This window comes from Anabrus simplex, chromosome 1 (genome assembly GCF_040414725.1).
Source record: "Anabrus simplex isolate iqAnaSimp1 chromosome 1, ASM4041472v1, whole genome shotgun sequence".
Lineage (NCBI taxonomy): Eukaryota > Metazoa > Arthropoda > Insecta > Orthoptera > Tettigoniidae > Anabrus > Anabrus simplex.
In genome coordinates, this window is record NC_090265.1 from 280,821,382 (window position 1) to 280,965,560 (window position 144,179).

Consider the following 144,179-nt stretch of genomic DNA (forward strand, 5'->3'; position numbering starts at 1 on the left):
GACTTATGACAGGAAAAAGAAACCTGGACTCTTTATGCTGCATACTTAAAGAGAATTGACTCTTTTGAAATGTGATATTGGGGAAGAATGTTTCGTAAACCTCGGACATCATTCCTCACTAATAATTCTATTCTGAAGGAACGATGGGAACGTGGTGTCAAGAGGCTGAAGGTCTTGTTTCAAATATTGGCACACAATTATCTGAAATTACTGGAGACTCTTCTTCAACGGAATTCCTGAGGCAGCGGATAGGAATTACTATCCAACGAGGAAATGCTGCCAAAGTTATGGGCTCGTTTCCGGATAACGCTGCACTGGACGAAGTCTTCTATCTTAGACTTTCGAATTGGAGCGAAGCACCAAGACCAACAGGAAGAAACCTTCTTGGAATTATCTCATTTTATAAACCAAGTTGATGATATTGTGAAAACAACGAATTCTCCAGTTCTGTGGTCATATTGCCCGACGTGAGGAAAAGAGCCTAGAAAATCTTATCATCACAGAAAGATACCCTGGCAGAAGATAGTGTGGATGTACTCCTAAAAGTTGATCGAACACCATGAAACAAGTAACTGGGACATCGCTAGCGAAGGATTTGCGTTTGGTTCAGAATCGGAAATGATGAGGAAATATACAAAGAAAATTCCACGAAGATCACAGTTCTCAGTATTGAGGAATTGATTGGAGAGGGAGTAGGATAATTTGTCCTTATCATAAATATCACTACCCTTCTCGGGGAGGTACCATCATAATTTCTGACTACTAATAATCAATGAATTTCGTCTAGCGATGTACTTTTCGGGAACGAACTGACATTAATTTTGGCTGGCAATAAGCAGTTCGAACAGGTTTTCATGAGTTTAGTTTAGTGTTATGATTCCAGTAGCTCAGTAAAATACCCGATAAATTTTAGAATCGCATATCCTTTATTTGTTAGAGACGTACGAACTAAACTGACATTTGTAAACTTTTCTGTAGAATATTCCTGTAGTCATAAACGACATCCGCTTCACGTGAAATAGAAATCATATCTATATATATAAAGTAACTTGTCCTGACTGACTGATTGACTGACTGACTGACTGACTGACTGACTGATTCATCATCGCCGAGCCAAAACTACTGGACATAAAGAAATGAAATTTTGGGCATAGATTCATATTAAGATGTAGGTGCTCACTAAGAGAGGATTTTTTGATATTCCTTCGCTAAGGGGGTGAAAAGGGGGGTGAAATTTTAAAATTTGTGTATCTATATCTCAAAACTTTAAAAGTTTACAGATATAAAAATTGGTATTTAGAATCTTCTTTAAAAATAAGGAAACACGTATTTTTTTGTTTTCAGAAAATCCCAATAGTAGGGGTGAAAAACGATGAAAAAGGGGTTGAATGCCTTTAATCAGGATACCGGTACTTATATCTCAGAAAGTGAAGATATTACAGACCTGAAAATTGGTACATTTGATCTCTTTTAAAAATAAAGAAACACGTATCTTTTGGTTTTTGGAAAATCCAATTAATGGGAGGGTGAAAAGGGGGGTGAATTTCTAAAATGAGTGCATCTATATCTCAAAACTTTTAAAGTTTACAGATGTAAAAATTGGTACTTGGAATCTTCATTAAAAATAAAGAAACACGTATTTTTTGTTTTTCGGAAAATCCCAATTGGAGGGGTGAAAAGGGGTGAAAAATGGGTTGAATGCCTTTAAGGAGGATACTTATATCTCAGAAACTGAAGATATTACAGACCTGAAAATTGGTACTTTTGAGCTCTTTTAAAAATAAAGAAACACGTATTTTTTGTTTTTGGAAAATTCAATTAATGGGAGGGTGAAAAGGGGGTGGATTTTAAAATGAGTGCATCTATATCTCAAAAACTTTTAAAGTTTATAGATGTAAAAATTGGTATTTAGAATCTCCTTTAAATATAAAGAAACACGTATTTTTTGTTTTCGGAAAATTCCAATAGGAAGGGTGGAATAGGGTGAAAAATGGGTTGAATGCCTTTAATGAGGTCACTTATGTTTCAGAACCTGCAGATATTACAGACCTGAAAATTGGTGTTTGCGACCTCATTTTAAAAATAAAGAAACATATATTTTTTGTTTTTGGAAAATCCAATTAATGGGGGGGGGTGAAAAGGGGGTGAATTTTTAAAATGAGTGTATCTATATCTCAAAACTTTTAAAGTTTATAGATGTAAAAAGTGGTATTTAGAATCTCCTTTAAAAATAAAGTCACACGAATTTTTTGTTTTCGGAAAATCCCAATGGGAAGGGTGGAAAAGGGTGAAAAATGGTTTGAATGCCTTTAATGAGGCTACTTATATTTCTGAACCTGAAGATATTACAGGCCTGAAAATTGGTATTTTGGATCCACTTTTAAGATAAAGAAGCAGGTATTTTTTTCGTTTTTGGAAAATCCAAATAATGGGAGGGTGAAAAGGAGGGGGGGGGGGTGGTTGAATTTTAAAAGGAGTGCATCTATTTCTCAAAACTTTTAAAGTTTACAGATGTAAAAATTGGTACTTAGAATCTTCATTAAAAATAAAGAAACATGTATTTTTTTGTTTTCGGATAATCCCAATTGGAGGGGTGAAAAGGGGTGAAAAATGGGTTGAATGCATTTAATGAGGATACACATTTCTCAGAAAGTGAAAAGATTACAGAACTGAAAATTTGTGTATGGAATCTCCTTTAAAAATAGAGAAACACGTATTTTTTGTTTTTGGAAAATCCAATTAATGGCGGTTAAGCAGGAGTGACATAGGGTGAATTTTTCGAAAGACTATATCTACAGAATATGTGAGAAACGTAAAATGTTACAGACGTAAAAAGTGGGTATTTGGAATTTCCTCTAAATATAAAGACACATAGGTAATTTGTTTTTGGACACTCCCCTTAAAGGGAATTAAAAACGGGTGCAATTTTAAAATGAGAATTTCTACAATATATATCAAAAAACTTAACATGTTACAGAAGTGAAAAATTGTATTTTTTATCTCTATTAAAAATAAAGAAACGTGTACTTTTAGTTTACGGAAATAATACTTCGGTGGAGGGGGGGGGGTAAAAGTGACTGAAAATGGTGTTGATTTCTTTTAATTAGGCTACTGATATCTCAAAATTGAAGATGCTACAGACGTGAAATTCGATATTTGGAATCTGCTTTAAAAGTAAGGAAACACGTATTTCCTGAAAATCCAATGAAGGGGGGTGGGCTGAAAGAATTGATAAATTAATTGACTTAATTGTATAAGAATACATACATCTAATAAAAATAAAGTTGTTACAACGTGAAAATTGGTATTTAGATTTCCTTTAAAAACAAAGAAAAACGGTTTTTTTTGGTGGGGGGGGGGCATCTTGCGAGGCGGGAGTGAAAAGGAGTTGAATTCCTTTCACGAGGACACATAAATAAAAAACTGAAGAAGTTAGAGTCGTGATAATTGGTATTTAGAAGATCCTTTACTATTAAAGAAACAAGTAATTTTTGCCGGATAATTCACTTGGGGGGGGGGGGGGAAGTGTGAAAGGAAGTGAAAAAAAGTGAATTATTTTTATGGGGATTCTTATATCTCAAAACTGAAGGTAATAGACGTGAACATTGGTGTTTGGAATCTCCTTTAAACATAAAGAAATACGCCTTCTTTTAATTATTTTTTTTGGGGGGGGGGGAGTAAATAAACTTAACGGCGGTTGGGTGTAAAAGGAGGTGAGACCAATTGATTTTACTGTTTATAATGTACTTATCAGGAGCCTCCGTTGCTCGGGCGGCAGGGCGCCGGCCTCTCACAGGTGGGTTCCGTGGTTCAAATCCCTTTTACTCCATGTGACATTCGTGCTGGACAAAACGGAGGCGGGACAGGTTTCTCTCCGGATACTCCGGTTTTCCCTGTCATCATTCATTCCAGCAATACTGTCCAATATTTCATTTCATTTGTCATTCATCGATCATTGCCCCCGGAGGAGTGCTTCGGCAGCCGGCACAATTCCTATTGTCGCCGCTAGATGGGGCTTTATTCATTCCATTCCTGACCCTATCGAATGACTGGAAACAGGCTGTAGATTTTCGATGTACTTATTCTGATCATAAACCGATCATTTTTAATCTTTCCTGGGTTCGATTTCAACAGCAATTTTTCCTTCGGAGAACGTTCTTAGATTATAGTAGACCCTCCTGGCATATAAATAAAAATTTAAACACATTTGAAATAAACGATAGGAATGAGATTGACCGTCAAATTGTTCACCTCTATAATAAGGTCAATAATGCACGGAAGTATGTCATTCTTGCATCTTGCTGTGGGGTCCAGAACACATAATAATAATAATAATAATAATAATAATAATAATAATAATAATAATAATAATAATAATAATAATAATGTTCTGGACCGTCGTCAAATTGTGCGGACCGCGCTGGAAACAGGTCCTTCCCTGGTAATGACTACGAATACAGTCCGGCCACGGGTTCAGTACCGCCAAGGCACCCAAGAAGACACCAGGCCGTATCTCCTTCAGGATTTGATCCACACTAAAAATGCTTATAGGGAAGGAAGCGGCCGTGGCCTTAATTAAAAATGCTGGGGCTGTACTCTTAATTAAGGCCACGGCCGCTTCCTTCCCACTCCTGGTCTTTCCTGTCCCATCGTCGCCATAAGACCTATCTGCGTCGCTGCGACGTAAAGCAACTAGCAAAAAAAAAAAAAATACTTATAGGAAAGGATGGCAAAGATTTAGGGACCCAACTGACCGCGTGGAATACCTGGACATAGCCCGGGAAGTACGAAATCGATTGCTGGAAAGAAAGATTGAAAAATTTGAGGAACTTTGCCGTAATCTCTCAGAAAACGAGTCAGATCGCGAATTTTGGCGGATTCTCTCAGAAAACGAGTCAGATCGCGAATTTCGGAGTATTATATATAAAACGTTAAGCATTCAATTACATATTTCAGTATAATACCGTAGCGAAGCACGGGTATCTTGCTAGTTGGTTAATATACAGTGGACTTGTGTGGTTTTCTCATACGAAGTTTCTTCTGAACCAACCATTGCTTATAGGTCGTTTGCTACGTATGAGTACTACTGATTCAACGTCGCACTGACCCACCAAAGATTTCCGGCGACGCAAGGATGAGAAATTACTAGGATTGGGAAGGTAGCGGCAATGGCTTTACCGAAGGTACATCCCCAGTATTTTCCTAGAGTGAAAATGGGAAAACATGCAAACAATCTTCAGGGCTACCGACAGTGGGATTCAAACCCACAATCCAACAAATGCAAGCTCACAGCTACGCGACCTTAATCGCACTAAGTATTTAAAAAATCAAAATCAAATGCAATTATGAAAAATGTATAATTTCCAATAACGAACCAATTAAATCGTAATTTCCGATTTTCACACCAGGCAAATTCTGGGGTTGTACCTTAATTAAGTCCACGGCGCTTTCTTCCCCCTCCTGGGCCTTTACTATCCCATCGTCACCATAAGACCTATCTGTGTTGGTGCGACATAAAGCCAATTGTAAAGAAAAGATACTGTAATTATGTCTTTACTCATTCAAACAAATATTTCAAGTTTCCAATGGGAACTGAATTTTACATCATCTGATAGTCTAGCAGGCATCAGTTGTTGTAAAAGAGACGAAGTCTTTCATAGTGCATTGGCACTGCATGTGGCTCCATGTAGCGTGTGCAATGATCTACTACATGCACTAACGATGCATCTTGGTGGGTGTGCTAGTTACCAACTGATGAGCCCAAATTGGCACACTGGGGCGAAATGTTGGCAACCGAGAATGATTTAGGTGGAAAATTTCCAATAACGGACCAATTATATTAGAATTATAGTCAAATTTACTTTTAATCATAACTAACGCATGCTACCGTGTTTATATATTTTATCGGTAAGATACTCAATGCAGCAGTATTATGACATGACAATACGATAATTTTAAATTATTACTTTTGTATTCTAGCATGAGGCGAAGTGAGAGTTTTAACCAGTTTATTGAGCAAACTATGGTATTTATAATGAGGAAAGTTCGAAAAATTAGACAATGAAGTTTTCAATCGCACGCTGTCATGCCATGATAATTATTACTATAAAATATTAATCAAACAACAATAATGTGATATCGTGGATATTCTGAAATTTCTTCAAAGCCATCTTGTAGTTTCTTTAACTGTCAATGCGATCCTCGACAGTGGTAAATGGTAAGTATAAAAGCAGAGCAGAGCAGAGTTCGCTAATAATTATATTATCAGAAGGCTGTTAACGTAGTAGAGAAATGGAATATACAGTGGTAAGTATTGTCCAAGTAGAAACCAAAAATTTAAAATCATCCAAGTAAAAAGATGATTGTATGAAGGTGTTATCGCTGAAGGTTGAAGAGGGCTAACTAACATGAAATATATGGAGTGGAAAACGAAACCAAGGGAGGCAATCAAGAAACTAAAACGATAACGGAAATAGTGGAGAAATGAAGTCTGTGTTCAGTAACAGTTAGAATAAAACTTCTAATATTGTGAATGATAGGACAACATTGTACATTACATTGTTCAATTGTGAACATCCATGATTAGTAGTATTCGGACAAGAGTAAAACAGCCAACGGTATTTTTCTAGACGTTAGTCAATCGCTGCTCAATATAAACCCCTAAGAAGACATAAATTTGATCCAATATTTCGAAAGGAAACAAAATAATGAGCGGACGAATCGTCTGTAAAGTTAAGTAATGTTTTATCATAGGTCTGTATATTGAACAGATAAATCAGAGGCATATGAGAAAATATTAAGTAACCCATTAGACTTCCTGTGCACCCCCACTCCTCAAGTCCATTTGGTGATTTCGAAATAACACGTACCTAAAACTTCCTTATGGTTGAGGGTACAGTTAACATGAAGTTTGGTCGAAATGCAATGAGTCATTTCCACGGTGGAATAAACAAACTAAATGAAAACTAAAATCCTCTGCTATGGGCTTAAGTTCACTTAAAGCTGATAAATATCCCAAAAATTGCAACATAAAAACGAATGTAGGAACAGCAGACCTCCTACAATTTTGTTTATAGATTTCAGTCGATCAAATAATGGGAGTAATGAGTTTGCCTTTTTTTTCAGAAATATCAGTTCGATATGTCTCGTCTCCTAGACAGTCGACTTACAAGTTCTCTATATGATGAAATTCTTATTTCATTTGCATTGTAATTTATCGATTAGAAACCAGATTTGTGGCTAGTCTGAAATTCCGTTTTATATTTTTATGTGTCTAAGACATTTTTAAGCCGCGCTCAGGGGCTCAGAAGTTTCAGGCACTGGCCTTCTGATCCCAGTTTGACAGGTTCGATCCTGGCTCAGTCCGGTGGTATTTAATGGGCTCAAATACGTCAGCCTCGTGTCGGTAGATTTACTGGCATGTAAAAGAACTCTGCGGGGCTAAATTTCTGCACCTCGGTGTTTCCGGAAACCGTAAAAGTAGTGAGTTGGACGTGAAGCAAATAACATTATTATTATTATTATTATTATTATTATTATTATTATTATTATTATTATTATTATTATTATTATTATTATATGCGTTAGGCCCTCTAAGGAGCACGTAGAACCATTAGTTAGCATTCTTCTTCTTGTTTCTCTTATCCTCCCAAAACTCCTTCATCCTCGCACTGTGAGTCTGTCGTCTTTCTTGAGTCCATGCCTCCTGGAGTTTCAAGTTTCTTGTACATTGTCTGCCTTCAAAGCTGTGCAAGTTAATTTTGTGTCTAAATGTAGCCCGTGTAGTTGTCAGTGGGTCAACGCCGACTTCTGCGAGATCTTTTTCGGTGTCAGCAAGCCACCGTACTTTATTTTGTCGGGTTCCGCTGATAATGAGGAAGATTGGTCAGTCGCGAGTCGTCCATTCGTGCTAGATGTCCGTATAATATTATTATTATTATTATTATTATTATTATTATTATTATTATTATTATTATTATTATTATTGGATACTTTTAAACGGATTTTTGAGGCAATGAAAGAATGCGTACATAATTAAAATGTTCCTTTTCTTATTTTATTGAAATGTATTTGGTAACTTCGTTTACAAATTATCTTTTCAGTAATCTAAACATCATCAATGTAAACGGAAAACATGTTATTGGTCTTTTTTCTTATAATTGCAGTAAACAGATACATTCACGTCCAAATTTTCCGGCTTAAACGATTTGCTATTATCTTTCAACACATTCTTCTAAGTTCCTCGAACGATAGATGACATCACTGGAGCATACTCCATTACAAAGTTTGTTTACTTTTCTTTAAACATGTCTCCTTTAGTACCTAACGAATGAATTTCATGCCCTCAAATACAGAATTGTGTTGAATGCTTCTCTGAAGCTTCGAAGAGCACGCAGTCCCATACATGCTCTGGGGACCTAATTCCTTGGAACACTGCCTATGACTGCTTGAACTAGTTTCAGATTTGAAATGTTAGTTAAGAAGTCCTGTATGTGTGAATAGGTGTCCAACAGCTGTACCTTGGGCTGGTTACGATTTAGTACGCCGTGTCTGCACATTGGATATTGGGCTGTCATTTTGTCCAATATGGTGCAGAGAATCCGCTAACAGTAAATCAGCGATGCTACAGAGACCTCATTACAGCCCCATTTGTGCGGGATTTGTGCAGTTCTTTTTTCGGCCGAAAACCTATCATTGTGACGACAATGAATGCAGCAAGATAGAGCTACGAGAGAATCACTTGCTCGTCTGCCAGTTTGAAGATCGCCTACTAACCCGTGGCACAGAATTCCCGTACCCTTTCCACTCCTCGGATATCACGGCCTCAAGTGTCTACATACGGGACAAATTAAGAGAATCCCTTTCCGGTCGGATGCTCCTGTGTGCATCAAGATGTTTGACAATGTACAGGATCGTTTTGAACAATGTATGTGAGGCGTGAAGGCACACATTTTGAACACATGCTGTACCAGTCATCAGCTTGCAGTACTGTTTACTGTGTTAGCTGTAACGAGAAACTCTATAAAATAAAAGCTGTGTTTTTACTTTGAGAGGAATAATGCGAGAAATATTCCCGATTTTTATATTTTTCACAAACGCCCAAGTATCTCCAGAACTACAGTATTAGTTTTATCAAAAAGTGAACGTAACGAAATATATTTCATTATTTTATATCTTCCCTAATTATAGGGTTACCACTAGGGCAAGGTATACTTCATTTTTTCAGTACAGAACCTACCATCATTGCTTAACAGGTTATAAAATACTATGTAATAAATCATATGAGCATGGGATATGACATGTCCTTCACATAAACTACAAAAGGAAATTAAGAAGCAAAGAGCACCCACACGATGATATTGACTGTATGAATGGCAGGTACCGCTATGTTTGTTAATATATGTGTTTTTAAACCTAATAAAGTCCAAAACTGCGATAAGAATTTAGGAATTGTTGCCCAGGCTCCCACCTTCAAGCCTGTGACTGATATGCATATTTTGCAGTCCATATCATTTTATAATACGAGGTTGTAGGCTCATAAATGCTCTTCTTCTCAAAATCCACTTTTTCGGGTTAACCAGAAAGCGATTCAAATCGCGCCGTTGGAACAATGATCATTCCGCTCTTGTTTTCCAGTTCAAATGATAAATAATATAGTTTCCAAAATTTCGTGCGAGGTACAGTACAATAAGGGAGTTATTCACGAACTTAGATTGTTATTTTTTTAAGTTCCTCAACGGCACTACTTGGCAGCGTCTTGGAGACGTCATGACATTCCCGCTGATGAGCGTAATGCCAAATAGAGAGGAACGCTGGTAATTTGACGATTGAAAATTCCTAAAGTTCTTAAATACAAATAGTATTGTTTCTGAACCAATTTGTATGATAACACAGGTGGGAAAACTATGAAGTGCACAAGGAATTTGTGCTTCAGAAATAACGGAAGATGTAGCAGAATATTCTAAAAGGCACCAAACTATTGAACTGAAGTGACCAATATCAGGAAATTTGTGTTAATTACTGGGAAGAAAAACATCAAATCACCACACATCACACAATTCACTAATCAGCTCTAAAGCTGGAAATGGTGTTAAGACCCTGTCTTCAAAATGAGGCGCAAGTCTTTTCCCTTTGCAGGAAAAAAGACTTACAATGCATTAAGATAATCTAAACTTATTTTGCTTGAATGATATTCACAAATGACCTTCTTGCGCCCTAGAATTGTCTGGGGTTGGCACTAAGGTGGATTGAGCCCAGTTTTACTGTCAGATTCCCCTAATACCTTCAACCCTATTTGGAAGGACTGAGTACTTTCGTTGTCTATGGTAGCATGGTGTATTGTATGTAAATGAAGATGGTGTTATAGATTCGAGATATTATGAGTGTTAAGTGTCACTGTTTTGCATACTGTTGTTGAAGCTTTAATGGTGTAGTTTTATGTACGGCTTCCAATTCACTAAAAGGTTTCAAACTACTGTAGACCGTAAGCTCATTTATGATTTCGTTCCTAGTAAGAATTTGTACAGATGGACATTAAGACAATCACAAATACCTACTCTCCGAGCTAGAGGAATTAATCAAACGCGGATAAAATTCCAGCCGACCATTCATCCAAGGATCCAGACTGATGTCCGTAAGTGATACTATAGAAAAAATGTATATTTGCTCTCTTATACAGTATACCGGAATGGTAACACGATGTGCCATAAGATAGTGATTTTCGTTGTAAAATAATTTACCAACAATCTGAAAGATTAGTCGTGAGTATATTAATGGGATCTGACGGAACATCTGGGATAAATTACTTACGAGGGTGAGTCAATAAATAAGTCGCAAAACTGAATTGAGGCAAAAATAATCAAAGTAACTTTCTGACATTTATTTAACTTTTCCACATATTCACCCTGTACATTTAGGCACTTATCCCATCTCTTTACAAGTCCTTGAAAGCCAGCAACAAAGAAGTCCTTTGGTTGCTGTCGCAGCCAACGTGTAACCTCATAAATTACGGCATCATCTGTATTAAAATGACGGCCACCCAAATGATTTTTAGGGGCCCAAATAGGTGAAAATCAATCGTCACACGCCGGTCATTACGGATGAGTTGATCCACACGCTGCAATGTGGTTGCAGTTTCTCAGTAGGTGATTTAAATGCCCAGTCCAGCCTGGTAAAGCCTTAACAATTGAAGTACTTATTTTTTGTTTAGCACGATCAATCCTGGCTCAGTACGGGGATATTTGAAGGTCCTCAAATTCTCGTTCTAACTGTACGGAATGTATTCCATTTATATGTTGATATATCTATGAAATCATCTTTTGTGCAATTTGTTTTCAAATACTCATCAAATCTGCTTTCATTAACAACTCAACATCAGTGCTATTAAATCATGCAGATTTTGAAAGGTGCCTGCCATTTATTTTTAGCAAATTTGTCTGGTGAATGGAAAGTATAATTTAACAAGACCCGGGAAAGTATACAATCGACAGTCTATAAAGGGTTAATGGGATTATATATACCAGTTACAGTTGGGATATGTCGTTTTAGTTCTCGAATTATGCACATATTGTTGTGGAAATTGGATGAGATCCTTATCAAACTTTTGGCAATTATTAAGTTATTTTGGCTCATCTGTTAAGAGATCTGCGAGGACATAATTACTCTTCTTATCATATTTGTACTTTAGATTTGCGATAAGAATATCAAGATACGTCATATTAGCTCTTCTTTATTAGGCTCAAACTAGTACACGTTCAGGTGTGATGACAGTAGTTCGCAGCTTGTTCGACAGGCACGATGCGGTAATTAAGTGATGAAGAAAGGTAACACAAGGCCACAGCGTGTTAGCGACCCAGGTTCGTGTCCGTTGCAGCCACATTAATTACGTTGACAACATGGCAATTAGCTCACCTTGATGTCTCCAGTGGGTGGTAATTTTCATAATAGCTACCTTCGGACTTCTAGTCTTAACAAATATGGTGGAGTTACAACAGAGAGGAATGTAGAACCACCGTTTTCTACCGCGATACTTATGTGAAAATGGGATTGAACCGAATAGAATGAAATAGAACAGGGTAGAATAGAATGAAATAAATGCAGTGAGATGAATAGAGTAACGCAGAGTTACGACAAAACGCACAGGGAGGAATAGAAAAAAGATTGGCTGCGAACAGTATCTCAGACGTTAGAAATACGACATCCTCGTGTCAATATATTTACTGCCACGTAAAAGAACTCCTGTGGGACAAAATTCTGACCTTGTTGTTCCGGAAAATCTAAATATAGTCCTTAGTGTGTAAAAACAACAAAATTATTGGTATGACGTCCACTGCAATTGAGGCAGTGAAAAAGACTTTACTGCAAGTTTGCTTCAGTGGCTCCTTTTATTGGATTTTAAGCCTTGATGAAAATTTGTATATTCTCCCTTCCGTATAATACACACTGTATTATATATAAACATGATATACCACGAATTATCATCTAAGTAATGCATTATTTATCAACAGAGTTGCAGCGATTATGAAACACAGAATTACAAACCAATCACCTCCTATTAGCCAGTTATATATTTTATACAACGTTGCCTACACAAATAATAAATCTGTTAATACAAATTAGTGGAAACCAATCCTTCTCTTCCACATCGTTTCTGAAATTTCGGAGTTTTGAAAAGAAAACAAACATAATAATTATTTTAGCTATGAGTTATTAAACTTCAATGTCTTGTTTCTAGGATGGGTTTCGTAGCAAATAGTACACAAGTTTAATTGTCCGACTCGTTGGCTGAATGCTCAGCGTACTGGCCTTCGGTTCAGAGGGTCCTGGATTCGATTCGCGGCCGGGTCGGGGATTTTAATCGCTTCTGATCCGTATCAACACTCTCCTCATCATATTCAGACAACACACCACTCTACCACCACGACAGAAACACGCAATAGTGATTGCATCCCTCCATATAGGGTTTGCATCAGGAAGGGCATCCGGTCGTAAAACAGGGCCAAATCCATATATGTGTGTGTGACGCAGTTCGCACCCGCGACCCCACATGTGTGGGAAAAGCGATAGCTAAGACCGGTCACGGCTGGCAGCCACATATGAATATGCAGTCCATCGGAACAATTTTCGTTGTATTCATTTTCCTATGCTGATGTGTAAAGGAAAATGAACTTTAAATACATTATATTGCAGGAGTACGTAAATACGTCGTGCAAACACCCATTCCTACTGTGCGGTACGGTAAGGTTCGGTTTCCTTTACACATCAGCATAGGAAAATGAACATAGTTCCCATGGACTGCATATCCATATGCGGCTGAGAGGCGTGACCAGTCGTAAGGAAAATAATGGATAGGAAGAGCATTGTCAGATACGTGGTATTAACTAGGCCATATATATAATTAATATCTTGGAGCTTAGAAAGAGTTGCGTCAGAACGACATGAAAATTAGCATTTCTAAGACTAAAGAGGTGTCAATAGACAATAATTAGGTTACATCGCGTATTCCTATCTACGAAATGTCACTGTAAAATGTGTCACAAATGGAACATAATAATTACTTTTACTTAAATGAAGTGAAAAATCTGCGGTAAATTAAGAAATACCGTCGTTATTAGAGAAATTTGAATGCACACTTAAGGCCTGTAGACAACTCCTTTATTTCGCTGCTGGTGCCGTCTTTTGTTAATTTCTTTAGGTCCAGGGCTAGCACCGAGAAATGGGAGTGCTATATCTGTGGACTCTCATCTTTGTTCATATGACTACAGCGGCCAGTTGAAACAGCAAAATGGAGGTCAATAACATTCACGATAAGAAAAATAGCATGATCCCTGGACCAATAAATACTTTTTTTATTTTTTGGTTCGAATAAATCACTAGTCCACAGATTATTCTTATGTACATTGGCCATAGTTTCTTGTCGCCTATTAAATCTTGCATATCGCGATACAATTCAGGAAATGATGTAATTGACACCTGAAGCAATAAAACGAAAGCAAAGCACTTCAATGAACAGAGACATCGCACACGAAATTGTTGAAAGTGTAAGACAAACAAAAGACATACGTGTGTTACTGTGAGCGTAGCACCAAAAGGACTTGTAAAGTAGGTATACATAATATTCACCAAAAATAAAATATTTCTTAATTTAACGCAGATTTTAGACTTCAACTGTGTAAGAGCAATTATTATGTTCCATTTGTGACGAATTTTACAGTGATATTTCGTAGATAGGAATGCGCGACGTAACCCAATAATTATGATGCATATTCTCTCGGGATGGTATTATACAAATTGAAAGTAAGTAAAGCTAAAGTAAGCTAATACAGTGAGCTCACAGACGCGATCAACGGTAAGTAGGAAGCCAGCTCCTGGACGAAGCCATCTTGACATTGCTGTACGAAATTTCAGTCGTGCTCTAGCTGCATGCAAGAAGGATCAGTGGTGAGAGTGTAGAGGAGCTGATTACAGTCCGATCGTGTTTAGCTGGTAATACCCAGTGAGTTTCTAAGTGTAAAATGACTGAAATATAGCTCATGTTTCACTAGTCATTTATATTAATATAATGTAAAATAATAATTGAAAGGAAAAACAGGATCGGGATTGATTTCATGGACCACGACACTCCTAGACCTGTTCCCGTAAGAGATTCATGACTGGATGTACGAAACACAAACTCGATCAAAGTGAATCCGAACTGTTACACCTAAACGGAATATCAGTGAGGTGAAGAAACAGCGTAGAAAAATACTTTCAATATTTTCAGTGAGAATGTACTCCATCACTGTGTAGTAAAATTTTAATAGATTTGGCATGCCTTGGAACTCGATTAGTAAGGGATTTAACATTCCCGTTGAAATTCCACGTAGGAGTACAGAAGAATTTTGAACAAGTATGGGACAGTATTATCAGTGCCTGTACAAAGGAAGTAAGGGGCGAGGGCATTCAAAATAATGTTCAAGTCAAATATTACCTCCTAATTAGATACTAATAGTTATAAATAATTAATTAAGAAAAACAGACTGCGTTACATTATGTTAAATTTGCAATAGAACAGAACATTTCAGATCCAGTTGTCCAAAGCGTGAACAGACAGTTTAGACGACAGAGTCCCGTGACGCACCAAATTAGGCAAACTTTTCAACAGGTAAACTTCCTGTGTAGCACATTACACAACACATGAGTTAGCCAACATCTACACAAAAATAAAAATGAAGTCCAGACTTACCATTTCAGGACGTTTATTTGCTAAGAAAAATGTTGAAAAACTCAGTGAGAGACGTATAAACAACCCCTGGGCACTTCCGACTGTATAAGCACTGACGAGCGACAATAACAACCCGAGGCAACATCACAATCACAACAGCTGCACCTAATAAACGTGACAGATAACCAGCAGGAAAACAACAACAGTGTCCTACACAGATATAATCAGTACAGGCAAAGAAAGTAAACACCATACATAAAAAATATGTGGAGAAAATGTAAATGCGCACGGCTAGCAAACAGACACTATCACGGAGATCGCGTCGAAGTCCTTAATAACCGTACCGTAGGTTGTTTGCAAAAGAAGTGCCCGAACCTGCCAGCAAATTTCCTTACTAGACCATCGTAACACCCGTACTAAAATAGAAAACCTGTGACAGTCCTATGGTTACCATCACCTCTAAGCATACACCTCAAGTTAGTCTCAAAATCCCACGCTTGAAACGACCGGGAGAAGGAAGTGACCCGATGAGAATTCCGAAACTTTTTACGAAGCTTCAGAAAATATAACTCAGTATGCGCTATTGCATGACCTCAGGTAGTGCATTTGTACTCTTCTTCATATGGTATGTTAAATATGAACTGTCTGAGAAACAGAAGTAAGCAAGTATTTCTAAGGAATTCGCTCTGGATGATGACCTAGACGCCCTGTTCTTACAAGAAATAAACACCAAGAAACATTTTCTCATTTTCTGGGTCCACAGTACAGTTGCATTGTTAACACCGGAGAAGTTGCGAGAGGAGCAGTCATCATCTGTATGTCAAAGTAGATGAAACTCATCGAAGTGGTAGGATTACATCGTACGGACAGACGACGATATTATACCCTTGTTGAATATCTCACTCAGAGAAAACGCCTAGGATCGAACGGTTAGTGTATTGCGTCAGACATAATAACACGGAAATATAGGCGGTCATTTCAACTGTTTTCTGAATGTGAAAATCAGAATGGTGAAAGAATGTCACCAGCGCTTTAGATTTTCAGTCAGAGTTTGTACCTGCAAGATGCCTGGAAACAGTTTACCTTACAGTAAGAAACATCATATTGACAGGGAAGTCGGTTCCAAATGCATGAAACAGTAGTTAAAATAACACAATACCATTGCATCATAACATAATAATGAATGAAAAGTGCAGCTGAGAAAGTATTGAAACGGTATGGAAAATGTTTCTGGAAGTTCGGTAATTCAGTGTTACTAGACAAAGAAACTGAAGCTGAATTCTCTCTAATGTGGCAGAATACCCTTCAGAGAGTCCAACGGAAGGGTCCCTTTAACATTCAATCTAGGCTAAACATATTTCAACCAGAAATAAAATCATACTTTAAAAAGGCAGGAATAGAATATAAAATAGGGTGACTCTATATTTCCATTACGTGGCACTAAATGACCTCGTGATCAGCCCAAAGCAGGAGAGAACGTCCACAATCAATCATACAGTTGCAGTGACGGTAATCTTAACGTCCATTCAAGAAAAAAAAATTCCTAGTTCCATAATAGAAGAGAATAGCATATTCCCATCCCTCAGTTCCGGATTGCTGGACGGAAAAAATAACGAATGCTGAAGTGTTTAAGAATTATTCCTTATGGAAAAGCATAAATAGAAGGAGGACATATTTTGAGACACGATAGCCTGCTGAGAACGGTATTGGAAGGAATGGTTGAAGACCACGTCTACAATATGTACATCAAATCATGTTTGGTGTAGGATTCAGAAGCTATGAATAGAGCCGACTGGAGAAATGCCGCACACCAATCCATGAATTGAATACTTAAGAAAGAAGTTCCGGATCGCCTGAGACTGGGGAGAGAGCATTAATTTATACGATACCCGCATTAAATTATCCTAGAATAAATTTGTTAGTTTCACTGACATGTCTCAGTCTCATCCTTGGCTTTGACAATATGAAAGTGACTGAGATACGAGTGATGCTAGTAATACCATTCCTTATGCAGCCAGTCCCTGTTGTGGACAGTGTGAAAATATTACTCATAGGGTCACTTGGTGCGTTCATTTTACTGGGCTTGGCAGAATGATACGTAATAGCAACTTCTGGCTTGGTGAGGAAACCAACGGGAAACCACCTCACTCCTCGTTTCCCTAGTACGCCTCTTCAGCGACCCCTAGGCTATTTATGACAGCTTTTGGTGGAGGTGTTGAAGATAAAACCAGCCTTCGGACTGAATACCCAACATGCATACAACTATTTAACTACCACTACATTAAATATATACGTTCCACAAATTATCATCCCTTAATTATTTCCTTTCTTACTTTATTTTTGTCCTGAATATCGTACAATGCTACATATTCTAGGGCAAACATGTGTTTTACTCTTCATTATTCTCGTCTGTGAATATGCTACTTTCCTTATGTTTTAAAATACAAAATATGTTCTATTCTTCCCAGTGTAATCTACTCTTGGTTTAATCATTTACAATTGTTCAGATTTCTTTTTCACTTTGTATTTTTGTTTTATACCGACTACCCGGCTCCATTATACGCTCACCATTTTTCTCTTTACTGTAAGACGGGAAAGCTCAACTTTATCATGTAGTGGCTATATCACTGAAAATAATTATGTTATTCCTTCGTAATGATGATAGCAGAACAACAACAACAACAAACTTATTTTTAGAAGCTGAATCATACTTCACCAACAGCTGTATTCTGTTTAAGACCAGGTAAACCTCCTGTCAACCATCGTACATAGCCTATGTGAGGAAAATGAATGGCTTGGCTATGACATCACCCAGAATGAATTGCATAATGTAAAACAAAAGATATCCGCCAGGTCCTGATGGAATTATATACTTTTCCTTAAAAAAAATTATCAAGTCAACTATTCTTGAACTTATGAATGTCTTACCAAATAACCTGAAAAGTTGCATTGGCCTCAGGGAAGGTGTTATAATGCCAGTACCCAGTACAGGCCCTGTTAGACTATTGAACCATAACAACTGTTCGGTACGGACTAAAAAAACCTTATTAAAATCATACCTAAGGACACGACCACTAACGAATACACTAACCAAACAAGGTCAGGCCTGTAGGATCCCTAATTGAAAGATGATTCACAACCTACAAACACCAAAGAATTCAATTCTACCATTCAAAATGAATGATGTTAATCAGGGAGCAATAGTTAATTTGCATGTTTAAAAAAGTATTTGGCAAAGTCAACCGCTCATATTGGTTTGCAGTTCTTGACCATTTTTGTATTCTGGCAGGCATAAGAAATGATCTACGAAACTTTCGTAATTCTGTTCACTATGATTAACAGAAGTTTCTTAGAGACAATCTCAATCCCAAGCTCAGTTTATCAAGGTGTCCCGATATCAAAGAACTTCGGAACGCTTAAATGGTATAATAATAATTTCGTGTGACTATTTCTAGCCGAGTGCAGTCATTGTAAGGCAGACCCTCCGATGAGGGTGGGCGGCGTCTGCCATGTGTAGGTAACTGTGTGTTATTGTGGTGGAGGATAGTGTTATGTGTGGTGTGTTAGTTGCAGGGATGTTGGGGACAGCACAAAAATTCAACCCCCGAGCCATTGGGATTAACCAATGACGGTTAAAATCCCCGACTCGGCCGGGAATCGCACCCGGGACCCTCTGAACCGAAGGCCAGGACGCTGACCATTCAGCCAACGAGTCAGACGCTTAAATGGTGCCATTCATACACTGCTCAGTAACTTCCCGAACCCGCATGTACTCTTCAAAATACGTGCCTAAGCTGATGACCTCACATTCTCCTACAAAGTCACGAAGTAGTCAGAGCTATACAGACGTAAAAAGGCATCTAATTCAAAAGTGAACTCCCAGAAATCCAATATCCTGTCACTGTGAAGCTAGCCATAACAACGTCTGTTGCCAATATTCTTGTGCAAGAGACTTTCCCAGTACTTACGTCCGAAATTTACGGAGTGTAATCAACAGACGATTGACACAAATTGGACGATGATAATAAACAAAGTGAGACATATTTTGCCGTCTAACTTAAGAAATAATTATAAATTGTATTTTTTTAAGAAAACCTGGGATGTTAACCTGTTCGCACTCCCAAACATGTCATAAGTTACATCATACAAACCTGAAAAAATCGCCCAAAGTCGATTGTTTTTATAATCAATTTTACGACGCATCGACATGGATAGGTCTTATGGCGACGATGAGATACGATAGGACTAGGAGGAGGAAGGAAGAGACCGTTACGTCAAATAAGATACAGCTCTAGCATCTTCCTGGTGTAAAAATGGGAAACCACTATCTTCAGGGCTGCTGTCAGTGGGGTTCGAACCCACCATCTCCAGAATGAAAGCTGATAGCTACGTGACCCAAACAGCGCACCCACTTGACCGATGGCGAAAGTAGAGTTTGCCATCAGCTATTGCCCGTGGTGAGGATACTTGATCCGAATAGCAAGACAGCATCTTCGGTAACAAGAACAAGGAGGACTATAGTTCATTCCACGTTAAGAAAACAGTATTGCTCTTACGGACCTACAAGGAGTGAACACGCCCTTCTGAGACACCCAAAATTGCTCGTGATTAAGGGATATTATACTGTACTTTGTAATGTGTTATGAAAGAGAGATTAAAAAGGATGAGGCATTTTTGCTCTGAATTATTAAAAAACTATATAATATTTCCTTTTTTCTTAAATACATTTGTACCGAAGTAGCACAGCCATCGCTTCGTTGCCTTCCTTCATATTCATTCCTCTTTGTTTGGTACAAGCCCCGTGCAGTCCCTCATTCTGTCAACCGCCGGGAACTCACTTCTGTAGTGAAGTCATATACAGTATTTATTTGTTGCATGTGTGTTTTTAGGCTTTAAATCAGTGCGTAATTGTTTTGTGTTGAGTGACAGTAATGCGATAAACCTACGTGTGTGATTTCTTCCTTTAACATTAATAATGTGATCTTGTGTAGAGTCATCTGCAGTATTTTTTGTTGTGTTTGTTTTCTAGCCTTTATTGCCTGGAGAAATTTATTAAATGCAATTAAATGCATCTCTATCCCACGAGCCCACAAACATGATTTGTCTATTTTCTCCCCCAGTTTGCCTTACACTTTAATGCTGAGGTTTTTAATGTGGCGTAGTTTACCTCCGATTCTGTACAAACAAAAAATAGCCCCTGTAAACCTCCCGTCTCCTTTAGTTCATAAAAATAATTTGTAGCTTAGTTTCTTCCATTTTTTGTCGTGAACCGAAATACTGAGTTTCAAAATTTTATGTGCCGCTGTTTTCCCGTGATGGTGTTTATCAGAGCTATCTGATATGGCAGTCCTGTTGTCATAAGAGCAATACTGTTTTCTTAACATAGAATGAGCTATAGTACTAGTAGCTGTGTCCGAAAAGTATCAAGCCCTTCTCATCAAATCAATCATGTTCATGGGAGATGAGCAAGAAGGCTATAGAAGAGGTTATTACGCCATTCACCCGGACTTTTAACAAAACTTAGACTTAGCAGACAAGCAAATCCCCAGAATCACGACGCATTCTCCCAAAATCATCTCTAGACAACTGCTGAAACTCACGCCAAGCTCATCTCATATAATGGTAATGTTTCCACATAGGAACTGGAATAACATCTGGAAGCAATTTAAGGTATAATACATAGCCACGGAATAGAATGTTAATATCTATAGAGCAGTCAATCGACAGAACAAAATTAATTTCTTGAGGCAACGTGACATTGCACAATCACCCCTTTGCAGGATTTGTTCAAGAGTGGATACGCAGCACCAAAGGTATGTTATCTGCACGGAACTATGTGAAATCGTACAAGGAGGAAAGGAATATGTTCTGGGATTGGGCATGGATCAAAAAGATATGTTCAAACCCGTTAGTTGCCACTCCTGCCGCGATACTTAGTAATTGAATATATAGGATGATTATGCATGAAATTTCTGCTCTCTTTGTGGTAAAAGGATGTTAGATGTTGAAGACAGTGCGATTTACAGTCAGTGTTGTAAAGCGAGTTTAGTATGAGGTGGAAAACATATAATTTCTATCCCGTTTTCTTGACATTATTGTTTTAGCCAATAGATGAACAATGTTCCGTTAAAGTACCCTGACTGTCATGTACACATCATATCCGGCAGGCAAGTTCTCATGGCATAAATCATGACACCTTACGCTCTTGAAAACGCACTACAGCATACTACCGCTGTGACACTATTCTTTCTCGGTGACAAAGTTTTACGATCCATCATTTAATGGAAACCTACTTTCTTCCATATTACAAATTTGTTCCGGTTTGTTTTGAATTTCATTGTCTTCAGTCTCTTACACAGAACACAAAAATTGTCACAGGCCTCTTTGCTGAGACCTTCTGCTCTAGCTTTGGAGAGTCCTTGAGTACCCGGCTTTTCTAATTCATCGTTCCACGGATGGTTTATACTTTCTTAACAAGTAAACTGTCCGCCTCCGCAGCGTAGCGTTTAGCACTATTAGCTGCTGTCTTCGGAGGCCCGGGTTCGATTGCCGGTACTGCCAGGAATTTAAGAATGGCAGGATGGCTGGTATGTGGGTAAAATGGTACATGCAGCTCACCTCCAATGGGGGTGTGCCAGAAAAGAACTGCACCATCTCAGGATGAGGACACCGAGTTTACTTTAACAAGCAAAATATGAATGCTGTCTTTAGCACTTGCTCAGGAGTATAACCAAATTCCCTATTGACAAGATCTTTAAGTCTTTATGCTTGATCACTTTCTTGTTGTTCACTGAATACAGTAGGGTGTCCAACTTGTCTAAAAGCTACATGTTGTCCAGTTGCATTATGTCTTCGTGGCACATGAACTCGACCACTTAACGTTGCTTCGGGAAATTTGAACAGATCCGCAGCACCTCCCGTTTAATACAGCAGACACAAGCTTGCCCGAATCTTGGTCCTTACACTTCTTAAGTTGCGTTTACATTAGCGAAACTCCCTCGCGAAAGTCGCTCGCGCGAAACTTACTCGCTTCGAGTGAAATTTCGCACTACCCAAAACAGAGCGCAATTCAGAGCGAAGAATAGCGCGAGTGGGGCGAGCCGCCTTCGACAAGCCTGAAAGCTTCAGTTCTGGTTTTGGAGCCAACATGGAAACTTGTTTTGTCCCTCCCGCCGCTGCAGCCGCGTTTTCCATCATATCAATGTCATTTTTGATCAAGAAAGGGAGGAAGAAAAATCGGCGCCCTCTTACAAAAACTGAAATTTATTTTATGACGCTAGTATACTGTATGATGATGAAATATTGTAGTACGGTCCCATTGCGAGCAAACAATGTAGTGTCGATTGTTGATTGCACTAGCCTCAATTGCATTGCATTTTCCCTCGCAAACTGTATGTAAGCCAATAATGTGTTCCCGCTCTCATAGCGCTTATTGCTGTGCTTTGAATTGTTCCCTTCTAAATCACACGTGTTTGTATAGGATGATTCGTCAACAGGACATGGCAGCATTAATCAGGAGCAAGCCTGAAAGGTTGAATGCCGTCATTTTTGCAGGAGGTGGCAATGCACGTTTTTGAAGCTGCGAACAGAGGTCTCCGTGATCGTCTTCGAGGTCTGTGAAGTAAAGTGTGAAGTGTATAAAATCAAAACAGAAGTACATTACCTTTATGAGCATAATAAAAGTTTCCTTGAAATGTGCATCTCTGGCTTAATTTGTTTATAATCGTATTTTTTCATTGTTGTTTCATTGTTTTCTCATTGTTAGACACCTACATGGGACCATACTACAATATTTCATCATCATATAGTAGATTAGTGTCATAAAAATGTCATAAAGTTAAAATAAATTTCAGTTTTTGTAAGAAATTGAAGTGTTGCGTTTTTCGTGCCGGTCAGTGTAAGTTCTTCACAATGACCAAAGAATACTTCAAAATAGGTACTGGTAGGTTAAAAAGTTATGAAATGACACAATATTGCATTATGAACCAATAGTAATTGCTTACCTCATCCAGTGACTCTGCTCTTATTTTCTTTCGGTCTTCGATATGATCCCAGTAGCGCTTTCCTCTTCCCTTTCACTGTAGAAATAGGAAAGTTTAGTTGAGAACTAATTTCCTTCCACCCATCTTCTCTTTCATTGCAATTGAAATAGTTTATGTTTTTCGGATTCCATATAAAATCTCGATATTTGTACAGCTCGATGAGCTGCAAACACTGTTCTTGATTCAATCCCTCGCGCAACTATAGGGACCACGTTTACAGTGAGCGAAATTCGATGAGCGAAACCGTTTGATGCGCGGAAAAAAACCGACTGAGCTCCGGCTCGCAGCGAGGACCCTCACTGCGCAATTACTCAGTGGTGGGGGAGCGTCTACACTAGGCTCAATTCCCTCGCGAAATTATTTCGCGAAGAAATTGCGCTTAGTGTTAACGTAGCTTTAGAAAAAAACGTTTTCATATACTTACGTTATTCGTAGTTCCAAATAGACTATAAGATGTGCGTGGGAAGTCCCCACGTTGGGTGAGTGAAACAGACCAAACTTCCAATCTTTAATAAAGAACAATCGTCGAAAAATAACGCAAGACCACGCACTATTATTCTTGAATCTGTTTCTAATCAATCAATCAATCAATCAATCAATCAATCAATCAATCAATCAATCAATCAATCAATCAATCAATCACTGTTGATCTGCATTTAGGGTTGTCACCAGGTGGCAAATTCTCTAACAGTTCTTGACCTAGTCGATTCCTATATGATTTCAAAGACGTTGAAAATTTAATGAACATCTTCCTTGATAAATAATTCCAATCCCTAATTCATCTTTCAATAAAATAATATTTGCCCCAATTTGTCGTTTTGAATTTTTTTTTGCTATTTTTTTACGTCGCACCGACACAGATAAGTCTTATGGCGACGATGGGAGAGGAAAGGTCTAGGAGTGGGAAGGAAGCGGCCGTGGCCTTAATTAAGGTACAGCTCCAGCATTTACCTGGTGTGAAAATAGGAAACCACGGAAAACCATCTTCAGGGCTGCCGACAGTGGGGTTCGAACCTACTATCTCCCGAATACTGGATACTGACCGCACTTAAGCGACTGCAGCTATCGAGCTCGGTGTTTTGAATTTTAACTTTATCTTCATTTTATGAAATTTGTCTACTCTTTAAAAAAACCCACTCAAGGTTATTCGTCTACTAATGTTATTTCAGGACATATTAACCAATGACAGCTTGAAACATACCACATGGTCGAGCATCTCTTCTCCTTACTCGCAAGTCTTTCCAGCCCAAAGTTTGCAACATTTTCAAAGCACTACTCCTTTGTCGGAAATCACCCAGAACAAATCGTGCTGCTTTCCTTTGATTTGTTTCCAGCTCTCGTATCAAGTAGTCCTGGTTTGGGTCTCATGCATTAGAACCATACTGTAATTGGGGTCTTCCCGGAGACTTATACGCCCACTCTTTTACATCCTTAACAACCCCCAAATTAACCTCATAACCACATGAAGAGATCTGTAACTCTTCTTTACAATCCCATTTATGTGATTACCCCAATGATGATCTTTTCTTTTATTAACACCTAGGTACTAGCAGTGAGGTACTGTCATCTCTTCAACACAGGTATTCAAATTCAGAGGATTTTCTCGTTTCTGTGCAAGTTGCTATCTTCAGGGAAATGCAAACTGGCAAGAAGACGAAACACTATTGTATGTAACTTACTTCGAAGATTATGCCTATAAGTACCTGTGGACGAAAGCACTCATTCAAAAAAGCAAGCTCAACGCTGGGGGAGCGGGGGTGTCTGCCAAAGGAGGGCCAATAGCACTACACCTGCGTGAAATGGTCCCCCTCTATTCTACATGTCCAAATTTCAAAATAATAATCAATAAGTGTCGCAGTTGCGTTATTTTTAAAATGGACCTTTTTTTGTTAAACGTCCCATAATAATAATAATAATAATAATAATAATAATAATAATAATAATAATAATAATAATAATAATAATAATAATAAAATAGTAATGTTGTAAACATTTCAAAGTAGGGGTTCCCATAACACGAAAAACTTAAAAATTAAGTTATTTCCTCAATTGTGTCGACAGTTGAAGTGCTAAAGGGCCCTACAAGCTTTCAAAATATCGTCGCTCGACCGGTAAAAGGTTGTATTCCACAAAGCTCTTCCTATCAATTATTCTCCTTAAGACTGGTCACGCCTCCCAGCCACGTATGGATATGCAGTCCATCAGAACAAATTTTGTTGTGTTCATTTTCCTATGCCCATGTGTAAAGGAAAATGAACAGTACCGTACTGTAGGAATGTACGTTTGCATTACGTATTTACGCACTCCTAGTGTACAGTGCATGTAAGGTTCATTTTCGTTTAATCGTCGACATAGGAAAACGAACACAACGGACATTGTTCTGATGGACTGCGTATCCATATGTGGCTGGGAGGCGTGACCCGTCTTAAGGGGAATAATGGATAGGAAGAGTATTGTAGGATACAACCTTTTACCGGTCGAACGACGATATGATTCTTGGATTGCTCTACCAAACTAAAAACCAAACTTTGAAACTGACTTCCGGCCTAAATGCAGTTCCAGAAAAAGATCCTAAAATACTGTAGCTCGTTTTCTTTTTGATTCAAAACCGTTTTTACTTACATAATTCTTTCTGTAATGTGTTGCTTGGCTCAATACCCTCAGGCGGTTTTTCTTTTCTTGAAAAAAGTCCACACCTAATGTAGTTATAAGGGCTTAGGTAAAACTCTGCATTGACTCACATTAGCGCTTGTAGTGGTAGAAAAAGGCAAACTGCTAATCTAATCGAGCGGATATTGTTGAGTTTCCAGTGAACAATCATCAGTATTTTATTTACCTAAAATTCGTAGCTCATATCCCTTTGATGTTCTCAACATTGAGTTGCTTGCCCTAAGGGCTAGATATGTGGATTTTTGCTGTATTTAACCAAACGTTTGATGATTTCTTAACTAGTTGTGCATTAATCAACTCCTAATGTTTTACGTAACTACTGTCCGACTAAAATTGCAGAAAGTATATATTATATATCTTATGACTACCGACAATGACGTGCCGTCTTAGAAACATGTTCTCTTTTATTTCATGAAAATTATTATTCTTTACAAATTCAACCAAAATTCGCCCAAGTTATATTCAGTTCTTGCCGTGCGAGAACATAAGGACGTGTCACAGCTACATGCGCTGATTGAGGAGAACACGGTGGTCGTGTAGCTCACTGAGCTGCCAGCAAGCATACGGTTATGTTAACAGCTTCTTCTCGACCTGGCTCCCAGCTATCGCTGTCGCCCTCTGTCATTAGCAGCTAACAGCCGTCAGGTAATTGCATGCTGGCAACCAATGATTACAATCACGTGACCAAGATGGCCGGCCAGAGCCAACAATTGTGTGGTTAGTGGCGGGGAGCGGAGATTGTCTGAGAATCCCTTTTGCAAACCAAACACTCCGAGCATCTCATCGGATGCTATTACTTTCGGACTTTTAAAAGAACCTCTGGTTAATTTTAACAAGAAAGGAACGCAAAAGCTCTTTTGCTTCTTGAGGAAAGACTTTTAAGTACCGGTATTTTGATAAATTCATTTCGTCCAGCTAAGTGGTTAAGTACCGGTATTTTGATAAATTCATTTTGTAGAGCTAGGTGGCTTCGTAGATTAAGAACCGGCTTCATGACTCAAAATATTACGGTCTGTCTGGTATGAGCTCGATGCCTTCCTAGAATGTTTAAACACCTTGTGTCGGGACCTACTGCACGAAGTATAATTTATTAGGTCATCATATTACGTTGACAATGTTATTTAACATTGGACATTAATTGGTCAAAATGAGGATTACCAGCTCTCAGAGACAATACTGAAATTTATATTTCCTGTTTTCAAACGAATTTTCATTTCATTCCTCTATTCATTGAAGGGCCACCTGAGCTTAAACTCGGTATGGTGCAGTACATACTGTACATTCAATTACACAGCAGATGTAATCTATAATGTATACAAACAGTACGTGACAAGAAGTTCACGCTTAAAAAGTAAAAGATGTGCATACCTCTCTTATATATTTAGACAGGTCGTTAAAAATATGTCCAAAGTAATTCCAAAATGAATTAATATCAAACTTACAAATACAGTATGTATTTGTGTAAAATGAATTTTTGAAGCACTTCTGGTGTAGTACATATGGATATCCAAATTAGCCTTACAAGAAGTATTGGAGTGTATCAACTTATGCTTTAGCTTATACACCATGATAGCTGAGGTTTTTTGACGGAGACTAGTGAGTGATAGAATGTTACAATATTTGTACAAATGTGCAGTTATGGTCCACATGGGTAGGTTGCAGTGTGTTTTTAATATTTATGCAAGTTTTTTTTTTTAATTGTTCCTTCCTTGGATCTTGTAAGTGAGGAGGTTCTCAATAAGTGCATGGTAAATTCTCTCCAGCAGTTAATGGTTTAAATTTTATTTCAGCCTGCTCAAGATACTTATATCGGGAATAATCTTATCACAAATAGCTTTAATATCCTATGAGAGTGTTACATCTACAATTAATCCAAGAAATTTCGTCGACTTTGCACGAATTCAATATTGGCCATAGGGTGGCAATTTTATGTTCAAAGGGAGGTTGTATGAAGATTTGTGAAAACAATATAATTTGTATTTGCCAATCTATTTTCATTCAGCCTACACTGAACTAAGTTTATATCGTGCTGTATTTTCTGTTCAAGGTCATGATATGAATTACCTACAATCTACCTTTCAAAACTAATCAAGCAATATCATTAATAAATACCAAGAAGAGAACAGGGCCAATTACAGAACCCATTGGTACACCCATTGAGATATTTCGAGGAGTACACTCTTCATCCATACAATGAACAAATTGTTCTCTGCCATGGAGACAGTCTTCAAACCAGTTAAGGGCAGTACCTCTCACACCTGCAGCTTCTAACTTTTGTAGGAAAACATGGTCCACTGTATCAAATGTGTTATTCAGGTCCATGAATAGGACAGATGCGAGCATGCCCTTGTCAAGTGCTTCTCACCATTCTATAATATATTCTATGACGCTGTAGGTACTTGAATTCGGTATGAAACCTTACTGGTAAGGACAAACATAATTATTATGTATTAGAAATGTCAAGAATCTCTTTCTAACCACCTTTTCCAGTATTTTTGACAAGGAAGTAAAGATAGGTCTGCAATTATTAAAATCGTGTTTCTTCGATCCTTCGATCAATCAAGCAGACAAACAGACAAGCAGACACCAAAGCAAAAAAATCTGTAGATGGTCGTTGTTTCAGCTGAAGGGGGCAATTATAAGAACATTTCGCCTGGATATGAATGGACAGACGCATGGTGGTTATGATTGCATGTATATAGAAGTAGGTCTACCATAGAGATATGTGGACGAGGATACAACTGGAAAGAGGACCAGAACTTCGCCCAGGCGGCCTCACCAGCTATGCTGAAACAGGGCCTTTTGGGGGATGAGAAGATTGAAAGGTATAGGCAAGGAAGAGGGAAGGAAGCGGCCGTGACTTTAAGTTAGATACCGTCCGGGCATTTGCCTGGAGAAGAATTGGGAAACCACGGAAAACCACTTCGAGTACGGCTGAGGCGGGAATCGACATCCCTCTACTCAGTTGACCTCCCGAGGCTGAGTGGACCCCAATAAAGTCCTCGTACAACGTTTCAAATTTCATGGTGGAATCGAACCCGGGCTTCCAGGAGTGGCGGGTAATCACACTAACCACTACACCACGGAGGCGGACAATTCTGGAAATCACCAATTGATATTAACATACCTGGACCTGAGAGCTGATTTGAAGTTTACTCAGCCTATGTAATTACGTTGAGCAGCTGTCACTTGATACGCCCCAAGGCCCGTCGGGGTTATTAGCACCAGGATACTTTTTTTCTTGTTTTGTCTTGTTCGTATATTGTTTAATTCCCGTTTATTCCGAATCTACATTGCTCACCTGTAAGTTTAGGGCCTATAATGTTCCTTTTGACTTTGTGTTCTTTTCCTCAGTACTTTCAATCCAAAAACACAATCTTCTTCTTCTTACTCCGTTATGGTCTGGGAACCACGAGAAAATTTCAATGCTTCAGCCTTTGTTGTTCCTTTTCCCTCCCTCAATACTTCGTGTGCTGACTATGCCTCCTTTTTCTCTTCTCGGACCATTTTGAGCCTGTTTTCTTTCCCTCGTGACCTTCGAATCCTTCCATTTTTAACACTTTCTTTCTAGAAATCTCTCTCTCTCTCTCTCTTGTCTCTTCTTCCCTTATGTTGTTTCTTTCAAAAATTATCAATCGCGTCTTCCACATTGTATCTGTTTTTCCTCTGTTCCAGAATATTCCATCATTGCTTCTTGATTTCCAGAGTCCTGTAGTTCTTAGCGGGCCGAGTATTTTTTGTATAATTTTTCTTTCCATCACTTCTAATTTATTCATCCTGTAATTATGCCCTAGACATTCGCTCGCGTATAGGCATTCCGGTTTGACTACTGTCTTGTAGTGTTGCATTTTGAGGTTATTTGATAAACATTTTTTGTTGTAGATATTCCTAGTAAAACTGTATGCTCTTTCCATCTTGTGTATCCTGTCTTCTACAGCGGGTTTTCCAAACAATTTTCTTGGATTGTTTTTCCCAAATATTTGAATTTATTTACCTTCTCTATTCGACCAATTTCTGTTATTAGAAATTCTGGAGTATTTTTTATATGTCATAAATTGGTATTTTTCTACAGATATTCTTAAACCTGTCTGTAGGCTATTTCTTCCAAGAGATTAACTTGTGTTTCTGCATTTTTCAGGTTTTCTGAAAGTATTGAAAAATCATCTGCAAATGCTAGATATTATTATTATTATTATTATTATTATTATTATTATTATTATTATTATTATTATTATTATTATTATTATTGCCGTTGTTGTTGTTGTTGTGCCACTCTCAAATGAATATAAAAAATTGATGTTCAGTCAGAATGAAGAAAAGAATATTCTCGCCGCCGGAGAGTATCAAGTTATCATCCCATTAGCACAGGTGAATCCTAGCCCTGATCATGAGAGTTGAATCACAGTGGTCTTCATTATGGTAGAAACTGATTTATTGCTGGTATCTAGAGTAAGGGAAGATCATCAAACAATGGGACGTCCTGCGGTGAAGTCGCTGATATGCCTGTGTGATAAGCACTAAAGTACACATTGTATGCTAAGAGTGGCAGCTCTCGTGTGTTATGTAGTGGGTCATCGTGATCAAGAGCTCGAGTTTCATTGACCGCTTCTCAAACAGTTCACCGTCTATGCCGACCGGAAACAAGGCTCCCACATTGGAAGCTGCCGTTATGTGGTTAACCTGGCAAATCGTAAATCACGTGGAGATACAGAATATAGAAGTGTGTGCCACATTTTATTTCAGACTATTTCTACATCAGTATTCCGGCCAACGGAAATGAAAGGCGTTTTGGAGAGAAGAGAAGAATGCAGACGATACGATTCTCTAAGTAATACACGGCGATATGAATAGTTACTTCTACTTTCAAAGGATATTTCTGAAGACAGTTTAAGCAAGACATGCCATTTTAAACTAGGCCAGATTAACAAGTAAATAGCAGGTCATATCTAAAATATTTTCAGGACTGTAATCTAGATAGGCCGCGCTGAGTGGCTCAGGCGGATGAGCGCTGGCCTTCTGACCCCCAAGTTGTCGGTTTCGATCCCAGCTACATCCGGTGCTATTTGTTGATGCTCAAATACCCCTTCGTGTCGGTAATTTTATTGACATGTAAACGAAATCCTGTAGGACAAAATTCTGCACCTTGACGTCTCTGAAAACCATAAACATAGTTCTTATTCTTATTCTTATTCTTATTCTTATTCTTATTCTTATTCTTATTCTTATTCTTATTCTTATTCTTATTCTTATTCTTATTATTGGCCGATTGGTGGCCACGATCATTCAGGCGTGAAGTCTATATGGTCTGACACCGTGGTTATTCGGTTGGAGTCCTGTTGGTCGGAAAAATGTTCACCATCGAAATGTAGGCCGACAGGGTAGATGTGGTGGTGGTATACAATTTATAATCACTACATTGCGTGCCAAAAGCCTGGATTAAATTCCAAACCTCTCCACTTGCTCATATGGAGTGATGGAATATTACGACTCTGTTCATGGTGATTCGTTCGTCGGATGGGGACGTAAAGCCTTAAGCAGTCTCCTTGGTGCTATTCGACAGGAGTAGGCTTTGTGTCGGCACCGGGTTTCCACCCTCTCCCTTCCTACTGTCATACCACGTTATTCATCTCATTAACGCATTTAATGAGGATGACGTCAGCAAGAGCATCCAATCGTAAAAACTCGCTAAGAAGATTCATCTCACTTTATACCCTACCCCGTAGAGAAGCGGGACAAGGGTTGGGCTTACGCATTATTATTATTATTATTATTATTATTATTATTATTATTATTATTATTATTATTATTATTATTAAAACTAAACTGCATTTATTATACGATGAGTCCCTGTCATTTACGAAGGATATTTCGCAAGATATTTTGAGCAAGAAGGATTGATTGATTGATTGATTGATTGATTGATTGATTGATTGATTGATTGATTGATTGATTGATTGATTGATTGATTGATTGATTGATTGATTGATTGATTGATTGATTGATTGATTGATTGATTGATTGATAAAACCATGTGATCTTCTCTTACATCTAACCACATTAATGTAGCCTACTACTGTATTTACAAAGTTGTTCTCGACAATATACCACATAGTGGCCCGCTCCAATGTCTTTCATGGCCTGGTTCATCATCGAGTTTCGATATTTCCTTTTCATGAGCTCATTCGCTATTGTCCGCATCTCACAAATAATATATTTTTCTTCAAATCCACGGAAGAATAACCTGGATTTTGTGGGGGAAAATAACTTCTTAACACCGGACATTCCTAAAAATTCACACGGATACTAACTACGAACATAAGAGCTCTAAAAGAGTGCGAACAGTGCTTTAAAAATTCAGAACAAGCTGCTGAACAAGTAAGAGAGCTGAATGTCTAGTTATCGAACGAAAGTGACGAAGAGCAATTACGAATTTCGAAAGAACCCGAAATGTACATGGAGAAAATATTCAGCATTTTCAGTGTCAAGCAGATCAAAATTGACCAGTTCTTCAAAATAGCCTAGTGTCTTTTATGGAAATTTACTGTATCGTACATATTTGAACAGATACAGAAGGCCTAGTGTTATAGCGAAACTTCGCTTTTTTGTATGTTTTGAACATTAAAATAAATGTGTGTAAATACAGTAAGTGGGTGTCAGCTTGCCCTCCCATTTCTGACTTAGGAAAAGAAAGCCGCGCGAGTAGAAGTCAAATATTGTGACTAAGTGGATCCAGAACCAAAAGCGTTTTGAAATACAGGACACTTTTTTGGGAACTTTCAAAAATTGGAATGTTTCATAATAACGGACTCTTTTCAAAAACTGAAGCATTTTTCGTTTTTGAAGGTGTCCACTATTTGGAAGTTTTACTGTTTGACTTTCGCTGATGATGTGCTCCGAGCAGACAATTTTCAGACAGCAGTAAAACAAGTGGAAGTTTTTGAAGAAATAGCTACTAAAAAGACTTACGGATCTCCTTTGAAAAGAACCAAGTGTATGGATTCGGAAAAGAAAGATCCTAATCACAGCATTCAGGCGGCCTATGCAATAGTCCCTATATATCGATGGCTTTCTTTAAAAACCTCGTAAGTCCGAATACTCTTCCTATCCATTATATTCCTTAAGACTGGCCACGCCTCCCAGTCCCATACTTATACGCAGTCCAAAAGAATAATTTTCGTTATGGTCATTTTCCTCTGCCAATTTGTAAAGGAAAATGAACCTTCAATACATTATACTGTAGGAGTGTGTAAATTTGCCATACAATCAACATCCCTACAATACGGTACGTTAAGGTCCATTTTCCTTTAGACACCAGCAAAGAAAAATGAACACAGCGAAAATTATTCTGATGGACTGCATACAAATATATGACCGGGAGGTGTGGCCAGTCTTAAGGGATGGAATAGGCAGTAAGAACATTTGGACATACGAGGTTTTAAAAGAAAGCCATCGATATGCTGTATACTGCAATATGCTGGAATATCCATAGTACCTAGTGAATTCGGTTCGATTCAGTAAAACTTACACTGTACTATCTTCCGTTGCCTCACTTCAGCTAGAGATCAGAAAGAGTTTATTTTATATCAGTCTGCAGTGATGAATTTTAAAAAATATGTCTAGCCTTGTTACAATAACATATAGGAATCAGTATTTTCATAGTATACCTTCACGCCGAAAGCAAGTATAGATTTCGTAATTATCTACTTCTTTTTAAAACAATTTCTTCAGCGAGAAACAAAATAAATCTCTGTGTGACAAATCTTTTTTAAGACTTGAACAATGGTATGGCAAATTTCAACAATGAATATTAGATAATTCTTTGAGTTTAGCTCGTACCAGGGCACTATTAGATGTTATTGATTAAGTATTACTAGCTTTCATTTTTTGTAGAAAATGGTTGGTGATTTTTATTTTAGAGGCAAAATTCAAGACAATCGGTACGGCCGTTACATGAAGATTCCTAGAAAATAGTCCCTTTTCTTGTATAAAATCCTCCTGTGGCTGTGACATAGGTGGGAGTTCCAACTCCGACACCAGGTAGGAGAGAGTTGTTAGCTCTGTCTCCAGCCACCTTTAAACTAGGAGTTTACCTGGTATTAAGTTTTTGTATAGGCTGAGTGCCATGTGCCTCTTCACAGGAGGAAATCTTGTATCAAAATCGTTCGTCACCTGGAACTGAAACCGCGTCGTTCCCAGTGAACAGAACACAACTGTACCATCTCGCCTGGGAGACCTCTTCGGTGAACCTGTATTGTACCATATGATGAGAAAAGGAAATGCAATGTCAGATGATTCCTTTACTTTGTTGTTGTTTCAGTGTAAGTGCACGGACATTCCTGATCGATAACCTCATGTACTTTTACAATTTGTTTTACGTTGCACCAACACACAGGTCTTATGGCGACGAAGGGATAGGAAAAGCTTATTAGTGGGAAGGAAGCGGCCATGGCGTTAATTAAGCTACATCCCCAGCATTTGCCTGGTGTACTTAGGGGAAGTCTGCGCACCACTGGTGTCGGCTACTCACTAGTGTGATTAGGATCGAAAATAAAAAAGCATCGAGGCCTGTATTTTAAGTAACTTTGCTCCATTCACTTTGATCTGAAAGAGGAAAAACTCGAAAAAGCACTAACCGAGAGTATTATTCAAACCTACATTCATATGTTTATAAGCCATACTTCCCAGCATTTCTTAGTTAATATACCGGGCGAGTTGGCCGTGCTGTTAGGGGCGCGCAGCTGTGAGCTTACATCTGGAAGATAGTGGGTTCGAATCCCACTGTCGGCAGCCCTGAAGATAGTTTACCGTAGTTTCCCATTTTAACACCAGGTAAATCCTGGGGCTGTACCCTAATTAAGGCCACGGCCGCTGCCTTCCCACTCCTATCCCTTTCCTATCCCATCGTCGCCATAAGACCTGTATATGTCGATGCGACGTAAAGCCACTAGCAAAAAAAAATCTTAGTTAATACCGTGTGTTCAGATAACATTATTCCTTTACTTCGTCGTAGTTGTACTTGTATCAGTATAGGTGTATGGGAAACTTTGATCGATGAACGATTTCTTTCGGGCTAAGGGAATTACAGGGTTATTCTAAATGATTGTCGGGGTTGCAAACATTCATAACTCACAGTGCAATTGATGTAGGAATATGAATCTTGTTTTATTGTGTAGGCCTACTGTAACTCATAAAGTTATTTTGACATACAATACAAATGCTCGATATGTGCGCCTTGTGTCACTCTACACACATCTACTTGATAGTCCATCTCTTCCCACACACGAGTCAACATAGGAGCGGTGATGCTTTCGAAGGCGGCTTGGATGCGCTGCTTCACTTCCTGAATATCCACCGGTAGAGGAGGAACAAATACATGATCTTTAACATATCCCCACAGGAAGAAATCGCATGGTGTAAGATCTGGTGAACGTGGTGGAAAGGGTAAGAGCATCAGATCACCTTCCGTCCCACCCATCGTTGTGGGAGTTCTTGACGCAATTGTAGGCGATATGTTTTTACCTTTAGGCGCATTCGCAACACACGCCATACTGTGGTTTGAGGAACTTGTAGTTCCCCGCTACATCTCCTCTTTGATTTCTTAGGACTACGGAAATAAACGCCCCTAATTCGATTCACATCCGCTTCTGACACAGCGGGACGCCCTCTGCTTTTCCCTTTGCACAAACAACCTGTATCCACAAATTGTGCATACCATCTCCGAATAGAGTTGTCGGAAAGAGGCTCCTTCCCGTATTTTGTCCGAAAATGGCGCTGGACTCTGGTAACGGATCGGTGTTGATGAAATTCAACAGTAAAAAAGGCTTTCTCCTTATCGCTAACCGCCATTTTGTTAAACACTGCTATTACTGCCATCTGGTGGTAACTTATGTACTACAGTTGATGCAAAACAAAACTTTGAGAGTTTGTCTGACCGTTAACGCAACAATAAAAATGGTACGTCTTCCACGTTTTCAAAAACAATTCACGAAACCCCGACAATCATTTAGAATAACCCTGTATTTCTTGACAGATGATTCTCTTCGGTTTCCATGCGCGGCGGGAACTGCATGGGCCGTGCAGGCTATATTTACGACGAAAAGCAAATACAAGCCCACGTTTTACGAAACTACAACTTCAACAACAGCGTCAGTCACTTGCTAATAACATTAACAAAAAAATATTATTTTAAAGGACATATTCTCACCCATGTCACACATGATGATGTTGGAACTGCTTTTATCCATTTTCTGAACATATCTGGCATCTATTTATGAAATTATCCATTAGCAGTTCCAAATATATTGATATCATAGATTTAAACTAGAAGAAAATAGGATACATAATTTACTTGACCATCCGATTCGAAAATCATAGAGGATAGGTTGAAAAATTTAACGTTAAGAAAGGGAATGGCTAGGTACACCATATTCCTAGAGTACCTTTCTATAGGGTAAGTATCACGTGGAGGAGATTGACGTTATTGGGCTAATTGTCAGAGTACACGACGCAGTCCTTCTTCGTGCAGTTATGGGAACGATTTAACTCAACCACAAAAGAGCATCTCAGACAGAGTGAGAGCTGTCATGCGTGGATCAGTGGGAATGATAAGGACCCGCCTATACTACCAGCGAACACCGCACTGATGTGAATCTGATAATTATATATTCATGCTTGACCAGACATCTGATGAGTAGTTCATCAAATCTATAGCTACATTTTACTGGACATTAAAAAAGAAACGATTTATTCGCTTTGTCCATTGCTGGCAACCCGTGCAGACCTGAAGATGACCTTCAGTAGTTCTCCTATTTTCACTCCAGAAAAATTCTATTATTGTGCTTTACTTGAGGACACGGTCGCTTCATTTTCAGCCTAGACCGTTCCTACCCCATCACCACCATAAAACTCACTTCAATCGGTGCGGTGTAAAAATAATAGCAGAATGAATCCTCACTGTAATTCCCTCGAGGAAATGGAATTTATTTCTTGACGGTTTCTCTAAGGCGTGACGGTTTGTTCTGTACACTTCATATTTTTTCAGAATCCCAGAGATAATGGTCACAGTGGGTTAATAAGGGGAAGTGTGTGTGTGTGTGTGTGTTTTGTGCTAATGAGTGTGTGATTATTCCACTTATTTATAAGCAGCTATGTGTTAATGGGGTCACGCACATGAGTTATGTGTATATTTTACAGTGAAACATCTCAATAACGAACACGCCTGGGATAAAATGAATGTCCATTATTAAGAGGTGCCCGATATTCAGAAAAGGTGTAGGATATAACAACACAGGATGATAATTTGCAGCACTCTACGATTTTTTTTCCTACGTTCAACGAACAAACTACATAAGGTTGTAATCCTTTGTTAATTTACTGCTTTCACTCCATTTCCACTTTAAATAGCCTGTAACTATATCTGGAGAGACCCGGATTGTCCAGAATAATCATATATCTTTTCCTGAATCTTAAGGATTTTTACAATTGTATTTTTTTTTCCTTCTTCTCCTTGCGTTCCGGCCTTCCAAGGACCACGTTACAATTTAAATTCCTCCTTATTTGTTCTTTCCTTTTCTTCCAGTATTCTCTCGTTGTTTCACTGTGCTTCCTTTTCCTATCTTTAGTCCACTTTGCGCCTATTTTCTTTTCCTTCCCCCCTTGAAATCCTTCCATTTGTAAGACTTTCTTCCTAGAAAATATTTCTTTTCAATAATTCTTCTTCTCGTATGTTGTTCCTTTCCAGTTGTACTGTATTTTCAATATACGTTTCTAATTGAGATGCTGAATATGTGTGTGATTCCGCGACATCGTGGCATACGTGTCACACACTTCTCAGTATAACCACAAAAGCAACACTGTCTATTGTCTGCACATTAAAAATGAAATACGTTCGGTAGTAACATGAAACAATGCGAGTCAGTTCGTAATACTGCCCGTTATTGTGTCGTATTCCAGGAATTGAGACCGGTTTTTTCAGACTGTCAGTTTTTAATGTTTTCATTTCGCTGCGTAGATAGTTTTCAGTGTTCGCATCTCTTATTAAGAATGCTTATTACTGAAAAGAAATACAGGCAATTCTGACGTGGGAATTTGAACATGCTCGTAATTTAGAGGTGTCCGCTGTTAACCGACAGTGCTAATATCTATTAGGCCTATTTAATATCCTCAATCACACCATCAAGACATAACGATGAATAAAAACACTGACCACTCAAGTGTCCTCTCCTTTAACCAAATCCAGCGAGGTACCATGTCCATATTACTTATCATATAGTCAACGATTTAGTACTGAGCTATGTCTGTTAGATTTCATGCGTCAACAGATAAACTTAATCGTATTCTACGGTGATATGTGCAAATTGTCCAACCGGTAATTAGTGATCATAACAGCAAATGTTAATATACTTTATATACGGCTATATTGAATACCGTGCCATTACTAATTCCGTTCTTGCGAATAAGGGAGCTATACCATCCTGAAATGGAATCCTTGGACGAATCATCTAACACGACGACTCAGATTAACACTGATGAAGTTGTTAACGACACAGCCTGTCCATACTGCGGTAAGCTAGGAGTGAGCATCGACAAGAACATAGAACTACACTGTTTGCTAAGCAGCCCGAATGCAAATCAGCAAGGAGTGGTCGTACACCCCTTTCAAATGATAATGATGTCTTGCTTCCGGGTAATATGAACGGAAAAATTAGCAAGCCAAACGTAACGAATCACAGCACGTATATCCAAAATCAAAACACATAGACATATAAAGAAACGAAGCAAAAAATTTTAAGGTGGAATTCCACAATATCGGTAATGATGATGACTTCTGTAATCACGTCAAGGAATTCATGGAATTTTTATCCAAAGCCGCGCATCAGCTTCCAGATCCAAAACACCCGGCAGTTAAATTTTATGAGATACGGCGGAGACAAATGTTGCTTAACAATCAACGTAAATTTACGCAATCAAGTAATCCAGGAAAGGAGACCAAGAGAGATTAAAAAAAGCGCTCTGAGAAGTATGAATACAAAAAACTCAATTTCTACAATACAACCGGAGACGAAAAGCAGTACGTGCGTCAATCAATGACACCAAAAAGGTCGGCAAAGTAGATATAAATAAAATACACAACTACTATTCCTGTCGTGTTTCAATCACTAATGATTTGGATAGACAAACATATAATTCACACACATCTGAAGTAGAATCTGTAGAATTAGGAGATACAATGATTAAGGCCATTTCTAAACAAGAAATAGAATACCGGTATGCAATCAACAAAAGAGACGCTGACACATCATCTGGCCCAGACCATATATTGATGAGGACACTTTAACATGACATGAATTACGAAAGTATAGCATTGATTGGCACAACCATGTTAACAAGAACACTGGTGCCCGACATTCTTAAGAGAGCATAAAGGAGGAGACTCCATGGATCTAAATAACTGGAGACCAATAACCATCTAATAACTAGTAAGAAGAGTAATAGAGCGCATATTAGATACACTACTACGTAGCTACGAGAGCTTTAATGACAATCAACGTGGTTTGACAAACTCCGCTGGAGCTCATATCAACACTTCAATCTTTGGAATCTATTCTGACATCAGACAAACACTAAAAGGTCGACTGTAACCTGGTTCTCCTGGATATCACTAAGGCTTTTGACAACGTAGGGCATAAACACTTGAAGAATGCCCCCTCCTCCCTCGCCCTACCATCAAAACTGGCTGACCTAATAATGGCACTACAGACTAATAGTACTATTCAAATAGAATACCACCACAAGAAGACCAAACCAGTATTTGTTTTCAATGAAGGTATAATGCAGGGTTATCCCTTATCGCTGGCGCTTTACAACATTGCAACTGACCACATTTTAGAAGAACTTTCATCAAGAGAGTTCCAGGAAGAGCATGGGTATTGTATAATGCCGGGCCTTCCTAACTAAACCATTTTAGACTTTACTGATGGTACGTTGCCTGTAACAAAAAACAAGATTTCAGCTAGAAAGATTACTGAAATTGCTATCAAGAGATTCGAACAAATTGGCCTAACAATCAACGTCAACACATCTAAACCCATTTCCATAGTAAAAGGAAGTCCTACCTAGAAGTCTCTAACATTAGATGGTTACAATTAAATTACATCTATAAATCCTCAGAGAAAATCCACTACCTCGGAGTAAACTATCACAATGCCACTGTATTTGATGCTAAATTAAAGATGGAAAAACATAAGAGTAAACTAGACGCATTAGCATCAACTCAGCTATTGCAACCACACAAGAAATTGAATGTGCTATCAACCTACATTTGCCCATCTTTGACCTCAAAATTCCACAATACACCATTACATCGAATACCTGCGAGTTTCCTAACTGATACTGACAATCTTATATCAAAATCACCTTGAAGGAAGTTCTTCAATTTCCAAAAGATACACCAGACAGCATGTTATGCTCCGATAAAAAGTACAAAGGACTCAGTCCTTTCAAGTGCGGTTGGGAGGCTTATCTGCAACACATAAATGCATGCCAAGTTCTCCATCGATCCAACAACATACACATTAACCATACCAGAGACCTCCATACAGAAACAGAGAAGTGCTTCAAAAAAACTTGGCCTACTCCTGAATACTGAATACGAATCGGTCAATGTCTCGCTGTTACGACAACAAATCCGTGAGAAAGAATTCGATGCCTGGTGTGCATTGCCACAAAAGGGTAAGGCTGTTAGACTATAGAAGGAGTACACACCAGCCAATCAGTGAGTAAGAAAACCCGAAGGTTTTAACCAGCAGCGACTGGAGAAATGTCACCACAGTTCCAGTTCGTGCATTACCTGACAGATCCCAAGACAATAACCACTGTCGGCGTTGCCACATTGAGATTGAAATACTTGGTCACGTCTAGGGTTCCTCTCCAGTTGATGACACACTACAGAATATATTCACGACATCATCTTATAAGATCTATGATTGCTGCAGCCCTATTATACAGTCTACGAGGAGGTACATGGATTGTCTCAGGCTGTGTCAAGGCGCCCGATTTACATAATAGCTATACCACCGGGCTCAAGTAATGGGTTCATAATAGACCCCACAATTAGAATTATACACTCAGCAACATGATGTACACAAAGAGAAATATATGAACCTAAAATTCCATATTACGCTGAGAAATATCACCTGGACTCCATAGAAGTTTTAGGATTGATGATAGGAGAAAAAGGCACCATTTCTCACACATTTCACAAATTTTGTAAGAAATTAATTTGGATAACCAATTTATTAAGGATAGTGTGTTAGCAGCCCTGAAAGGCTAGTTAACAGTAGTAATAATCTTAGCCCTATCTTTGTCTTATAAGGAGTTCCTCATGAATATCAAAATTATTGACTTATACGATTTTATTAAGTAATAAGTAGGCTATAAGATGATACACCAATCATGTATAGACATATTTTATATGACCCTTGTAGTTGTCAATCAACTTTTAATGTGAGCTTTGTCGTTTTGGCAGACTCCAAATGGGGGAAGTACAAATAAATGCATTTCTCTCTCTCTAACATCCATAGATTTTAATATGTACAGTGACATAATTTAATCACCGGATATGGAGTCGTTCCGTCTATGTAAGCTTGTTCTTCCTCCATCTGCCATCCGCAAATTGTAGCAACAATTTTAGGCATGTAAATGATCGAATGATATGGGTAGATTTTGTAGTTGGAGGAATTAGGACGAGAATTGTTTCAGTGTATTCACCATGCGAGGGTGCAGATGACGAGAAAGTTGACAAGCTTTACGAAGCACAGAAGGACATTATAGTCAGGATCAGGGTCAACAGCAACGATAGGATAGTTCTAGCGGGCGATTTGAATGAGAGAGTTGAAAATAGAACTGAAGGATACGAGAAAGTGATGAGTAAATGTGAGAAAGCTAATAGGAATGGGAAGCGTTTATGAGACTTCTGTGCTAGTATGGGATTAACAGTCACGAAGACATTCTTCAAACATAAGGCTATTTACTGCTACACTTAGGAGGATAGGGGCACCAAATCCATATTAGACTATAGAATAACCGACTTTGAATTAAGGAAATCTGTTAATAATGTGCGAGTGTGTTCCGGGATATTTTGATGATACAGACCACTGTCTGATCTGCTGTGAACTAGATATCTCTAGGCTTAGGACAGGGAAAGTGAAATATGTCTTCAGACGAGTAAGGGTATAAACACTCTAGGACGAGGAAATTCGACAGAAGTACATGGATATGATTAGTGAAAAGTTCCAAACAGTACACAGTAAGCAGGTTCAGGATATAGAAACAGAATGGATGGCATACTGGGATTCTGTAAGAGAAACAGCAAGGAAAAGCCTAGGAACAACTGTGTGGAAAGATGGGGAAAAGCGAACTACTTGATAGACTGATGAGTGAAGGCATTTTGTAAATGTGAAAATTAGGCGTCTCACAAATGGCTCCAAACACGGACTGATGCAGACAGGGAAGAAACAGATTGAAACAAATAATTGTTGAATCCAAGAAGAAGTCTTGGGAATATTTCGGTAAAAACCTGGAAAACCTAGGTTAAGTGGCAGGGATGCCCTTCTCGACAGTAATAAAGAACCTTAGAAAGGGACTGGAAAAAGGAAATGAATAGTGTTTTTCGTATATCGAGTGAACTCACGATAGCTTCCAGGGAATCACTGCAGGGGTGGAAGGAATATTCTGAAAATCTTCTCAACGTAAAAGGAAATATTTCCGTTGACGTCGCGAACAACCGAGTTCATGAAGAGGAGGACAATGATGTTGGTGAAATTACGCTTGAGGAAGTGGAAAGGATGGTAAATAATCTCCATTGTCATAAAGCAGCTGGAATAGATGAAATTGGACCTGAAATGGTGAAATTTAGTCGGAAGGCAGTGATTCAATATCTTTTTAGAGTACTAAGATTAGCATTGAATATTTGTAAGGTATCTTAGAATTGGAAGGAAGCAGTAATTGCACCTATCTATAAGCAAGGGAACTCGAAGGACTGCAACACTTATCGAGGCATTTCATTGATCAGTATTCCTGGAAAGGTGTTCACTGGCATTTTAGTGGTGCGGGTGGTGGGTTTGGGTGTTGGGGTGCGATCATTAGTTGAGGTAAGGTAAGGGTTATTCTGCCCGAAGGCAGGTCCGAACCTCCGCAGAGGTGTTCCTGAGCCGGAGTTTACGTGCGGTAGGGTGGCCAGTTCCTTTCCGCTCCTCCATTCCCTTACCCCCCACCAACAGCGCGTGGCAACCCATCCAACTCCTGACCAAGCCCAATGTTGCTTAACTTCGGAGATCTTACGGGATCTGGTGTTTCAACACGGCTACGGCCGTTGGCCATTGGTTGAGAGTAAGTTGGATAAAAAAAACCAGTGTAGTTTCGGACCACAGAGGAGCTGTCAAGTCCAGATTTTGAGTATGTTCCAGGTAATTGAAAAATGCGCTGTCGCGAAGTTCTGATCTCGAATGACACCATTACACCCACTCGGAGATGGGACTACACAAGTATGCGACATGAAATAATACGTTCTCACGAAACGAACTAGAAAATAACCAATATAATAATGCTCCTCAGGACCTATTCACCTGATGTGTTAATCTTAGCACTGCCCCTGCATTGCAGGTGGCCATATCTTTTTAGATACTTACAATATTATTTTTTAAATTTTATTTTATTTTATTTTATTTTATTTTATTTTATTTTATTTTATTTTATTTTATTTTATTTTTTATTTTATTTTATTTTACTTTATTTTGTTGTTATATTTTCGTATACCTAGAGAAGGCATATAAGAGAGTACCCATGGAAAAGATGTTCACCATATTGGGGGCTATGGAATTAAGGGTGGATTATTAAAAGCAATCAAAGGAATTTTGGCTGCGGTGAGAATTGATGGTAGAATGAGTTCTTGGTTCAAGGTACTTAAGAGGGTAAGACAGGGCCGTATTATTTCACCTTTGTTGTTCATAGGTTTCTTGGATCACCTACTGAAAGGTATAAAAGTGCCAGGGAGGGATTTGGTTACGTGGAAATGTAGTAGGCACTTTGGCCTTTGCGGAAGACTTGGTCTTAATGGCATATTGTGCTGAAAGCCTACATTCTAACCTTGGAACTTGAATGTAGGTTCAATGAGTCTCTTCTTTACCAACCGCTTTTCCCACACCTGTAGGGTTGCGGGTGCGAACTGCGTCGCATATATATGTATATGTATATGTATATGTATGTGTGTATGTATGTATATATATGTATATATGACCTTTTTACGGCCGGATGCCCTTCCTGACGCCAACCCTATATGGAGGGATGTAATCACTATTGCGTGTTTCTATGGTGGTTGGCAGTGTAGTATGTTGTGTGAATATGAAGAGGAGAGTGTTGGGACGGACACAAACATCCAGTCCCCGAGCCAGAAGAATTAATCAGAAGCGATTGAAATCCCCGACCCGGCCGGGAATCGAACCTGGGGTCCACTGAACCGAAGGCCAGTACGCTGACCATTTAACCAACGAGTCGGACAAATGGGTGCAATGAGTATGTCATGTAAATTAGCTTTTCCAAGAGTAAAGCGATGTCAGTAGCTAAGAAACCTAAGAGAACTAAATGCCAGGTTAGGAATTTAAAGCTGGAACAGGTAGATCATTTTAAGTACTTAGGATGTGTATTTTTTTTTTTGCTTTACGTCGCACCGACACAGATATGTCTTATGGAGACACGATGGTATAGGAAAGGCCTAGGAAGTGGAAGGAAACGGCCGTGGTCTTAATTAAGGTACAGCCCCGGCATTTGCCTGGTGGGAAACTACGGAAAACCATCTTCAGGGCTGGCGACAGTGGGGCTCGAACCCACTATCTCCCGATTACTGGATACTGGCCGCACTTAAGCGACTGCAGCTGATGTGTATTCTCCCAGGATGGTAGTATATTGAGTGCGACTGAATCAAGGTGCAGCAAAACTAATGCAGTGAGTTCGCAGTTGCTATCAACAGTATTCTTTGAGAAGGAACTCAGCTCCCGGACGAAACTACATTTATACCGGACTGTTTTCAGACCAATTAGTTCCGCGGTCCAGCGAGCTGGAATTTAAGTAAATAATACGTAGCCCAACAATCAGAGGCATTTATTAGGTGGTAGTGACTTGATGAGAGAAACGAATTTTATGAGCATATAGGCATAGTGTGAAACGTGATTCTCCTTCATGCGTGGCGACTTATCAACTTGTTCCATCGCCAAGCACCTGTCTGCGTACCACACGTGGATTTAGGAAGGGGGCCTCTCTACGGTAATTCAACAGAATTTGCAAGTAGGCATTAACAAACACATAATTAGAATGCAAGAAACGAGTTCTTCTGGTCTTACGCTTCGAACGTGCAGAAGGGATATTTAAGAAGGTGCTTATTGTTACATGGCAACATGTTTGTTTTAAGGCGTATGTATGAATGAATGAATGAATGAATGAAGGCTAATTATTACACCGGTTTACAACCTGCACGTTTATGATAACCATTCAAATGTTTGCATGGTGCATATATAACACAGATCTCGCTTCAGATCACACACACCTTCACTGAGCATATTCCATTGAAATTTCTCTACGTGAAGCATTACCCAGCTTTCAGAATGTTTCAAGGAACTGCTTGAGTGTATAAGATGGAATAATCTTCACGTTTTTCAGCCTAAGGCCAATAAGACACAAAATTTAAAAACTTAGAAAATGGAATAGAATAGAATAGAATAGAATAGAATAGAATAGAATAGAATAGAATAGAATAGAATAGAATAGAATAGAATAGAATACTCCTATGCTCCAGTTTCGGAACACCTGAAGCTGGGGAGTGAGTAAACATGTATTGTAATCCAAAATGAGTTTTGATACATGCATTCGTTCTCTTATTACTATCAATCTATTATTACATTAAACATTACAATTAAAATAATTAACTATTTTAATTCAATTACTAAATTGTAGTTTTTAAGTTTATTTATTTATTTATTTATTTATTTATTTATTTATTTATTTATTTATTTATTTATTTATTTATTTATTTATTTATTTATTTATTTATTTATTTATTTATTTATTTATTTTGTCCTAGACGTTAACAGAGTTCATAGTCTAAGACAAACGTGTATCTTACCCTCCCTAAGTTGTATTAGTGCTTACTTTCGTCCTGTCACCAGACTTTATAGAATTATCCTACTACAACATTTATTTTGAATTATTTGAATGAATGAATGACTGCATGAATTGCTGAATGATGATTTTTATAATTGAATTGGGTTCGTGAATGAATGAATAAACAAGTAAACACTCTTCTCATCCAGTCACAGATATGCACCACCTGGGGAGAGAGCATTAATGGATGAGTGAATGATTGAACGAATGAATGAAATGAACTGAATGCATGTTCTCAGCCTATCGCTGCGGAACCCGGAAGTTAAGGAGAGAACATTGCATTCTGTATGATTGACTGACTGACTAACTGATTGACTGACTGACTAACTGATTGACTCACTGACTCACTGACTCACTGAATGAATGAATGAATGAATGAATTAATAGACTGGTTCCTTGTAATATGTATTCTCTCTCCCCGTCACAGTAACCATCAATTTGGGACAGAGCTTCATGAGTGATTGAATGTATAGAATTGAATTGAATGAATTATTTCATGATTGAATCGTGTTCGTGCATGAATTAATGAACGAAAAAATGAATATTCTCATTCAATTCACATGCAATTCAATAATTAACTTAAGTAAAAAAGAATAACGACACTTAAAACACTTATACACAATAGAAACAAATGCAGTCTATTAATAATGGAATCCCATTGTTCGTTCTAAAGGAGTATCCCAGATTATTTCAAATTACATATTTCTATGTGTATGAATTTACAAGATTGTTTACATTCTGTAAACTTGTCACTGGTTGTGACATGATAAGTCACAAGGAACTGGAAATGTTGAAGAATTCTATGAATTTGTATGTAATTTCGAAATACGGTTTTGCTAGTAGTGAATCGGAACCACTTTCAATATATTCAGAAAAAAGATGCGCCACGAACTTCCAGGGGCTGAACAGTTCTCGGTATTTCCAAAAGCCAACAGCATTACTCTCTTCATCACAGTGGAGAGTAGCAGCAGTAAAAGTGAACACGAATTATGCCAATCTTTTTGGTGTCTCCCAATCGCAGCACATTATTATTATTATTATTATTATTATTATTATTATTATTATTATTATTATTATTATTATTATTATTATTATTATTATTATTATTATTATTATTGAGAATTGGTAACAATTTGTGCAGATGTACTGATGGATTCAGTTAAGATCATAAATCAACTCATTAAAGTTAACTGAGATATTTTCTGCAACAATAAAGCTATGCTCATTTTGAGCTAATTTTAATGTACAAATTATGGCGTTGTTGTAACTGATCAGTAAGCAGTGCACTAGGAACAGCTTCACCTTATTTGTTTATATTACAAATAAAGCTGTTTCTTTTCCTGTTACTCCACTCGTAAAAATTGCATTGCATATTTTGCAAATTTTGAGTGAATGAGTTGTAATTAAGTTACGCTACATTTATGGACATATTTTAAGTTACTATCTGTAAATAATTATGAATTTATATGCGATTGATTCTCATTATATTATCCTACTAGTGCAAAAGCCTGTCTTCGACAGACGAAAATACTATCTATAAAGTAATTCTGAATGGACTATCAATGTATCTTATGAATAAAAGTTACACTTTCCAGGTTTTAGCCTATATGGCATTCGAATGGAATGAAAACATGTATTGTAGTATATTTTTCCAAACCATATTGAGTGCAGTTGTAACTCGGAGTTGTACTTTGACCTCTATGGACCTGCGTACTTTTGAGAAAGCTACATACAACTGTCCAAAACACAGGAATGGGGAGTTTTATCTCAATTTTGACATTTATCCTGTTGGCTTCTTCATTGTGACAGAGATGGCTAGATTTAGAGTAAATTGCCTCCATTTAAGAGCGAATGGTATACACAAATTCACTGGTTCTAAATCTAATCATGGTGTAATACACTTTCTTCCTGAAGCTGAGTCCATCTGAATTTCTGCATGAACGATATTTTTGTTTAGCTTCCGTAGATTCAATCTCGCTCCGTTGTACGAAACAGCTTTATTAACTTAATTAATATCATCGCTCATTATGGAGGCAATACTAATGTACGTTATTTGGTCACATATCAGTTCGAACCCCACTGTCGGCAGCCCTGAAAATGGTTTTCTGTGGTTTCCCATCTTCACACCAGGCAAATACTGGGGCTGTACCTTAATTAAGGCCACGGCCACTTTCTTCCTACTCCTAGTCCCTTGCTGTCCCATCGTCACCATAAGATCTATCTGTGTCGGTGCGACGTAAAGCAACTTGTAAAACAACTATTCATAACCTATAGGTTGACGATGAACTTGTTCGTTTCTTGGGCAAACTAATTGCTACTTTGGAAAATATTGTGCTCTGACTTGGATGAAAAGATGAAGCAATTGAATAATGTAAAGTATTTGTTTGAAATACAGTTTTGTTGAATCTCAATAGTGACATTTGACCTAGTTCGCCGTTTTCAAGGTTTAGAAGCCGTTCAGTGAAGTTAAATGTTAATTTTTGGCCATTAGGTAGAATATTTTAAAACTTGACTGGATAACACCTGTTCTTTAAGAGTGAAGAATTACTGCCAGGCACTGTCTGAATTCTGCACTAAGCAAGATCACTTTTCTAGCGAAGGGGGATTTGCTGCTCATTATAAGTAGCTGACCTACTGCTCAAAGAGCGTAAAGGGAAGCCATGGTTGCCTCGTCCCATATAATTAACTTAACCTGTCTCATTTACTCCGCATCTTCTGACAATGTTATGTTAGATGTAGGGGTCTGAGGATTACTCTCTCTTTCGTGTGACTTAACTTTTCTCAATTCATCTTCCTCGAAACGTATCGTTTTAGCTTCATTTGTGTTGTCTCTGTAACTGCGTATTTTATCTTTGCCACTTCTGTCTTTTAGTCTTCGTGGTGGAGTTTAACACGTTCGATGGTCGGCTCATGTAAACATTTGTTGATTTAACGCACGAAATTCCTACAGCCTTTGGCGATCGAAAATTCTTTCAAGTGAGAACTCATACCTTCATGGACTGCATGTTCTCCCGAAGGATTTCTGATTGAGTGGCGGATGTAGAGAAAGTATGGCGTAAACTCCACAATCAGTTATATTTGGAAAATGATCTACTTGGTGATAAAAACTGAGACAGGAGTCAGGAACAGTCTAAATATAAAATCCTTCTATCGTGACAACGAAATATTAGTGTTTTTTTAACTCTCGTTAACATTAATGTTCAAACCATCATTAAAAACACGCATACAATACGTGGCATAATCAATGTTTTGACATTTCTTCTAATTATTATCTGGATGTGTGGACGTATAGCCGGTTGAACTAAGTCCAAAGTTCCAAGCTCCCACGAAAGAAAAGCATTTTGTGGCCTGAAATGTGTTTCTCTGGAGACAATGAATTAACATTATCTCCCGTTAAATAATAATCTTCTTCTTCTTATCCTTCTTCTTTTTCTACCGCTTTTTCCACATTTTTGGGGTTGCGGGTGTGAACTGTGTAGCACATGTGGGTTTGGCCCTGTTTTACGGTCGGATGCCCTTCCTAACGCAACCCTATATGGGAGATGTAATCACTATTATGTGTTTCTATGGTGGTTGATAGTGTAGTGTGTTGTGTGAATATGAAGAGGAAAGTGTTGGGATAGACACAAACACCCAGTCCCCGGGCCAGAAGAATTAATCAGAGGTGACTAAAATCCCCGACCCGATCGGTAATCGAACCCGGGACCCTCTGAACCAAAGGCCTCAACGCTGGTCATTCAACCAATGAGTAGGACCTCCCTTCAAATAATCATCAGATTATAATTCACTTATCAATTCTGCCATTATTAGTACGAGGAAATGGAAACGATGTCTACTATCCAGACACTTAAATGCACAGAATACAATTATGTTGAATGTTGAATTATTGTTATTTGCTATCTATCTGTAATGAGAAGATATCAAAGCGGCAGCAGGAGTTGGTTCAATTAAAGCCATTAGATTGTCTTAAAATGACAACCGCACTACACTGCATGAGAAGTATCAACGATTTATCGCAATCATCAAGCGAAAACTTCGAAGCAATGAATATAATTTGGTTCAGTCTTATGCCAATATATGGCGTTTTATGTGTAACAAAATGACAATCTCGCCTCGTTGAAAGAGAGGCATTTTGTCGATAAAGAACCAAGCGTACCAAAATCCATCTCAACCTTATCATATCTCTACCATAGAAACACCTACAATGTAGGTCACCATTTGTTAAGATGTCATTTCTCAAACTCAGCCGAAGGCTTTCTATCTCATGTTTGTACGCCCAGTAATTGTCCCGTTTCTCTACGGGGTCGGGTATGCTTCGAAGCGATATTTTACGTCCGGATGCTCTTCCTGATGTCAACCTCATATGAGGAGTTTATGAGATGAATGACGTAATATAAGATAGTAAGAAGCGAGAAGGTGAAGCCTGGTGTCGATCACATAGCCTAATTTTGTCGAATAGCGCCAAGGGGTTTGTTCAAGCTTTACGTCTCCATCCAACGGACGAATCACCATCAACAGCGCCATATGCCCTCATTCCATATAAGCACTGCTGAGAGGTTTGGAATTTAAACCAGGCTTTTCGCACGCATTATAATGATTAGAAATTTTTGAAAAACATCTCCCCTAGGGTAAAAAGTGATTCGTTCATTCATTTCGCTTCACTTGTAACCCATTGAATATATCTGTGGAAGGTAACAGAAGCTAGGATGTACACAGTTAGACATCGTGCCGATGGATATAGCTGTGTACCTACGCCATCATGGTGAATATGCGACGATGACTTCGCTGATAGAAACCTTTTTTTTTTTTTTAAAGTACAAAAGTCATGGTCGTGAGAGGTACATTGTAATTTTCTTTTAAAGAAGACACAGAAATCTATAATTGATACCAATTTCAGCTGTTGAAGCCTTCTCGTTTTCTCAATACCGCAGTGAATGACAGACAGAATTAAGAATTATAAAGATAGATAGATAGACTCGCAATCTTTAATTGTCGTGTATATTTTGTTCCTGTTTTCTTCTTCTTCTCCTCCTTCTGATTGTGAATGGGAAATTTTCTTCTTTCATTCGTAATCTGTTTACACTCCAGGGTTGGTTTTTTCCCTGTGACTCAGCGAGGGATCCTACCTCTACCGCCTGAAGGACAGTATCCTGGAGCTTAAGAATTTGGATCGGGGGATACAAGTAGGGAGGATGACCGTTACCTCGTCCATGAGGCCTCACCTGCTATACTGAACAGGGATCTTGTGAGGAGATGGAAGATCGGAAAGGAGATACAATGAAGAGGAAAGGAAGCGACCATGGCCTTAAGTTAGGTACCATGGAAATCCACTTCCGTGGGATCCAGACCGTTTTCCACCACTGTGGGCGTAGATGTGCTCGGTTGGAGCTCTAGTAGCGCAAAATTCGCCTCGTGACGCTTGCCCACCGTAGATCTGAAACGCTTACATTCGATAGATGGTAGGATTTTATCCGGTGGTTTTCGACTAGTAATTCACTGGAATTTTTATGCAAGTATTAACAAACATATTTAGGTTGAAAGAAACGAGGGCCGAGCTCGATAGCTGCAGTCGCTTAAGTGCGGCCAGTATCCAGTATTCGGGAGATAGTACGTTCGAACCCCACTGTCGGCAGCCCTGAAAATGGTTTTCCGTGGTTTCCCATTTTCACACCAGGCAAATGCTGGGGCTGTACCTTAATTAAGGCCACGGCCGCTTCCTTACCACTCCTAGCCCTTCCCTGTCCCATCGTCGCCACAAGACCTACCTGTGTCGGTGCGACGTAAAGCAAGTAGCAAAAAAAGAAACGAGGGACTAGCAAAACGAAAAATAAACTGCCGAGTTTTAATTTTGTCGGATAAACACCTGTTGTAGAGCCTCGGTGGCTCAGACGGCAGTGCGTCGGGCTCTCACCACTGGATACCGTGGTTCAAATCCCGGTGACACCATGTGAGATTTGTGCTGGACAAAGCGGAGGTGGGACAGGTTTTCTCCGGGTACTCCGGTTTTCCCTGTCATATTTCATTCCAGCAACACTCTCCATTATCATTTCATCGCATTTATCAGTCATTAATAAAAATCACCTTGGGAGTGGCGACCCCATTGTAGTAACAGCCTATATATGTTTCATTCATTACATCCCTGACCCGGTCAATGACTGGAAAACAGGTAGTAGGTTTTCATTTTTCAAACACCTGTTGTGTCACCAGAGATCTCTTGCATGCCCACATAAAGTGATGTGGGTACAATATGGACTTCCATCCATCTTGTCGCCAAAATAAATAATTAAAGAAATAACTAAATCAGTCAATCAATCATTATTTATCTGCATTAAGTTTACAGCCCATTTGTCCTGCTGAACCTAAAATATCCGCTATATCTTGATTTAATTCTACAAGTTGAGCCTCACTGGAAAAATGTTTCCTAAACCTGGACTACCTTCCATCAAACCCGATAGAAATTTATTTTTACTTTTTATTTTGCAGTCTGCTTTACGTCGCACCGACACAGGTAGGTCTTACGGCGACAATGGAAGAGGAAATGGCTAGAAATGGGAAGGAAGCGAACGTGGCCATAATTAAGGTCCATCCCTGGCATTTACCAGTTGTGAAACAGGGAGATCATGAAAATCCATCTTTAAGGCTGTCGAAAGTGGGCTTCGAACCCACTATCTCTGCAATGGAAGCAGATAGCTACATAACTCAAACTCAGCGGCCACTCGCTCGATACTAGAAAGTTTCAAAATGTACCTAATAATAATAATAATAATAATAATAATAATAATAATAATAATAATAATAATAATAATAATAATAATAATAGGGGCTGTCTGGCCGAGGCAGTAAAGGCGTGCTCAGTTCACCCGGAAGGACGTGGGTTCGATTCCCCGTCAGGAAGTCGAAAAATTTAAGAAACGAAATTTTCACTTCCGGAGATGCATATGATCCTGAGGTTCACTGAGCTTACACCAAAAATTAGTACCAGGTTATTCCTGGGGGCAAATGCAGCCGGGCGTAGAGTTAACCCCTCTACTCATCAAGTGCCGAGGTTACGTATACTGCAAGCTTTTACCGTCCACACCTCCAAGGGCCTTCATGGCTTGTACGGAGATACTTCGCTTTTAATAATAATAATAATAATAATAATAATAATAATAATAATAATAATAACAATAATACAGATCTCAAACTGGCAGGAATTACACCTGAAGACATCCAAAGCCGGGTTATCTTCAGAACCAAAGTTCATAAGTGGCAAGTTGACCAAGAGGAAAAACCAAAGAAGACCGGAACAACATGGTCTCAAGAGAGAAAAGAAGCACACAGCAAACGAATGAAGGAAGTGAGGGCACAAAGAAAGGCAAATGCCTGTCTCTAAGTACTTTGCGTAGTCCTAATAGGCTCATTCGCAAAATATATATAAATATATTAAACATAAAACACAGTCCCAGACTCAGAGGAATTAACCACACGCAGTTAAAAAGACTATTATTATTATTATTATTATTATTATTATTATTATTATTATTATTATTATTATTATTATTATTATCATTATTATTATTATTATTATTATTGCCCAGATGCGTGGCTGAATCGTCAGAGTAGTGGCCTTCAGTTTAGAGGGTCCTGGTTAGATTCCCGGTCGGGGATTTGGTATGCCGTGTCGATCACGGAATATTGATCCTTATTTCGACGAGGATACCGCTTAGAATCCAAAAACAATGACCAGGTATGATACTGTATAGGCTTTTGGGCTTATGCCATGTTAAGAAAATAAGGTGAAATTCTTAACGTTTCGCAGGGAAATGTGCTCTGCATCGTCAGAAGAAATCTCGACTGTCCACGAGAAAGGCTTCTTAAACAATGACACTTTAAATCCTCGTCGAAATAAGGATCAGTATTCCATGAGCGACACGGCATGCCAAATCCCCGACCGGGAATAGAACCAGGACCGTCTAAACTGAAGGCCACTACGCTGACCATTCAGCCACGGATCTGGGCACTTCAAATTTTAAATTTTAAAGCCTATACAGTATCATGTCCTTAAGTATGGGCCGTGAAAGCATTAATGACAACAATAAACAGGTAGTCTACAGAGATATCATAATTACCCCATTCGTGCGGAATTTGCGCCTTTTTTTTCTTTTTGTCGCCCCAGAGACTTACCCCTCCAATGACAATGGATGCAGGCAAGATGGACCTACAACCCACACCACGGAGGAAGCGCTTAACCTCCTGCAAAGTCACTTTGGATATAGCCTAATTTCTCGTGGAACTCCATTCCCGTGCCCTTCCTGCTCTATGAATCTCACGGCCCTAATGTGATTTTTGTGTTCTTACAGCAAACATTGTTCTTCAACATGTTCAATGATCTTCAGAAAAGTTATCAACTGTTGCCACGTGATGGTCATCATTTTGGACACGTACTGCATCCATTTCTCCTTGAAGCTGGGAAGCAGATATAATCTCCTCCGGGTGCTGATAAATAATGGACGTAGAATTGAGGACCAAAGATAGAAAAGGGTGAAAATGCCGAAATATGAAAAAAAAAATTTGTAATAAGGGGATGTATTAGCCATGCCACATATGGTGGTAACTTGTACATGTGCTTGAGGTCATTAGTTTAGTTGGTAGTAGGTTCAAGAGGTAGAGTCTCACTCCAATGTGCCCACCTGAGTTCGGTGGGAAAGGGTGAATGTGCCAACGTCTCGCGCTGCAATTCCTCAGTGCTGTCCATTGTGTCAAACAGTCAGTGTGCTATCACTAATTTCTAATTTCTGAGCCACTTAATTAAAGAAATGAAATTTATAGAAGCTAAATATTTTTATGTAAAAGGGACGGGGCCTTTCTTCCGCTGGTCCTGAAGCACTTCCTGCGAGAAAATGGTCTTCGTCCGTTCTCATGAGATGACTGCCTAATAGGGTTAAGAAGCAAGATGCGTCAAACAGCGAACTGGAAATGTAATCTTTGAACACCATTTCCTATAGTTGTAGTAGTAGCTGCAAAAGGATACCCATTTCGAAGATGGAATCACTTATCTGATTCATGCTTTGAGCACTGAACCAATCTACTGCACTTGTAAAGTCTTTCGAAAACACGATCGGTTGATTTCCTTCTTTCTGACATTTCTTCCTCCTTCTCCTTACAGTTGCCTCCCAAGGTTTGCTTAAACAAGTGCGTTCATCTGTTAACTTGGTCTTCGTCCATTGCAATGTTTTACCAGGTTAAACTGCAAAAAATATACTGGAATACTGGTCTACTAAAACAATTGTATTTTTATTTTATCATATCAATCATCCTTATAAGTATAGAACATGGTCACCTATGGAGCCTTCCAGAGAATACTATTCACTCTGTCTTCACTTGTCATAATGCATTCACTGAGGATTTTCAGCCCGGCTTTTATTACACCGGATTTCTGATAGATTCCATATTTTACACGCGTATTCTACTCATGTGTTATTACAGCCCTGCTTCATATGACAGTTGTCTTCCCTGTTGGAATTATTGCACGTGAAATATCGCCCTGCTTTTCGTACCTTGGAATCAATTAATCTTCCTCAGTGAAGTGGTATTAAATCAAGATAAAACTAATCGGCTTGCTCTCGGTCTCCAAATATAATGGCATGTGTCCTTTTGACCTCCGGCACGATCTTCAAATAAATATTCTCTTAAAAGAGAGATGACTGTACGACCCAGTACATGAGAGATGTCAAGCCTGTAATACGAAACAGTTCTCATACGAATACGTATCACAACTTAGCATCATTCACCATGCACGCAGTGCTACATTGTTTGCTCTTTCTTTGTTATTACGGATAAAGGGAAGTTGCCAAGCCATAATAAATTTGCGTTTGGATAAGGATTATTTAATTGTGGAACCACAGCTGAGTACTACTACTACTACTACTACTACTACTACTATTTGAAATAATATCGATTTGTCACATTTGATTTGTCATAACTAGGGCCCGGACTTTTTAAAAATGCATATGCAAATGCATGTTTTGAACATTAGTGCATATACAGACCTATTTTTCTCTTATGTGTGATCGATTATCTAAGATTTCTGAACGAAATAAAAAATTTAATGAAATCTGTATGTTGCACATCACTTGGTAACATGAGAAACCTTCCCTGATCAAGGAAAGTGCTTTCAGTGTCGCAGTACAAGTAGGTAGATGAATAATGACGTTTTCCACAACAGCAATTTCCTTCTTTCTGACATTCCTTCCTCCTTCTCCTTACAGTTGCCTCCCAAGGTTTGCTTAAACAAGTGCGTTCATCTGTTAACTTGCTCTTCGTCCATTGCAATGTTTTACCAGGTTAAACTGCAAAAATGCGTAAAGTCTTTGCCAGAAGGATATTCCGAGCCGTCAGAGCCGGCGTACAAGTATTGCCCAGTTACATCCGTCGGCGTACAACGATAATTTTCAGCGTATAAATTACTTATGTCCGACAACAGAATGTCATTGACTCCTGAAAACATTAAAAACTGTTGAAGCCTACTGCTATGTATCATTTTATAAGGAGTGAAACTGGTTTATCAATTTAACACTGAGTTAAAATTAGATAATTTGTTTGGTAATCGCAATATGTTTTATTTTTAGTGCATATTTTCGTGCATATTTTCAACATTTTTAGTGCATATGTGCATGCATATTTTCGGAGTTTTTAGTGCATATGAATCCGAGCCCTAGTCATAAGTATAAGAAAACGATGTGGACAAAGTTTTCTTCTCTGGTTTAAATATGTCTCTTGTACCATTACGTTACATTAGCGGCCGTCAATGTAATGAATACAGAGGACAAAGATGGCGGACGATAACTTCAGGTGCAAGTTCACAGAGTAGTGATCTAATAAATCGATATCGCCCGGCCGCAAGGGAAAAGAATTTCAAGAGTTAAATAATGACGGACGAAAAAAAAAATTTGAAAGAGAACGATTCTTGACTATTTTGTGAAGAAAAAGCTACAAGTTGAAGAGAAGTTGCACGGCTTATAGAAAGATTATAAAAGTATCAAATCAACGTCGAATACGAAAATCTGAGTGTATTAACAGAACAGAAGAGTATATCTGCAAGAACGTGATACGAAAGAAGACGAGATTTGAAAGAATTATTCGTCACTGTGAAATCTGAATTCAGAAACGGAAAGGAAGCTTCAGCTGAATTACACATTGCCGAAATCAGTACCATAGCGGCATAATTTATTGTTTCCAGGAGGGAGGCAATATCTGTTTAAGCAAAAGAAAGAACAAGGAATAGGCCAAATTAGAGAAAATTGTAAATTTAAAGAAAGGAATATTTTCATCTAATACGAGTTTCCAAGAACATGTATTGGGAATTGAATTGCCTATTTTCTCACCAGTATACTATGTACTCTACTCTGTATTTGTTCTTTTATGTTTGCATGATGACTGGTGACATGGACTCAGCTTAAACAGAGGAAATGTTTTGCTCAAGACTGATTAGCTCAAGCCAAGACCCAAGATGAAGCCGCAAATGACGTAGTCTTCGGATCGCAGTGGTTGCCTACTCCATGATGCCGTAGTCCAGCAGACATCCAGCAGAAATCCAATTACGAGATAAGTATGACAAGTTGCATCGTAATGAATTTCAAATCAATTAATGAAAAATATTTATAGGTGTACAGGAGTGCTAGATATAAGAGATCAAGTGCCAATGAAAGGATATATGAATATAAATGCCAATTATTAGCCGATGAAATGTGCTGTTTTGTACTATATAACTACGGTGCTAATGTGATAATTTTAAGGTTATTGGAAACTAGATCTGACTGAATGTTTATGTATGTTTTGTGCCAATTAATACGTATAGACCGTGAAAGCGTTTAACCAGTTATGAATATATAAATGTAAGCGAGATTTAAGACGTAACCTAGAACTTCAGGTCAATATGTATACCAATCATGGCCAGTATGATAGTAATATGGTAAAGAAGTGTTTGATATTACGAAGTTGCAGTGTATAAAGAATAGTCAGGTTATTGAATACTGCGTCCGTAACACAGAGGTTATTTTAGTGGAATTAAGTGATGATATATTTTAAATATGGAGGAATATATATATATATATATATATATATATATATATATATATATATATATATATATATATACAGAGGAAATGAAGTGTTTATGTGGCATGTTATAAGTAGAATGAGGAGACATGTTTCTGTTCGTTATTGAAGAATGGGATAGATAATTAAAATGCGGATTCCTGTGTTACGTATTATATTTAGATTTGGGTTAGCACTGCAAGTAATGAATATAGGCCATGTTGAGTTGAATGCATGTCTCGAGCCTTGGTGTTTGAGTTTCGTTGTAACTTTCGGAGGATGAAATGGAGAGGTTACGTGTTTGTTATGCGTTACGATATATATATTTTTGGGAATAGAATGAAATTTCGCACATTTACGTAATTGAAGGTCAGCATGTTAGCGCTTATACGGAGCACGGTTTGCTTTATCGAAACTATGGCACAGCAAAGAAATATTTGGGAGCATGTAAATATTTTGGCACATGAATAAGATTGTATGGCACGAATTTCGCAGAGTAGAATGACGTACCGTCAAATCTATGGCACTCCGTACTAGATTTATTTGGTTTGAGTTGTACAGATGATGATGTACTGATTTAATTTATTCATTTGGGTTATGATAGGAATATTGGTAACTGTATGGGTGTTTTGAACCCATAATTAAACATGCTAATACTTATCTCGTAACGTGGAGAGTCACAAACAAGAATACAAACATGTGTTTGGATAAATTTTTGGTCAAATTGACCGGAATCGAAAATGAAACTTAACCTATGCCCCAAAGAATAGCCCAAACAACATTAAATGAAAGATATTCCATTCCTCCTTGATTTAATAAAGTTCTGATCCCTATTTTTCCCCTAATATGAATTTGATCATGGAAGATATGATATAATTTGGTTATTAACAAATATGTAAGAATATATATTGACGATTTAACTTCTTTCAAATATGTTTATCCCGAAAACCAATCTCTTCGAGAATGATACTTATATTTCCACGATTTTCATTTCCTTATTGCCAATGAACATATGTTATTCAATTTCATTATTCATTAGCATGCTAATAAATTAGATTTAGATTTGATTTTGCATTTCTATTCTTTAAGTAGGTAGTAGTAGGATAGTATACGGAATTATTGAGTTAGTTTACGCTGAATATTAGGTGAGGATCGGATAATTTCCTTTAACATAAGGATATGGTGTGACTATTTCAATGGATGGCGATTCTTCAACGGAATCCGCGATTTATTTAATGCATTTAGGAACAACGAAGCGAGTTTTACCCTGAGAAATGATTATATGCCATATGTTAGAACTTATGCTCGTAAATACAATTCCAGTTTGGAATCTTTGTGTGACTTGCGACCCGATACTTAGAATTAAGAGGCCGGAGCAATATTTACATATGTGAATGCACAGGTAATACTCCAAAAACGTAAGACAGATATGCTGGTAAAGGTCGCAACTCAAAAATATGGCATATATAAAATTGCCGCCCATACGTGGGGCAAGTTGAAGAGTAAGGTACCGTGATCGTCGTATACCACATAATATTGCCCCCAACAGCAAGTTGAAGAGTAAGGTACCGTAGCCGCCAAATATTATTAAATTTTGTCTCGACCGTGAGACAAGTTTGAAGAGGTCGGACGATTAATTGAATTCTGGGTGTACAGAAATTTTATGATTTGACTATGGAGCAGTTATTGAGGATGAGATATGGATGATTGGATTGGACATGGGTTACATGATGCCGTAGCCTCAAGCAAGTTGAAAAAGGATACCTTGGCTGTTCTGTAATATTCTGAGCTTTTATTCGTGAAGTGAGCTGTTGAAAAAGGAATGAGGAGGAAAATATATCGCGATAAAGGAATATTGAGAAGACAGATTATGGATGACATGAAGATATATGAGATCAGGTTATAGCGGTGAAGACAAATAATAGGGAAAGGGGATGGCAAACATAGTATAGTATTCCCTAGTCAAGAAGAAAGCTGCACGATGGATTAGAATATAACTTTGAGGATGTATGGAAGAATGAAATGAAGCATGATGGATTGCGGATGCAAATATGGCATGCGATGAAGGATGATTTCTTATATATTAGGAATAATGTAGGAAAAGGATTGAATATGTATTTATTTAGATTGTTCCGAGAAAATTTCGTTAGGTACTTAGGATAATGGAAGTGTATTAATGCAATGTTAATTTTATTTATTGTATATATAGGCTAAGTAAACAAGGGATAAACATAATTGAAAATGATTATTATTTTATATGTTTGGATTCTTGTGTGACTTGGACAGGCTGGTTTGGGTTGAGCTAAAATAGTCTTGGGTGAACATTCCTAATTAAGAAAGAATTTGTTGAAGTACTAGAAGTAGTAGAATAAGTGTATAATTAAGTCTGTCAGACTGTGTTATAGTAATATTTAGAGATTGAATTAGTTGAGTTAAGGAATACATAGAGAAAGTTAGGCTTATAGAGAATTTAACAGGCACATTAGAGAATTATAAACAATATAAAGATGTCGAATTTAGCCCAGCTGAAATCCCAACTTGAGGGATACCAAAAGGTAACTGAGGAGGAAATCAGGAAGAGAGACGAAGCGATGCAGGAAGTCAGGGATAATCAAAAGGGGATTTTGGAAAAATTCCAAGAAATAATTAGCAGGCAAAATGAAAAATTCCAAGAAATGATTAACAAAATGGAAGGAAGAGAAGAAGAAGCAAGAAAACGGAATGAGGAAGAAAGAAGAGAAAGACAGGAGGAAGCAAGAAAACGGAATGAAGAAGAAAGAAGAGAAAGACAGGAAGAGGCAAGAAGGCAAGATGAAAAATTTCAAGAGATAATTACCAGGCAGGAAGAAAGGTTACAGGAGATGATTAATGAGAGATTTCAAGAAATGATTATCAGGCAGGAGGAAAAGCAGCAAGAAGAGATTAACAGGCAAAATGAGAGGCAGCAAGAATTGAGGGAAGAAATGAAAGAGGTCATAAGAACGGAGATTGAAAAATTTGGAAGCGAAGTTACGCAAATTAAAACAGATATTGACGAGTTGCGTAATCAAATGACGGAGATTGTGGAAAACAGGAGTGAGGAAGTTAATAAAAAATAAATGAAGTCAGCAAGGAATTGAAGGAAAGTAGAGAGGCTATACGGACTTTGAAGGAAAAGGAAATGAAAAGTTTGACGGAGAATTTGGAAAACTTGAAATTAAATTCCACGGAGAGATGGGAACAATATCAAGAGAGGATGAACAAGCTAGATGAGGTAATAGGAAATACAAATAAGTCAATAGAAGTAAATTTTATCTTGGCGAGAGAACAGGTATCGAATAAAATAGATATAATCCGAAAGGAAGTAGAGCGGAATAAGAATGAGGTTGACGGTACAGTTAACAATACGGAAAGGGAGTTGCGGACTATCCGAAAAGAGATACAGGAATTAAGGGTACATGACCAAAACACAGGATCCAGTATGTTAGGGAATATGGATATTCGAATGAACGAGAGAGAAACAACACCAACGATGACGATGGATTCCAACCAGGTTATCAACGGTGGAATAATTGGAAACGGGAAGTGTAGCAGTGGAGGTCCAGCCGTAATAAATATTATTAAGACAGTTGATGATAGACCAAAACATTTTGATAATACCGCAAGTCTATCACCTAAGCAATTTCTTCGGGAAATGTAGGATTACTTTAGGGCTAATCAGATTCCGAATGAAAGAAAGCTGAAAATAGTTGAAAAGCACTTAGATTCTAACCCTGGTATATGGTACCAAGCATTTAGGTACAGCTTTCATGATTATGAGGAATTTAAAACAGCATTTTTGCGAAGGTATTGGAGCTCAGAGGCACAATTACAGCTTAGGATGGAGCTATACTCCCGAAAATTCGCATTTAATGGGCAGACAAGATACTCAGACTATTTCGCGTTCCAATTTCAACGATTTCAAGATCTGGACGCCGCACCAAGTGAATTGGAAGCAATTAAAACAATCCAGAGGCAGTTTCCTCCCGAGGTGCAAAGGCACTTGGCAGTAGCAAATGTTCAGACTGCTATAGAAATGGAAGACCGGCTAAGGCAGCTAGACATGGCAACTGCACATCCCACAACCAGGTTAATGAGGAATGTAGAGAATGAGGCATCGATAAATGTGATAACGCCGGAGAATGTGGAGAATAATAGATGGAGAGAACTTAAGAATGGTGTTAGAAACCGGGAAATGGATGGAAAGAAAGAAGCGAAGGAATGCCAATGCCAGAAGGGATATGTAAGTCGACGGACATATCAAACGAGCGATAGATATGTACCATATTATAGGACGAATAATAGGTACTCAGGAAACGGAGCTCGGAATAATTTTCGAAGAAGACAACCCTATGAAGGAAGGAGAGATCAAAGTTTCAGAGGTAGAGAATTTGCCAAAAGAAAATATATCCAAGAGTTAAGGGAAAGTTCAAACAATAAAGATAAATGGAAACAAGCAATTAAGGATAAAGAAGTGGTAGGTGATATAGAAGGTGCGGAGAGTTTAGAACTCCAGGAATACAAGAAGATGGAGGCAGAGAAACGAAGATTGAATCCGAATGCACAAAGCTTTAGTGCAGGGATAGATGTTTCCGAGAAGAAAAAGAAAACCATGGATTTTTAAGAATTAGTTATAATAAGTGCAATAAAGAAAGGGAATCGAATGACAAAATTTTAAGTGAAATTAATGCCAAATAGTACCTTAGAAATCACTGAGAAAGATAATGATCCATATATTGAATGTCAGACAGATAATGGGAATAAAAACTATCAGGAGTGATTATACGGAAGAAATTTAGAAATAATCAAACATGAAATGAGATACAGAGAATGAGGATAATGTAACGTAAAGGTCCATTATACAAGGATATGGAAGAGCGGATTAAATATGTTGTATCCAACATATTTAAAGGTAACGTGGAGGTGAAATGTACCATTACGTTACATTAGCGGCCGTCAATGTAATGAATACAGAGGACAAAGATGGCGGACGAAAACTTCAGGTGCAAGTTCACAGAGTAGTGATCTAATAAATCGATATCGCCCGGCCGCAAGGGAAAAGAATTTCAAGAGTTAAATAATGACGGACGAAAAAAAAATTTGAAAGAGAACGATTCTTGACTATTTTGTGAAGAAAAAGCTACAAGTTGAAGAGAAGTTGCACGGCTTATAGAAAGATTATAAAAGTATCAAATCAACGTCGAATACGAAAATCTGAGTGTATTAACAGAATAGAAGAGTATATCTGCAAGAACGTGATACGAAAGAAGACGAGATTTGAAAGAATTATTCGTCACTGTGAAATCTGAATTCAGAAACGGAAAGGAAGCTTCAGCTGAATTACACATTGCCGAAATCAGTACCATAGCGGCATAATTTATTGTTTCCAGGAGGGAGGCAATATCTGTTTAAGCAAAAGAAAGAACAAGGAATAGGCCAAATTAGAGAAAATTGTAAATTTAAGGAAAGGAATATTTTCATCTAATACGAGTTTCCAAGAACATGTATTGGGAATTGAATTGCCTATTTTCTCACCAGTATACTATGTACTCTACTCTGTATTTGTTCTTTTATGTTTGCATGATGACTGGTGACATGGACTCAACTTAAACAGAGGAAATGTTTTGCTCAAGACTGATTAGCTCAAGCCAAGACCCAAGATGAAGCCGCAAATGACGTAGTCTTCGGATCGCAGTGGTTGCCTACTCCATGATGCCGTAGTCCAGCAGACATCCAGCAGAAATCCAATTACGAGATAAGTATTACAAGTTGCATCGTAATGAATTTCAAATCAATTAATGAAAAATATTTATAGGTGTACAGGAGTGCTAGATATAAGAGATCAAGTGCCAATGAAAGGATATATGAATATAAATGCCAATTATTAGCCGATGAAATGTGCTGTTTTGTACTATATAACTACGGTGCTAATGTGATAATTTTAAGGTTATTGGAAACTAGATCTGACTGAATGTTTATGTATGTTTTGTGCCAATTAATACGTATAGACCGTGAAAGCGTTTAACCAGTTATGAATATATAAATGTAAGCGAGATTTAAGACGTAACCTAGAACTTCAGGTCAATATGTATACCAATCATGGCCAGTATGATAGTAATATGGTAAAGAAGTGTTTGATATTACGAAGTTGCAGTGTATAAAGAATAGTCAGGTTATTGAATACTGCGTCCGTAACACAGAGGTTATTTTAGTGGAATTAAGTGATGATATATTTTAAATATGGAGGAATGTATATATATATATATATATATATATATATACAGAGGAAATGAAGTGTTTATGTGGCATGTTATAAGTAGAATGAGGAGACATGTTTCTGTTCGTTATTGAAGAATGGGATAGATAATTAAAATGCGGATTCCTGTGTTACGTATTATATTTAGATTTGGGTTAGCACTGCAAGTAATGAATATAGGCCATGTTGAGTTGAATGCATGTCTCGAGCCTTGGTGTTTGAGTTTCGTTGTAACTTTCGGAGGATGAAATGGAGAGGTTACGTGTTTGTTATGCGTTACGATATATATATTTTTGGGAATAGAATGAAATTTCGCACATTTACGTAATTGAAGGTCAGCATGTTAGCGCTTATACGGAGCACGGTTTGCTTTATCGAAACTATGGCACAGCAAAGAAATATTTGGGAGCATGTAAATATTTTGGCACATGAATAAGATTGTATGGCACGAATTTCGCAGAGTAGAATGACGTACCGTCAAATCTATGGCACTCCGTACTAGATTTATTTGGTTTGAGTTGTACAGATGATGATGTACTGATTTAATTTATTCATTTGGGTTATGATAGGAATATTGGTAACTGTATGGGTGTTTTGAACCCATAATTAAACATGCTAATACTTATCTCGTAACGTGGAGAGTCACAAACAAGAATACAAACATGTGTTTGGATAAATGTTTGGTCAAATTGACCGGAATCGAAAATGAAACTTAACCTATGCCCCAAAGAATAGCCCAAACAACATTAAATGAAAGATATTCCATTCCTCCTTGATTTAATAAAGTTCTGATCCCTATTTTTCCCCTAATATGAATTTGATCATGGAAGATATGATATAATTTGGTTATTAACAAATATGTAAGAATATATATTGACGATTTAACTTCTTTCAAATATGTTTATCCCGAAAACCAATCTCTTCGAGAATGATACTTATATTTCCACGATTTTCCTTTCCTTATTGCCAATGAACATATGTTATTCAATTTCATTATTCATTAGCATGCTAATAAATTAGATTTAGATTTGATTTTGCATTTCTATTCTTTAAGTAGGTAGTAGTAGGATAGTATACGGAATTATTGAGTTAGTTTACGCTGAATATTAGGTGAGGATCGGATAATTTCTTTTAACATAAGGATATGGTGTGACTATTTCAATGGATGGCGATTCTTCAACGGAATCCGCGATTTATTTAATGCATTTAGGAACAACGAAGCGAGTTTTACCCTGAGAAATGATTATATGCCATATGTTAGAACTTATGCTCGTAAATACAATTCCAGTTTGGAATCTTTGTGTGACTTGCGACCCGATACTTAGAATTAAGAGGCCGGAGCAATATTTACATATGTGAATGCACAGGTAATACTCCAAAAACGTAAGACAGATATGCTGGTAAAGGTCGCAACTCAAAAATATGGCATACTCTTTATTTATGGAATTACGATCTTCTTGGGATCCATTGTTGAAATACGGCATATACGTTAACGTGACAGTATAAAAAGGGAAGTTGATCTCAGTTTCACTTTAACAGTTAACCACGTTGACTGACGACCGACCAGTCTTACCTGTATCAGATCAGTACGAATTGGTAGCCAGTGTAATTTCTATTCAACGGCACATTTTATGTGAACATTTCTGAAATAATAGTCTCATTTTAAATGTAACTATTAATCATTTTGCTGATGATCAAATCCAAATTCCAAACACCAGATATAATAATTTTTAATTAGTGGTGATACAGACTGCATTTGTGTACTATTGTATTAAAACATAACTGGTGCCCTTACCGGTATGTATTTCTTGGTTATGCCCAACTAAAAATATTGAATTTTCCAGAATGAATCTTAATTTCATTTCATTGGTTCTGAATATCGAAGTGTTGAAACTCTTTAGGCCTTTGCAATAATGAAATTACCAGTGCCCCAGTGAGTAAGTGGGTTCATCACTTGGATTCATTAATTATTACTTTCTTATTATAAACAGAACTAGTTGTTTGGGGAATTAACATAGATATTGTTTGATTTTTTAAGTCTATAAGGTGAATAGTTATTGATTCGATTATAAAATTACTTTCCTATTATAAACAGAGTTAGTGGTTTGAAGAATTGACATAAATCAAGGTTGCGCCTAGAAACACCGCTACATGATAAAATTTTAGCTTAGAACTCTGACCAGCAAGATTCTTTTATAAGCAATGCATGAACTACAGTATATCAACGGCCATATAAGAGTATTGCGAGGCATAACGACGAAATATTGTTTGATGTTTTTGCTAAGTCTGTATAAGGGGTATAGTTATAGAAAGATGTTGCCAAAATGCAATTTGCCCAGGGTGCCAACGACCTGAATCCGGACCCTAGTCGGTTGATCTTTGAGTGTAGAATATGTGCATTGAATGTGACAGGTAAAGCGTAAATGAGACGTGATAGCCAAGTGACAATGTCGCTGGCTTCTCACCAAGGCGATCAATTTCATGTGGTATTGTCCAAATGAAGAGTCACATTCATATGTTTCGGATTCCAAGTTAAACTACAGGTCCCGTTGGTAACATCACTGTACCAACATTTCAGTAAAACTACAAGCTTTCTTTGGTAGAAACAAATGGTTTAATCTCGTCGATAAACCATAACCATAAGAAAACACGAAGAGAACAAAGTGTCTTCACTGAATTAAATATGTCTTCATTTATGACATTGCCGTCTTCATTAATTAATTAATTAATTAATTAATTTATTTATTTATTTATTTATTCAACGTATGGCTTTTAGTGCCGCGGTGTCCGAGGACATGCTCGGTTCACCTCGTGCAGGACTTTCTACTTGACGTCCATGGGCGACCTGAGCCTGAGCGTCCGATTGTGAGAATGACAATTGGTAGGGAGAGGGCGAAACCCGGTGCCGGCATACTGCCTTCTCGTGTCAAATAATATCAAGGGGTCTGCTCAAGGCTTAACATCTCCGTCCGACAGCGGCATATGCCCCCACTCCATTAGAACACTGTGGAGAGGTCTGGGATTTAATCCAGGCTTTTCGTATGCAATCTAGTGATTGTATAGCACCACGTCTTCTACCCTGCCGGTCAACATTTATTTTTCCACCAACGGGACTCGATCTGGCTGACCACTGTGTGAGACTATATATACTTGATGCCGTAACGACAACGGCCACCACGAAGGCTAAACACAAAGAAAATTTCTATATCATCTGCAAATCTCGCAGTTTTGATATCACCTCTTTAAAATATATACCCTCTTCCTAATTGAATCCGTCCTTGCTCAAAGGCCCTTTCTCGAATATTTGTCAGAAATATGTCGGGCTGAATAACTCGAATGGTAGAGCGCTGGCCTTCTAAGCCCAACTTGGCAGGTTCGATCCTGGCTCAGTGCGGTGCTATTTGAAGGTGCTCAAATATGACAGCCTCGTGTCGGTAAATTTACAAGCACGTTGAAGAACTCCTGTGGGACAATCTTGCGGCACCTCGGCGTCTCCGAAAGTTGTTAGTGGGGCGTAAAATCAATAACATTGTTATTTGTCAGAAATATATTTACTGTACTGTAGTTTCGAAATCCTCACTCGTAGGTGCACGTTCTTTGCTTGAAGGTCTCCCCTCCAGCTTCTTTCTTCTTGTTTCCGAATTTGTCCGCCTTCTTCTTCTTCTCCCAGAACCTCTTCATCCTTTGACTTCTGACCTTCTTGTCTTTCTCAGATATGACCAATTTGGGTCTACATTTCGGTGATTCCTCGTGGAATGTTTTGATGCTGTCCACTTGGGTTCTAAATTCTTTTCTATTGTGAATAATATCCATTGTCTAAGTCCACTTTCTGTTGGATCTCTTTTTACCTCTTCTACCCACTTCGTCGAATCCACATGTGCGACATAGTTCACACCCACGACCACACAGTGTGGGGAAAACGTGCTCGAAGAAGTTTTAAATATCCAGTTCCCCATTGAAACAGACAAATTGCACATAAAAATAAAAAAAACAATGTGAGTTCGTCGCTAAAAAGTCCCTATTTAAAAACAATTCATTAACGATCCTACCCAAAATGATAAACCACTGTAAACAGTACTTCCTGGAAATATGAACACATCTTTATGTTGGAGAGTGAGTGCATGGCTCCACGAAGAATAATTTTTTAACCAGTTTTCTGTGCTCTTCTCATTCTACACAGAGGGCCTTTTATCAATGAAGTAACCACTCAGTATTAATTTGAAAAATGGAAGCATGTAGGGTTCTATAAACCTTGATCGTCAGCTGAGAGATAAGTATTCAGCTGATTTTACTTGAGATAATGTCGTGTAAAAGAGGACACCGTAAGTATTTTATCATCGTCTATGGTGGCCATATTGCGTGCTACTTGGGACGATGAAGTCCGCGTGCTATGGTAAAATGCTTGGCTTGTTCCAACAGAATCTGTCTACTTCCGTTACCCGCTCCAGCCTGCCGTAACGGGATAACCGAAAAATCGTTGCGCTCTGCTTCTTGCCAGGTAAGACAGTTCTCTTTTAAGATAGAGATTCTGGTATTACTAGTGCTAAAACATTACAGTTCCACTGTTCTTTATTTTGCATGTATTTTAAGGCTAGAATCATATCACGAATATAGGGTAAATACAATATAATTTGCAACACCTTACGTAAGGTAATCACATTACATTTCTGAATAAAACCATCTCCTTACTACCCACGAAGGCCTATGGAGGAGTAAAAGTAACCTAGGCTATATAACTGGTTAGTCCGATGTTCATCCCTATTTACCCCTAGAAATTAACTTGTTACTCATTTCTGTACCAAGCTGAGTGAACCTGAATCCTGGGGCATTGTACCTTTCCTGATATCTGAGTCCAGATCACTTATCTTTTCCTCCAAGTCTTTTCATATTACATTCTGTAGAACCCATAGCTATGAATGATTATTTTTATCACTTGATTTCCACGTGAACTGGCTTGGATTGTAAGATCTCGTGAGACGAATGGAGGAGAGTTTTTCTACGAGAATAATGGACCCAGCGATGGAGGGTAAGAGAAACAGACCCATCAGGCGATAGTTATACTCAGTTTTGAATAATTTCAGGGTAAGAGTTGTAGAAATAGAAAAAGCTACAGGATCAGTTGTGAATGTGAGGCGGTTGGTTTATTTACACAGGTTTCTAGACAGAACGCTGAAAGGCATAGCAATCTATAATGAAGATATAATTTTGAGATCTAAATCTAGGTTTCTAGCTGAGGATGACTATACTCAACTTTGTGGGGTTTAGATTTGGATTATCTCGATATCAGGACTTCTGAGAGCAATGAAAATCATTATTATATTTAAAATGATGTTATATTAAGGAGCGATCTCCCATATTAATAGATACAGAAAAGAGAAGAAGAGCACTAAAACTTTAACCAGTGGCACGCAACGTCATGCATACTACGGTCTTAGGTCCTTGGGTTCCTCGTGTGACTCCTTGAATCTTCCAACCCCTGAAATGAACCTATTCTTAGATTTATATATGACCCAGTTTCGGCACTGAAGCTGGGTTCTCTGTTGAAGAGGGGAGATTACCCACTCCCCGTAGCTCTAACGTGGACGTTTCTACTGGCTGACTCAAAGACTTGAAATTTATAAGGTAGTACTTCTTAGATTTGAGCCTCCGTTGGAATGTTAATACGTTAGATATTTCACTGTTTCCTGTTTCCTCCCGGTGAATATCTGGGGAGCTATCTCCCAATAGGACTCCTAAGCAGGTTATTACTTGTGGCTGCCTGTAACCTTCCGGCTGGATTCGTTCAATGGTACATTAACAAGTTAAACATAGGAAGATTGACTCCATACAGGAAGATCTGTAGAGTAACTGTAGTAGAACAAATGTGTAGGGCTGCGATACATTTGGATTAGTACCCAACCAGGTCAGTTTCTTTTCATCCCTCGAGCGTATATCGAGCGAATGACCTTGATAGGATAAAGCGATTTTCTGATACAATTACAATTACTTCACAGAACACAATACTTAAGGAAACCACTGACATATTTTTGCATGAGGCTGAGATCATTCCAAATTTACAAATAAATTTTTAAAATTAATTTTGAGTGTGTTTTTCTTTTTGCTTTCATTTCAGCATACAGAATATTTCTATCTTTCCTTCTTTCTTAATCCGTTGGGGTTGGTTTTTCCCTGGGACTCAGCCAAGGATCCCAGGAGCGTGGGACATTGAGTAGGTGGACACAACTGTGTAGGAGGACCAGTACATCGCCCAGACGTCCGCACCTTCCATGCTGAACAGGGGTTTTGTGGAGGGACGGGAAGATTGGAAGGGATAGACGAGGAAGAGGGAAGGAAGCGGCTGTGGCCTTAAGATAGGTACCATCCCGGCATTTGCCTAGGAGAGAAATTGGAAACCACGGAAAACCACTTCGAGGATGGCTGATGAGGGAATCGAACTCCCCTCTACTCAGTTGACCTCTCGAGGCTGACTGGACCCGTTCCAGCCCTCGTACCACTTTTCAAATATCGGGGCAGAACCGGAAATCGAACCAGAGCAGCGGTGGCAGCTAATCACACTAACCACTACACCGTATAGGCGGACTTAGCATACAGATATGAAGTGAATATCATCAGAAAGTGAGACTTAGCATGAGACCTTGGAACTTTCAAGTTTCATTGCAGTTGGCGAATTCTAGCATTTCAACTAATTTGTCATTTACTTCGTTTTTTAAATTCATATCTCCAAACAAAAGTACATCTTAGCATTTGCTGTAAAGACGCTCTGGTTAATTTTAAGAACATGCCGAGCAGTGATGGGTACTGCAAGGAATGTTTGATGCCTTTGGAAGTACTGGGGAGCTGGTAAAGCTACTGGTTCTGGTGGAGACTGCATCATCCTCATCATTATTTTTGTACTTATTAATAACGCTGCATTGCTTAATAATCACAACTTTCTTTCTTTCTTTCTTTCTTTCTTTCTTTCTTTCTTAACCGTTTACCGTCCAGGGTTGGTTTTTCCTTGGACTCGGCGAGGAATCCCACCTCTATCTCCTCAAGGGCAGTATCCTGGATAGTGAGATTTTGAGTCTGGGATAGGCGGCCTCGCAGAGGCCTTGTAGGGCGATGGGAAGTTTGGAAGGGATAGAGAAGGAAAAGGAAGCAAGCGGTCATGGCCTTAACTTGGGAACCATCCCGTCATTTGCCTGGTCGAAGTGGTAAACCATGTAAAAACGAGGATGGCTGAGGTGGGAATCGAAGCCCCTTTACTCAGTTGACCTCCCCAGGCGGAGTGGACCCCGTTCCAGCTCTCGTACCACATTTTAAATTTCGTGGCAGAGCCGTGAATCGAACCCAGGCCGCCGTGGGTGGCAGCTAATCCACATCACAGGTGCGGACATAATTTTCACGTTTCATTTACAGTATATCTCCTTCATTGTAAAAAATTGTATTGTTAATACGTGATTACAATTGAAGAGCTATCTGACGGTGAGATGGCGGCCCCGGTCTAGGAAGCCAAGAATAACGGTCGAGAGGATTCGTCGTGCTGACCACATGACACCTCGTAATCTGCAAACCTTCGGGCTGAGCACCGGTCATTTGGTAGGCCATGGCCCTTCAGGGCTGTTGCGCATGGGATTTGGTTTGGTTTGGTTTGGTTTGGTTTGGTTTGGTTTGGTTTGGCTGGACGGAATAGAGTGCCCAATGGCCCCAATCATGCCGTACAATTAAATCTAATCTAATTGCTACACATTTTAACAGTACTGGAGACCCAAATTTCGTCCCTCACGAGTTCCTCAAAATGACAAAATCTAGCGACACTGAATTGAAAACAAACGCTCTTCGTGTAAACGTCAGTGTAATATTGATTGGACGTGGTCCTTAAAAACAGTGTTAACACCTGCACCAATATGCTCAGTTAATTACTGCAGGTACTCAAGTTATAATGGGAACTAATGTATCAGATAAACTGATCGGCTGGCCGCTTCTTATTAGCAAGGGGACGAACAGGTTGTCCAACAAGGTGTGTTTTAATAGCACATATATTCGTGTTCTATAACACAGTATAGTCTACAGGTGGACTCTAATTTATTTGACTTTACAAGGACAGGACTGATAATACCATATATCTTGTTCTTCAAATCGGTAAGAAATACCTTTACGGCATCTCTCTCTCCCATTATCTCTTTCAGTGCTAATAATTACCTCGGAGGATCAGCGGTAGTGTGTCCAGCTCATGATTCCAAGTTCCATTGGTTGAGATGGTCGAGTTTGAAGGGTGAACAAAATCTTCGCACTCCATGTCATAGCGCTCTGCGTTACACGACAAAATTCAATTAACTCCGCCATAGGAACCATCGAGTAGAATTGCACTTTCGTTACTAAACAACAATGTCGGAATGCTGCAATTGTTAAGCGGGTGGCTACACTTTAGAATGTTTCAACTCGGTAGCTGAGACATTATTACTATTATTATTATTATTATTATTAGTAGTAGTAGTAGTGGTTCGTGGTGTGGGTTACTGTAATCACGCCCTAGTTCGTGAACCATGGGCAACGGCTGACTTACCCTTCCTTGTGCTCAGGTGGCTAGGACTATACAATGCACCAGTTGTCCCTAACCCGTTAGAAGAGAGATCCTCATTGGGAAATGTGTAAGTAGAGTAGCATCCTCCTTCGCAGATTTTTTTAACGAGCATACTCAGAACGATTTAAGTAAGCCTTGAACCTATGGGATTAACGGAGTCCCACCGCCATTTGACTGGCGAGAGACTCCTTAGAAATTACTTGGTGAACGAAATGGACTTCTTTGGAGAGCTATCAATATTAATATGGCTCATGGAAGAAAGGAAGTAGAACTGGGTAAGTCATCAAAGGGGATGCGTCTGGATGTGCTACGAGTTTTTGAAATTCGGGTAAGGGGAGACAACGAAGAAGAGATAGGAGACTAGTATAAAAAAGCGAAGGGATGAGTGTAGGACAGGACTGTTCATCAGAAATACTATAGCACTCAACGTAGTTTCTGTTTGGCACGTAAATTAGCGAATGATGTGAGTACATTTGGCAGATGGAAGAATTAGGACCAGAATTGTCTCACTCTGGTAAATGCGGAGATTTGGAAGCTAATACGAATGCGAATCGTTTACTAGTCTTCTTTGCTCGTATGATATTAGCATTTACGAATGCATTCTTGAAGCATAACGTTATTCACTGGTAGACATAGGAAGGTAGGGACATCAAATCCATAATATACTATATATTAAAAGACTTTGAATTAAGAATCTGTTAAGAATACGGAATTATTCCGGAATTTTTGGGATAACAAAGGCCACTATCTGATCTTTAGTAGACTATGTATCTCTACCCCTGGTGTACGGGTAAGGGTAGAAAATCCCAAGACAAGGAAATTAGATATAATTGGATATAATTAGTGAAAAGTTCCAAAAATAACAGTTCGCAAATTTAGGATATAGAAAGAATGAATGTCACACAGGGATGCTGTAGTAGAAACAGGAAGGGATTGTTTATTAACTTCTGTTTGTAAAGATGGGAAAATGCGAACATATTGGTGAAATGATGAAATGAAGGCAGGTTGTTAATGAAAAAAGAAATCGTTATAAGAAATAAGAAATGGCTCCAAACAAGCACTGATGCAGATGAAGAAACAACAGAGCGAAACAAATAATTATTGAATCCTAGAAGAAGTTATGTGAAGATTTCGATAACAAGCTGGAAAGCGGCAGGGAAACATTTTGGACAGTAATAAAGAATCTTAGAAAGGGAGGAAAACGGGTATGAATAGTGCCTTGCGTAAAACAGGTGAACTCACAGTAACCACTGTACAGGAATATATTGAAAATCTTCTCATCGTGAAAGGAAATATTTCTGTTGATGTGGAGAACAACTGAACTCATCGGGAGAAGGAAAATTATGTCAATGAAATGACGCTTGGGGAAGTGGAAAGAATGGCAATTAAACTCCATTTTCATAAAGTAGCAGGAACAGATGAGGTTAGACCTGAAATGGTGAAGTATAGTGGGAAGGCAGTGATGAAATGGCTTCATAGAATAGTAATATTAGTATGCAAGGTTAGTAAGGTAGCTCACATTTTGATAGGACGAAAGCAGTAATTGGACCTGTCTGTAAGCAAGGGAACAGGAAGTATTGCAGGAATTGTCGAGGTATTTCACTGATCAGTATACCAGGCAACGTGTTCAATGGCAGTCTGGAAGGGACGGAACCATTAGTGGTTAACATGGATGAAAATCAGTGTGGATTCAGACCACAGAGGTGATGCCAGGATCAGATTTACAGTATGCGCCTGGTAATTGAAAAGTACTACGAGACTAATGTTTTGCAAATCTAAAGAAGGCATATGAGGGGAAAAGGGGCTGGTGATAGATGACGATTGTGGAATCAAGGATAGTTAATTAAAGGTAATCAAAAGCATTTATGTTGACAATTAGGCTGCAATGATAATTGATGACGGAACGAGTTCTTGGGCACTCACATCACAAAATTCACAAAATGCACAGGGACGTTTGACAGATGTTCCTGGACATTATCTCAAACTGCGCATAGTACTTAACAACACGCAGGGGCTCATACCCAAATACACCCTGTTATATAACTCATTTTCGACATCAATAAAACTACTTTACCTTTTTTTTTGTGCCTGATTTGACAATACCACAGATCAGTCCCAACTGATAATTGTAGCTTCTGACATTCTGCACATAGATTATGGTCTCATATTTGCTATTTTAATCCCATAACTGAATTCTACACATTTGAAATGTAGCGTTTCCTCACCCATTAAAATAAAAGTAAGACAATAAGAAAATGTTCAGTTACGTGATTTAATAACTATAAAGATCTTGGGACAGAAAATTTACGCCATCTCCTTCATCTCGCCGACAACCACGGAAGTTATTTAGCCGTAATTATATACATTATGACCATTTATGGCACTCTGGTCTTTTCAACACTATCTTCAGGATTTTATATAGGCCCACAACAGGACATAATCTTATATTTAACATACTCTTGAAAATAAACTCTTCATTTAGTTTGAAAAGTCTTCTCTCCGTATTTCATACTGCTGTACCGCAAATCTTCCCCGCACATAGATCCCGTTATTTCCGCACCATATGACTAATTACTGAAAGGTTTTGACCGACAAGAATGTGTCTACCATCACTTATAACACAGTTTCAATTTGTCAGGAAGCTCTAGACGATTTTAATACCTTGTTGGTGATGGACAAAAATCAGACTGTTATCAATACACACAATCCAATCGTTGTTCGAACATCTCAATAAAATTCAGCCTCAATTCTTATTAAAAGTACAGTATGTTAACATTAAAAAAACAACGATGGCTGAGTTATTTTAAGTATTTCGAGTTATTAGCACGAAACTGACAAATTTCGTTACTTTGCTGGTTGAAACAAATAGAGGATCGACACGCAACCGCCTGAAAATATGCAAGTCTCTCGTAACCTTCACATAAATTAGGTTGAGACCAACTTCTCGTTGAAAATAATAATTAAAGTTAATTATACCGGAAACTGGCAGACATTTTCTAAGAATCGCTGCTCGTCCATCACTCCGAGGTAAAGACTATGGAAGCTGCTCTAGTAATTCGCACTTTAATGATGTGGTCTTTTCCTTATCGTCACTTTTATACCTGCTTCAACTACGTCGAAGTGTGGTGCAGCTCTGTGACGCTAAACAAGCATTTCTTTAACTCTTGGGATTTTACACAAAATTTTACGTTAGCTGTAGTCATAAAATTCAGCCCACCATATCCTCACAATCAGCATAATTTATATTGTATTGTAAAGGCGTGAAATTCTCGCGGCATTACCCGTAATATTCCTTGCTCACTAAGCTATGGGGTCTTCTGAGGAGCAAGGTGAGTATGACAGCGGACGAACGTACGTTCCTACGCTTAGTCCCTCTCCTTACCACCGCTTATCAGTATAGTACTTGTAAGTACAACAAAGACCATGGCCTGTCCCAGTGTACTTTTAAGTATACATATAGAGGGATTGTACTGCACGTCTAAGAGCAAATACTATCTCAGATTTTTATTACAGGTACGCAGGAAAGAGAGCAGACACCACGGTGCTCTCCACGGAAGGAAAAGCGATGTTGTTCTTCACCATCAACGTGAAGGGCTTCTGGTTACAGTCCGTCCACTCTGACACGGGCGACCCGGCGCTACTTGTGTACTACGACGAAGGGTTGCTACGGACGAAGGAAAACCCACACCTACTACGAGGGAGACAGCAAACCAACCAGGAACATCGAGGAAGTTTTCCCAGGGAGTATTCATTCCACCCAAAGATCCAGCCAACATCTCATACTACGACAAAATCACCAGTCCGCTACAATCCGTGAGAATTGCGTGCGGGTAAAGGTGAATCTCTTCTGTTCCAGGGAGGACGTCACGATGCAGATGGATCAGCTTCCCGGAACGGGAGGCGAACGAAGCATGCCAGACATCATCAGGCCCGAGACGACGACAGCCACGCAGTCAGTCAGGCACGTCTGTGAGGCCTGGTGTGGACAGCGACGTGACGAAGTGACCCAGGTGTCCCTACCCTTCTTCATGAAGTGGACCCAGAAGCCCAAGGCTGCTAGCCAGGAACTGCCTCATAGCACCAGCTTCACGATGCAGACATCTGTATTTTCCCCACAAGACACGATAAACACTAAAGTGCCAGCATATACCAACGCAGACGCCACTCCCAGCCAGGAAGGAAAAAGCGGCACCGCAGTGGGGCAGTCCATTGCCCCCACACTCCCCAGACAACGAGGAGGGCCACTTCCAGGACGAGGCCTAAACCCCCGCTGAGAAGGGGCCGTTGCCGGGAAGAAAACGCCGCCCCAGATCAGGAAGAAGAAGAAGAAGATGCTAGAACACCAGAAAAGAGCCAACCAGCTGCAAGCTAGGTCTGTAGCCAGGAAGGCAATCAACTGAAGGACCAGTCAGGAGAGGACCCCAACGGACAGCAGGAATTAGGTGAGTTCCAAAGTTTTCCATCTACAGTTTTTTGCAGTGTTTCCGCCGTATGAGGTGGGCCCTTTGTCATGGTAGCTGTGAGCTACAGGTACGCTGCATTCGCTTTTCTGCTGATCACCAACACACAGCTTGCGCGGCAGTTCGGGAGGTGTCGAGGTGCGCCAACTGCGCTAGAGGCCATCCAGCAAGGCCCGTTCTAGCCACAGCAAGTGCCTAGAAGGACTGATCGCCGAATAACTGAACCAGCTTGGAATGCGTTATTGACTTGTTCATGATAACTTTTCCTAACTAAATATATTGCCTGGACACATTTTGCAGCCCACATTCTTGAATGTGATATCTACAATTTGTAGGCAATTTACTATTCCTGTCTATATTAATTTTCTTTTCATCTTTACTATCCGATTACACTGCTATGTTACCTCATAACTTCATCTGACCTAGTAGCATGTTGATCATGGGATCAGTCAGACACATCCCTCAGTATCACTTCTTTAAAATGCCGGAGGTGATGTAGCTTAAGATGATTGCCACGCGTGGAATGCGGGCTTCGGAAGCCTCCACGAAAAATATTCCGATGGTTAGTGAGCACTATGAATAACCACGGAGAATGCCGTGTGTTCGTGTGAGACAACGTTACCAGCACTTGACAGATGTTGAAAGGGGCCTCATCTGTGTCTACATGTGGCCAGCTAGTTGAATCGTGCAATAACCAGGTATGTGAGGCATTGAGATGTGAATGAATGTTGGACGGAATGGAAACGTGAGGGAAACCTCATGCATCGTCAAGTTTCCGGTCGACCAAGTATGACCACACCAAGGGAGGATCGCCGTGTTGTCGCCAAGCACATCGTAACCCCGTATCTGCGTCTATTATCCGGCTGCAAATAATGGACTCGCTGCAACATCCCATGTCATCCCGCACGATTGATGGAAGTCTAGCAGCTGACGGGCTACGGAATAACCGTACCATGCGTAGGCTGCCGTTTATGACATAATGCGTACGGCTGGGGTTGAAGTGGTGACGTATCCGGGAAGCATGGACTGCTGATAAGTGGCGTCGCATCACTTTCAGTGACGTCCGGCTCCATGGTTAAATGGTTAGCGAGCTGGCCTTTGGTCACAGGGCTCCCGGGTTCGATTCCCGGCAGGGTCGGGAATTTTAACCACAATTGGTTAATTTCGGTGGCACGGGGTCTGGGTGTATGCGTCGTCTTCATCATCATTTCATCCTCATCACGACGCACAGGTCACCTACGGGAGTCAAATCGAAAGACCTGCACCTGGCGAGCCGAACTTGGCCTCGGACACTCCCGGCACTAAAAGCCATATGCCATTTCATTTCACCTTCAGTGACGAATCTCGGTTCTGCACTACCTCAGATAACCATCGTCTGTGAGTATGGCGGAGCCAAGGGGAGATGGCATATTCTGCCAATGTTTTAGAGAGACACGGTGGTGTTATTCCTGGCGTCGTGGTGTGGGGAACTATCGGCTATGACTTACGTCACCTCCGGTAGTGATTCAGGGAACACTGACAGCTCAACGGTACGTCACGAACATGTGTTCGTGAGACAGTATCCTGGTACTGTCTTTCAACAGGACGATGTTCATCCATACGTGTGTCTACGAACTGTCTGCACGATGTTACGGTACTCTCTTCTTGGCCACCAAGATCTCCCGATCTGGTCCCGATAGAACATGTGAGGCCCGATCTTGAAAGTCAAGTCTACGATATCGAGGGCTAGTTACAAATCTCGTCGATCAATTGGTCTCAGGAAAGGACACAAATCCAGTATGATACCCTTCCTAACCGAATCACTGCATGCATCCAGGATCACGGGGGAGAAACATTCTAATCACACGGAAGCAGCAGTGTGCTTGTAATCCCAACCTGATTGCACTTTCCACTTGATTTTGTAATCACTAATAAAATCACATAACCTCTCAATACGAGAAGTTTCATGTCATTCCCTCTTTTCCTTCTAATGAGCTTAGATAGATAGATAGATAGATAGATAGATAGATAGATAGATAGATAGGTAGATAGATAGATAGATAGATAGATAGATATTACCTGAATTCCCTTACGAACACCATGAATTCCAAAAGCTAAATATCTAAATAATCGGACGTAAGTTCGGCTGGAAACAAACGTTTCTAGAATATTATGAACCGTATGTTAACAACATTTTTCTGTGGCAATATATTTATGGACTTAATTCAACATAACGCGGATTATTATAATAATGGAGTTGTTCTTCACAAAATAAGTCTCGAATATTAGTTTATTTTACGAGTGCCTACGCACAAATTAAATGTTCACCTCAAAACTATTTGGAGAAGATCATCCCAAATGATACGAGTCGCCGGAAACGTAATTGGTCGTATAAATTTAATTGCTGGTCCTATATGATAATTACAACTGGAGCTGTGGTAAATAAATCATTCTTTTATCTAGATATAAAAATGCGTTTCCTTCATTAACGGATAAGATAAAAAGATATAGTTCTGAATTAACGATTGGACCGTGATAAGGCACCTACGACTGCTTTACATCCGTTTTCCAGTGACGTAAATTTGAATGATTACTTACAGTTCGATATCAACAGAAACTATCAGAATTTCTCACTGCTACTTTTTTATGGTACAAAGGGTAAAAGTTACGATTTTATTGATGTTCTTACTGTACAGAATAATAGGCATGATAGTTTCTTGGACTCATACTAGATGAAATGAAACAAATCAAAAAATGAATTTAACATGTCACGAAATCCTGCCTTTTCTTTTCTTCCCAGGACTGATCTACAAATAGTGTTTACAGGTTTAAATTTGCCGGATAAGTAGTTCAAGTCACCATATTTGCTCGGTAGATGAATGTTGTTTCGGCAATGAGTTTGGAAAACAGGAAATAACAAGATTATCATACTGATATAAAAGGCAGCAATCATTTCATGAAGAATAAAAATAGACTTCATGAAATGACAGGTGGCGGAAGCCAAAGAAAAAATTCAATTGGAGTTGGAATGAGGAGAGTTGAGAGAAAAGGTGGCGTTTAAGAGAGAATGAATAGATGGAAACTTAGAAGGATGAAAATAAAATATGTAAATCACCGGTACAAGTACATACAACCTAATTTATTGAATGGTTTTCGTGCAGTATATCATCAGATACTGCTTCATATATTAACACATACACAGATACATTCCCTCAACCTGCTAGTGATCAGACGAGTACGAATTTGACTAGCTAGAAGATATTGCTTAATTGATGGCAAGATTCACTGTGTTACATCTTTACACCAGTTCCCGTGTGATTATAGATTGATATATTAATCCGACGATAGGACGTTGCCAATATGTATGGCTGTAAGAAGGATATTACTTCCTTATTCCCTGATTATATTTCCAATGAACCGACATAATTGGCCAACGTACACCTTGTCACAATTACTAGAATTTTTACACACTCTTGGATGTAGTATCGAGGACAATAGTTCCTCATATGAACATAAACGTTACTTATTTTTGAACGGGCAGAAAGGTGTTTAGTAATAAAATTAATAATAATAATAATAATAATAATAATAATAATAATAATAATCGCATGACGTCAGTTGCTTGTGCAACCAATTTGATATGATATCAGTTAGTATGTCTGCGTACGAATTCTACATTTCTTTTTCTTCTGTCAGTTGTCCTAGAAACTGAAAATATATCTGGCGCCCTATTACTGTGTATCAATGGATTTTGTCGGATAAACACTAAGTATGTCACTAGAAATCTTTAGCATGTCAACATGAATTATTGTAAGGGTTCTTACAGCTCTTCAAAAATCTGACTACTGCAGCTAGGTTTGAATCCGTGATCCTAGGATCCGGTCACTGACATCCTACCACTGGTATAAATAGACTGCATTCAGTGAGCTCGGAATTAACTAGAATAAGCAGAAGAATTTAATAAAGAATTTCCAAATTCTTGGAATATTAGAGTATTATTACCTCAGATAAAAATGCGTGGTGTACTATACTGTACTGTTCTGTGGACACCCGAAGAGAGACTGATGTATATGATTGGTTTCGTATTACTGTGTTATACGTCTTACTAAAGTCATCCATGACATCAATACAATCTTATCCATTTCAAGAGAATCACGAGTTATTAACGTTAAATATTTTTGTTTCACCTCATTTCAGTTCAATTATGTGGTATTCACTGTCTATAGAACTTAAAAGTTTTCATAGAACGACCCGCTCTACCCTATGTACAACAAAAACATATATTCCAATTGATATACAAATAAAAATACACATTATGATTTCGAGTTCATTTATGGAATACAGCCATCTGTTAATTATGTAACCTGTTTAATGATTTCTGCACATTGTTGCCATTCAGATTTTTGATACACTTATGCAGTTGGTTACAGAGTAACATACCTTCCACATATCGAGGTTGGTCCATCTTTTTAGTGTGGTGAAAACTCGTGTGGTAATTATTCCTATTTCTTATGTTATAACTGTGGATCTCACTGTTACTTATATTCAGTGTTTTGCTGAGTTTAATCTATATAAATAAAGTTCTAGGGGATCCGCTGTCTGTAATTTCGCGTTTTTGCCAATTTTTCAAATATTTATCCGATTTAGGTCAAGACCGTACCAGTGGTCCTTAGCTTTCGTGTCTGTTTGTCCGTCTGTTCCTCCATCACGGCGAAACGGCAGGATTGATCTCCACCGAAATTCATATATAGAGTATACTGATCCCGGGGAAGGTTTATATATGCATATGATTTAAAAATCACTGAATTACAATGGGGTTTATAGGGAAACCACAACCGTTTTCCTCCATTTTTTACTATTTATTTTCTGTAAAATCCGTGGACTACATGTGAAACGTCTCTTCATTTTAAACAACTTTCATTTTGAGCATAATTTCGCTTACTCTTCAAATGTCGGGGAAAATTACTACTTTATGCGGATTTAATTGAGTGGCCGACTGACCAACAACGAACCAGCCGGTTACCATGGCAACGTCTCTGACTCTTGCCAGCTGGGAAGTAACATAGACTAATGCCATTTTCTTCAAAATTTCTGTAAACTCCTGGTTGTTCCTTGCGTAGAAGACGAGAGAGACGTAATGCTGCCATTCTTCGGGTTACTTATGTATGTATTTGATAGTACGAAGGTAGACAGGCTGAGCCCAATTACGTTCCTTCATGACATATAGACTTTAGACTTTAAATACATCAAACAAAAATAATAACAATAGTAACAATAATTGCAAGAAGTAAAAGAAGAAAACGAATAAGCAGAATACATTTTAAAATTATTACTACAAATGAAAAACATAATAATATAGGTAATACATCAACCACAGAAAATTACTAAACAAGTTAAAAAAGAACACAAACAAAAAGAAAAGTTATGAGTACCTAGAATTCCAGAAAAAAAAGGAATTTAATAATGATTTAGTAAAAAATGGCCTATATTTTCTTATTGAACAACCTAGCACCAGCAAATAAATCAACTTGTGCACTAATTGAATTATAAACTGATAATGTTTTGACTATGGTGAATTAGAGTGATGAACCCTTCTAGATCTTGGAATGTGAAATAATACTTGCTGTCTTGATGTTACTTTTGGTACATCAAATAGGATGAAGGTAAATAATTCTTGACTGTCAATTTTTCCATTCAAAATTTTCCTCAATATATGTAACGAAATGAATGTTCTCTTGTTTTTCAAAGCCGTGAAATTGAACAAAATTCTTAAATAGTGGGTTGAAATGTCAAATGGTCAAAATACATTGAAAGTATAATGATACAAATATCTTAGAAATTTATTTTGTACGGTCTCAATGAGACGTGTTTGGTCCTTATAAAGGGGGTCCCAGATTACCGATGAATATTCTAACTTGCTTCGTACTAAACTTATATTCAGCTTAACAATAACTTCAGGTTGAGTAAATAAATTGGAATTTCTAATAATAAAACCACGCATCGTATAGATTCATTACTTTTGCAATATGGCTATTAAAAGTTCATTTGCTGCCGAAAATAATTCCTAAATCATTAATTTCAAGTTTTGTTTCACCAATATAATATGTCGGATTAATATATTCCTTTTTCCTGGTAAATAGCAGATCTTTACATTTCTTAACAATTAGGAATAATTTGTTGCTACCGAGGTCGATAGCTGCAGTTGCTTAAGTGCGGCCAGTATGCAGTATTCGGGAGATAGTAGGTTCGAACCCCACTGTCGGCAGCCCTGAAGATGGTTTTCCGTGGTTTCACATTTTCACACCAGGCAAATGCTGGGGCTGTACCTTAATTAAGGCTCCGGCCGCTTCCTTCCCACTCCTAGCCCTTCCCTGTCCCATCGTCGCCATAAGACCTAACTGTGTCAGTGCGACGTAAAGCAACTACCGGTAGAAAAAAAGAATTGTTGCTATCACACCATAATATAATATTATTAATATCCTGTTGCAAATCATCCACGTCACTGCATTTATACTCGTACATGGCCTTATATAACTTAACGTCGTCAGCAAATAACAAACACGAACCATTCCAAGCAAATCATTAACCATAATGAGAAATAGGAGAGGACCAAGATTGGACCCTTGCGGCGCACCTGAAGAACAAACAAAATTATGTGCAATTTCACTTTTGAGATAAACAGATTGCTACCTATATTTTAAATAGGAACTTAATAGTTGAAGTAATGGTTTAGAATCTCCAAAGTGATGCAGCTTTGTCAAAATAATTTTGTGGTACACCTTATCAAAGGTCTTTTCTAGATCCATGTATATTACATCGGTTCTTCTATATGTGTCTAATGCATTGTAAATCTTTTGAGTAAAACCCAGCAAGTTAGTAATGACATATCTGCCGGGCATAAATCCATGCTGACATTGTGATAGCTCTGCTTTAATATGGTCGTAAATCCTAGAATACAGTATGTGCTCATATATCTTTGCTATAGCATTAATTACTGAAACAGGGCGATAGTTTGCTATCATCTCTGAGTTCCCTTCCTTTAAGATTGGAGTAATTTTTGCCAGTTTCCAGTTTTTCGGGAAGCAGGATGTCTTTAAAGAAAGATTGAACATGAATGTTAATTGAGCAACCAGTATATCAGCACAGCCCTTGATTATGTATGGTGGAATGCCATCAGGTGAACCAAACTGGATATTTGGATTTTCGAAGGACTTTCTACTTTGGAACGCAGTTTTCGAAACATTTGTACAGCGATGTATAAAATAAATCAACAGCAAGATCAATATTTATGAACGAATAAAATAAACTCCAGTCGAATTCTCGTATGTTACAACACAGCCGCAAAAAAATCAGCCTTTTTAAAGTTGAAATATTCGCGATTAATTATCGGAGGCAATGGAACTTTTTTAATGGGCGGTAAAACTAAACAAAGTGCAGGGTGATGTAAGTCTTCAGGTATTAATGTGAATTCGTCATCCTTCAGTTCAACTTGAATATTACCTAATACTAAATCTAATGCCCTGAAATTACAATTTTGAATATTGTTACGTGATGTTAATTCAAGATATGAGATGAACTGAAATAGATGACGAGTTCATTAAAGCTATAACTGTCCATTAATAACTTCAGGTATGTTGAACTCACCGATAATAAGGCAGTCAGATGTTTTGAAAACCCTCTAGGTTTTCAACGTAATTGAAGTATCTTTCATATACAGAAAATTTAGAAGAGGGAGTAATGTACACAGCATTTATAAATAACTTACGAATATGGCCCTGAATGTAAAGAGTTATTGACTCACACCGTTGATTCTTATATTTAGAACACAGTTTGGAATTGTACCCCTTTTTGACAGCTACTAAAACTCCACCACCTCTATTCCTGGACAAAAACAAATCCCTGTCATTTCTGAACACTATATAGCGACCATCTCAAAACTCACTAACCATGATATCCTAACCGAAAAATATCTCTGTCAGTACAATTACATCATAATCACTACATATAAGATTTTTAAGAAATACAGCAGTTTTCGTTCTTAGGCCACGAGCATTTTGTTAATAAATGGTTAAATCATTCTCGGACATCATCAAATAATAGTAGAAGATTATAAACATTAGAAAAAAGAAGCAAATATTTACACACAAATAATTAAATAATTTCAAAGAATAAATAAATAAATGTATAAACAAATGCATGGATTGAAAAGCTTACTCAGGTCCTCATTATTACTGATGATATGTATAGGACTTCCGTCAACCTTCCTAATCATGATCTTTCCACTTCTACCAACCCAGAGGTATTTATAGTCCTTTTCACGTTGCAACTGCTTCGCCTTTGCACATAAAACTCTTCTGGCTGGGGCAAGTGATTGATTGATATAGATTGGGTTGGGAGTTGACATGCCGAGCTGAGTTGGGGATAAGGTTCGCTTGACCTTGCGGAATCCCGTTGGAGGTTACAATCGTCGTCGAATAGCTCGAAAGGGGCCGTTAATATTTGAACAGCACCGCGGAGTGTAACCCATAATTACACACCGTAAGGTGTTTTCTGGCATTTGCTATGAATTTTACTGAATTTATCTTCTACTTCTGTTTTCCGCTATTATCTTTAGGCTTAAGTAATAACACCGTAAGTCATCTTCTTATCTGTTTACAAAAGAATCCCTGCGCCTAAATTTCTCCTCTGTTACTGCCTTCTTATATCCTAACTCATATTATCACAATTTAGTGAGGGGCATTTCATTTCCACTTGGTATTTTCATATTTGTCCCATCCGGTTGTCCTCAGTTATAATCCTGTTTTCTTTAAATTTCAACTTTCATAACTGTAATATTTTCTTCCTTAATTACTCCGTATGTACGCGAATGCTCATTCTGAAACCTGTACACACTTTCCTTTGAAGAAAAATTCCAAGCTGTTCAAAAGTGTAACATTTCGGCCACGGAACATATCGAAATATGAAGGCAATTTCAATGACGGTGCAAACCTTCGTTTCGGGATAATTGGTGTCTAAAAGGTAAGTCGAATCACAAAACAGAAAGCACAATCGCCTTTCAATTTTGAGAGATCTACTACTTTGGTCCTATGACATATTGTCATATCTCGATCTCTTATACGTTAGATAGAGCTGCATTTCTCAATTTTAAGTTAATTTTGTGCTTTTTACACGTATATCTTATCGCTTGGCACACTTGCAGCAATGATAGAAACATCAAATGCGGTACGCACATTGACACAACCAGTGGTCATGTATTAACCAAATTTTATGATTCCAGCTGCTGCATAAGTATCTGAAAAATAAAGTACCATAACGTGTGAAAACTGTACCCAAATTTCACATATTTAATGTTTCTAACTCAATCTAACCCATAAATATAGGAGATACGAGAAAATGTCGTAGTACCAACCATGTAGAACACTAAAAGAGCCGTCTGATGCGGAATCCGTTTTTTGATATGACCTACCGTTTAGGAGCAGTAAATTTCGAAATGAACGTCTCCACTTTTAGACGTGCCAATGCTTATCTATATAAATAAAATTCTATGGGATCCGCTGTCTGTAATTTTGTTAGTGTTGCCAATTTTTCATATGTTTATCCCATTTAGGTCAACTCAAGGCTCTATCAGTGGTTTTTAGCTTTCGTGTCTGTTTGCCCGTCTGTTCCACCATCACGGCTAAACGGCTGGATAGATCTGGACCTTACTTCATATGTAGAGTATTTTTATCCAGGGGAAGGTTTAGATGTGCATGTGATTCAAAAATCATTGAATATCATGGGGATTTATAGAGAAACCACAACAGTATTCTTCCATTTCCTCTTTTATTATTGATTTTCTATAAAAACCGTGGACTACATGCGAAGCGTGTCTTATACGTTACGTCACTTTGTTATGTACATATTTTCACTTGGTCCTTTGAGGGAATATTCCATGCTCTTCAAATGCACTACTTTTAGGCCCCAGAAAATATCGAAATATGGAGGCAATTTCAATGATGGTTCAGTCCTTCGTTTCTTGGTAACTGCTTTGTAAACGGTAAGTCAGGTCACAAAGCAGATTACACAACCACCGCTCAATTTGGAGAGATCTTCAACTTTGGTCCTATGCCTTGTAGTCGTATCTCGATTCTTTATACTTCAGCTAGCGCAGCATTTCTCGGTTACAACCAAATCTCTCCAACTCGACGTCGACTGGCATTGGGTAAAGGGGCTTATCAGTATAATGAAAACTATCCAGCTCTGCGAATGGCAGCCTGGCAAGTGAGCCGGCCAATATTTTAGAAACTCCCGAACTCGATTGTGAATGGCAGTAGGAAATGTCGCCTCCCATCATCATCTAAATTTCCTTAACGTGCACCTTACATCGGATACCACGTATGGGATCTTCCCCGTTTGGTTTCTCGTATAGCGCTATTTATTTATTTATTTATTTATTTATTTATTTATTTATTTATTTATTTATTTATTTATTTATTTATTTATTTATTTTATATGGCGGGACGCAGGCTATGAAGCCTGCTATTCTGTCCAACGCTATGAGACGTGCCATTTAATATAATCTTACTCACTGCGTGTGTAGCAACCGTAGCGAAACACTGGTACGTTTGCTAATAAACAATATCTATATATGGAAAAAAGTATTATAATATTATAAGTTATGAAGGAATATTCGCAAGTACTTCGATTCGGAATGCAAAATATGATCTTTATAGCTTTCTTTTGTATAATAGTAAGTAAGTAATATGTTTTATTTATCCTGGCAAAGTTAGGGATGTACTCCCTTTCTTACACTTAACCAGTCTTAACCTAGAACACTTAATAATAACTACTGATGACAACAATATGATCATATGGACAATAGTAACAGTAATACCATTAACAAAAGTAACCACACTTTAAAAAATAAGATCATATCATCTATATAATATAAATCGTACGTAAAGTGCAGAATATAATTATGAATAATGAGTACTAAGAGTATAATTATGAATAATGAGTACTAAGAATATAACTATGAATAATGAGTACTAAGAATATAATTATGAATAATGAGTACTAAGAATATCATTATGAATAATGAGTACTATAACAACTACTTAAGAAAAAGTTTACAAAATATATACATTTCTACAGTACACCGAAATATCGCCTTCAGTTGAGAGGTGAAGAGAAGGATTAGTAAGAAGTAGAAGAAGAGGAAGAATAATATCTGTGAAAGGAAGAGGGAAATGATGATGATGAAGAGGCGGTAGGAGTAGGTGTTTTCAGGTCATAATTTGATGATTCATGCATGTTTACCTAGTATTTCGACACAGGCATGTTTAAAAGCTAAGCTGCTGGACATGCTTCTGACGTCCACTGGTAAGAGATTCCATTGTCGGGCTGCGGTAACGGTGAATGATTTCGTGTAGATTGCTGTTCTGTGTACAGAAAGGGATAAACACATAGTGCTGCAGGATCGGGTATTTTTGTTATGGTCTGTGGAGAGGAGCTTCATTCGATCACGGAGATAGGCTGGTTGAGAACTTTTAAGAATAGTATGCAAGAAGCAAAGAGTATGAAGTGTGCGTCGTTCTTGCAGGCGAAGCCACCCGAGCCGCGTGTAAGACGGTGTGACATGGTCAGCGTAACGAAGTCACAGATAAATCTTACACAGGCATTCTGAGCGCACTGTAATTTCCTTCCCCAGTCTACTCCTAGGTTGTTGTAAACTACGTCGCAATAATCAAAATGAGGTAATGCGAGTGATTCAACAAGAATTTTCTTTAGTTTAAAAGGGAAAGTGAATTTGAATTTACTGAGACAGCGTAGCGTTCCGTATATTTTCCTACACACAGATATAGTTTGGGCAGACCAGGACAGATGTTCGTCAAATATTATGCCAAGATTTCTTACATTTTGGCTATACTGTATGGGAGTACCACTTATGGACAACTGTGGTAACGCTGTTCGATTTGCTTGCAAAGTAATTTAGGGTAACCAATAATTATTGAATTGGGATTTTGATGGGTTTAATTTTAATCCGTGATTTCTGGCCCATATATCTATGGTCATCAAGTCTTCATTCAGGTGACGTGTTTCTGAGTGTAGGTTTTCGGGTTTGCTGTGTATATATATCTGTAGGTCATCACCGTATAAGTGGTATTTACAGTGTTTTAATCCGGAAGATATGCCATTTATATACAAAGAGAAAAATAGGGGCCCCAGTACAGATCCTTGTTGTATTCCTACGTCAACCGTACACCAATTTGAATATTCATTGTTGTTATTAAGTACACACTGCTGGCGACCGGTGAGATAGGATCTGATCCACTGGAGTGCACTCGCGGAGAAATTTAAACTATTTAATTTGGATATAAGTATGTCCCTGTCAACAGTGTCGAAAGCTTTACTAAAGTCCAATAACGCTAGAACTGTCAGTTGTTTGTTGTCCATAGCTTGCCTTATGTCATCAGTCACATGTGTTAATGCACTGCAGGTGCTGTGTTTCGGTCTAAAGCCGGACTGGTGGATATCAAGAAGATTGTGTTGAATAAGATAGTCGGTAATTTGCTTGTGAACTATGAATTCTAAAGCTTTTGACAATATGCATAAGATGCTAATCGGCCGATAGTCACCGACGTCCTTCGCAAGTCTTATTTTCGGAAGCGGGCGAACTATGGCCATTTTCCATATTTCCGGATAAGTCCCCTGTTGCAGTGAGTAATTAAAAATATTCACCAATGGATAAATGATGTGGTGGAGAATTTTCATGAGCATTTCATTGCCTATATTATCTACGCCCCTAGCCCTGGTCTTGATGCGTTTTATTGAGTCAATCACTTCTTGCGGTGTGACATGACAAGTAAAATTGATCTCTTTGTGGAGGTGGCGTATTATCATATGTATTAATAGTTTTCTCCTTTACGACCGGATTAATTCCCGTTCAAAATATTTATTTGCCATACAACCCCAGACAACTACCCCATAGATCGAGTGAGAGTACATTGTTTCATAGTACCTGTTTAGTAATGTATTTTGTACCTACAATTTTCCAGATGTTAACTTTTTACAGATATAATTAACGTGATTCTTCTAAGACATATGTCTGTTGTTTGAAGGTACGTGCTATTTATCCGAATTGTTGTATCGTCATTGCAATCACTTTTAAAATAAAAGTTCACCACATTAAAGTAGGTTTCTGACGATTTACCACAAGGAAATTGGAAGTGAGAAATTTGTTATGTTCCTTGGATGCAATAAGATTGTGTGCCATTGATATCCTATCTTTTCCCCAAACAATAACAGATGCATCATCTGCAAAGGATACAATGGTGGAGCTTACAAGTTCTGGCATTTCATTAACATAGAGTAGATAGAGGAAAGGTCCCAAAATAGCACCTTGTAGAACACCGCTGTTTGTTAGGCTATTTCAAAGGATGTTCTAAACTTTTCTCCTCTTAATCTATTTCATAATTTACTTCTCAAGCACTGTTTACGATGTTGTAAGTAAGAAGTTATCAGATGTAAAGCGACACCACGGACAACACGATGTTCTAGTTTATTTAGCAATTGGTCATGGAATACACTATCAAAGGCTTTAGAGAAATCTAAAAATACTGAACCAATAAAATTATTGTGAACAAAGTTATTAAAAAAATGAGTAAAATTTGCTAGAGGAGTACGAGTCGACAAACATTTCCTGAATTTGTGTTGAAAATGCAAGTAGACATTTTATAATAATTTTTCTTGAGGACTGGGCTACAACGATTTTAATCATTTTATATACTGTATTCACTGTATTTTCTCAGTTATGTTTCTCATTTGAGAAGCTAAATCATAATTGTGCCAGAGAGAAAGTAATATAAATCATTTCACGTTAATGTGAACTACATATCACTTCAATTTCAGTCATCATAGATCTACATTTAAGACTGTCACCCAGGCGGCAGATCTTCTATAACTAGTCCGTTCTCAAATTATTTCAAAGAACTTCGAAATGTATCGAAGATTTCTCTTGATAATTTATCTCAATCCCTAATTCCTCGTCCTATAAATTATTAATTTGTCGTCTCGAATTCCAACTTTATCTTCATATTATTATCTTTCCTACATTCTTAAAAGATCCAGTGCATATTTCTGTCAGTCTCGAATCGGGTCCCGGGTGATGTTATTCTTCAATTATGTAGAAATGTTCATTTAGGCCAATGACGAAACAACAGCAATAAGAATTAGTATCATGTCATAATATTGCAATTGTTTTGAAACATTTTAAATGTAAATTATCTTAGAGTTGTTAATTCAATGACCTTTTTATGGACACACCTAATAATTATATTTGTGTTTAAAGAAAATTTTTTATACTTTAATATAGTTAATGATAGATTGTGTCAGTCATATTGAAACATTCAATCTTTAAACGCTCTCAACGATATCCATCGCTGAGCTTCATTTCTTTTACAGCTTTCATTAGTTACTTAGTGCCTGGCTCTGATGTATTCAGCTAACAAGGTGTTTTCGCTAGTATCCTAAAGCTGTCTACTAGACCTGACAACTTGCATCCTCCTGATTGCTGAGAATCATAATTACTTGCTATCATTCTGTCACGGTTCTGTGTGATTGTCTGGTAGTATCAAGAAGAAATGATCGGTCTGTGTAGAGGTTTCCTACATCAAAAATATTCCTCACAATACCTTTCCAAACTAAACTCAGGTATCGAAGAGGGCAACTTCGAGAGTTCTAAAAGCTCCAAAGCCACTCAAAAATATGGTATAAAATTAAAATTTACATCTCCCGCTATATTTACAGTTTATAATTTTAAAACGAATTAAGAATTTAAAATTTTAACAGTAGTGTGTTAAACTCGAGTGAATTTGGAATATAGAGATACGGTATACCTCTAGGATTTAGAATTTTACAATAAACTTTATAGATTGTAACTGGTCTTTTTATATACCATATAGCAAAACAGCTGGCTTCGAGGTGTAGTGGTAGCATGCCTATCTTTTAACTGGAGCCTCCGGGTTCGATTCCCGACCAGGTCAGTGATTTCTACCTGCATCTCAGCGCTGGTTCGAGGCTGAGTAGATCTGAAGAAGCTATCTGACAGTAAAATAGCGTCCCCGGTCTAGAAAGTCTAGAATAACGGCCGAATTCGCCGTTTCGACCACATGGACACCTTACAAGGTGTATATTTTTAATCGCGTAAGGTCTCTTCATTTCTGGTTCAAATACGTTCAAACTACTGGATCAATTGAACTGAAATTTGCTATGTATATAGCCCAGATATTCAGTTCAAATACGAGTCTATTCTAATTTTTAAATAAGTGACGTTTCCTAAGTAGCGGTCGTTAACATGTACGTATTTCCTGAACTTGCGCATGTTTTATCCACTAAACACTAAAGTAGTGGTCGAAAGGTTAGTCCTGTCACCAAATAAAGCCTAGCGTGTGCACTTAAAATTCGGGTTTCTACGGAAGAAGGTAATATGCATTTTCTTTGTATCCCTTTATTGTTCTTTGACTTTAAACGCGCGTTACAGAGCACTGGCTGGCCGAACGCTGTTCGTCAGGTTGTTTGTAGGCTCTGATAATTCATACGGGACACCAGAGTGAGCGAGGTTTGTTGCTTCGAAATTACACGTCAACGAAAGCTACAAACAGAAGTTAACTATTGACCCGTCAACCACGGGTACGTTCCGCTAGTAATAACAATATCCCATGTCCTTGGCATTTGAAAGACGTTGAAGCTACGAGGGTGAATTGCGTGAAAACTTCTACGTCATGCAATTGTAATTATCTACGGTGAGTGCTCCGAACTACGACCAAGAAAGTTCTAAAGACGCATTGCAATGTCGAGGCTATTTGGCTGAATGAACGTATAATGGTATCAATTTCCTTAGCATGCTGACATAGTTCCCTCTAGATACTGAGATAGTGGCCTCAAATTCGGCAGTGGTAGTTGAATTTTAGAAAGGAACGAAACTATCTATTCCCTACTCCATGTCGCCAAAGAAATACCGGTGGGAGCTCCGCCCACAACTCTGCACTTAACATACAGTATATTTCGCACTGGACAAGATTTAATCAGCTGAATATCTACTACAAACCTTACACGAGAGTACTAAGCACAGATCAATGGGACTGCAGGAGTGAGTCGGGCTCCAAGCAGAATGGACGTACGAGGTAAAAACAGCGTGTGTTCGTCGAAAACCCGCCATAGTCACCGGACCTATCTCTGTGCGATTTTGACTTCATCCACAAAGTGAAAGAACCATTGCGTGGGAGACGGTTTGTAACACGAGAGGACATTGGCAACGCTATGAAATATGAGACTGCAAAATTTCACACATTGTTAAGCGACTGGTATCCGACGTCTGCCTGATCGTTAGCAACGTGCAGTGCACAATCAAAGGGACTACTTTGAGAGTTTGCCGTTAAAGGTTGCTGTACGCCATTAGAATAAACATTATGCAGTACAAGGATTTAATATCTGACAGTATCGTACACCGGGTAAACCTACTCGGCACAGCACCTTACACTCCTCACTCGCATCTTTATATTTCTATTTGTCTGATAGACCCCGTATTTTGGGGAATGGAAATAGCTGCCATAACTTATGCCCTAACCTCGTGTAATATTGATTCTCGTTATCCTAGTTCCGATTACAGTATTTTATTTGGAATATCCACGTATTTCTGTCTAATGTACTTCTGCTGAAGCTTTTCCACCCTTGCACGTCAGTACTGTCGGTTATGATGTAGTCTATTATCCTTCTTATAGCCTATCCCTAAACTCCCATGTGTAACGGAGAATAGCCTTATGTTTGAAGAATGAATTAGTAACTGCCAATAAAACACTAGCGTAGAAATCCATTGTTTCCTTGCTATTTGATTTACATCGCACCGACAGAGATAGGTCTTATGACGACGATGGGACAGGGAAGGGCTAGGAGTGGGAAGGAAACGGCCCCAGCATTTGCCCGGTGTGAAAATGGTAAACTACGGAAAACCATCTTCAGGGCTGCCGACAGTGGGATTCGAACCCACTACCTTCCGGATGCAAGCTCGCAGCTGCGCGACTCTAACCGCACGGCCAACACGCCCGGTCATTGTTTCCTAATCAGGTTAGCTTACATATCATTTCAAATTTTCCTCTTTCATATCCAGACCTTGAAGTTCCATTTTACCGAGTCAGTTGGCCATGCGGTTACGGTAGCGTAGCTGTGAGCTTGCATTCGGGAGATGCCGGGTTCGAATCCCCCCATCGGCGGCTTTGAAGGATGGCTTTCCGTGGTTTCCCATTTTCACACCAGACAAATGCTGGGGTCGTACCTTAATTAATGCCATGGCCGCTGCCTTTCTCATCCCTGCGTCGCCGAAAGCCATCAATATGTTAGTGTTAGTTATTTCATTTCTTGGACTGTAATAACCAATTAGTACTACGCTATCTGCTGTTGACTCAGACTGCTACATAACTCAATACTCCATAAACATTCTGTACCCCACCACCATATGCTTCTTTACACGGAGAATGCACTGACACACCCCTAATCCTAATTCCTGTAATCATAAAATCTGTCGACATTATTCGTTTATTTACGCGCCTAAGGGAAAATGATTTTGCATGCCATGGCTTTCCTACTAACAAATCAACTCATTTTATTTTGACACTAGTTAAAGTTTCCTTAGCTAACTGTTAGTATTATGTCCTTTGGTGGAAGAGATATATGGTTCGATTCGTAGTCGGATCAATAATTTTAACTTTCATTTCATTAATACCTATGGTTTTTGGGGACTGGATGTTTGTGCCATTTTTCACATTATATTTCACCCCTTTATCTAAATAGTAATAGTAGTATAATAGGTACAATGGAAAGGACGATAAACATAAAACGGACAATTACAGGTCAGTCAGCTTCACATGTGTCACTTGTAAGCTGTGAGAACGCATTCTTTATGATGGCGTTAGACACATTTGCGAAATTACAAACTTATTTGAAAGAATGCACTTCGGGTTTAGAAACAGTTACTGTAGTGGGGCTCAACTTGCATGATTGCAACAATATAATACAGCAGATATTTTAGATTCTGCAAGTCAAATTGACTGCATCGCTATTGACCTATGAAAGGTTTTTGAGTTAATGGGACAATGCTAACGAAAAGGGGGGCTATTGGACCAGACGAAGGAATGGTTGAATGGGTGGCATTATTTCTAAAAAACACAACTCAGAGAGTTATTTTTCTTTTTTTGCTAGTTGCTTTACGTCGCACCGACACAGATAGCTCTTATGGCGACAATGGGACGGGAAAGGCCTAGGAGTGGGAAGGGAGCGGTAGTTAAGGTACAATCCCAGCATTTGCCTGGTATGAAAATGGGAAACCACGTAAAACCATTTTCAGGGCTGCCGACAGTGGGGTTCGAACCTACTGTCTCCCGAATACTGGATACTGGCCACACTTAAGCGACTGCAGCTATCGAGCTCGGTTCTCAGAGAATTAGAATAGGTGAAACATTATCTAATAATTAACGCTTTATAGGGCAAAACTATTTTTTCATTGACATTTAATGAAATCCTTTTTTATTAATGTCCATGTTATATATTTACACAGAAATAAGTGTATGATTCCATGAAAAATTATTACAATTTCTTCTTCTTGTTCTTCTTAGTTTTTACTGTGAAGAGGAGATATTTTTCACTTCAGAAATGCATTTATGCTAGTGAAGTGGCTTCTTTCCCGTGGCTAATTTGTTTATTTATTTGTACAGTATATAAGCATTTACAATAGCATCAAGAAAGTAATACAAGAGTTTCATCCAGCCAAGTCGTGGAGGAAGCAAATTGACCGTATGTGGAGCTGTTCAACTGAGTTGGTTTCTTCCCTTGTTTGGAAAATACCTATTGTTTACGAGCTGTTGTTGAAGTTATCAGATTCTGTTCCTGCCTCCGATTCACTGCTAGCAGCGCTGTTGCGTAAGCCTTCAATAGGCCTATCTGAAAATATGGGATTCTTCATAGTTTGGATCTCCAACGCTGTCATCTGAACCAAAGAACTTAATGCTGTTTGAAACTGCCCCTAGATTGTTGGTCAACACCCTCGATTTCTGATCATATGCTTCCCTGGGTTAGGACACGGAAAGAACGTCCTCGGCATCTGAATCACTTTCATATTGAGAATCTGATCCGATGTCAGCCAGCATCTCCTCGATCTCTGGAGCATTCAAACTCCTTTTTTTGTCACGATTCCATAAATAAAAAAATCAACAATAGCACATCAATGGGTACGAATTTTCCTAATAAAAAGCAGCAATGTTTATTACTGGCCCAGTTTCCATATTTTTAGGGAATTGGAAGTGAATTCCGGATTAGGTATTTGTTTTATAGCCGGATGCCCTTCCTTCCCTAGCCTCTACAGGAGAGTTGACGAGATGGAAATGAACAATGAAGCACACACAATCACAGAGTCCCCGACACGAGAGAAGCTATAATTCAAAATAAAAATTCCAGACACAACCTGGAATCGAACCCGGGAACTTCATATCAGAAATCCAGGATGGTATCCACTCTGGTAGTAATAAAACAGTAGTAAAACTGTTAATGCTATGAAAACCTGTGTTTTGTGCTAAGATGCTGTATTCAATATGTTTCTTTCAAGTTCACCAGTACGCAAACCCACAAATTTAGCTTATAACGTCTCAGCCATACATAATGTGTAATATAAATGCAATGGTATGTTGTATACTAACAGAAAAATGTTTCATGAAAGATCATATACATCCCGCACGTTAGTTATTTATAAAGTATAAGTACATTGTATTTCGCAAGAAGTAAGGTTATGGATGAATGATCGGGAGTTATACATAATCAACCAAGTTAACTTCATATTTTACAAATCTATCAAATTATACTTTCGACATATTACCATCATCAAAATATCACTGAAAGAGCAATTAAATATTAGAAATGCATTCACTTACCCCAAAAAATATAAACCATGCGTCCAACAATCCTCCAAAATGCACTGTGGTTGATTAATCGACCACAATAACAAAACTGTGCTGCTCTCACGCGCAAATTAGAGAAACGAAGGTGTGGCTATGTTTTCGACCACAAACCGTTCCGAGAGGCAGCATTTTAACGTATGGTTGATTATCGGATGAAAATGGAAGAAATATGACACCAAATACAACGTGGTTAAATTATTAACCACAAACCTATAAAGGGCTGAGGGATGAGGATTCCATAAGGCAGTAACATTGGAGCTTTATGCTTTCTTATGCAAATTAATTATATGAGTAAGGAACTGAAATCACAGACAAGGCTTTTTGTCGAGAGTGTTATCGCATTTACTTAATGCATTTCACAGCATGGAAAATTTCGCTGCCTTACATATCACGTGTGCCTTGGCAAAATATTCTTACTTTGCGGAAACCACCGAAATTGAAACAGTTTACCATTTGAAACGGACTATAATGGAATAACCTTATGGAGAACATAACCGTTCTTGTACTTCTTGTCAAACTTAGAGTTGAAAATTTATGAAGACACGAAGTCACAGGAAGGTGATCTCAGACAGATCAAACCAGTTTACATGACTTATTTCCACTTTCAATTTTTTTTTGAATACATTGTACCTTGAAGTTAACACCGGTGTTTTTAACTACTACGAACTTCTTAATGGAGGATGTTCCTATTGAATTAAAGGCGTGAATATGCTGAGAGGTGAATGAATGAATTTTTCAGATGAAATTAATACAAATTCAGATGGTTTTTCGTTACATTCAGTGTCTTCAGTCACCTGCCTCTCAAAATAACTTCACAGGTGGTCACATTCTTATATAAAATTCCTACGGAAGTAATATTTAAACTCTTAACAGGTTATAGCTGTCCTTGTAGCTAAACCAAAGTCTTGTCGAAGCGTTAAGAAGCAATATACGTCACAATACTTACATAAGACGTCCAATAACATAATTAACTGCTAATAATAGTCAAAATGTATAAACGGTTTATACGTACAATGTAAAATTTGAAAGGTTTTGAAAAATCAAAATAAGTACGTTAAATCACCGGTCTGTCATCTTCATAGTGAATGTGATGAGGGTCCGAGAAGGAAAATATTAATTAGCTGTCCATTTACCACAGAAATTCAGAAACAGATTCACTTGACTCCAATATCATGGTCACGGGATTCGAAAGCATCATGGCCAAGACATAGCAGTTACAACCGTTTTTTGCTTGAATATGTTTGACTGAGGCACTGCCGCGTCCATTCTGTCGTATGCATCTGTATTTAGCTTAGAGTGAGAGAAATGCCTTCAGGCTTGAAATATGAAATAGTCCACAATTGTTCTAGAGAAAGGTTTGAACACCTCATGATTATCCCACAGAAGCCACCGTTGTCTGCGAAACGAAACAAAGTCTCAAGCTCCAGCCCTCTTTTAAGGACTGCGGGAGATAAGTCAAAAATTAAAGGCAATGGTACATTGTTGTTTGAAAAGTTACAAATCCTGGAATTCAATTATTCCCTGTGGGTGGTGACGATAGAATGCATACATCCATTGCATCCCCTGCCTGTCGTAAGAGGCAACAAAAATGAGAACCTCGAGGAGATCTCAGCATGGAAGCTTGAATTGGCAGCCCCGAATCCTTTAACTGATTCTCATATTTCTCCCAGTTTATTTATTTATTTATTTATTTATTTATTTATTTATTTATTTATTTATTTATTTATTTATTTATTTATTCCTGACTTACATTTGTGGCGAAGTTTCAGTAGTTGTGCCAGACTCGTCGTTTTCATCATTTCTATCCGACGTCCCATGGTTTATTATTTTTATTTTCGACTCCAATGATGTAACGTTTGCAAGTCCTAGGGAGCTTTCCATGTTCATGTCCGTCGTACCATTCCTTGTCGATACCTTCATTCTTCAAAGGTTCGGACCTCCTTCAAACTTTCCTCTGATGTTTGTACTTCATTTTAAAACAATAATGACCCCCGCCGCCACTTGGAATGAAAACTAATAACAAGAAATTTTATTAATAATTTAATCAATAACTAAACAGCCGTAACAAAATTCCATGCGGATTTCTCAATAATATCCGTGAGTTACACAAACGAGGAAAAGTTGTTGTATTGTCTGGCGTGACGAGACAAAACCTTGAACCTGCAGTGAAATAACAATCGAAAATTAAAGGAAAAAATCTCCAGAATCTGTCATGAAATATGTTAAGAATTCAAGGAGACGAGGTTTCTTGTTTACCCTGCAAGGGTTAGGATGCATCAGTGATTCCATTGTAGTTTTTATCAGTAAGTTTCTTGTGAAAATAGGTGTCTCCAACTCGCGAGTGCATGTCATGAGGCTAATCTACACTGTTTATATGACACAGCTTGTCATCAACCAACTGCTTTCCCGTCCTCAGGCTGCACACTCAATGCACTGAAGATTCGATAGCTTATCTGTGCAAGAAATTTTGCACAACACGGTCATGCACAGTATTCAGATATAATCGGAAACATGGAAGTCAAAGTTATGGAACGTAATTCTGAGAATATTTCTTTATGAAGCCTCTTGTTCTATTGTCAAGAAACCGCAAATGTATCTACGGACATAATCATGATACACATCTAGAAAAGAAGTTCAAGAGAAAATGTGTCTACGTGTGGTACACAAATCACAGCTGTGTATTACATGATTAGAAAGAGTGCTGCGTGTATTTAAGTTCTAGATATAACAGGCTTATAGAAAAGGCATCTATGAATTGACCACGAACACAAAACGTGCTTGTAAATGCCTGTATTGATCGTCCAGAACGTTCGCCATGTATGTGGATGCTTTCACGTGCCAGTTAAACAAAGAACCACTGTAACGTCTGAATACCCCACCTGAAGGTTCCTGTTCCGGCCACTGAAAACAGTCTTAAATTTGTAACGGAGCAAGAAATCGAGTTCCGTCCTTTAAGACGGATATCGGAATTAATTTTATCACCTGGAAGTGACAGAAATGAAACATACTTATGAAATTATGTCCGTTGCCCCACTTAAGATTTCTGAAGTGTTAGTCGATCTGTATAGAAATTCAGAGATTTATTTAATTAAGTCAAAAGCTACACCATTTTTAAAAGTACAAGATTAACATAATAAACGCTAGCAGTATAAACATCACATCATAACCACCAATGATAGGTTATACAGAGAACCTGCATTAGATATTCCTGTGACCAGTATAGCGCCACATCATACGCTTCAGATGTCGCCCTCATCAAGTCCTTCATCGTGCACTTAATTGAACACAATCTGTAAGCAACAAGGTGATCCATGGTTTGTTCTTCCCAACATTTGAACATGGTGTGTCGGAAGTGTATCCCCATTTCTTCAGATTCCCATGCATTGTCACGTCCTAAACATAAACTTTCACAAGGAAGAATCCAAAATTCAAGGACTTTAACTCACCTTTCCCATGATGCTACTCTGGTTTTTCCGGGTGGTTCCGTAACGCTTTTTGTAAAATGAAGGAAATTTTCCTTGACTGTCCGGCTCCATGGCTAAATGGTTAGCGTGTTGGCCTTTGGTCACAGGGGTGCCGGGTTCGATTCCCGGCAGGATCGGGAATTTTAACCTTAGTTGGTTAATTTCGCTGGCACGGGAGCTGGGTGTATGTGCTGTCTTCATCGTCATTTCATCCTCATCACGACCTGCAGGTCGCCTACGGGAGTCAAATCAAAAGACCTGCATCTGGCGAACCGAACATGTTCTCGGACACTCCCGGCACAAAAAGCTACACGCCATTTCATTTCATTTCATTTCATTTACTTGAGCCTTCGATTTCAGGGTTTGTACCCATATAGAGGAGGATTTCCTGAACTGTCTGCCCTAGTTCTTTCAATTCTGGCTGCCACTCCATGTCTGATATCTGGTGGAGAAATTCCGGCTAAACAGTAAAGTTTTTCTACAGGCATAGGTCTTGGGTAACCAGTGATAAGTCGACAGGTATCATTCAGAGCGATGTCTACTTGCTTATAATGACTAGATGTATACCAGGTAGAGCATGCATATTCTGCTGCGTAGTATCATACAGCCACGGCACTTGTTCTAAACGTGTTAGGTTGTGTCCTCCAACAGGTACCAGAGAGTTTACGCAGGATATTATTTCTTGCTGATATTTCAGTTTCGTTTTCGAACAGTGAGCTTTACAGGTAAGATATTTAGGGGTGAGGCAATTCTCAAGTTGAATTCCTTCCAGTAGTAAGTAAACTCGTGTCCTCATCCCGAGGTGGTGCAGCTCTTTTCAGGCACACCCCCATTGGAGGTGAGCTGCATGTACCATTTGGACCACATACCAGCCCTCCTGCCAGTATTAAATTTCTAGCAGTACCGGGAATCGAACCCAGGCCTCCGAGGACGGCAGCTAATAACACTAACCGTTACGCTACGAAGGCGGGCAATTCCTTCCAGTGACATATTTAGTTCTCTAGTTGCTTGTTGGTTCTTGAGATGAAATGCACAAGTTTGTATCTTCGCAGGCTTCGATCTTGGCTGGTTTTCCTTATAATATATTTTGCTCAGGTCTTGTAAGGCGGTGGACAGCTTTTGCATAATCACCCTGAACAGTAATGCCACGATCATCCGCGTATATAAAACTCTGTTCCTTGGAGGAGCTGATCATTGGTATGAATATTGACGACTATTGGAGGTAGCACACGACCTTGTGAGAGGCCATTCATCAAGTTCCTCCATATACTCTACTACGGCGTCCTTCAAAGTCCACGAAGAATCTCCGATTCTGAAGAAATTGATTCCCGCACGCCGTGCCCTTGCATAGATACCTGGATTAGAATTTCCAGTTATGAACTGAGCATCACCACTCCAGAAGCACATATCTCAAAAGTAGATAATTCAGAGATAAATATTGAAATATTGGAAGGACAGCTAAGATTCGTCAAATTTTTATCACAGGCCTTAAGATACAATACTTTCGGTAGCTTATAAGTCAATATAGTAGCCAAGAAAATGGCACGTATGCAGTACGAGTCTCGAACATAATGCTTTTATTTCTTCTTTTTTTTTTTTTGCTACTTGCTTTACGTCGCACCGACACAGATAGGTCTTACGGCGATGATGGGAGAGGAAAGGGCTAGGACTGGGAAGGAAGCGGCCTTGGCCTTAATTAAGGTACAGCCCCAGCATTTGCAAGGTGTGAAAATGGGAAACTACGGAAAATCATCTTCCGCGCTGCCGACAGTGGGTTTGAACACACTATCTCCCGAATACTGGATACTGGCCGCACTTAAGCAACTGCAGCTATCGAGCTCGGTCGAACATAATGTACCATATCAGACATCAGATGCATTCGCTTACAAAGGAGGTTAAGCGCACAGACGTAGTGGGGATATAAAATATAACTGCATGTGACTTTATTGTAATGATTACAATATCAGATCAAATTGACAATCGAGTATTGGCAGTACAAACGTACAAGTACTGCTGCCGACATGCGAACAGTATGTAGGAAGTCCATAGAACTTGATATACCTAGGTATACGCCATCTAGTTTAAAAAGGGAGTCTTACATCCGTTGAATCTTCCCCACACGTGTCGGCCCGCAGTATTTGTAACTGGGCCTCGATATCCTGCAGATTATCAAAGCTTCTCTTTCCTGAGCTTTTCAATTATTAATCAATAAGAAGTGATAGTTTAGGAGTAAATACTATCCTTACAAGCAGAAGCATATCCACTGGAATTTACACCTTCCCCATCCCAGATACGCCCTCGTATTTTGCAAGAAAAGTATCTCTTTGAACAAACCATATTTTATATCTTAATTTTTGTAATATGATAATGAATCACGATTGGTACCTCAGCATAATAAAACTTTGCAGCACAACAGCGAAAGTGTGCTAGGGTATGATTTTTAACTCAGAGAAAATTCATAACTCGATTTTTAAATATATTCATATCAATTGCATTCTATGATTCAGTTGTAACAAACTGCAATTTCACATATTCCAAGAAACTCTCATTGACATAAAAATTATATGGATTTGAAACATGGAAAGTAGCTCTTACAGAAATAAAAGGAGCAAAGTCTTTAAAATACAGTTTTACATTACACAGAAAAGCTATACACGAGATAATTAGAGAAAAAGATATCGTCGCTGCGCGAGCAAAACTTCGTACATCACAATGCTCTTCCTATCCATTATTCTCCTTCAGACAGGCGACGCCTTCCAGTCACAAACGCATATGCAGAACTGTTTTCGTTGTGTTCATTTTCCTACGCCGATGTGTAAAAGAAAATGAACCTTACTGTACCGACCTGTAGGAATGCATGTTTGCATGACATGTTTAAGCACTCCTAAAGTACACTGCATTTAAGGTTCATTTTCCTTTACAGTGACCATAGGAACATGAACACAAGGAAAATTGTTCTCATGGACTGCATATCCATTTGTGGCTGGGAGGCGTGACCAGTCTCAAGGAGAGTAATCGATAGGAAGAGCATTGTGAGATGCGAGCTTTTTCTCGCACAGCGACGATATACTGAATCGAGATGTTGGCAGGAGAGAAAGTCAGAAGAATTTTATGAGAAGAATCAGTCCGAAACTTGCAGTATGAATAGTGGAGATGACTACTGCAGAAAATATCTAAAAATATCTCCGTTACAACACTAAAGCCACGGAAAGTGTGGAGGTATTCTTGTATTACAACTTGACTCAATCCTATGGCATGGTCTATAGTCTCTGGTTTCTCTAGCTGTAGTTCGAATCCTGGGCAATATAAGTGAGTTTGTTTTAAATGGAAAGTCACGTCCCTATGACCTAGAATTCATGTGATATTGGAGGTTCATGGCTATGATTATGATACCAAAAATGTATTTGTGTAACATGATTTGAACAAGGATCATTTATCTATAAAACTACACGTCTGATCTCCTTTTGTCGTCAGGAAAGTATCGGATTTAAAGATACTTCAAGACTGTTAACAGCATTTACTAGGAGAATGTCTCTATCCACGTTCGAATTTACCTCCGCATTTTCCCCAAATTCTCTTCACTCGCATTCCTACCCTCTTGCACACTTTTTTTTTTAACACGAATCATCATATTTCTTCCTCCTACTCTCTTTTTAATCCGGTACCTCTCACACACTTCCTTTTATCTTATTTACAATTTCCTCATCCCCGCATCCCATGTTTCACACACAGCCCATTAAGATCATTGGCTCGCTAAGGCGACTCCTGCTCATCCAAATGACCTACAGATATTTGAGTACCACGTGGTAAGTGCCGGTAAATGTTCAGCCGTATTACTCCCGTATTAAAATCTTAGAAGTGGGCAGGATTCGAACCCAAAACCACCGGGTAAGAGCCAGAGATCCTAACACTACAACACTGTGATATTTCGTACATTTTGTACTGTATATTAGAGCTGTGTAATTCTAACTGGTGTTTAATTTGGTTGCGTATAAATAATTGTAGTGGGGTTGATTTTAACATTGATGCTAATCTTGATGTAACTTAATAATATTTTTAACAACGGAAATAAACTGACCCACAAGTTAGAGGTAACGTTAGATTTAACCAATTGAAGAATATCCATAAGAAAGTTCGCAAGGGGGGCAATTAACACCATCATTACAATGACTAGATGGAAGTGATGGTGAGAAAGTACAATTGGGTAACCATTTTAATCAAAAGACATAGAAGAGTTTTGGCCCTGGGAAGAATGAAGGTATTGGTTAAAGTCCGGGCATTAAAATGAAAGAGGTCCTAGGCCACGCAAACCCCAGCACCCAATGGAAGTGTGAAAAGAGCAAGAGTTGATCAAGAAAGGTCGGATATTCGTAATGAAAGAGAAGATTCTGATACAAAGAAGTAGAAGTAGTCACGGCGAGAGAAGGTACTTAGTATTTGTCTCAAGGAGAAATAATTTGCTTCTGATGTGAAAGTTCACTATTTTGTCGATAGCAGTCATCTCTATACAGTCCTTGAATGGCCGTGAATGGCCTTGAAGGAGTAGAAGGCAGGTACAAACTGTGATAGAGTGGATAGCTCTATGACCGGCCACTAATGGCCCAGGAATAAATCTGGTACTCACTTTTGGAGTGGGCTGCGTGAACCTCGGGACCATGTGGTTCTCTACAACTAGAGATTAGGAATCTCGTTTATCTTTTTATATTTTGTAGCGTGAAATTAAACTATTATAGTGATCTTTCTAGTGAACCGATCAAGCCTTTACTTCCTCAGTAGGACAGCTCCTACTTTGATGATAGGGAATGCAAAATCTTCACAGGGGAGTTGATATTACACCAGATTTATTCAATAACTACATTTATTCAGTCCATAAATAATAATTATGAAAATACTCCTGCCACTGAGAGCCTCCGTGGCTCAGGCCGCAGAGCGCCGGCCGCTCACCACTGGGTTCCGCGATTCAAATCCCGGTCACTCCATGTGAGATTTGTGCTGGACAAAGTGGAGGCAGGACAGGTTTTTCTGTTGTCCTGTCATATTTCATTTCAGTAACACTCTCCAATATAATTTCATTTCATCTGTTAGTCATTAATCATTGCCCCAGAGGAGTGCGACAGGCTTCCGCAGCCGGCTCAATCCCCATCTTCACCGCTGGATGGGGGCTTCATTGATTTCATTCCTGATCCCGTCAAATGACTGGAAACAGGCTGTGAATGTTCATTTTCCCTGCCGCTGAAAAAGATGCACTAACATCATCAATAACAGAATCGTTGACCCAGAGCAGGGAACACAGAACTTAGAACACGGAGACAGAAAATGAAGAAAAATATACAGCGAGCAATTTAAAAATTCTGATAGTAAATATATATATGCTATGTCAAAAATCTTCTCCGAGGTTGTAATTCCGTATATTATTTGTATTTGTTTACAAACTGCTTTACCGATGCAGATAGGTCTTATGGCGACGATGGGATAGGAAAGGACTAGGAGTGGGAATGAAGCGATCGTGTCCTTAATTAAGGTACATACCCAAAATTTGCCTGGTGTGAAAATGGGAAATCACGGAAAAACATCTTCATGCAAGGTCACAGCTGCGCACCCCTAACTGCACTGCCAACTCACCCGTATATTTTAAAACATCCCACTGTTAGTATTAATGATTACTTACAGGATGAGGTTTCCCAATGTAGCCAAGAATACGCTAAGAGAAGTCCTATTTTCAAAAAAAATCATTCTTAACGACGGCGGTATATTCCGAGTAATTGCAGTTATTCCTATATTTGCTAAAATTCTAGATATAATAACAAAACAAGTACCGTAGCTTATTTTGAATCTTCCGTACAAAAACTACTTTGAATGTCTCGAAGCTAAATCAACTGCTGAAGCAATAGAATCCTTCTAGCAACATATAATTTCAGCTTTAGGAAATAAGTTGCCTGATTTCAGAAAAATTTCTGATTGTGTCTCTCATTGTTTTATTCATTTTATTTATTTTTATTTGTTTTCAAAATTTAATTACTACGGATCAACAAATAAACATTTTAATTCCCTAATTGGGTTATCGAAAGCAAGCGGTTGAAGTGGGAGCGTTTATTGTCCGAACTGTGTACTCAACGTGGAGTTCATATTTCTTATATTTCTTGTACAAATAAATACCATATAATATAGAGTCTCAGTTTTATATGCAGATGATACTACATTTTTAAACGCAGCCAAAATAGTCGAAGAAGTCATTGTACTCAGTATACACACATTGAACATGGCAGTTGAATCGTTCTTTGCAAACAAGCTCGCGGTAAATGATAAGAATACCAAGTCAACTGTATTAAATTTAAAAAATCTATTGAATCATTATCATGAATCAGTTAAATTATTAGGAATACATTTAGATGCAAACTTCGCTGGGATGTTCATACAGATTTTACTTCAAGTACACTATCAAAAGTAGTGTATCTCTTGAGAGCCAATTTTCTGTAAATATGCGTATCTATTAAATGTCTACTTCGCATTATTTCACAGTATTGTTCAATTTGAAATTATACAATGAAGAACTTGCAGCCGAATATGTAAAGTTTTGCTTCTCCAGGAAAGGGTATTTCGTACTGTAAAAAGAATGGCCTCTGACAGCCCACTGCAGGCTTCTTTCTATTGAACTCTCCGCCATGGCTGTTCTGACCACATATAATTATAATGCACTTCATACGGCATATGCAGAAACCGATGAAATCAAGCTCAGCAGTATTCACAATACCACGTGAGTTAACCAACTCGTCGTAATTTGTCGTAAGCTACGAAAGGCAGGTCCAAGCCGTTTCATTGTCCAGTTAAAGGTTTAATAAACTGCTATCAGACCTAAATGAACTACCATTCTCTTTATTCCGAAATAAGCTTAATAGGTGTTCACGTATGCGTTCCTTTTACTCAGTTAAGAAACACTTTAAATATCTCAAAGCTATATTAACTGCTGAATCAATAGAATTCTTCTTGCAAAATATAGGCTAATTTCTCTGTCTGATCTCGGCAAAACTTTTGATGGTTTGTTTTAAATTGAAATTACATATTATTCTTAGTTTGCATAGTTATGGTTTTACAGTATTTGGTTTGAAAATGCCTATTGTATGTAACCTAATTAATGGCTTATCAAATTCAATTCTATAATATATATATATAATTATATTCTACGCTTGAACTGATTGAGTCGGTTACGCGATACGAATAGTACAGCTGCTCTGAAATGATGGTCGGTTCGAACTCCACAGTGGATGGCCCTGAAGATGATTTTCTGTGGTTTCTCATCCTCACAGCTCCTCTGAAATGATGGTCGGCTCAAACTCCACAGTGGGTAGCCCTGAAGATGATTTTCTGTGGTTTCTCATCCTCACATCAGGTTAATGCCTGGCCTGTTCCTTAATTAAAGAGACAATCAGTACCTTTCCAGTCATATTCCGTCGTTCTATTTCCTGTGTTAGAGCGACCTGAAAGAAATAAAGACATGACGTTTGCCTAAGACTGCCATTAGCAGGATACTAAGAGTCTTCTGACTGACAACACCCATCCTGCTCTTGCACTGAATACATTACCCTGCACAATACACAAGCTCTCTCACATGTCAGCTCGCCTTATCTACTAACATCTGCATTAACACGATCTCATCTGCACTGCACCAAGCCTCAAGCTGTGGCACCCTTGGTTTTCCATACCTATGCCTATAAATCAAGTGGACTTCGTAAAAGGCCAGTGGTTTTAAACAAAGCAATTGAGCTCAATTTAATTCAGCAACATTAATCTTAAAGTGACTCGGCACTCTTATATGAACATAGCGGACAGATTCTTCCTTCAGCTCCAACCTCTTGGCCGGTAGGCTGTTACAAAGAATTACATCCACAGTAGCTTATAGACCACACCGCGCATGAATTATTGAGAAGCATTATTAAGAGCAAAAACTAGTAGATATCTCCTCGCCTACCAATGCTCCTCTAGTCAGTTATACCGCCCTAATCAGCCATTGCTTTATCGGTTATTAACTCCTTATCAGGATATGATTATATTACGAGAAATTTCTCACATGAACATGAGAGTATATGCTGAAACAGTAGTAAAAATGCACTCACATTACCGGGCAAAATTTCTTTAGCACTCCGTGTGGAGGTGAACTGAAGTAAATTTAGCCATGTTTTCCTAAACCATCCGAGAAGAACTAGTTTCATACTGAGGGTTGCCGAAGGTTGCAGATCTCATGTCGCTCCTCGAAAACAGTTGAAGTATCCCTTCGCTAATGCTTCACGCAGTCCTTCATGTTTTCATCGTCGTCAAATCGTCTTCTCCATCTCCTTTAGAAACAGATGCTAAGTCGGACTTGATGCTACAACGAATCCAGAAACGTACGTCAATTCGTAATTTAGTTATGATAGCCAGAAAGCGTTAAGTTGTATGTCAAGGACCAGTAGCTCTTCGTGCGGTTTGAACCATGGAGGTACGAATTTTAGTTTCAAAAAGTAGATGCTTTGGTTGGTAATTGAACCATGTCCGTCTAAATATGACAACCTCACTACTTTAAACTCTTTCCATGATTATTATAAACTGTTTTGAATTAGAATTAAGGAAAATGAAATGAAATAGCGTATGGCTTTTAGTGCCGGGAGTGTCCGAGGACATGTTCGACTCGCCAGGTGCAGGTCTTTTGATTTGACTCCCGTAGGTGACCTACGCGTCGTGATGAGGATGGAATGATGATGAAAACACATACACCCAGCCCCCATGCCAGCAAAATTAACCAATGATGGTTAAAATTCCCGACCCTGCCGGGAATGGAACCCGGGACCCTGTGACCAAAGGCCAGCACGCTAACCATTTATCCATGGAGCCGAACTTAGAATGAAGGAAATGGTGGGAGTAAAATGAGCGAGTTGCGTGCGCGGTTCGAACCGTGTAGCTGTTCGCTTGTAATCGGGCCAGGGTGGATTCGAATCCCACTGTCGGCAGCTCTGAAGATAGTTTTCCGTAGTTTCCCATGTTTGCATTGGGCAAGTGCTGGGGCTATGTCTTAATTGAGGTCTAGGTTGTTTCCTTCTCTCTGTACGTCATTCACTTATTGCATTTAACTTCAATGACCGTTCTTTATTTTGAGTTCCAATCCCCTAGGTTCATATAAATGGAGTTAGCACAGAAACAGATAACTATTCACGCAGGAGATCGTATTATGATTTAGTTTTCTAGTATTCCATTTGGAATAATAGAAAATTTAGAAACTCAGATTTTGATGGAATGAGAAATTTAATCGAAAATGATATAATTGTTATGAATGGGATAGGCTCTTTTTACTTTCCTCCTTGATGAGAAATAATTCATTATGCCACTCGGTAATACCCCTCTCCCTCACCAAATCAGCAGAAAAATAGGTAGTAGATTTATTGGAGTTTTTGAGGGTTTAAATGATTAAATGATAATTATCATTATTTAAGTGGGGAAGACGGTTGTTTCAAGAGGCCAAATATTGAGGTCGTCTGCCCCGGGGAGTGGGGAACCTTTTCACTGCCGAGTTTTGATGACCAGCCGAGCCCTGTGTGCCGGGTTTTTTAAAAGGAAGAATCTCTTTGACAGATACATATTTATTGAAACAAGTAATGGAATCCATATCGTCCCCTTAGCCCTGCAGCCCAATACTGTGTCGGGGATGAGGTGAGATTATGTTTTACACCATATTTTTACGACTGGATGGCCTTCCCGACATAAAACCTCAGTTCAGAAGATAATGAACATGAAATGAGTGATTGTGAATGAAATTGGGTACAGAAGTGGAGGAATCGGCTGTGACTTATGAATAGGAACTCTCCCAGCATTTGCTTGGGAGTACGAAAAGGAAACGACAAAGAAAAGAAAAGAAATTCTCAGGACAGCTGACGGTGGTGTTCGAACCCACTCTCCTGCCGAGTGCAGAGCTTGGCTCTATAGCCGTAGCATGTTAATACGCGTGGCTACTCCGCTCAGTGATACTATTACTCAAATATAATATAAAATTCTTGATCCATGAACTGGCGAAAAAATAATTTATCTGAGGAAGGGTTGACAATTACGTACGAGATTCATCATTACTACTTTGTCTCCCACTTTCTTGTAGTTCAGTATCGCCACTGAGATATTCTCCATATTCATTATCAAAATATAGCTCTCCAGAATCACTATTTATGAGGAAAAATTCAATTTCTTCGTCAACAAGAGATGAATGTTGATGATAGGTCGTTAAACACTAATGGCAAACATAACACTATAAAATACACAAGTCGATATCTTATTTCCACGGATATGATTAACGTAAAAGATAATATAATAAAGTTCCAATAACTATTTTCACTGTTTCCGGAGACCCGGTAATGCCATGCTTTCGTCCTTCCAGAGTTATTGAAGGTACCAACACAGGGCTGGCATATTTGAACATACCACCACAGTGAGCGGGGAGTAAACCCTCGAACTTGAGCTCAAGTCAGTGATCTACCAGGAGGAAGAGAGAAGTGAGCAAAGATAAACAGTTACCCCTGTGATCAACTTTAATCACGGACCAAATTCAAAATCGTGGACACTATAGCGGATCTGTGATAAAAGCGACACTTTCGCAGAAAACAAATTCTAAGAGTTTTACTTTCAATGTGCCAGTTCGGGGAAGGTAAACAAAGCAATACTGACCCACATCGTGCTTGCGTGAACCAACCCATGAGGCCTCTTGTGTTTGCATGCAGCGTGGAATAATCTTCTGGGAAGAAGTCATGGGACTAGGGCAAACATCTTACAGGAATCATTATCTGATGTTCTGTTCGTGTAATAACAACCTCTACATCCGGGCTCAGTGTACTTCCTAGGAAAAAACTAACATACCACTGATACCTTCACTTCATCAATACTTTCTTAAAACAGGTCGATGACCATCAGGTTATGGTGATATGTTTCCAATGATAGTTAACGGAATCTCATAGGCTATGTTCATTATTCCTACGTCTTCACATACGATATTATTCTTTAAATTTAATTGGCATACAGTGGTAAAAGAGCTTGAGCTGTATGTGACTATTGACACCCTAGTCATAGCTATGGGATCTCCGGCTTTACGTGGAAGGCAAACCACAGAGTAAATTATTTCAGTAATCACACACACACACACACACACTACCTAGGATTCGAACAGTTTCAGCCTTCATGAGAAACAATTGATTATACAACTCGGTAATTTCTCCCAAACTGGAATTGAAGAATAGTTAGTAGATTTATTGGGCATTATACGACGCTTTAATGGAGTTTAAATGATTAAATGATAATTAAAATTTTTTTAAATGGTGAAGACGGTTGTTTCAAGAGTCCAAATATTGAGGTCATCGGTCCCGGGGAGTGGGTTTAAATGAAATTACTCTACCTAGGTAATGTAAAATACCAATAGTTGATGACTGGTCTTTAATCACATAATAACAATAATAATAGTAACAATAATAATAAACTGTATTTATTTATCACCCTTTCAATTGCTATAGATTTTAACAGACGTCTGTGCGCCGGAATTTTGATCTGAAAAGAGGATCATTAACACTTCTGTGAAACTACACTCATACGTCTTTCGTTTGATTCCTTAATGTCAATCGACTGTGTCAGAATTTGAACTGGCGATCTTTAATTTAGAACAGGCCTGCACAACTGGCCCTCACGCTGCCAAGAGTGAGATAAGGGCTATGTCCTCGCTTTACGTTTGTCACTACGGCTACGTCATCTTAGTCCTAGATACCTTCTCTCCTCTCCTTTACAGCACTACTACTCTGCTGAAAGTTACATGGTATATGCGTGGCCACCGGTAAAAGGCAGCTCCCTACCTTATCTCTCTTTGATTTATCTAAGGCATTTGACTTTGATAACCACGAGATGTTTCTTGCTAAGTTGAAATCAAGTGGCCTTTCGTGGAATGCTCTGTCTTGGTTTTAATTGTAGATCTGTCTCAAACATCACAAAGAGTCACTTTCCTTGAAGGACGATCCTCTAGCTGAGAATCTATAAAACAGCACAGTACCACAAGGATCAGTCCCGGGCCCGTTATGCTTTTCTATTTACATTAATGGCAGATTGAAATCTTTAAAGACAGTATTTTTTCACATGTATGCTGATGACTTACCAAGCTACTTAAATTATAGTTCCAGTATTACGATAATAATGTTATTGGCTTTACGCTCCACTAACTACTTTTACGGTTATCGGAGACGTCGAAGTACCGGAATTTAGTCCCGCAGGAGTTCATTTACGTGCCAGTGAATCTAGGAGGTTGAAGTATTTGAGCACCTTCAGATACCACCGAACTGAGCCAGGATCGAACCTGCCAACTTGGGGTCAAAAAGCCAGCCACTCAGCCCGGTACCTTACGGTAGTTCCACTAACACACCAGACACCTTAATCAAGACACTCTCAATTGATCAAATGCAGCGTAAATGATAATGTCCCATTAAATGTGACCGAACTAATTTGCAGCTGAGTAAGTGGCTGCGCAATTCGGCTCATGTAGCTGCCAGCTTCCATTTGGGAGATAGTGGATTTGAACCCCGCTGTTGGTAACCCTGAAGATTGTTTTCTTTGGTTTCTCATTTTCACGCCAGGGAAATGCAGGGTCTGTATGTTAATCAAGGCCACGGTCCATTCGTTTCTACTTATGGCCCTTTCCTATCCCATAAGACCTACCCATGGCAGGATGATGTAAAGCAAATAATAATAATATGCCTAAATTACTCAAAACTCCTGAAAACAGCGTATCTCAATTCCTTCCCAGAGATAACGTTTCCAGACACAGATATCCCTTACAGCAACATCGTTACCTTATCTTTTAAAGAGCCTGTGTACCATAACTATGTCTGGCTCCATGGCCTGCTGGCCTTTGGTCACAGGGATCCCGGGTTCGATTCCCGGCAGGGTCGGGAATTTCAACCATCATTGGTTAATTCCACTGGCACGGGGGCTGGGTGTATGTGTCGTCTTCATCTTTATTTCATCCTCATCAGGACGAGCAGGTTGCCTACGTGTGTCAAATCAAAAGACCCGCAACTGGCGAGCAAAACATGTCATCGGACACTCCCGGCACAAAAAGCCATACACCATTCCATTCCACCATAACAATGTTTTCATTCTGGACAGAACAGGAACTGGCTGGGCTCATCATGCACAAGTAACATATCTTAAATGATTGCTTCAGTCAACTTCAGTGGTAGGGGACCTCGTGAAGTGACTGGAGAAGGATAGGTCTTACTTATGTACAATGGATCTCACTAGTTGGGCTGATTGGTTCAGACGGTAAGGCTAGGCGCGCATTTGCCATTTCTGGTCGTTGGGATAGAAAAATCGTTGAGGCAGTATTTTATTCTTATGCGCACACTAAGACTGATAAATCGTTGATTCTTTGCAGTTGTACGATAGATAATGTACTAATTTGTCGAATTTTGTATACCTAAAACTTTGCTAAATCAGAAATTAATTAAATAACTGTTGGTAAACAGGGAAATTGTTCGCACGAGGGGATTTGAAGAAGACGAGAAGTAAAACGACGTACTTGGTCGGAGAAACAGAAATACAACAATCGATAAAAATGAAGAACTATTAGGCAAGTAGGAAATCTCAACTAATTTTCATTCCGCGTAACCCATTCGCGCAGAAGAAGAAATAACTGTGATTTGCCATCTTTAAATTTTGCTCAAGTGGGGGCTGAGGCCTTCTTCGAAACATTTATCAACTTTTTTCTGGAGAATATGCTTTTCAAATAACTTTAAGGCACGACTGTTGATCTCTTACTTTAATTATTTCAGTATGTTATGAAGCACGCACTAGTTACTTGGAGTGCCCCAAGATCACAATTATTATGCTTGGATCTTCCCATTGCCTTTAAAGTTTTATGCTCTAAGAATTAAGACATCGGTTGTCCTAATTATTGAATTTATTTCCATATATCTAAAAATTGTATGTTCGAACCGATACTAATCTTCAAATAAGTTAAATAAAATCGTAACGACCGTGTGTCTGTACATTGACTACTTTGGCGAAATTTCCGTACAGTTATCCGTATCAGGTGTAATAATGACCATCGGCATATATTTAAGCTTTGGTGTCTGTCTGTTTATCTGTTTCAGTTCTTATAACTCGAAAACTACTGGATGTATTAAATCCAGGGATCCTTGGGTAGGTTTTATGGCCAATGTTATTTCAGAATACTGGGGGTTTATCCGAAACTAAAACCATGATTTTGCATTCCCACAAAATATGCACATCTAAAATAAATAGAAATCTACCATCCTTAACAGAAAGCAATTTCATGAACTTTTTTCTCATGTGCATCATTTCGATAGGGGAATTAATAAGGGAAATATCATTAACGGACGGTTTTTCAGGCCAAGTCCAAACGGACTAAACTCAAAATCGGGTCCGTGTAAAGCGTATTTTTTTATAACTTGGAAACTACTGAAGACATTTCAACCAAACTTTATATTTAGCATCCACATGGCCAATGGTAGGTTTTAAGGCCATACCATTTCAAATTCCCGGAATGGACTGGGGGTTTACAGGGAACCGAAACAGTGATTTTACTCTCCCACAATACATATAACACCAACCTGACTGGAAATCGGCCAGTCCTGACGGAAATCCTTTTCTAAAACCTTTTCCTCATGTGCACTTTTTCGACTGGAGCATTAATAAAGGAGATATCGTGAACGGTCCAGCGGACATAGCCCAAAAGGTGCTGTACGTGGAGCAGATTCCTTATCTTTGTCCAACTCTTGTCCCCTTTCTCTACGGGGTCGAGATGAATCTCTCGGGACGGGTTTTCATGACCGGATGCCCTTCCCGACGTCAACATCATTAGAGGAGTAATAATATTAAATGAATGACCTGATATATGACAGTAGGAAGGGAGAGGGTGAAACCCGGTTCCGGCACATAGCCTATTCCTGTCGAATAACACCAAGGGGTCTGTTCAAGGCTTAACATCACCATCCGACGGACAATCACCATCAACAGCGTCATATGCCCTCACTCCATATGAGCACTTCGGAGAGGTTTGGTATTTAATCCAGGCTTTTGGCACGCAATCTAGCGATTATGTATTGTATACCACCACCCCTCCTACCCTGCAGGCCTACATGCTGACGGAGAAATTTTTTTCGACCAACAAGACTCGAACCGGCTAACCACGGTGTCAGACCGTTTAGACTTGAACGCCTTAACCAGGGGGGCTTAGATTCCTTATATATATATATATAAAATAAGAGTTTTGTCTGTACATTGCTCAGAATTTTGAAAATAATGGTATTTCTGTACCGATCATGTCCACAGTAACAAGAAAATGCAGTTTTCACATTTCCGTAATGTCTGTCTGTCTGTCTGTCTGTCTGTCTGTCTGTCTGTCTGTCTGTCTGTCTGTCTGTCTGTCTGTCTGTCTGTCTGTCTGTCTGTCTGTACACGCATCACGAGAAAACGGCTGAAAAGAATTTAATAAAAATCGGTATGTAGAGTCGGGGGGTGAGCCGCTACAATCTAGGCTATAAATTATTTTATTCGCGCTGAGTGAAATGGTAGTTTAGGGGAAGGCCTAAAATTTAATTCTCAAATATTTACATTATTAGTGGTCATATCGATATATACTACCTAAAGTTATGTAGAATTAAATTTCCGATCATTTACGTCTTATGCATTTTTACCGTACCGGCTATGATAAGAGAGATATTCAGGAATTTGGGTTTTTGTTGCTAAGTCCATATCAACGCCGAGCCGCGACAAAATGGGTAAACAGAATTTAATGAAAATCGGTATATTTAATTTTTAAATACCTATGTTCTTGGTCCTACTGAAAAGTACTACATAACAAAAGTTATAGAGAATATAATTTCCGATCATTTATTTATGTTTTATTCAGTTTTACTGTACCGACTATGATAAGAGTGGTATTTCAGAACCAGAACACAATAATGTGACGGCCTACAATATAGAAAGCGCGTAACATAGATCAACAATAACATTACAGAGACCTTTGTTTGTTGTAATGTTCTTTGTCTCTTATGCTGACATTCAACTCCGATAGATGGGATTACTGCTGCGTACCGAGTATAACAGCCTAACTGAATATTGGCGGGAAATGGCTGAGGAGTTAGATAACTTTCTTCTTTAGCATGCCAATCCTCTGGTTCATACATTTTCTGATACTCTGTTTTGAATGAGCAGTGTGCGCACTTAAGTCAGAGGCTCAGTTAGTAGTAGTAGGAGTAGTAGTATGAACTGGTCTGGAATTACAATTTAGCCCTTTCCAAATTATAGTACCAGAATTCACTAAATAACTCAAAATTCAACCTTGAAAAGAGCCATTTCTTAGGAAAATCTTCTTCCTCTTTACTTTCATTAAATCTACATTAATTTTATTCCAAATTAGCAGCGATGATGTGGTTTCTTCTCTGGATTGGAGGAAAAATTGCCTCCACGTCAGATAGTCCTCTCCCCCGCCAGTGTAGTGAATTGAGATTTTCCGACTCATCGGGTACTCCCACGAAGCCGATAAGTAAATGGGCATAGTTTTTGCCCTGAGACTATCCACTATTTGAACACCCCCGCCGAAAAAGGACGAAGATTGTTCGCGGATCACGGATGTCTGCATCTTGGTCATTCCAGCTGTGTAGCTTTGGACTGTTAGTTCAGCAGCATAGTACTGTTCGTTAAAAGTGAAAAAATGTGTGGGTTTTTCATTTGATCGAGTATTTCATATGAAGGCATTGCTTTTAATCGCGCCATTCCTACTGACGTTATTGTAATGATCCATATTCATTTCAGTTGGCAAAACCACTAAAAGAGTCTTTCTGAGAATCTATAAAGGGAGTGAGTGTCTGCCATTATAATGAAAACTCCCCAACCTGATTGTGACTGACGGTAGGCAAGCTGGCCTACCATTACAATGAAAATTCCCTAATCCAGTCTTGATATGAGAAAAGACGGTGACTTGCCTGTCGTGCTTCTAGGGCAACGTTAAGAGCTATGCAACTTAATACAATCTTGCTCACAACATTTACACTACCTAACCTAGAATTCTGTATAAAATTTAGAATTTCGTAGCGAAGCACGGGTACATCAGCTAGTCTATCTATATAAATAAAATCGTAGTGCCTGTACATTGATTATTTTGGCATAATTTTCGTACAGCTATCCGTTTAATGAGTAATAATGACCATCTGCATATTTTTTAACTTTAGTTTCCTGAAAGTCCTAATTTTCACCCCCCTCCCCCAAAATTAAGATTGCGGCACAATATGCCAGACGAGTCAGAATATTGAAATTTGGCATAATTATATGTTTTAGCCTGTAACCGACGGAAAACTTCCTATATCTTTAAATTTTTCATTTTCATCCCCGAAGAATATCGAAATATAGAGGCAATTTTAATGGCGGTGCAGACCTTCGTTTTGACCTATTTCGCGGCTAAACGGTAAGTCGTATCACAAAACGGATGGATGGTTCAATTTCGTGTGATCTACAACTCTGGTCTTATGACATTTTGTCGTATCTCTATCCCTTAAACGTTAGATTTGCCTCTATATCTCGACTGTAAGTAAATTTTGCCATTTTTACACGCATAACTTATGCTTTGAATCACTTATAGGAAAGATAGAATCATCAAATTTTACACAAACCTTGATCCACCCAGTAGCCATATGTGAACCAAATGCTATGTTTATAGCTGGCACATAATTATCCGAAAAGTAATGCACTGTGAGACAATCTTACCCAAATGTCATCCTATTCAACGTTTATAACTCAATCTGACCCATGAATAGATGAGATACGAAGAAATATCATACGACCAGCCATTTAGACCACTAAATACGGCGTCTTATGGTACAATCCGTTTGTCGATATGACGTAGTTTTTACCAGCAGTTAATCAGTAACTGAAGGTCTGCAATATTGTAAACATGCATATACTTTCGTATGTCGATATATATATAAATTGATGTCGATTTGTAGCGATCGAGAAAGAGTGTGCCTGCTGTTGTAATCAGTACTTACCACTTCGACTTTGACTGGCAGTAGGAATGGGGTCCTTACCCAACTCCTGTGTAAGGAGGGCCTAACATTGTAATGAATAATTCCCTCCTCGATTTGACTTGCAGATGGTAAGAGAGCTTGCGATTTTGTTCAAAACTTCCCTACACAATGGTGTTTGGCTATAGACAAGGGTTCCCACCATTATAAACAAATGTACCCATTTAAAATGTGACTAGCATTAAGCATAGTGGCCTGTTATTTTAATAGAAACTCTCCAACTCGGTGTGACTTCGAAGTAAGCCGGCTAGCAGTAGGAAAAGAGGCCTGTCATTATAATGATAACAGCACAACCCAATTTTGACTGGCAGTAGGGAAGTTGCCTGCCATGATAATAAAAACTCCTCAACTGTAACCTGTCTGGAAGTATTAAAGGGGGCCTGCCATTGTAACTAAAACTTCCCGGATCGATTGTGACCGTGGAGGGCAACTCCGCAACTCACATTTTACATTGGAAACTACGTATGGGGACCTGCTCATGCTGTCCCTCGGATAACGCTAAGAAACATGCAATTTTACAAATCTAATTCACTACATGTACAGTAATTTACTTCGATATGTGTATACAATGTAGAATACCGTAGCGAAGCACGGGTACATTTGCTAGTAACAAATAAAAGAACTTGATCCTAATATCATTTGCCCGAAAGGTCATTACGTCCACCATCTTTGAAACAATACAAGAATCTAGCATAACCAACCGCCACCATCGTAGTAAAAGAAAATAATTATACTGAACTAAAATGGGGTATCGAACACACCTTTACTTTTCTTCTCTGTCCCGGAAGTTTCATTCTAATTTCGACAGCCATGTAAACATACTTCTCCCCGAAGTTCTTCTTTTATGTTGTGTATGTATGTTGGGCATTCAGTCCGAAGGCCGGTTTGATCCTCAATAGATCCGCCAATAACTGTTATAGATAGCCTGGGCGACAATGAAGAGGCATACTAGGGAAAGCAGGAGCGAGGTAATTTCCCCGTTGCCTTCCTCGCCAACCCAGAAGTTGCTATTACATATCAGTCTGCCAACCCCACCAAAATGTACGCACCTCCCAACCCTATGAGCGATATTTTCACACCAATCCTAACAGAGACTGGGTGCATATGGAATGGTATTACTGGCATTGCTCATACCTCAGTCAATTTCATATCGTCAAAGCCAAGGATGAGATTGAAAAAGTCAATGAAAGTAACAACTCAGTCTTTAATCCAATCTCCCGCATTCAGGTGAGTGTGAGACTCCCCGACCCCCACTCCGAGCACGTCAACGAAGCCCCTGTTACCGGGCGAGTTGGCCGTGCGCGTAGAGGCGCGCGGCTGTGAGCTTGCATCCGGGAGATAGTAGGTTCGAATCCCACTATCGGCAGCCCTGAAGATGGTTTTCCGTGGTTTCCCATTTTCACACTAGGCAAATGCTGGGGCTGTACCTTAATTAAGGCCACGGCCGCTTCCTTCCAACTCCTAGGCCTTTCCTATCCCATCGTCGCCATAAGACACATCTGTGTCGTAAAGCCCCTAGCAAAAAAATAAAGCCCCTGTTGTGCTCCTGCATCCCAGGGCAGATCCACATATGATTTTCTGTGGTGCAATTCGACGGAGGACAAGATCTATAGAGAACCAAAAAATATCATATGCAGACCTATTGCAGGATACAAATGCACAACAATGGCCCCGACATTGTGACACAGGAAGATAATCCAGATGGCCACATCATCACCCGAATACAAGAGATTGGAATAAATATTGATAGAAGAACTGATAATTTTATATGTTATCGACTATTAAGTCATGTAGTATACATTATGTAAAAACCACAGAGCTGTTTAGTATGAAGCTATATTTGAAAAAATAATGCCAGTCTAGTATAACCATGAAGATAAAAAGAAGATAAGAGAAGTAAGTTTCAATGAGCAGTGAAAAGAGATATCATTTGTTGTTGAATCGTTCTTATTCACCTGACATAGCACCATCAGACTTAACTACTTCCTACAGTTGATAACTGTATATATCTCAAAATAATTACCTCCCATGGTGGTATATAGCTTTGTAATATCATTGTGTGGATAGCCTGTTTCAAGGCATGATGGTAGTGGTCATTATAGTTTTAAGGACAAGAAAACTAGCTAACCTTAATCAGAAGAGAAAAAGGAAATGTGTTTGAATCTTTGGAGGAAATTTATGATCAAAGTAAAGCGAAGAACCAAAGGCTACGAACGGTGTGAAAATTAAAAACTTCTAGCCTCGATAACTTAATACTACCAAAGATAAAGTGCAACAAGATTTGACAATGGAAGTGAACAGGACAGCTGAAAGCAAGGAGCCTGGCACAAATCAGTAGAAGCAATGCCGGTTTCACTTCCTGTGTCACACTGTAAGAGCCATTGTTGTGCTTTTGTATCCTGCAATAGGTGGTTCTCCATAGATCACAGAGCCGGAGGTGAGCCATTGGGGAGCAACCACTTTTAGTTGCCAGTTACAAGAAGAAGAATTACCATTTCTTCAACCACAGGAATTTTGTTCCATGTTGAGCTATTATGCTATTATCTCAAAGGTACATCCTTATTTCACTTTTCAAAGCAACTTTGTTTTCAAAACAGAGGCGGAAGTAATGAGTGAAAGCATATGTTAGGATCACCATATTCTTTGAGTTCTTTATTTTAAAGAGCTTGTGTTTTTCCAATCTCCAATATCAATCTGTCATCGCTGTTTGACTCGTTGTCAGACATTTCTGAGGCGCGCAGCTGTAAACTCGCATCCGGGAGATAGTGGGTCCGAACCCCACCTTCGGCAGTCCTGTTTTCACATCAAGCAAATGCCAGGGCTGTATCTTAATTAAGGCCACGGCCACTTCCTTCCCATTCCTAGGCCTTTCCTGTCGCATCGACGCCATAAAACCTATCTGTGTCGGTGCGACGTAAAGCAAATAGCAAATAGCAAAAAAAAAAAAAAAAAAAAAAAAAAAAAAAAAAAAAAAAAATTATGGCGCTATTCTAAAATTTATGCAGTCAGACAGTGATGACAATTGCTTGAACTACGATTAAATGGTCGCTTGTGCACGCAGATGCATTGCTTTCTATGTGGGTCATTCAGAGTACGTGACAGACGTATCGCCAAGAAAATAGGTCCGGTTACATTTTCTTAATCGCAGTGATTTTACGGTCGAATGTGCATTTGTATTTGTAGCAATGTGTTTCATTTTTGTAGCTAAACAGTTGCGCGATTATAAATCGCAAGTGCCAGCTTTCTGGGCTTAATTTGGTAGGTTCAATCCTGGCTCAGCTCGGTAATATTTGAAGGTGTTCAAATACGTCAGCCTCATGGCAGTAAATTTACGGGCATCTAGGAGCGCCAAAAACCATAGCAGTGTTCAGTGGGACGTGAAACCATTATTACTAGTAGTAGTAGTAGTAGTAGTAGTAGTAGTAGTAACATTATATCTTGATTCTGGAGGACATGAGTTTAGGATCACGATATTATTAGTCACACAGAACTTCTGTACAAAGAAACTTGTTCTGAGGTTCCTCTTGAATGCCCTTTCATTGCGCCCTGCCTGAAATAACACAAGTATTGCAAGAGCCTACACAGAACTATAGAACACAGTGTAATTTCTAACTTATGTGACAACGTTAAACTTGTAACCATTTAATGTTCCTCTTTTTCAGCACAACGACAAGTTTACAAGTAGTTAAGCACACGCGCACAAATACACACATACGGGGACTGTAAATAAGGTACCGTAGTGGCAATATTAATAGAACGCAGTATTTAATTAACTAACAATGTAGTCACCCACAAATAATTTTTTTTTTTCCAAATACAGGGAAACCGTTGTGGACCGTTGGCAAGGCACTCTCTGTTGATGACAGCGACGGAACGCCTTACTGCACTGAGTACAGATGCCACGTCACGAAATCTGTGCCTTCTGAGGGGTTCTTTCAACCTCGGCAAAAGCAAATCACAAGGAATAAAAAAAAATGAAATGGCGTATGGCTTTTAGTGGCGGGAGTGTCCGAAGACAAGTTCGGCTCGCCAGGTGCAGGTCTTTCTATTCGACACCCGTAGGTGACCTGCGCGTCGTGATGAGGATGAAATGATGATGAAGACAGCACATACAACCAGCCCCCGTGCCATTGGAATTAACCAATTAAGGTTAAAATCCCCGACCCGGCCGGGAATCGAACCCGGGACCCTCTGAACCGAAGGCCAGTACGCTGACCGTTCAGCCAACGAGTCGGACATCACAAGGACTAATGTCTAGTAAGTACGGCCGACCTGTGTGGTGCAAATCCGCAGTCGTATTCCAACCCGCACGAAACGCCTTGACCCATCGTGCAACCGTCCTATACGGTAATACATTCTCGCCATAGGCTTCACTTATTCCTTGATAACAGTATCATGAATTATTGTCACGAGCAACCTCGATTTTAACCCACGAACCCTAATCACCTTTTGAAAACATGCTTTAGAGCGATGAAATCGACACTCTTCACTTCAACGCCACACAGCAACAACACTCCCGACTGAATGCCCGTCAAATGCACACTGCACATCGCAACAGCGCCATCTGCCCGCTTGCACATCCTATTTGTGCTTGCCCGATCTCCTGGGAGTGTCCGGACTATATAGACTATATACAGCTTATTCCCAAACATGTTGGAAGTAACCAACGGTGATAGTACACCCCATGACAACACTAAATATCCCTATGTCGATAGAACATACGGCCTACGGTCGATGGTTTACAAGCGTAGCCTCTTTTAGTTATTGCATGGAATGGGAGGAGAATTCGTATTTAGTATTAAGTTTGCGGTGAGGAGTGCTATAACTCACGTTACAGTACTTCGCCAGCGCGTGCAACGAGGTTGCTATCGAATACCAGCAATACCTGCAGTGTTCGAACGTGTTCAACAACCATTGAGGCGGCGGATTCAGGCGTGCATTCAGGCGCATGGTGGACATTTTGAGCACCTCTTGTACCTTGTATCCCTGCTGATACACCAACATTGATGACCGCTACTCAACTTGCCAGGGGTGCTGTCACAAAACATCCGAACATGATATTGACAGAGAACAGTATTAAAATATCCGCAAGAATTATAAAGCCGAAATAACTGAGCTAATGAGTCTCAAAATATCCGACAAAGTGTGGGTAGCTGCCTAGGTGGCATGGGCTTCAAAAGCGAACAGCTTTCAAGTTTACTAGCTGGGTGTCCGTTCTTCACTACGGTGAGGTGAATTGTTATATTCATTTTATTTGGAAGAATTTTTCGATCACTTCGTCAATCAGTGGATGGACTATCCAAAACTGCCATTGAACTGTGGAATTGTCATTGAAGACGACACCGAACAAACAACGCTGTTGAAGGATGGAATTCTAAGTTCAACCATGTGATAAAAGGATAAAACAAACCATATCCCTAACTAAAAAATGGATCTCAACCCCGCTTCAAGGAAATGGTACATTGTTTGGAAAAAGAAGCTTGAAAATCTGATTTTTAACAACCAGAATGAATATGAACCTCGAAGTTTAGAAGAGAGGAAAGAAATATTGCATTTTCGATGGAAAAACCGAAAGGTCTACAGGTAAATATGGGAAAACTGAAGCCATTGAAACATTTTTGAGAGCAATATCTTACGTCATCAAACATTCTGATGAAATTTTTTAAATATGTTCATGGTAAAATGTGTAAATAATCAAGATTGTATATTTATAACCGAGCAATAGCTACATTAAAAATAGGTCTCCTGACTCCCTGTTGTACATGTTTGTTCTAGGCTACTTGATTGATTGATTGATTGATTGATTGATTGATTGATTGATTGATTGATTGATTGATTGATTGATTGATTGATTGATTGATTGATTGATTGATTTGTTTGAAGTGTTTTGATTGTTGTAGTTGCTTTTATTTTGCAAGTGTTTTTACGTCACACCGCGTCAGGTAGGTGTTTCGGCGACGATTAGGGAGGAGAGGGCTAGGGCGGAGAAGGAAATGGTCGTGGCCTTAATTATCGTACAACACAAGAATTCACATGGTAATACAGTGGAAAACAACGGAAAACCATATTCAGGGCTACCGAATCTTATCTATTTGTGCAATTTAAACACTGTTAGGGCAAATATATTGTCTATTGGAATAAAAGAGCAATAGTAGTAATAATAATTATAAACACATTGCAAATATTAATAAAACATATTTGTTCGAGCTTAATCACTTGGTAGTTGATACTTACAACAAGTCGTAGTTCCACTAAAAAGGCAGTAATGTCGCACAACGAATGAAAATCCACAGCCTGTTTCCAGTCATTCGTTCGGGTCAGGAATGGAATGAATGAAGACCCAATCTAGCGCCAAGGACAGGAAATGTGCCAGCTGCCGAAGCCAGTCGCACTCCAGTGAGGCAATGATTGATGATTGACAGATGAACTGAAATTATATTGGAGAATGTTGCTGGAGGGAAAGATGACAGGGAAGACCGGAGGATCGGGAGAAAAACCTGCCCCGTCTCCGCTTTGTCCAACACAAGTCTCACATGGAATAACCGGGATTCAAACCACGGAACCCATCGGTGAGAGGCCGTCGCGCTGCCGCCTGAGCCATGGTAGCTCGAATGTCTGATAATATTATAAATAAAATGTCTTATTGTTTCAAAAGCAAATTGTCTTACGTATTGGGTGAATGAAGGTTGCTACTATAAATTGTCTTACGTATTGGGTGAATGAAGGTTGCTGCTATAAATTGTCTTACGTATTGGGTGAATGAAGGTTGTTGCTATAAATTGTCTTACGTATTGGGTGAATGAAGGTTGCTGCTATAAATTGCAGGGTAAGTGAAATGTCGTATGGCTTTTAGTGCCGGGATATCCCAGGAGGGGTTCGGCTCGCCAGGTGGAGGTCTTTTAATTTGACACCCGTAGGCAACCTGCGCGTTGTGTTGAGGATTAAATTTTGATGAAGACAACACATACACCCAGCCCCCGTGCTAGAGAAATTAACCAATTATGTTTAAAATGCCCGACCCGGCCGGGAATCGAACCCGAGTCCCCTGTGACCAAAGGCCAGCACGCTAACCGTTTAGCCATGGAGCCGGACAATTGCAGGGTGATAACTAACCACTAGCTATGAATTCTTGGTCTCCGAATAAAGTAATTTAATTAGTGACATAAGGGTAACACTTAAGGGGCGTCGGCTGAAATTCCTGAATTCACTTGAAATTTACTTGTGACAAAGGAATTGTTTGAAATTTAATGATAACGATCTGATAACATAAGTTATTATAGTCGCATTATCTAGTGTATGTATGACTATTCTGGAGTTCCTTTGTATGATGTCCGGGAATAGAGATCTGAACTGGGCTTAAGTAAGATTCCTTCAGCGATAACACAGTTAGCACTTAATCTTATGTCATGATGCTCTTCAACTCTTCATCCTCGGAAAGTGAAGTAAATCTGGATAAGCTGACAGATATTAATGTCATCAAGACAATTAACGCTAATTATCCACCGCTGTATTTTAGGTTTACTGGTATTTTCCTAATAATACCAGTGGCAAATATAAAAAAAAAAAACATATTTTGAAGAACAAAAATAAGTATATAAATTTTGAAATGCGATAAAAGCGTAATTAGAGCTGACATTAAAACTCATGTCTATCCAACGAGGTAACCTTTTATCGTGGTAATCCGTCATAGAGCGCTGCGCGGGGTAATAGTGTGAGCCGGAAACTTGGCAATTATTGCTCTTCGTAATAAGAGACTGGAGTGCATCAGATGTGGCGTGCCGTGCGCTGGGTGCGAACAACAAACGGGTTATTACACTACACTGCAGGCTTCCGGCCTCAACACTAGCCGCTTCGACAGCCTCTGATCGGTGAATAACCTGCCAGACTCTCCGAAACCCAGTCGATTGAAATTCAGACAAGGTGAAGGAGCTGTCAGTTTGTTCAACTACTCAGTCCAGTGGATCCTACTTGTATTTGTATGAAAATGACGTCAATTAATTAGCAGTGTTATTTCGAAAATTAAATGCTTATTCAACCGACGTCAGGTTGAGGCACTGCCGAGGTATATTTTTATGTTGTTCAGGAAACTAGGGGCTACCTGACCGACGCAGTAAAGGTATACTGGTTCTTCCAGAAGGACGAGGGTTCGATCTCTTATTCTTCTTTTTGTGCCGTCTCCTCACGGAAGCTTGATGACCAACATATAGTAGGTAAGGGTTATTCTGCCCGAAGGCAGGTCCGAACCTCCGCAGAGGTGTTCCTGAGCCGGAGTTTACGTGCGGTATGGTGGCCAGTTCCTTCCCGCTCCTCCATTCCCTTACCACCCCCTCCCCCCCTCCAGCCCCCTCCAGCAACAGCGCGTGGCAACCCACCCAACTCCTGACCACGCCCAATGTTGCTTAACTTCGGAGATCTCACGGGATGCGGTGTTTCAACACGGCTACGGCCGTTGGCAACATATAGTCATTTTTACTACTTTGTATTCCCAGTATCAGAGTTGCCGTATCATGGACGAGGAACCACTGCCGAAGTTTCCTCCCACGTTCACTTTTTCCTCCTATCTTGCCTTCTGTGATCAGCTGTACCAGGCTATATAATACTAAAATTAAAACATTGTTCGTTTTATCGATCTTATTCAACGTAGGATGGCCCAATTAATACACACACAATTATATCTGAGAGTGGATGGAAACAGTTTCTTAATTAGTGGCTATAATCAGCCCAGGTATTTATCTACAATGACGGTCCCCTCCGTAATCTTGATTGATAGCTTCACTTCGTTTCGCACGCTCAGCTACTCCACTCAGCAGCTGCATGTACACAGGTTCGAGCACACACCCAGAGGAGTCCACCTTTCACACAATCAGTTAACGTGACCGCTCCACACAGTGAACAACTGAGCACATATCATTCGTCAAGATAATAACACAGCACTACTAAACAAGAGTGATCACACTTCAGCATTTCTCTCCGTCGTAGTCCAACAGCACACTCAGCGACGAGCTCTACTACTGATCACTCACTCCAAGTAGCTCCAACTGTCCAGCTCTACATCATGTTGGCAATAACACTCCAACACTACTAGCACTGACACTGTGCCAACAGTGCACCACGACGACACTCACTCAGGCGAAACACTCATATCCACGTTCGTGGCCAGCCTCCTGCTGGTGAAGTACTATAAGCTTCGGGATGCGGCTAGAGAAGGAACATTCTCGTTTCGAGGGAGGCCGGCCACGCCCTCAGGCCGGCTGGGAGGTTACCAACCTGACTCACTCATCCCTTCCAAGAAATACTGAAGAACTACGTCAGGGCTGATGGTCGCTTGAGCATGTAACAATATGCAATTCCTCAATATATGCCCGAATCAAGTACCTCGTTGATAATCTGGTCTATACGATATGTAATTCCTGAACATATGACCGATTCAAGTACCTCGTTGACAATATGGTCTGTGTTGTGTCTGTCAGGTCAACAGCCCAAAGGCTAGTTGGATCCTCAAATAGCACCACCAAAGAATATGCGTTTATAAGGAAACCCCAAAAACCAATGGCAGCACCAAAATGAGGCGTGCTAGGCAAGATGAGGAGTGAGGTAGTTTGCCATTGCTTTCCTCACTGGGTCAGAAAGTACTATTCCAGCACGACTGACCCTGTGAGCAGCACCTTTCATAACACTCAGATGCACTTGTTGTGCTCTGAATGTCATTACTAAGCACTACCCATACCCCAGCAGCTTCCATATTGGCACAGCCATGGATGTTGACTGGGACTTGGGTGGAAGCTACACTTTACTCTGGCCTGTGCCAAGAGATGGATGCAAAAGTACTGTACGATATGTAATTCCAGAATATATGACCGAAACAAGTACCTCGATGATAATGTGGTCTATACGATCTGCGATACAACCACATATCAAAGGTCTGCAGTCTGTTATTTGACGAGGTTCTTAGTGTCCACCAGTTACACCTTACACTTCACGACACGCTAACGAGTTTCAAATTAGAGGTCACGGTTTCACAGAAAATATATTAATATCAGAAATATATCGACGGCTTACTTCTAAAACCTCGTAAGTTCCAATGTTCTTCCTACCCATTATATTCGTTAAGACTGAACACGCATCCCAGTTACATATTTATATGCAGTCCATCAGAGTAATTTTTGTTGTGTTCATTTTCCTATGCTAGTATGTAAAGGAAAATAGACCTTATCGTTCCGCATTGTAGGGATGTTGTTTGCAAGCGAATTTACACACTACTACAGTATAATGTATTTAATGTACATTTTCCTTTACACACCACCATAGGAAAATGAACACAAGGAAAATTGTTCTGATGGGCTGCATATCTATGTGTAGCTGGGAGGCGTGACCATTCGCAAGGTATATAATGGACAGGAAGAACATTGGGACAAACGAGGTTTTTAGAAGTAAGCCATCGATATGACATTATCTATATATTTAAATAGCGTACTAAAACAATTTTGGCAAATCCGTCCCTCCGTTCTACTGGGCCGATATGCTTCATTTTTTTTTTGTTCTCTTCTGAAGTACTAGCCGGTGAATCATGAGCCATTGATGCATCTCAAAGTTCAGCCAACTTTGAGAAATCATAAAGTCAAATCATTAAATGATCAATCCAGCAATTGCAATCGAAGGCAAAAAAATCTGTACTTAGCAGCAGGGTGCGAAATCGCGATGATTTTATCTCAAAGATCCCCCACACTAAAATTGCCCAGGGGGGATACTTCGTTATAAAATGACGAAAATATAACACATATATTACTGAAATCAGTGTATTTTACTGTGCACATTTTCATAAAAACAACAGTAATACACATAAGATAGAAAGAATAGGATGACTGCCAGATCTTGAGCAATAAAACAACGCAGCGGTGACAACTCCGCACATGCAGCCTATTTTTCATGTTTCGCTGTGGCAAGTCCATCTGAAATCCAGGAATAATTTTCCATTGAACATCATTCTTATTATAACAACAGAATTCGAACAAAAATATTTTAAATTTATTTTTTTCAGGGGGAGGTGGTAATTTACTTACAATGGAATTATACAGTATACCCTTCCCTGGCCGGCCGGGTACTGCTTGAAATAAATACTACTAGTTAAGTCCTATGATCCTTCTCCCCCCCCCCCCCCACCACCACCACCACCATTTTTTTCGATTTCGCAACGTCCTTAGCAGGTTGTTAAGCGACTAACGCTTTCATTCTCATATAATATGTGATTAGCATCCTTAGTAATATCATTGCATGCAGCCATGTTTGATTACTACCTGTCTAGCCAGAGAGTATACACTTCCTTTGATACTATTTGATTCTCTAACCTTTCCTAGCCTCCAAATACACTCAACAGATGGCAGAGCGTTCCTATTAACTGTCATGCTGCTAAGAGAAAAAGTCTACGTACAAACAAACCCCATCATGACATACGCCTTAGACATAATCTAGGAACACCTGTCGAAGGATAACCTAGTTACACTGGAAAGAGTGAAGGCTATGTATCTTAAAAAAATTCTCTGCCTGGCAAGAAACACTCCTGCGAGACTAACCTATGAGCTCACAAAACAACCGTTCTACGTAGAACTGCGATTACAAATGCCATTGCCTTCTACAACATAACATCAAGCTTTACACCAAGAACTGCAGGGAAACAAAACCAAATATATGGATAGACTTTTACCAAATAGACGGCATCATAACGTTGGAATGGATGAATTCTGACTACGAACTGTGCCTACCATAACGCACTTCTTATTAAATGTTCATGTCCGGCTCCATGGCTAAATGGTTAGCATGCTGGCCTTTGGTCACAAAAGTCCTGGGTTCGATTCCCGGCAGGGTCGGGAATTTTAACCTTAATTGGTTAATTTCGCTGACACGGGGGCTGGGTGTATGTGTCGTCTTCATCATCATTTCATCCTCATCACGACGCGCAGGTCGCCTACGGGTGTCAAATCAAAAGACCTGCATCTGGCGAGTCGAACATGTCCTCGGACACTCCCGGCACTAAAAGCCATACGCCATTTCATTAAATGTTCATAAAACTATTGAAAAGGGCAGATAAAACAGTATTACTACGACAGGCATATCAAGACGAGTTATGTGACGTATTTATAACGAATGCTACGGAGTAGCTCGGGACCACTAGCATTATATCATACTACGAAACGTACCAGTGCTTCGCTACGGTATTCTACATTGTATGCGGATTTCTACGTAAATTAGTGAACACGCGGTGAGTGAGATTTTATTAAATTGCATGTCTCTTAGCGTTATCGAAGAAACACCTGGGGAGGTCCCCATACGTTCTTTCCCGTGTAACGTGAGAGTTGTAGAGCTGTGATGGTAACGGCAGGCTAACCTGCCTACAAACTCGATTTGGGGAGTTTTCGTTACAATGGCAGGCCCCATTTCCAACTTCCAGACACTTTCCACTTGAGGAGTTTTCATTATAATAGCAGGCATCTTCCCTACCGCCAGTCAAAATTGAATTTTCCTGTTATCATTATAATGACAGGCCAATTTCTTAATGCCAGTCAGCTTACTACCAGTTACACACGAATTTGTGAGTTTTGATTATAATACCAGGCCCCTTCGTCTACTGCCAGTCATATTTTAGATGGGTAAATTTGTTTATAACGACGGGCACACTTGCCTACTGCCAGACACAATCGGGTAGGGGAGTTTTGATCAAAATTGCATGCTTCCTTCCCTTCTGCCAGTCAAATCGAGAAGGGAATTATTCATTACAGTGGTAGGCCCACCTCACTAACGTCAGTTACAGAGGTGTTGGAGAAGGACCCTCCCATTCGTCCTGACAGCCAGAGGAGATGTGGTGAGTATTGATTACAATAGCAGACGCTCTCCAGCTGAAAGTCACTATTAGTTTAAAAGTAATAATAATAGCAGACACAGCCTTTCTAGGTCGCTACAAATCGATTTCAATGAATATTGATCGATATACGAAAGTATATGCAGTTTACAACACTACAGATCATCATTTCGAGATTTACTGTTACTAAACGCTACTTCATATCGACGAAGGTATTGCGCAATCAGACACCCCTTTTATCGTTTTACATGGTTCGTCCTATAACATTTTCTCGCATCTCCCATATTCATGGATTATATTGAGTTAGGAACTTCGAATACTGTGAAATGTGGGTATATTTTAAACATTTTACATTATTTTTAGCATACTTATGTGGAAGCTACAATCATGAAATTCTGCTCGGTCGTTTTCCATCGATCGTGTAAATGTTCGTGCCAAATTTGATGACTCTATCATTCCTATAATTTCGTCAAACATCGAAATACAGGGTTTCCATAAAACAACTCCGGGGTTTTAAAAATACATATCTTAATAACTGTAGAAGATTGCAAAATGTAGTCAATTTCTCTGAAACGAGTAGCTCATCAAGCTTTACTCATACAAATTGGGGTGTTTTCATCAACAGTTGGCAGCACTGCGGAGCGTTGACCTTGAAACAACGTAGCAGTAGTCAGTGCTGTCTGGATTCCTGCGCTATGGCGACGCCGCAACAAAAGGCTCAATGTGTTATTTTACTAATAGAAACTCATTCTGTTGTTACGGTACAAAGAAACTTTCGACGTAATTATGGTGTTGACCGCCTACGGATGAAACCATTCGCCAATGGTTAAGGAAGTGTTTTAAAACAAAAGTCGCCGGGTAGGCCGCATGTCACAAGAGAATGTGGACAGCATCCGAGCTTCATGCCTTCGAAGCCCTAAGAAATCATTGACAAGACGCAGTCTGGAGTTGGGGTTACCAAGATCAACAGTTCATAAGGTAGTTCATAAAAGACTTCGTTTAACTGCGTACAAACAGTTACACCACATTAAACCGACAGACAAGATTAAGAGATTTGACTTTTCTGTTTCTATGCTAAACGAAATCGATGAAAATAACGATTTTTTTAAACATGTTATTTTTAGTGATGAAGCGACTTTTCATGTGAACGGGTCTGTAAACAGACATAATTGCAGACTTTGGGGATCACAGCCGCCCCATGAGTTCGTAGAGTATGAACGTGACACGCCAAAGGTGAATGTTTGGTGTGGTCTTATGCATGATAGAGTAATAGTTCCCTTCATTTTTGTTGAAAGAAATATCAATGGTGATGTCTGCTGTGACATGTTAGAGGAATATATTTTTCCTCGGTTAGATGACATTGAGGCGGAGGAGGGTTCAGTCTACTTCAAACAAGATGGGGCAACGCCACACTTCAGTTTGCGTGTGCGTGAGGCATTTGACGCTCGACTCTGCAACAGATGGATTGGAAGGGAAGGACCTATTCCATGGCCTCCAAGGAGCCCTGATATGACTCCGTTGGACTTTTTCTGATGGGGGCATATCAAGCATCTTGTGTATGCGGAGAAAATTCGTGATGTTGGCCATCTCAGGAAACGAATAATCAATTGTGTGGCAACCGTCCCCCCCAGGCATGCTGGCCAGGACATGGGAAGAGGTGAAATACTGTTACGATGTGTGCCGTGCCACTAAAGGGGCTCATATTGAACTTTATTACACTGACTGACAGAGCAAATGCAACACCAAGAAGGAGTGGTTCGAAAGGGATGAAAGTCGGGGAAAAAACAGAGACGGCACGGACGAATAATTGATGTTTATTTCAAACCGATATGCAGGTTACACAATGCGCACGGCATCGACTCAGTAGGATGTAGGAACACCGCGAGAGGCGATGCACGCAGAAACACGTCGAGGTACAGAGTCAATAAGAGTGCGGATGGTGTCCTGAGGGATGGTTCTCCATTCTCTGTCAACCATTTGCCACAGTTGGTCGTCCGTACGAGGTTGGGGCAGAGTTTGCAAACGGCGTCCAATGAGATCCCACACGTGTTCGATTGGTGAGAGATCCGGAGAGTACGCTGACCACGGAAGCATCTGTACACCTCGTAGAGCCTGTTGGGAGATGCGAGCAGTGTGTGGGCGGGCATTATCCTGCTGAAACAGAGCATTGGGCAGCCCCTGAAGGTACGGGAGTGCCACCGGCCGCAGCACATGCTGCACGTAGCGGTGGGCATTTAACGTGCCTTGAATACGCACTAGAGGTGACGTGGAATCATACGCAATAGCGCCCCAAACCATGATGCCGCGTTGTCTAGCGGTAGGGCGCTCCACAGTTACTGCCGGATTTGATCTTTCTCCACGCCGACGCCACACTCGTCTGCGGTGACTATCACTGACAGAACAGAAGCATGACTCATCGGAGAACACGACGTTCCGCCATTCCCTCATCCAAGTCGCTCTAGCCCGGCACCATGTCAGGCGTGCACGTCTATGCTGTGGAGTCAATGGTAGTCTTCTGAGCGGACGCCGGGAGTGCAGGCCTCCTTCAACCAATCGACGGGAAATTGTTCTGGTCGATATTGGAACAGCCAAGGTGTCTTGCACATGCTGAAGAATGGCGGTTGACGTGGCGTGCGGGGCTGCCACCGCTTGGCGGCGGATGCGCCGATCCTCGCGTGCTGACGTCACTCGGGCTGCGCCTGGACCCCTCGCACGTGCCACATGTCCCTGCGCCAACCATCTTCGCCACAGGCCCTGCACCGTGGACACATCCCTATGGGTATCGGCTGCGATTTGACGAAGCGACCAACCTGCCCTTCTCAGCCCGATCACCATACCCCTCGTAAAGTCGTCTGTCTGCTAGAAATGCCTCCGTTGACGGCGGCCTGGCATTCTTAGCTATACACGTGTCCTGTGGCACACGACAACACGTTCTACAATGACTGTCGGCTGAGAAATCACGATGCGAAGTGGGCCATTCGCCAACGCCGTGTCCCATTTATCGTTCGCTACGTGCGCAGCACAGCGGCGCATTTCACATCATGAGCATACATCAGTGACGTCAGTCTACCCTGCAATTGGCATAAAGTTCTGACCACTCCTTCTTGGTGTTGCATTTGCTCTGTCAGTCAGTGTAAATTGTTACAAAAACTTGAAAAATGCAACCTTTCCAACCATGCATTAAACATTAATATAAGTTTTTTACTTCACTACAATATTTTGCCTCAAAACCCCGGGGTTCTTTTATGGAAACACTGTATAGTGTAAAAAGCACAAAATATACGTACAATCGAGAAATACAGCCAAATCTAACGTATAAGGGAGAGAGATACGGCAAAAATCATAGGACCAATATTGTTAATCTCGTCATGCTGAGTCCGATTGTGCCACCCGTTTTGTGATACGGCTTATCGTTCAGCCGCCAAATAACCCGAAAATAAGGTCTGCACCGGCATTAAAATCGCCTCCATATTCAGATATTTTTCGGGGGTAACAAGTTAGAAATTTTAACATCTTGGAATATTTCCGTCGGTTACAGGCTAATAGCTATAATTTCGCCAAATTTTAATTTTCTAGCTCGTCCGGCAGAATAGGCTGCCATCTTTATTTTGGAGGAGGGGATAAAATTTAAGAAACCTATAAGTTATCGCTTTGGATAAATATATCAGACTGCGTTCTTATGCTGAGCCCAAAGTTTGAAGCCCCCAGCGTGAGAATTTTACATCTCTGGAGGGTCCTGAAGTCATCAACTTCTCTGGTACCAAGCTGAAATGAAATGTCGTACGGCTTTTAGTGCCGGGATATCCCAGGACGGGTTCGGCTCGCCAGGTGCAGGTCTTTCTATTTGACTCCCGTAGGCGACCTGCGCGTCTTGATGAGGATGAATTGATGATGAAGACAGCACATACTCCCAGCCCCCGTGCCATTGGAATTAACCAATTAAGGTTAAAATCCCCGACCCGGCCGGGAATCGAACCCGGGACACTCTGAACCGAAGGCCAGTACGCTGACTGTTCAGCCAACGAGTCGGACTGGTACCAAGTTGTAAGTTTATGACATTCCTGGAAATGCCTCATTAATTCACGTCTATTCTCATTTTTATACACTAATTTGTAGATCGCTCCAAACCGACTTGCTTATATATATATATATATATATATATATATATATATATATACACTGACTGACAGAGCAAATGCAACACCAAGGAGGAGTGGTTCGAAAGGGATGAAAGTTGCAGAAAAAAACAGAGACGGCACGGACGAATAATTGATGTTTATTTCAAACGATATGCAGGTTACACAATGCGCACGGCATCGACTCAGTAGGATGTAGGACCACCGCGAGCGGCGATGCACGCAGAAACACGTCGAGGTACAGAGTCAATAAGAGTGCAGATGGTGTCCTGAGGGATGGTTCTCCATTCTCTGTCAACCATTTGCCACAGTTGGTCGTCCGTACGAGGCTGGGGCAGAGTTTGTAAACGGCGTCCAATGAGATCCCACACGTGTTCGATTGGTGAGAGATCCGGAGAGTACGCTGGCCACGGAAGCATCTGTACACCTCGTAGAGCCTGTTGGGAGATGCGAGCAGTGTGTGGGCGGGCATTATCCTGCCGAAACAGAGCATTGGGCAGCCCCTGAAAGTACGGGAGTGCCACCGGCCGCAGCACATGCTGCACGTAGCGGTGGGCATTTAACGTGCCTTGAATACGCACTAGAGGTGACGTGGAATCATACGCAATAGCGCCCCAAACCATGATGCCGCGTTGTCTAGCGGTAGGGAGCTCCACAGTTACTGCCGGATTTGACCTTTCTCCACGCCGACGCCACACTCGTCTGCGGTGACTATCACTGACAGAACAGAAGCGTGACTCATCGGAGAACACGACGTTCCGCCATTCCCTCATCCAAGTCGCTCTAGCCCGGCACCATGCCAGGCGTGCACGTCTATGCTGTGGAGTCAATGGTAGTCTTCTGAGCGGACGCCGGGAGTGCAGGCCTCCTTCAACCAATCGACGGGAAATTGTTCTGGTCGATATTGGAACAGCCAGGGTGTCTTGCACATGCTGAAGAATGGCGGTTGACGTGGCGTGCGGGGCTGCCACCGCTTGGCGGCAGATGCGCCGATCCTCGCGTGCTGACGTCACTCGGGCTGCGCCTGGACCCCTCGCACGTGCCACATGTCCCTGCGCCAACCATCTTCGCCACAGGCGCTGCACCGTGGACACATCCCTATGGGTATCGGCTGCGATTTGACGAAGTGACCAACCTGCCCTTCTCAGCCCGATCACCATACCCCTCGTAAAGTCGTCTGTCTGCTGGAAATGCCTCCGTTGACGGCGGCCAGGCATTCTTAGCTATACACGTGTCCTGTGGCACACGACAACACGTTCTACAATGACTGTCGGCTGAGAAATCACAGTACGAATTGGGCCATTCGCCAACGCCGTGTCCCATTTATCGTTCGCTACGTGCGCAGCACAGCGGCGCATTTCACATCATGAGCATACCTCAGTGACGTCAGTCTACCCTGCAATTGGCATAAAGTTCTGACCACTCCTTCTTGGTGTTGCATTTGCTCTGTCAGTCAGTGTATATATATAGGCTAGCAGATATACCCGTACTTCGCTGCGGTATTCTACCTTGTACACGGATTTCTAAGTAAATTACTGAACACGCAGAGAATAAGCTTATATTAAATTGCATATCTCTTAGCGCTATCCAAGAAACAAAACTGGGAGCCCCCCCATACATTGTTTCTGATATAAGGTGAGCGTTGGGGAATTTTGATGATAATGCCAGGCCACATTTCCTTCTGCCATTCACAGTCAATTTCGTGAGTTTCTACTATGACGGAAGGCTCACTTCCTAATGCCAGTCACAATAGAATTGGAGAAATTTGATTATAATCGAGAAATGCATCTCTATCTAGCGTATAATGAACCGAGATACGACAACAAGTCATAGGACCAAAGCCGTAGATCTCTCCAAATTGAGCAGCGATTGTGTTATCTGGTTTGTGATATAACGTACCGTTTAGCCACCAATTACCGCGAAACAAAGATAAGCACAGTCATTAAAATTGCCTCCACATTTCGATATTTTCCGAGCCAAAATGTTATACACTTTAACATCTTGGAACTTTTCTTCAAAGGAAAGAATGTCGAGGTTTTGGGATTAGCACTCGCATACATGCAGAGAAATTAACTAAGAAAGTAATGCAGTTAGGAAAGTTGACATTAATACAAAATAGGATTAGAACTGAGGAAAGCCGGATAGGACAAATATGTAAATACCAAGTGGATGTATTGGAAATTGAAATGTCCCTCACTAAGTTGTTATGATATTAGTTACGGATATAAGAAGGCGGTAACAGAGGAGAAATTTAAGCGCAGAGATTCTTAGACAGATAAGAAGATGACTTACGCTGTTATTACTTAAGCCTAGAGAGGTAAGGCAGAGGCAAGAAATTAAAACGGAAAACAGAGGCAGAAGATAAATACAGCAAAAATTATAGCAGACATCAGAAAAACATCTTACGGTTTGAAATAATGGGCTACACCTGCAGTAACCTTCAAATATTAACCAGTCCCCCTTAGTGCTATTCGAAGACGATTTTAACCTCCAACGGTATTCCTCAAATATCCCGCAGAATGGCAGTGTGACGTTTCTCTCACCTTCTACGCAACTAACAATCACGGATTTACAGAGATGTTGACGAAAATGGCATTACTTCCTTGCTGTCAAATAGCCAGAGACGTTGCCATGGTAATTGAGAGGTTCGTTGTCGGTTTGTCGGTCACTCAATGCAGAGCATGAAACCCGCAGAAAGTAGTAATTTTCTCCGTAATTTGAAGAATAAGCGAAACTATGCTCATAATAAAAGTTGTTTAAAATGAAGAGACGTTCACATTATAATCCACGGATTTTACAGAAAATCAATAGTATAAGAGAAAATGGAAGAAAACTGTTGTGGCTTTCCTGTAAACCCCCAGTCTATTAATTAATTTTTAAAACATATGTATATCAAAACCTTCCACGGGATGAGTCCACTCTGTATATGAAATGTAGTCTAAATCTATCCATCCGTTTCGCCATGATGGTGGAACAGATGGACAAATAGACAGACAGACAGACAGACAGACAGACAAAGAGACACGAAAGCTAAAAACCATGATACGGTCTTGAGTTGACCTAAATCCAACAAATACCTGAAAACTGGCTAAACAAACGAAATTACAGACAGCGGACCCCTACAATTTTATTTATAGAGATAGATGACAGAAAAGCATGGGCACGTTTTCATTTCGAGATTTACTATTCTTAAACGGTGCATCATATAGACAAACGGATTACTTCATCAGACGCCCCTTTTATTATTCAACATGGGTAGTCCTACAACATTTTCTCGTACCTCCCATATTTACGGGTTAGATTGAGTTAGAAAATTTGAATACGATGAAATTTGTGTACATTTTTAACACTTTACATCATTGTTCGCATTCCCATGCTGAAGCTAGAATCAATAAATTTGGCTCGCATTTAGCCATCGGTCGTATTAATGTGCGTGACAACTGTGATGGCTTTATTGTTCGCATAAGTGTTGAACCCATAATTCTACGGAGAGAAAAATACTTTTCTTCTCAATATTTATTTGGTATTAAGAAACTACTTTTATGTTTGAGGGCAGCCATGTTGCGCTCCTAAGAGCCCCGATGTCGCGTGGGAAGGATCTCACGGCAAGCTCGTGAAATACCGGGACACCTCGGTGGAACTCGAGTGCCCGACAATTCTTTAAATTCATGGAATTCTACATAACGAGGGATTTTGGCAATACAGCAAATAAAGAAATAAATAAGTTAAATTATTCGTACACCCTACGTGAAGACAGAGCCCCCAGGGAAAAACTTAAATGCAGTTAAGCCTGAGTACATGTTAGCGTCAGATCAGCGAACCAGCTACACGTGCCAAGGTCAATGGAAGAAGAAAACGCGCGAAACGCACGTGCAGAAATAATTTATTTCCCCTGTTGTGAGTGTAGTAAAATTATAAGATTAACATCTAAAATAAGTGCAAGTCTGTCCGGAGTTCTGGGACAAGTCTCATCAAAATCGGTCTATTAGACGCAAATTTAGCAGATTACACAATCAAGCCTCATAGTGGGGATAGCGTCCCTTCTGAGATTATAAAAGAAACCCCCCACCGTAAATTTTTCAGTGTCGATCTGGAACTTGAAGCCGCGGGAGCTTGTGCCCGTCGTCATTGGAAATTCGCGCCAGATTGATCGACAAATAATTAAATACATGTCCGTGGCTAAGGTCCACACACTCGGGTAAGAAGAGAAAGTGATTGGAAAAGTTCTGAACGTTTGCCGACGAACTAGGAAAGTGTAGGCTGGTTGAAATATACACAGCAGGTTTTATTTATATCATCTCATGTACGCTTGAAAGTGAAGAGGGTTTGGGGAAGCTATTCAGAGTAGTTCTGCTCCCTTTATCTGTTGAACACCTGTTTATTGGAGTAACGGAGAGAGACAACCCTGGGAACGAGTCAGACAGTCATAGCCGACTGCAGAACGAGGGAAGTCGTGGTGCAAACTACAGAGAAAGTGCCTGATTTATGTGGTAATTTTAATATCGTGTGTGAGAAGGGTAGTGTTTGTAAGAGTGAGATTTTGGAAATGAAAATGTTATCTGTGAAAATGTACGGCTAAGCACGAGGTCTGCTGGTGACGATGTGACCAGAATGCTGGGAATGGTACCATGTGCAGGTCTGTCTATATTTATATTATGTTGTAGTTAGTTTAAATTGTTCTGTCCCAACAAATTTTTCAAGATGATTGTCGGGTTGATATTCGTAATTATCAGGCGAAAGGTGTTGTAATTTTGGGTCAGCGTGTGAAAATTTCAGTGTGTAAATTTCATGTCAAGAACGGTAAAATGCGATGTTTCAATTTTGGTGTTAATGTTCGATGAGATATTGTCCAAAGCGTGGATTTTTGGAAAGTTATAAGTGTAAATTAGTCGTGGCGAATATCTTAATCTCAAATGTCAGTGGAATTCAGAAATGTTGGTCGATAATAATAGTAATAATAATAATAATAATAGTAATAATAATAATAATAATAATAATAATAATAATAATAATGTCTACCGCGGGATAAAGAAATTTTTCTATGTTAAAATTGCATTTAACCAGTGTATTTTTACAAGGATCGTAGGCGTATTTAGATCATTTCGGTAAAATTTGATAGAGTTACCGTTATTAATGGGAAGGAAATTTTGAGACATCGTGTATATCAATGATACGAAAAGTCGCTGTGTGCTCTTGGATTCTCGAGGTCTGAAAGTCGTAATAATAGTAAAGTAAGAGATGTGTTTAATAATGGTTGTTGTTTTCACCAGCGGATTGAATTATGAAAAAGGGTCTTGGAAATATAAGAGAAAGGGATTGAGAGCGACGAATTTATATGTATGTGGAGATGGATGAAATGAAGCTTGGATTTTAAGTGATACCGCTGGAATAAAGCGAGGAGAAGGAGTTTGAGACAAGCTATATTTTTGCAGAGGAAGTATTTAGGAAACAGGCTGTGTTGAGGCAGGCTGTATTGTTTTCCGCAATCAATCCGAATTTGAGACGACTACTGTGTGAAGCGCCGTAAATTTATAGAAACATCCCAAGTGAAAACGATTCTAGTAAAAGGTTAAAATCTTGGTAGTAAACGTCCAGTGATTTTGTTACGTAAAGCCTGTATGAATATTAAAATTATGCGACCTTAAGGATAAAAGAGCACTTTGGACACACGGTTGGTGTTGTATTGAATTTGTTCACTGGATATGTCATTGATATAAATAGTTGGAATTGACGATAGGCGATTTGTGAGTTTCGAATGCGGTAGTGATGATTATTATTTCGAAGGCATCCACTAAATGGTAAACGTGTGTTGGGAATTTTCATTTGCTTCCCTAACACTTCAATGCACAGGCTGAGATTGTGTTCGAGGTGGAGAATCGTTCGTCACGTATATTTAATTTTGAGTTCACGTATTGTAATGAGGTAGAGACTTACTGTATTTTTCGACTTGCATTCATTTGATAGTAAGAGACGTTGGTTCCGTCGTGCGCTATTTGTCTGACCAGATTTAGTATTAAATGTCGGAGTTGTTTGAAATTGCTAGTTCGCCTGATATGTTAAGGGATGCGTGGTACGACCCATTTTGACGCCCGACGATAGATTTAGGACGTCACATGTTATCCTTGGTGTCACTGATGATGAGACGTCCTAGTTCACGCCCGACGATAGAATTTGGAAGGTATCATGTACATAGTGATTAGTGTTAGGATGTACAGATTTCAAGTGAGCCCGACGATAGGTCTGGGATGGCAGCTGTACACACTCAAGTCTCAGATTAGATGTTTCTTTTGTTTTTTGTTGAAGTGGCCTGGACGAAGGTAGCATCTACAGTATGATATGATTATGAAGAGGGTCAATGCGTAGCTCTCCATTGAGATAACGGGACCGCTATCGACGAGTGAGGGTTGTCCAAATGTTGGATATCGGCCCGATATGGATTAAATATTTTACTGTAATTCTCCGCGCGTGTTAAGCTTTAATGACTTCGATATGTTAATTTATTTTTACGGACTTTATTGTTTCCTCGTTTTGACGTCCGTTTCGTTTGATAGTGTGCATATTGACACTTAGTGTATTAATGTGAGACTTGAGTTGCGAATGCGGTTTCGATTCGTCAGCCAGTAACAATATTTTATTTTCAATCTTGTCGTACCGTCGTTTTGTTCATAGTTGAAGTAAGTAAGTAATCATTTTATAAGTAGTGTGTTGGGACAGACAATAAATCGATAGATCTGTACGGGTAGCATTGTTTTTCAAGGGAAAGAATTCCTTAAAGTTGTAGTAAATTTTAGCGTGGACTGGTAATTTTTATTAAGCATAACAAACCATTTATAACCTGAAAATCGGTTCGATAATAATACTTTTCAAGTGACTTTCCACTTTTAATTAACTTCAGTGTTTGGCATTTCCTCAAAATGCATGATTAGTAAGTGTTTCCTGCATTTCGCAGTTTTGTTCCTTTAGAACGACATAACGTAAGATCCTCATGGATCATGTTGTAGTTGGTTCCTTCCGAACAGCTGTTTTGGGTGATGCACATTTAGCATCGGGATTACCTTGTCACTTAAGGGTGTCATGAATGACAAATACATGGTGGGATTTTATTTCAATTGTGAATGATGCTGTTAACTCGTACTGAACACCATGCTTTCCCATAATATTTCGCAACCTATCCAAAGCAACTGATAGTCAGTTTGGTTCGATTAAGGGTCCATTCGGCGGGTGTTCCGTATCCGTGAAGGGTATTCGACTGGTGGATAACCTTAATTGAGAGAAAATCAGGCGGTCTACTTGTTGAAAGTCAGATTTTCCACGGATCGTGTGGATTAACTCTCAGTTCTCGTTTGGAATAATAGGTGCCCGGTTTTCAGGTCTTCCCTTTTTCAGTTTTTCAGTTTTGCTGTCCACTAATATATTAACTTCTCCGAAGCAATTCTTCGATATTGTAAGAAACAAATCAACGTTATGTAATGTGACTGTGTTTGGAAGATTCAAAAATCAATAATTTATAATTTTTATTATTTCAAGAATGCATATTAAATTCATAATGTTATCGTGCTATTTCAATTTAATAAAAGTTAGTAAGCACATTTTTGCTCCTCATTTCAAGTAGTTAGGCTTTCTTCTGAACCCCATCGTTTGGTTAAGATCGTGACCGAATTTATCCCCGCAACAACCCATGATTTAAGAGTTCTAAATTGTTCTACTGTAGCAGCCGTGGCCGACCAACGATGGAATGGTAAGTTCAAGGGTTCAGTGTGTCAAACTATGAAATATACGTGTAAAAAGCAAAAAAAAATACGTACAATCGAGAAATAAGCCAAATCTAACGTATAAGGGAGAGAGATACGACAAAACGTCATGGGACCAATGTTGTAAGTCGCGTCATGCTGAGTTCGATTGTGTCATCCGTTTTGTGATACACTTTGCCGTTTAGCCACCAAATACCTTGAAAGGAAGGCCTGCACCCTCATTATTATTCCCTCCACATTTAGATAGTTTTCGGGGGTTGAAAGTGAACAGTTTTAACATTTTGGAATTTTTCCGTCGGTTACAGGCTAATAGCTATAATGTCACCGAATTTCAATTTTAGCTCGTCTGGCAGATTGTGCCAACATATTTATTTGGTTGTAAGGGGGGGGGGAACATGGAATTTGCTGAAAGTTCTTAAGCCCAG